The sequence below is a fragment of the Lissotriton vulgaris genome, chromosome 4_1, assembly GCF_964263255.1.
Source record: "Lissotriton vulgaris chromosome 4_1, aLisVul1.2, whole genome shotgun sequence".
NCBI lineage: Eukaryota > Metazoa > Chordata > Amphibia > Caudata > Salamandridae > Lissotriton > Lissotriton vulgaris.
Genome location: NC_141691.1, coordinates 2,068,495,670 through 2,068,639,848, shown reverse-complemented (window position 1 = coordinate 2,068,639,848; position 144,179 = coordinate 2,068,495,670). Strand labels below are relative to the sequence as shown.

The 144,179-nt window shown below is 45.0% G+C and overlaps 1 protein-coding gene across 1 annotated transcript; it reads left to right on the top strand.

The window, feature by feature from the left end:
* Positions 1 to 43,133: 43,133 nt before the first annotated feature.
* LOC147725021 (uncharacterized) lies at positions 43,134 to 141,624 on the top strand. Its single transcript, XM_086966488.1, has 2 exons — positions 43,134 to 43,427; positions 138,908 to 141,624. The coding sequence occupies exon 2, from the start codon at positions 139,958 to 139,960 to the stop codon at positions 141,263 to 141,265; it is 1,308 nt and encodes a 435-aa protein (XP_086822614.1). The 5' UTR covers positions 43,134 to 43,427; positions 138,908 to 139,957; the 3' UTR covers positions 141,266 to 141,624.
* The last annotated feature ends 2,555 nt before the right edge of the window (positions 141,625 to 144,179 follow it).

Here is a 144,179-nt window from a genome sequence, read left to right as displayed (position 1 = left end):
GCACTTCTGCCTTTGACACCCTTTTCACCTAGTGTTTCTAGCGAAGGGACACTCCTGTGTTGTGGGTAGCTGTTGCGCTTAATAAATCGCAGTATTATTATTATTAATAGACTATGCTGATGTCCGGAATGCTCCTCTCTCTATGGAAGATGGTGGGGACATAGATGATGACGATGTGGAGGGTACTGTCCATGTTATTCACGTCATGCAGCCAGGTGGGGGTCTAGGGAGGCAGATCCCGAAGTGCAATATACTGATCGCTGGATGCCCAGTTCCCGCACTGATTGACACCAGGTGTCCATAAATATCATGGCGCGCTCCCTGTTGCAGACTCTTCCCATACAACCGGTTCTACAATGTACAACCACACAAGTCTATGCATATGGATCCGTCACACCTCCTTTGTTGGCTGGAGTATTTACCACCAGTATCTCCCATGATTCCTGTTCTACTTGAACTAAAATATGTCACCCAGGAGGTCGAGGGGATGCTGTTGAGTTGTCGAACGGCAGAATACTTGCAGTTAGTGGCCTTCGCATTTGTTATTTATCAAGTAAGTGTGGATTCCTAAGTGGAGGATTTTGCTTTGCTGTTTGAGCGCATAGGATGCCTTAATAACCATATGGTCCATCATCATGTTGATCACTACATTCAGCCAGTGGCCCTCAAGCATAGAAGAGTGGCGTTTCATCTGAGGCTGAAAGCGGACGAGCAGTTGAGGAAGCTGACATCAATGAAGAGGTTGACAGCCCAACTCCCTGGGTGTCTCCCATTGTTGTGGCTTGGAAGCCCAAACAACCAGGTGAGGTACGCATTTGCATGGATATGCGGCTCCCCAACCATGCAATCAAAAGAGAGCGTCATTTGACCCCTACCTTTGAAGACATTGTGGCTGAGGTGAGTGGCTCTAAATGGTTTTCTAAAATGGATCTGCGAGCAGGGTACCATCAACTGCTTCTGGTTCCTGAGTCAAGAGCGATTACCACATTCTCGATGAATGTCTGTCTTCGGAGGTACAAACGCCTTCGCTTTGGAGTGTCCAGTACCGCAGAAGTCTTCCAAGATACCATTCGAGGGGTGCTGGCAGGCCTCAATGGTATCCTCAATGTCATCAATGACATTCTTATCCATGCCCCCACTTTGGAAGAACATATGGGGTTTGAGAGATACTTACAGCGTTTATAGAAGTGTGGCCTTACTTTTCAACCTAGAAAAATGTGAGTTCATTAAGAGAGAGATTGCATTATTTGCATACAGTTTCATCCAGCATGAAGTATTACCAGATCTGTCTACAGTCCATGCCAGTCAGGTGGCATCTGCTCCCACATCAGTGACCACCGTAAGGGGTTTATTGGGCATGGTTATCTACTGTGGCCGTTTTATTCAAAATTTGACGGATCTCACTGCCCCATTGAGAGAATTGAAAAAATCTAATGTCAGCTGAGACTGGGAGCTGGCTCAAGAACAAGCTTTTCAAGATACCAAGCAAGCACTCGATGCTGATACCACTCTAGTGTACTTTGATTCTTCCCGAGACTCCGAACGTTTTTTGAATGCTAGTCCTACTGGCCTTGGTGCTGTTCTGTAACAGAAGCAGGAAGGGGGGGAGTGGGCACCTGTACCCTAAGTGAGTTGGGTTCCTACAGATACTGAGCAATGTTACTCGCAATATTGAGAAGAAGGCGATAGCCATTCACTGGGGCGGTCACCATTTCCATTTGTGTCTTTATGGACAACCATTTATAGTCCATACGGACCACAAGCCGTTAATTCTGCTTTTTATGGGACGTTCCTCAAAGCCTCCACCCAGGATCGAAAAATGGATTCTGCAGATGCAAGAGTTTCTGTTTGGGCATGCTATTCCGGCCACGGCTGGGGAAGATAATGGCCACACACAGACTCTTTAAAGATTTGTGTACAGATAATGGTCCTCCGCTTTCCAGTCACAAACTCTCTGATTACCTACTGTCTCATGGTGTTCATCATCGAAAACCCACCTGCGCTGGCCTCAAGCTAATGGGGAGGCGGAGCACTCATGCGCACTCTAAATAAAGTTCTTCGGATTGCGTTAACCCATGGTCAGAACATAGAGTGTGCATTGTACACGTTCCTTAGAGAATATTGGCTTACACCCCTTTCAATAACACAGGCAAGTCCGGTTTTTCCTTGTATCAATCGAGAGTTGGGTGATATCTTACCTCAAGTGAGACCATTGTCATAGTTATAAGAAAGTGTTGCGGTGAGTTGAGGCAACAGCAAGTCAAGAATGACCTATGATCCGTGGGGCCAGGACTAAATCCTTTGCTGTTGGTGATACAGTTATGGTGAAGAACCACCATCCATGTGGGAAATTCACACTCCCTTTTGAGATAGACCCTTGGGTTATTCAGGCTGTAAAAGGGACAACGATCACGGCCCAGAAGCCTGGAGAGACCATCACCCAGCACATATTTTGTTTCAAGGAGTATAATAGTCCAAGGAGCCCAGAGGCGGAGATACCCTCCAACATGACGGGTGGAGGGGTACAATCTGGTGACATCTATATCTTCCTGGGAACCCCTAGTGATGAATCTTTTTCAACGACAAAGATACTGGATGCGGATCCTGCTGGGGTTTCTGAAACTGTTATCCTAATTGATTTTCAGCACCCTCAAGGAGCTGGAGGAGATGATGGCCTGAAGAACGATGGTCTGCGATGGTATTGCCCATTCCTGCGCGGTCTATGTCCTGCAGTTTCCTCTTGTTTGAAAGACTTTGTATTGATCTAAGTCTATATAAGTGTTTGTGGTTTTTTCTTTTTGTTTTCTATTTCTTTCTTTTTAATGTTTTTTTGTTGTTTCTTGTTTTTCTTTCCTGTCTACTTGTATTTTTGTTCTTTTTGGTATTCTGTGTTTTCCATTTCAAAATATAGGAGGAATGTTATGTTTGGCCACTACCCTTCTCCTAGGTAAGGGCCACGAGTGGGAGTGGCCTTCTTTGGGTGTTTTGAATAAATATAACTGGAACCGGGGCTCCGGGTTCGGTGACCACACAAGCAAATCCATGTCTGTCAGCTATCAGCGCAACTCCCTACTACGCCCCTGTGTCTGTGTAACACCTAGTTCACTCTGCAACATTGGCCCCTTTACTTGGTTGTTACACGAGGCCTTACTATTTTCTTTATTGAGTTTCTCCATTAGGCCCCTCCAGTGCTTGCTTACATTTAGCAGCCACGCCCGCTTTCACTTTCGAAACAGCTGGGATAATGGCGGCCGTTTGCTTGTTGACATTTGTGGTCATGCTGAGAATTGTCCATTGTGTGACATTTAAGAAGGCCGATGTGGGCACTTCTGTGTGCTTATAATCCACGGGCATTGCATCCGGTTATAGTCCACAGAAGATTATGTTGGAGCATTTTAGATACTTTATGTAAAGCGTCACAAAGGTTGGACATGATGTGTGGCACGTGCCATCTCCCACACCGAACACTCGCCCCTTCTTTCGCCTCTCAGTTGGTAGGGTAACTGGACTCTGCCTGCAGCCCGGCAGTGTATGAGGAGCGAGTGAGGATGCGCACAGCAGCAGCAACAGTGGCAGTGCCTACCAGACCATCTCACTGCCAGTTTGGGAGGAAGGACAGCCTGGGCACGCAAGGAGCGGGGCCAATCCTCTGGTGAGTCATTCTGTGCCAGGGGCCTGCGACCGTATCCGCCCATCGAGCCATGGCCTCATATCACATCTAACTGGAAGGTCGAAGGCTGTCCCAAGTAGGGGAGCTCGCTAGAGTCGAAATTACATTCTCCTGGATTCACTCTAATAGGCCGCTGCCCCCCCTTTGAACTTCCTGCCCACTTTCACAGGATCAGCTGATCTCTGCTGTCTGTTTCTTTCACTCTCTCATGGTTCTTGCACTCACGGTTTCCCCAGACAAAGGCTGACCTGTAGCTCAAACGATAGTTAAGTGCTGTGAATCAAGACCGTCAGTCCCAGGAGTTAAAGGTGCTTTCAGGCAGTAGCAGGATTCAGTTGCACAAAGCGTCTTACTGGAAACACATTGAGTACACAACAACGCAAGGCTCACAGGTGAGATGAGCTGCTTTAAGAGCAATCACAACCATGATTACCAAAGCTGTGCCATGCCCCTACCTTACTTGAGAGTGGTGTATGTTTCCTTTAACTCCTTTGTCTTTTACCTTGAAATGTCAACCACTGCTAGTAATGAAAGCGGATGTTGCCTGGCAGAAACTCCTAGACAGAGAAAGAGAGAGCAACGGACTCTGGTATTTTAGAACAGGGGCATAGCTTCGTGGGACTGTTTGGGGTGTTACGACTCCCTAATAAATGTATATTCTGATAAATTGTTGGGTACAGGGGCTTTCAGTCATCTATGATGAGGTGTCCATTGGATTTTACCAAGAATTTGACATACACACAGACAAGAGAGCACACACTCACAAAAGATGGCCCTGCACCCTTCATATATTCAACATCTTACTGGACAGTAATCATATAGTATTCAATTCAACAATAGTTAAGCGTTTTCCCAAGAAAAAGTGAAAGGAGGCTCCTCAGTTGAGACCAATTCTTTATTCAATTTTCTGTTTAAAATGGATTGCCAACGCGTTTCGTCCATTACCGGACTTCTTCAGGGCTTTATTGGCATCGTAACAGTCTTAGTTCGATTCTCTAAATACTGGTAACCGTCAATCAATTTTAGAATTAGTGATGAAAAAATTCCAAAGAAAAGAAATTGTTCAGGTATGGTCTCTCTGGCGAAGTGTAAAGCCGCAAGTAAGCACGATCCGTCAGAAGTGTGGTCATCTGGTTAGAGCACACACTTTCTCTGTTGTAAGAGACATCAAACATGTTGGGTATTTTGTAAAATATTTAGTTTTATCTCTCTTAATACACCTACCATCCTGCATTCATCTCCCTATCTTTCCACTAGCCTTTAAGCCCCTCTCTTGCACCCTGCTTATCATATAATGTATTTATCATTTTATGCCAACGTGATTGTTGGGCAAAATGAATCTCACCCATCAATCCCCTCAAATCTTACTGACCAGGCTACGCCTCTGTCGAAGAACAATATTTGATTTACATAAAGGGGTGAGGGCAGGAGGGTAACATGAGGTAGAACACCCTGCTATTGCACTCTCATGGGAGCAAACAACGAAGTGCTTTGTCTCTCACCCTTTTATGTGTATGGTGCCAACTTAGATGAGGTTTGAGCCATAAAGGGGCTAGGGCTTGCCTGGCTGGTGGTCCTCTGCCTTTGGAAGCCCGAGAGCAGGGCCGCCTTTAGCGCTGGTGGCGCCCAGTGTGAGAATAATTTTTGGTGCCCCCGCACTGTGACCGCCATCTCTGATTCTTTCACTACAACCGGGCAAAAGTGCCCCTCATCTCTCCAATCATAAATTATTGCTAAACACAGTGCCCCACCCTGAGGTCAGCGCCCCCTCTACACATCAGCGCCCAGTGTGGCTGCACCGGCTGCCCTAAATCCGGACCTGCCCGAGAGTCGCGTGGGGTGCAAACTCCTACTTAAAACGTTGGCTTCCTTTGGCCTAGTAGGAGTAGGTGGATTCTGGGTTTTGAAAGATCGTGTAGTTTCTGCTGAGGTTGCCAGCCTAGATTGATATTCCACTTCTTTCCACATTCATGAGGTGTATTTGTTCTGTGCGCAGTATGCTTGTTTTTTTTTAAGTGCATGATTACTATTTGTATGACTACTTAACAATTCTTGCCCTTCTGACATCCTTTTAATTATTCGACTCCATTTCTTCTTTGAGGCGAGGGGGCACCATGCACAGCTCCTATTTCCCAGCCTCTTAAGGTGTTTTCACCCTTCATACTAAAATGTGGCGTCATCGGTATACACTTCCTAGTAATTGCATACACAAGCTATCATAGGAGAAGTGAAAACATTCTTCTCTATCACTTCCTTAATTATAAGCTTCCACAGTTGTCTCCTGAGTGGCACAGGCGTTCCTTTGACATATGCGGGATGTCAGCCCTGCTTCCCCAAAACATGTACACGATTATTGCTGGCACAAAATAGTCATTTATTTTCTGTTTTGATTTAGTAAAAATCCAGTTGGCGGCTGGTGAATTATAAAAGTGGTGAGGCAGAAAGCGATGAGTGGAATATAAATTGCGAGCAAGCGTGAATCAAAGACTGGGAGGAATGTGTGCAGGGGCTCTTCCCTCACAAGAAAATTAGAGGATTAATGGGAGCAAATTATACATTTTAAGCATATCTTTTAAGAATACTTGTTACAAATTATTGAAATAAAAGGGGCATATAGACTTGCAAAGACTCACCACTCTCCCTAAACTCATGCAGTTACATCACTCCCACAGGCATTGACCCACTTACCCCTGCACTCACAGACATACACTGCTTCGCTCACACAAGCACACCTTTCTCCCTACAGTCACGGGCAGACACCATCCAGGCCTGCACTCGTACATGCAGGCACCTGACTCTACAGGCACAACGTTCACTCTGCAACACTCCCCATCGCCATCCGCCCTGGACACACACAGACCCCAGGCTGCCAAAGCACTAAGCCCTCCCTGCACCCGCCTAGGCCAGCAGAGTGCCCCTGCAGAGTGTTGGGGATGGAGTTTGTTGTGCAAGGCGAGCAGAGGAACAACAAGGCTGCAGGAGACAGGGAGGCCCATTGAAGTGCCATCTGGGGGCAGAGCATACATTGTCTGTCCTCTGCCACCGCCCTCCGACACTGCAGGACTCAGAGACTGGCCTTTTTGAAGATAATGGGGGCTGTACAAGTGACGTCACCTATCTGCTGGTTTGCCACCAGGCTAGTTTTCTACCAGCATGATCACTGTAAAGTCCAGACCAATAGAAATTTGGGAAAATGACGGAATGCTGGTATTTTCCACAGTGAATACTTCAAACAGCAAAACGAAGAAAGCACTTTTAAACGTGCTCCAACTATCCTGAATATGACCTCTGACCAAGTATGAACACATAGTTGTTATAAATGAAGAGAGGTGGCACACCAGCGTCGTGTAGGTTAGGGTCTTTAATTAGGCAGAGACGCAGAAAACCCAACCATCAAGATCGGGACCAAACGGACAACAAACCGCCGTTGGACCGAACCCTGGACATGTCACAGGATCAAGAAGCACGAGCTCAGCGCGCGACATAAGCTGAGGCACAGAGTGAGCAGGGTGAATATAACACATCTCTTTTCCTTAAAGAATGAAGAAAATGCAACAAAACAAATTAGACAAAGACTTATAGCAACCTATTGCAAGGAAACAGGTGAGACACAAAGAAAAACAATTCTGCATAAAGAAAAACAATTCTGCATTGAACACACTTCTTTCTCTTGAGAATGCAGGGCCAGGTAACACAGGCCATGTAACCCCACACCCTCCCTTAAACAAACAAAATTAAACGAAGTCTTTTAAATAGGCAGGAGCAACCCTTCTGCGAAGAGGTCTGCAAACCCCTTCAGCAACAACATTTCTAGTGACTGGCACTGAAGAAGCAGGCTTAACCTTTTTCTGGTAAAGTGCCACCCTGCGGAGGTTCCAAGTTTGTCCATTCTGCAACTTAATGTAGTTGCCAACTACCGACTTCACTTGGTAGGGCCCCCTAAATTTGTTGAACATCCTCTGATTACCGCCAGGTTTCACTTTTACCAGGTCCCCTTCAGCTATTTTAGTAAAGACACATTTTCCCGGGATGTTGCATCTCACCTTGTTTACTCTCTCATGTAGCCAGGTAGGAATTAGTTTTGTACCCGCCGACCTCCCCCTCATGAGCTCAAAGGGTGTCACGGACATGTTGCTATGAACTGTTGTGCAGTATGCCCACAGCATTTCTTTAATTTCCTTCTGTACTGAGCGGCCTGAGGCTAAAGCAAGTTGCATAGTGCCCTTAACAAGTCTATTTACCCTTTCGCAAAGTCCATTCCCTTGTGGGTTGTAAAGCGAAGTACGCAAATGCTTCAAGCCCAGAAATACAAAATAATCCTCCATAATGGCAGAGGTAAGCTGTGTGCCATTATCTGTCAAAACCATGGAGGGGATCCCTTCACGTCTAAAGATCTCATCAAGTACCTTGACAGTGGACTCAGCAGTGATACTCTTCATAAAGGCAACCTCCACCCACCTGGAAGCCGAATCCACCAACACCAAAGCGAATTTCTCAGAATCCAATAGGTCATGAAAAGGACCTATGAAGTCAATACAGACCTTCTGCCACACACCATCGTCAGAAACAATCTGTCCCATGCCATCCTTACTTGCACGAACCTGTAACCTCTTTTCAGACTCCTTGCATAACTGACATTGTTCAACCCAACTCTTTACTTGTGCATCTACTCCCGGCCACCAGAAGTCAGCTTTGATGCGCTTGCCAGTAAGGGTTTGGCCTAGATGGCCCTCATGCGCCAAAGCAATGATACGGGGTCTAAGGGATACCGGAGGTATATATTTTTCACCCCGCACAAGAATAAACTCGCCCTATAAGGAAATCTCATCCTGTAACTGAACATAAGGCCTAAGAGCAGGTGAGACCGTACTTTGCCTTGACACCCCTTCCTTGCACATCTTAATTAGACCTTCCATGACAAGATCTTTTCTCATTTCCTCCATCCATTCCCTCCTAGATAACTGGGTAAATCACTTTCCAAGTCATCTAAAAACGCGACCACACTCTCGGTCACCATCTCTTTAGGCAGCTCTTTGGTGTCGGGCAACCTAGATAGGCAGTCCGCAACACTGTTGCACCAACCAGGTAAGTATTCCACATTGCATGTGAACTCTTGGACACTAACAGCAAGTCTCGCTAACCTCCCTGAGCAATTTCTAATTCCCCCGGGGGCTAGAACCTTCAACAGTGGCTTGTGGTCCGTTCTGAGTGTGAATGTGATTCCCCATAAATACACTCGGAAATACCGGGTTGCCCATGCAGCCGCCAATGCTTCACGCTCTATGACCGAGTAATTCCTTTCGGTCTCAGTCAGAGAACGCGAAGCAAACGCAACAGTGTTTTGTTTACCACCCCCTTTTTGTGTTAGAACCGCTCCAATCCCAACAGAGCTGGCGTCAACAGTGAGGATGGTGTGATACGACTGTACAAAACTTGAAAGAATATTAGCATCCAAGATGTTTTGTTTGATCAATAAAAAGGCATTTCTCTGATCTGCACCCCAAGTAAAACCCTTCCCTTTCCTCATGATGATTCGCAAGGGTTCTACCTTTTCCACAAAGTTTTTTACGAACTTCGCATAGTACTCAACCATGCCCATAAAAGACCTTAGCTTGTCTTTGTCATCAGGTTCAGACACATTACATATTGCGCTTACAAGGTCTTTTTTGGGTTGTATCCCAAGGCCAGACACGTGATACCCCAAGTAATCTACTTCCTCAGCAGCAAATACACATTTTTCCCTTCGCAATGTCAAACCAGCCCTTGAAAGAGCGGTAAGGACTTTATCTAAAATAACATTATGGTCATCAGTGTTCAAACCATGAATCAGGATGTCGTCCTGGAAAAATACTACTCTTTCAATGTCTTTGAGGACATCTGTGATGATTCTTTGGAATGCACTTGCTGCCGAGCAGAGGCCAAAGGGAAGTCTTTTGAATTGGTATGTTCCTTCCGGAGTAATGAACGATGTAAATTGCTTTGAGTCCGGATGAAGCTTTACCTGGTGGTATGCGCTGCGAAGGTCCAATTTTGAAAAGATCTTTCCTCCACCCAAACTCAGGACAATTTCGTTTATGTTTGGAAGTGGAAAGTTATCCATTATCACGGCTTTATTAAGACTTCGCATGTCCACACAGAAGCGCAAAGATTTGTCCGGTTTCTGTGTGATAACTACTGGACTCAACCACTGTGTGGCCTCCACAGGTTCAATTATGTTATCTTCCAATAACTGTTTGATAATCTTTCTGACCTCATCTCTAGCGGATAGGGGTATTTTCCTCGCGGTGTGTTTCACAGGTGCTACACTCTTCTTGGTTTTAATAACATGTTGGGAACCAACAGCCTCCCCCAATTTCTCATTGAAGATGTTCTCATGTTTTTTAAGAATGGCTTCTAAGTTCCCATGAACTATATTGCACACGTTTTCCCCATCCACACACATTACAGGTGGATCGGCTCTCGGGTTCACTCTTATATTTAGCTCATATTGGTGTAACCATCCCAATATTGCAGGACCATGTGGGGATACATAAACCTTTCCCTGAGTAGTTCTCCCCTTAAACTTAATATTGGCCTCAAAGAATCCAAGGACACCAATGCTCAATAGTAGTACTTCACTTTCCAAAATCGGAAATTACTTTTAGTCAGTCGCGGCCTGGGGGGTGTATTTGAAATTGGGTTGTCGAGCCGCGGGGGGAATGGGTTTAATGGAAATAACCGTGATATAAAGACCGACGTAATTAGCCCGCATTTTCTCTGCACATTAACCGCCAGCGCTTTCTATATGGCGTATTGGCTTGTCCAATTTGCTCAGCTTTTCACACTATGGGAGAGCATGTATTTAAAAGCAGCATACTAATAAGCAATCGGAGGCCCTCCATGCGGACAATACCGGCAGCCACAGCATTAAAATAAGATTATGAACTGCCACAAACCTGAGTGCTAACTTACTTAGGCAATAAAATGGGGACTGGAGCTCTGAGTGAGTAGTTGCCGGTGATGATGATGACTCTTGTTGTGTCGTGTCACGGACCCCTGTCTCACAGCCTGTCTCAGTCTCTCCTCTCTCCCGTCTCGTGTAGACTAGACTACTCGTGCGTGCCCGGTGCAGACTAGACTAGGGTCAAGGGTGACTTCTGATTTGCTCAGCATTAACGGCAGAAATTGCCGAACGACCAGTCACTGCATGGCTTAACACTAAGCCATTACAGTTATTGGCCGTCCGGTGCTATGTTGGTAATGGCCCTCCCACCCATCGCGGTGCCAACTGGCTGTGTAAGTAAACCACGCTCTGTACAAGCAGCGGCAGCCAATACAGATGCTAGAGAGCGCCAGGATTGGCATGTGTGAGCAGGCAAACTCGCCGCTCATTTTCCGACTATTGGGGACTGCGATTTCGGGCCAGCCCCCTGTCACCAATATGTTTCTGGCAGAAAAGCATTGCTGCGCATGTTGGGTTGGTGGCAGCCGGCCGAACCCCACATGCGCACTGCGATCATCCGACGGCTGAAATCACTCATTCCTGACAGTGCGCGCCGCTCGGTTCGTGTCGTGTGATGTGACGTGACGCGACTCCACCATGGGACTCGCGCGAGCAAAAGAAATAAATAATTTATGAATTTGGCAATATTTTCAGCTTTCAAACTTTTAAAATATGTTCTTTTTAAAAAAAGTTTGAAAGTTGAAATGGTACCAATAATAAAAGGTGAGGCAACGCCCCACTGCCCTAATGGTAAAACCGCCACTGTAAAAATCACATCGTTGCCCTCAATTGGATTTGCACACAATACTTGGGCGCTTAAAGAAAGCTTTTACATGCATTGTGTGTTTACCACAGGATTGCTGTGTCTATGGAATGATAGACTAATCTGTGTGCTTCTGAGCAACTTATTGCTGTGGGCATAAACAGAGATGCTAACTGAGATTACACCTGGAAAAATATTTCAGAGGTGCGGTCTCTCACTGTGAATTAATAGTCCCTTTTGTGACAGTGCATGTTTAAGGTCAACATATTCCTTTCACAAGAAGCTCGTGTTTATGGAGACAGGTACAACCCTAGATCTTAAAGTGTAGAAGTTCGCTTTCAGAGTAGTGTACAACATACACTCTAAGACTGAGGCACTTTTTGCAACCACTATGCCCACACCACGCACTGGGCTGTATGGATTCCTCCACACTTAAAGGCAATAAAACTTTAAATATCTATAGTTGCTTACGGTCCTTTACTTATTCTACCAGGAATGTAAGGAACTGTTTGTAAGAAAAGTCTGCTTCTATTTTTGCCATGAATCCTAGTTCTGTGTTGCAACGATGGATTGTGCCAGCTTGATATCATATGCAGTGTATTCTGGATAGCCTTGGTGATGTAAGCCAAGGATTGCAGGTCGGCTAGAATCAACAGAAGGAATTATAAAAAAAAGCAAGACATTAGAGTTAAGCAAACAATAATTGTTTAATGCTTTTGTTGGAGATTACTAACCAACACAACAACTGCCAATACCAGAAACCACTTGATTATTTTAGAAGTAACCTATAAGAGAAAAACATACAGGTCCGTTTTTTTGATTTGCGTCACTAGTTTATTTATTTATTTGAACACTAGTGGGAACATTTTTTCTTTGTTTTCATGAATAACCAACTTAATTACAGTGTATATACAAAAGACAAATACAGTAGAATATTTACAAAAGAATCATGTTATACAATACAATTTACAAAAAATTCAACACATCCAAACTTGCACACTGGCCAAACCATTCATCCATCTACATACATCCAACACAACAGTACAAATCCTAAAGATCTAATGTCAAAAAGAAAATATGTATATTGATTTCTTTATATGTACATATATACAGTTTCACATTCCAACATATTAGCCTAAATGTAATAGATTTGAACCCTTTTTTGAGTGAACCTATTTAAAGAAATTATTTAAATTTTTGACAAAAAGAACCAGGCAACCGGTCGACGCGTTTCGAACTCCCCAATGCGGAGTTCTCCTCAGGACCAACAATCTTAATGCAGAGAGTAAAGCACTCGAATTGTAGATGGCATACAGACGATCAACAGCTTGGTCAAGAAGTCTTAATGCATTGTCGTTTTTTTAAGATTGTTCAATTTCACTCAGTCCTCGGCGTTCGTCAGAATAAATCCCACGCGCCCGATCGTGGCCGTGCCCGCATCCGTAATGGAATTGCTTGGTATGGTTAAACAACCAACGCTGTTATTGGACACGCTCGCGGTCACGTGATCGTTGGAGATTAGGCATCTACATTTCAAGGCAGAACACCATGATTTCTTTTTGTCTCAGATGTTCACTTGAATTGCTAACTTAAGCATAGTATGAGTTTGCATTGGGTCAGAAGCAAGTAGCTCCAGCATGCATCAATTTAAATTCTTCTCTCTGCAAATACCAGATGGTGCACATATTAATGTAGGCCTAAAACAGCCTTCACTCGAATGCTAGAGATTAAAAGGTGTTCCATCTAGTTCAAGTTCAAGGTTTGCATGCAGAAGCAAGAACAACTGCCTCTAAACATGCATTTCACCAAATGAGAACTACAATCTCTCCCTCGGCTTATACTGTACAATGTATAGAAAAGATTAATAAAGGCATAAATCAACTCTTACCGGGGTACAGGAAATTGCCAAGGATTACCTGCTTGAAGAGTAGGGTGTGAGTTATCTGAATGCTGTTGTATAAAGGATTTGAAAATTTCCCAGTTATCACCACCAACAGGGATCTCTGAATTTAGAAAGATGGGGATTATATAGATAGTACTATATAGCTCAGACTATGGCAACACCATTTTATCTTCACTCACAAAAAGGGGGAGAGGGTCAAAACAAATCTCCACTACCCCGAACCCCTTAGTATAGCATGTAAATACAGAAAGGGGTAGAGAGGACAACACACAACACAAGTAAACAGATACGCAGTGACACAAATCGTGTGTTTTGAAAAACTGCCCTCACTCACTTGTAGCAGGGTTTCCGTTCTCCCACAGAACTGTGCATAGAGATCTAGAACCTCAGTGAGTTAGGATGTTCCAAAACTCATCTCAGTGTCAGAAATCTCCTTACCTAGCTAGCTACAGTGTCTCATGGATCATTATGGAATGAACCATGTCTTAGACAAACCAGAACATGATCTTTAGAATACCTCAGGAATCGTGGAACACATGAACACTCTTTCGTTATATAATCATTTCAAACCAAAACTGAGAGTCAAAGAACACAAGTGCAAGTTTGAAATATTTATTATTCAATGCAAAGTTCTCAAACGCAGTATCTTGTATAATACCAAAATGCAGATTATAAAAATCAGAGTCAGCAGCATAGTCACTAATCCATAGTAAGCAAAAGGTGCTAGCATGTTATAATGCAAATTCTATAGAAATCTATAGCACCTATATTTCGCGCACCCTATCTAGCATATTATTTTATATATATGAAGGTCTCATTCGGGCTTTAGCAGGGCGGCCCCATACCTCTCAATGTCAGTAGGAGCAGTTCACATCAACAGCTACCAGCTCTCTTCATGCGCAGCACCAAGTGTCTACGTTCATTCCGTGTAACTCTATCTTAAACCCGCGTAGAGCCCAAAATGTTGGCATCAACATTATTTGTGTTATGTCTAATGTGGTGCGAGGATCAGGCCTCCCAGCAACCTTGTGTTAGGTTAATCTTAGAGTGTGCAGCTCTCAGTGTGCAGACAGTTGTACCAAGTGTACCAGGCAAAGCTGATAGCATAGAAATAACATATTATTCTCAAATAAACCACCTCACCGCTTCTAGGGTGAAGGCGACAACAACAAGTATGTGTCGTGTGCAAAACTGAAGCCGAAGGAAAAAAGGCTGTTTAAACATGTAATGCACTCATGCTAACTTAACGCAATATATGTAATGAAGTATCCATATGACACCCCCCCATTGGTCCGAGCACCGTCAAACATAAGGGAAAAGGCAATACTATATCAGATACAAAGATTGAAAGCAAAGTTCAATAATCTTGAGCTAAAATAAGCTAAAAAATATGTATGAATGAATATGTACGAATGCCTATTGTGGCCTCAAGTCTAAAAATAAAAACAAAACTTTCGAACCAAAACTTATTCGCCAGGTCTCAAAATTATGAAATGTAGGACCAGGCCGCATCAATCCAAATGTCTGTAAGAGAAGGAAAAAAAAATTTTTTAAGGCACTTATCCGATATCCAAAGTCATGTGCCATGTTGACGTTATCCTCAGCGACATCACGTGACTATACTCTCCATCAGCTGAACGTAGTCCATCCCTCCAATTCAGCGAGGGGAAAGTCATATTTCACCACAAAGCATTCCTCCCAGGCATCTCACGATTGGAAAGTATATGCAAAGAAAGTTGCAACAGCCTCCAGCATGAAATCACTGCCATCATCCGAAAACAGTTCTGCAATCCAATTTAGCAATGGGAAAGAACATACGTGCTCCTCCAGCATCGGATCCTCCTGTAACGTCAGAGGACAACTCGGTGGGTTCACCAGATCGCTGTGTGTCAGAAAGGCATCCGCCGCTGCAGAGATCTCCCATTGGCCCAGAACTCCATTTATTGCTGCCAAGGCCATAACTCTCTCGCCAGAACAGATCAACTCATGAGCCACCACGGGACGCATTAGCTGATCAAAATCGACGTCAGGAGCAGTCCTCAAGCATAGGCACAAATCAATGGCCCAATCGAACTCGCAGCTCAGGCAGTGAAACACAGGTTGGACACACGTGAAGTCGGTGAACCGAAATGACAATCTATAGGCCGTGCTTAATGCTGCAAGCGGCAATGTTCCATAGTAATTGAGCATCCGATTACGGCACAGTGTCAGGAGGCGTTGAACGGCGTCTTGCGCAGGATGGGCATCCATGTTTTATGAAGAAAAACACCAACAGAATGCCTGCGGCTACAGCCAGTAACACAGGTAGTCCACCAAACAAACTCGAAAAAATAGTGTGGAAAAACGTGGGAAAGATACCAAAAACCTTTTCAAACGTAGTCACGAGGCCACTGCTGACTAACTTGAAAAAATGTGCCAGCCCAGTCGTTGAAGAAGCATTAAATATCTGGTGTACCAGCTCGCAGAAATGAAACGGCAAATCAGTATTTAAAAGCGCCTGCACCTCTGTGCGGGTGTTGGCTATGTGAAGGACATAAGTTTCCCGGGCCGAACTCAGGGTCACTTGTTTTTGAGACAAAAGGGCCCTTATTCTGCTTAAACCATTGAATTTTGCTTCCAAGGTTGGAATCCGTGGCCAGATGGAGACATCTGAAGAACCATGCGTGGGTGGGTATAGAACATTCTTGCAGCACACTACACGCTCTGATACAGTTACCACATATGCCACACCAATTAATAAACCACAACATAATTCGTTGTTTAAAAGCAAATAACTACCATTAGCTAATAATGTAAATGTGGGAACCACTGCTGGAACTGGCGTGCCTTTTAAAACACATGCTAAATTTGGACGGTCCTGATTACAAGAACCGTGTAACTGAATGTGTCTGCATATTAATGAATGGTCAGGTGACTGTGTGCATTCCTCACCATTAAGATTCACTTCTTTCCCATCCTTCAGACATCTGTATGTGTATGGTAATGACCATGCCTCATGTAGGAATGCATTGCCTAGTGGTTCATATCGTCCTATAGCAATATACCGCATACAGTTAGTAAATTTATATAAAGGAAATGGTAATGTAATTAAACCATGAATAAGCCACGTGGCATTAGTGGTTTCAGCAACAGAAAAAGGCAAGGATTCTAGCTTCTCAATATGTAACATAGAAAATGATGCATCACGCATTGAAAGCATGCGCTGTTTTTCAGTAAGATTAAAAGGGGCGAAAAGGGATGAAACGTTCAATGAGGTCCAGGGAACTCGACCAGCCTTAATTGTCTGTAGAGTCCAGGCAAACTGCATTACAGAACGCAATTGATTTTGACCATGGTATAACGTGGACACTTCATCATGTACAATATCAACAACAGAAGAAACAATATTATCCAATGTGTAAATTCTGGAAGAAAGCATGTTAATACTGTTATCGACCACTGCAAGCACCTTTTCCAAATTTGCTTGATCAATAGCTCTCAGGCGTTTAGCTGCCTCAACTTGTGAAAATTTCCAAATTTCATTGTATACAGCATAAATAAAGCGTTTAGATCTACCCCTAGTCGGGCCTTTTATAAAATCATTTAGCTCTATATTCTCATTCAACTGGGACAGATGTAGTTTAACTGCAGCCAAAGTGGAATGTTGTAACCAGTTCTGACACAATTTACCTACTGAATAAGTGGTAACAGTGTGATCTGTCTCGAACCTGGGATCTGGCCTGATGTGCGTAAAACCTTCAGATAAACCCAAAAACCTACGTTGGCAAGCATCAGTGCTTCTTTGCCACAAAAGCCACCCCTCCGGATCAAAATGGGAAATATTAAAGGAGGAATTCTGCAAAAGCGCTTGTATCCCACTGATGGATATGGTAGTGAAATTACTCCACCCTGAATACTCTTCCAAGTCAGGGATAGTAGGTGTATTTAATTTTTTAGATGTAGCCAATCCAAAACATGTTGTTTGAGAAATAGTAGAATTTAAAAACAACATGTGATTCGGGATGAGACATGCACGATGCAAAGCCTCAGTGCCTTGTACCTGCCAATCTTTGGTACCCCAAACCGATTTAAGGTCAATAGCATCCTTCCATAACTCATAGCCATCCACAGATAACCTATCTAAAAAGGACTTTGAATACAGCAATTTTGTATCAGTAAGTCTAACTTTGGGCATGAATTTCTGGTTCACTTTAAAATAAAACGACTCAGGATTTGATTGATTAAAATCTGTAAAATAAGAGTATTTTCCCAGAAATGTACTTGAGCTCCCCTGTAAGGGAGTAGGGCAATGTTCCCACTGAGTGTAATTCACAGGAACCCTCCTGGAACTTGTCTTGTGTAAGAAATGATTCCCATAATGTTGATAACAAAACAAATCACCATAATTGACAGAATCTAAGTACAAATCCTCAGCATCAAAGGCCGCATAATATTTCAAATCAGAGAACAATGCTTCTACAGCCTGAAGATTCCAGTCATCAGAACGAACATTTTGCTTAATCACATCTCCCATGTTTACTCTAAGCACATTAGGAACATTAATAACTTCTGTGGGGCCATGTATCTGAAACCTAACCGCATCCCACACAATCCCATCAAGGACTGGCCAAGCAGTAATCTGTACTGAATGTAAGTCTCTCTTTAGTCTGTGTACTGAATGTGAGGAGGATAGAGGGGCCAATGTTCCATTAAGGTACCGAATTCCTGTTCTTTCTTTCACATAATGGCCATCGATCAGTCGGAAAAAATAAAACACAAAACCAATCGACATAAAAAGATGAAATAAAAATAGTATCAGCCAAATGTATGTCCAAGGTGGAATTAAAAAATGTTTTTTAAACAACGTGGCATATTTTGCAATAGTCGATGGTTTCTTTGAAAGTTCCGAATCAGAGTCAAAAGAGAATCTGGACTGGTTAGCCAAACGAGCTTGTAAATCGGACATGGTTAAATCAGCAGGATCTGCATAGGTCACCTCATCAATGTTAGTAACAGGAATAGTATTTAATAAAGGACTAGTCATGGCAGGCATCTCGAGGGACACCTCCTGATCTGCACCAGATGTAATAGCCAGCACAGAGTGCCTCACCATGGAAGGACAGGATACAGCCGGTGTCATGCTATGAAGAATCGGCCACCCTGTGTGTCTTGACATTGTCAATAGAAATAAATCTGTTTTCTTTACGACCTGGAAGTGGTGGTAAAACGACTGTTCTTGTGCCCTTCACTCCAAGTACTCGGACTGGTGCTCGATATGAGGGACCAAACTCTTTCTTGTTATCGATCTTCTCTCGAACCAGTTCTCCAACTTGGGGTAGCCAGCCAACTACCGGGATCTGCAACGCATCATCCGACGTGGAGGGCAAGTGTTCCTTTGCAAGACTGTCTCTGGTCTTTTGTAGATTCTGTAAAACATTGCAATGTTCATCTATGTCAAAGGCCCCGGCCTGGGCCTTGTAGTCCGGCCCATCAAGGTCAGGTACATACATCTTGATACCAAAGAGCATTTCGTATGGGGTCCGCCCACCCAGAGACCTTCTAGGGAGATTATTAAGCGCACGCTGCACGCCATAGAGGTGGGTCAGCCAGTTTCTACCAGTGCCTATAACACGGGCTGTCAAAGATTGCTTTAAGTCGCGGTTCATTCTTTCTACTACAGAATTGCCCTCAGGCCTGTAGGGGCTTGAAAACTTCACCTGTACTCCCAACGAAACCATAGCATCCTTATACGCCTTAGAGGCGAAAGCCGGACCCTGGTCCGAATGGAAAGTACCACAAGCAAAGATTCCCACAAAGACACGCAAATCCTTAATGACAGTTCGCGAATCAGCGCTTCGATGCGGCCATACCCATACAAAGCGTGTGCATGAGTCAACTGCTACTAAAATGTATTTATACGCAGTATCAGAAGAAAAAGGACCGCAGTGATCCAAATAAACACAACCAAGTGGTTTATTAGAGATGTACAACTGTGTCTGAGGCGGACGCGCAGCAGTAGAAGGCTTGATCTGCTGACAAATGTCACACATAAGGACATAATCGCGCGTCTGTTTGTACAGTCCCCGCCACCAGAACCTCTGTTGTAGCTGAGATACAGTGGCTGAGACGCCCGCATGCGCAGACGCCACACCTTCATGAGCCGCTGTAATCAGAGAAGCTCTGCGATCCGAGTTGGGAACTAGACGCTCTCCAACTTCAGGAATTTTCACATAAGGAACCTTATCGGGACTTAAGTGGTATGTGTACTTCGAAGGGAACCCCGCAGGATATTTACCTCCCTTCTCCGTGGCAGCAACAGCCGCCAAGATGTCATCATCTATTTTGCTTTTGGACCTCGTGACTGCTGCAACTAAGTATTTTGATACCGCCGACTTCGCTGCTTCATCAGCAAGCGAGTTGCCAACAGCGTGGACCCCCACGCGCTGGTGGCCGAGAGTATGAATCACAAACACGAGCGGCAGTTTCTCTTTAAGTTCCGCCACTCGGACCCAGATAATTTTATGTTTTATTGTGCTACCCTTGGAATCACGAAAATCATTCTGAATCCAAAAGAACAAGTTCTCATTGTAAGACTGGACACAGTAGTAAGAATCACTTACGATTAAAGTCGTCACACAAGGATCAGCGTACTCCAATGCAAGCATTAGAGCACGCAGCTCAGCTAATTGTGCGGTGCAGTCCCCAAGCGTCTGCGTGTGCACGACGCTGGACTTGAACTCATCGTTCACCATGGCACCGACCACAATGGCGCAAGCGGAAACGTAGGCATGTTTAGAGCCATGCGCAACCTGCGCCGAACCATCCGTGTAAATGATACAGTGGAAATCCTCCAACGGTCGCATTGCTAAAGGAGCAGGATGAACAAATTCATACTGTAAATACTCCTGCGACCGTAAAGCGGCGTCAAAAATAAACGTGACATCCTGAGATGTCAAGGATGTAGCCCACTGAATCCACCGAGGGTGCAAAGCTTTAGAATTCGGTACACTGGCTTTCGTGACCGCCTCCAAGGCTGGACACGGGGTGACAACCAACATGCGCTTTCCCTGCGACAGGGCACGTTCCTTAAGAATTGCCATCTGCACAGCCGTTAAAACTTTCTCCACAGTGGAAAAACGCAGTTCAGCCGAGGTGTACAAGTGTGACTTGTAAGCAATAGGTACAGTATCCCCTTCATTAAAAGTCAGGTACGTGAAACCCACCGTCCCAGGGATAATTCTTATCACCAGGTTGGTCTGGTTATCACGAGTCTGTAAGTAGTCAGAAGCTAGCATATCAGCCTGCAAGGACTGCAGAATGGCTGAATGCTCAGGCAGCCAGCATGATTTGGAAAAAGATGGTTGTACCAAGGCATATAAAGGCTTGATACGCTGGGCATATTCCGGAATGTATGTCCTCCCGAAATTTAAAAAACCCAGCAAAGACTGTAATTTTTTCAGCGTTGTCGGAGAGCGCAACTGCGCGCACTTCTCCAGGAACTGAGGAGCCAATCCCTTTCCTTCATGGTTAAGTTCATAACCTAGAAACAACACTGTGTACTCCGCAATGTGCGATTTTGCAAAGTTAAACTTGTAACCCATGTCTGCAAAGTTACAAATTATGCTGTTTACTCGACACAGATGCACCCAAAGCTCGTCGTCTGTGAGATAAATATCATCCACATATGAACATGCAACTGGATCGAAACTCTCTAAAAGAGAGACTATGCGGGCGGAAAACACTCCAGGACTATTTTTATATCCCATTGGGAGTCGATTAAACTTTTTTTGTACGCCGCCGCACGTAAAACTGGTCCATTGGGAACTTAGACCATCTAATCTATGTGCATAAAAACCATTGGAAATGTCAAGCGTGGTTTTGAACCGTTTACGCTCAAGACTATTCACTAGGGCAGAGCCGTGAGTATTCTGTACTGCACAGTTACGGCAATGCGAGTTCAAATGCCGGTAATCCAAAACCAGACGATATGAACCGTCCGGCTTGTTCACAGTAAAAAGGGGATTATTCATCGGTGACACACACGTTTCAATTACACCTTGATATTCCAATTGTTCAAGGATAGCCGCGACCGAAGCTTTAGCTTCACGCCGTATGGGATACTGGGGTTGTGGCTGCGGCTGTGACCGTAACGGAATCTCATGGCTAGGGGACAATTTATCCCAGCCACACTGATTCCGGTACACAGCCGGCGCAAGCGCCAGAGCCCACTCTTCTGCAAAATGCAGCGCTTCCACTCTCGGCACAGTGTGCGCGAAACTGGGGAGGATTACCTCCTCCCCTCGCGGAGCTGCGAGAACAAAAGGTGGGGGCCAGTCAGCCTCCGAAGTATCCATATGACACACTCACACACAAATGTGTGTGACATGCTTCATCATCGGGTCTGCTTACAAAACGCCCTGGCGTAGCATAGGGAGGGGGAAACAGAATACAAGACAACACAAAAATGACAAGACAGTGAGATATAGTGATAGACAAGGGTGCAGCGGATAGAATGTGCTATTAAAACTGGCTCGTGGATGCCTGTCAGACCTTTATTCATTGGTTCCACTGTCAGGATTAAAAATAGTGATGGATGGGAAGTGTTTATAGAGAAAATCAAGTTCCCAAAACACCCCTCCTTAGACTACAAAAGCCAACATGTTTCGACCGTCTTATAGTGCCCTGACTGAAAAGGTCACGCCGGTCTTCTTCAGGTCATCTATCAGTCCCAGCCTATTCTCCCCCCCCCTTACCTCAGTCAGGAAAATTAATGGGGAAGTAAAAAGATCATTGTTGATCAAAGCCATGTAGAGTTAAATCTCGCCATCATGGGGTACAAATACTGTGGAGAGACACAAAAAATATATAACAGTATGCTATGACTCACATAAATGTCATTAACAGACATCAAATTTCATAGGTATACTCATCTTCGTGAATCCACCATTACATGCGTCTCTTCCGCAACCGCCCACCGTTCCTCCCTACAGTGTGCGCATGCGCCAAAGCGTCATCCTACGTGCAGGGCAATCAGGAAATGTAGAACCATATTGTTGTTACTATGGCACCAACCCATCAGTTGTTTACCACCAAATGCATCGGACACTGATCCCATCTGTACAGGCTACGATTAGCATATTGACGTGATTTAATCATTTACAGCATATGCGGGTCCTATATCCTGATACTGGTGATACTTTCTCTATAGGTAATTCCCCGTCTCTCATCTATTCTTTGATTGTGAGTTATATATGGTGGCGAAATAAACGGAAAGGAATCCACCCACGCAGATAGGGGAAGAACGGGCAGACATAGTCACCTTAACACGCAATGCGACAATTTTCTTATGTTATTGTCTCTTTCATCTCGGGCATGTCGGATATCTATGCCAAGTTTATAGTGCAATAGATACATCTCACATACCAGGCGGCTAACACTCCAGTATATAAAAATAATACATTAATATGCACTGCAACACCCAATAAATCCATAAGGTGCACACTACGGTCTATAGATGTATTATCAGAGTTAATGTGTGGTCTATAAGCTGTGAGATTGCAGTGTACAAGTATATCTACGCAATCACCTGCTTAAGGCATGCCACGGTATGTCATCATTTAGCCCCACTATGTGACTTTTCAGACGAAAGACCCATTTCTGTTCTCTCAGGAAGAGGGCTCTGTTGTCATCCGCCACCTGCACTCCCAATTGTGGTTTCTAAAGCACTCTGAGGTATGGCCTGACTCCAAAAAGTGTGTATTCAAATTATTATTAGACCTGCCACATCTAATAGTGCTACGATGTTCAGTGATACGGGTCTTCACCTTCCTGCTGGTCATGCCTACGTTCTGTTTAGCACACGGGCACATGATGAGGTAAATAGCTCCCTGCGAGTTACAATTAGTATGTGATCTCTGTTCCCCAGGGGAAGATAGGCCCAGATCAACATACTTGGTGTTATTAGTTAGGTGACACACACTACATGAGCTGCAGCGGGTCTGTCCAGTCACTGGGGCAGGCCGGTAGTTGTAACCACCCCCCCCATGATTACATGGTCTCGAGCAGGACAGCAACAGAATGCATGATGTCACAAGCCAGGGGTGGGCCGTGACATAAACAGTAAATACTGAGAACAACAGTGGTCCATTGCAAGCAAGGAGATACAGTTCAATAAATATAGACACAGTCGTAACTATATTGGTTTGATATGTCCAGCCGGACAGTGGTCTAGTATTTAGTCTTTCTAAGATATAAGAACAAAATACATCACAAATTTACAAAGTGGGGCACAAGCCTGTGCCTTACTTGACAAACATTCAACGTACAAAATAGAAAACGTAGAAACACAAAAGGGCTTTTTAGGCAAAATCTAGCAGTTCTGTTATATATACAGTTCAATTTGTCAAAACAGAACAACAATAGCACCTTTACATTCCAAGTAACATTTGACTTAATAACTGTATAAGGTGCGCAGTTTCATTGACTGCCTTACTGTAGTGTAGTTCCTAGTTTCCCACTAGGCCCTGCGCATTGGAATAACATAAACAGTAGTATCGACGTAGAAGTGCGGATCTTCCAGGCCTCTACTGACTATGCTAAACTTAATTGGGTTTGTTACCAACTAGCTCAGAGGTCACTGGAAACTTTCTTGACTGAATAGGAAGTGATCAGCTTCCCTGGCACAGACAAGAAGGGATTCAGTTTTCCAACAACCGTGCAACATGACAACTTTGCTCCTCAGATCAAGAGTCAATCTCTAGGGTCGTGTGAAACAATAGACAGTTATTTTACTCAGTCAGGTTAGTGCAGTTTACTTTCACGATATGTAGAGAATAGAGAGACGGGCGTTTGTCAATAAAGGGTTAACATTTATTGAACAGTCTTTCTTCTCGTACAAGAGAAATGTATTGCCACAATTGCAAGACTTGTTATGAGAAAAAGTACGTACAGTAAGATAAGTATTGCAAAATAATACTGTAAAAGCATTGATATGGTTTCTTAGCCATACAATGGTTTAAAAGTAATAAAACATATATACATTCATATATACATTAGGCTAAAATACTCAACTGGTGCTTCTAACTACGCCTACCCCAGTGTACCTGACCTAAGCCTAATACTTGGGAGGGGAGTTAGTAAGTAGCTTCAGTTTAAGTTGGTTTTGCAAAGGTTTGCTTCAAGAATTCTCACTAAGGGTTTAGTCAACACCATACCTCTGAATAGAATGATGGAGGTCTGGTATCTCCTTCAGGGGAACTCGGTATCCCAGTCACCCGCAAAGGTAGACCAGAAACGCTGGAGCTGGATTTCTCAGCAGGAGAAAGACAGCGTCTCTCTACAGCGCGTCGAGGAGGAGGAGGGGGGACAGCGTCCACGGGCAGCTGGCATCTGCTGGGCTCTTCGCAGAGGGACGGCTGTTCAGCTCCTAGTTTCACCACACCATCGCTCGCGCTTTAGCAGCGATAATGGTATCAGCAGCTTGCATACAGCAGCTTCATCAAGCGACGGGCAACAGGCGTATTGCTTAAGGCAACGTTGGTAATATTTATACCTGACAGGTGCCTGGTTTGACGTAAGTTTGCTGGACATAAGACGTCAATTAAAGATGTCACTAGGAAGTGATAGCTATCAGTTGCTCATTAGAGTTCCATTACTAATCAAAACACAGCAAGCGGGGATTTCCAGGTTTGCTGAGTGTTTATCTTGTTGAAGAACTCGGAGTGTTAATCTAGGAATCTCAGATAGTGACTTCTGCTCTGTCATTGCACTAATTGGTTGCAAAGGAAGTGGCAGAGAAAACTATTCTGGAATGTGGCTCTGTTCGTGTGAGGCCAGAGATGACTTTCTGAATATCGCACTTGAACGGTTATGCCTATTTAGGGAATAAATGGATTTATAGCCGAATAGGGGCATAAGGTCACAGTATCGATCAGGATCCTAGATAAGCACGCAACACCCACTCCACGGGTTCATGTCCATCAAATTACTAAAACTAGAGCAATAAGATGCATGTGTAACATTGCCCACCCCAAAATACATAAATGCATTTGAAATAGGCGTATAATGTAATACGTGAAATTTAGGTACTGTACGTTTTTGAAGCATAGAAATCATTCAAAAATTATTGCATATGAAATCAATGAACGATCATGCAAAAAGAATTACACATGAAATATCTCTGAAACAGAAGAAGGGCGAGATAAATCATCACATATAAATGCATTGCAATAACTGTGCTAGAGGCTGGTGTAAGTTTTATATGTCTCTATATGTGTTTAGAAATAGAAGTTGAAGCTTCTGTTCTCTAAGAATAGTTTTTACTTTAAGCAAAGAATTTTTCGTGCCAAAAAAGGGTCAATATTAAAAAGTGTTCAATTCAAAAGAATTAATGCTTGAACGGGGAAATAGAGTTCCAACGCTTTTAGCAGTTTTTGTTGTTCAAAACTGAAGGCCGAATTCAGAGTTCATGGGAACGCTGTGTGTCGGAAAGCTTCTCCAAAGTTATTGTTTCTGTTCAGGTGAGAACATCATATCAGACAGGCTCTCAAAGAATTGGTCTACAAAATCAGGTGACAGTTCAACCAAATTTGATAGTGCTGTAACTTGGCAGGTGTGAGAATGATTGCTGTCATCATAGTCGGGATCAGCAATGCTCACAGAAGGTCGTACCTGGGTGATGCTGCTTTTGTCACTCGCTCCACTGTTACCACCTAGTCGTAGCACAGGAGTCTCAACGAATGCCGTCATCAGGATTGGTAGCCGCTGGGGACAACACAATGCGTGAGCCGTTATTGGACTGAGCAAAGTATCAACGTCCATTGGTACTGCTGATGGAAGTGAAAGACAGATGTCCAACACGCACTCATCTCTGTATAGCATACATCGAAGTACCGGTAAGATACAGTTCTGCCATATAGGTCTGAATGAAAGGAACCAGGTCATGTTTAGATCTCTCAGCCTGGCCAATCCAAGGACGTTAGTTATCCTGTCCCGGTAGCGCATTGCTAGGATTGTCTCTTCCATTCCCATGGGAGCTATGTCTGAGCTTTGGCTTGCCATAACGAAGCAGGACGGTCAAAAATAAAATGCCTGCTACAAGTCCCAAAAAAAAGTGTATGCCGCCAAAAACAGAGTGGACAAAATTAGGAACGATTCCCAAAATTGCTTGAAAGGGTGTTAGCAGTCCCGTAAAAATCGTCTCAAATATGCCTGGGATGCCTGTGGCACTAGACATGTTAAGGAGTTGGCTAAGCCTTTCTACGAAATGCACGGGGCAATTTGTTGGTAAAAGTTCATGAACTTCAGTAGCTGTCCTTGCAACTAGAAGATCATACGTCTCTTTTGATGACGTTATGGGCACTGTTGTCTGTAAAAGCACAGACTTCATTTTGCTTAAAGTATCAATTCGTATAGAATAGAGATTCAGACGAGGCCAGATGGGAGTCACTGTGTCTGCAGGCCCGCTCGGAAACAATGCCTGCATACAGCATTTGACCATGGATGTTACGCTTACTAGATAACTTTTCCCTGGCACAAGGCCACAACATCTGTGATCCGTTCTAAGAATGTAACTCCCATTTGCAAGTTGCATGAAGAAGGGCTCTATCTGAGTTGCAGGTGTGACAAGCTGGTGGCATGAAAGGTTGTTAGAATTTCCATCACATGCTCCGTGTAAATTAATACCCTGGCACAAAAGTATACCGCTTAGTGAATGTTTACAATTTTCACCACTAAGAAATACATTTTTGTCGCTGTCACTATAGCAAGAATGTGTGTATGGTAATTTCCATTTGGATTTTACATATCCTTTACCCAATCGTTCATACTGGCCAGTAGGTATGTATTCAAGGCATTTTTTAAATCGGAAAGTTGTTATCGGAATAGTGATAATTCCGTGTATTATCCATTCAATGACAGGACTTTCTGACATTGTCAATGGTAATCTCTCAAGTTTTTCGATACTCAGGATTGTATAGTCTGCTCCTTTCTGTGCCAAACTGATTTGTTTATCAGTAAGGTTAAAAATGGAAAATAATGACGTTGTGTTGATTAAACGCCAAGGCACATAGCCTGAACGAAGATTTTGCAGCGTCCAGCCTAATTGTATAATAGAACATAATTGTGACTGGCCATGTGGTAACATTAGCAAGTCTCTGTCTATCACAGCAAAGGCAGAGGATACAATATTGTCCAACGAATATATTCTGGAAGACCGAGTCATTAACCCATTGTCCACTACAGAAAGTGATTTTTCCAAATTAATACGATCAATTTCTCGTATTTTTTTAGCTGTTTCAATTTGTGTGACTTTCCAAGCCTCGTTGTAAGCAGCATAGATACTGGTCGCTATGAAACGCTTTTGACGCTGTTTGCGTGGTCCAAGAATGAAATCGCGCAAATCAGCACCATCTTTTAGTAAAGACAAGTGTTGCTTAATTTCAGCCAGTGTGGATGTTGTTAGCCATGCAAGGCAGAGTTTCCCTACACTGTATGTTGTTACTATCCCTGGATGTTGTCTCTGAGAGTATCTCGGGTCTTGTCTGGTCATTTTTAACCCCTGTGTTTTATTCAGGAATCTATCTTGACAGCTGTTTGTGTCAGTAGGCCAGATTAACCACTTTTTCCAATCAGGGTGTGTTCTGTTAAAATGTAAAATTTGTGACACGTCTAACTCAATATCCGTAGTTGTATTTTCAGGTATTGGCTTTGGAATAGACGGTGTTTTAAGGTCTTTGATCTTAGCTAGGCCAAGACAGGATGTTTGGTGTATTGTGTCATTTAAAAACATCATTTGTTCTGGTATCATGCAGGTTCTGAATAGTGCTTCAAGGCCTTGTACCTGCCAATCTTTCGTACCCCAAATTGTTTTCGTTTCAATATTATTTTTCCAATAATCAAAACCAAATGTCATCATTTTGTCATAAAATGCTTCTGAATATATCAATTTAGAATTAGTCAGCATTGTTTTCATTCCTGTTTTATCTAACAGTTTGTAATAAAACGTTTCTGCATCACTGGTGTTAAACCCTGAGAAGTATTTGAATTTCTCAAAGAATGTTTTAGAACTGCTTTTAGGTGGTGTAGCACAATGTTCCCATTGATTATACATAAAAACATTTCTAGGCTGTGCAGATTTATGCAAATAATGATCGCCATAATGTGTGTAGCAGAATAGTTGCTCATAACTAGATGAACCTTGTAAATAATCATGTTCTGTGAATCTAGCTGACATTACTAAATCAGACATCATGTCATTAATACTGTTAAAGTCCCAATCATCAGAGAATGTACTAGGTATTACAAAGTCACTTAAGGAAACCTTCAGTTGATGAGGATACTTCAGGATTTCGACCGGACCATAGATCTCATAGTCTGTTTTCTCCCATACTACCCCACCAGGTATTGGAATTGCTGTGACATTTACTGTTGACAGTTCTCTTTTCTTCACGTGGGATGATCTGTGTGGTTTCAGGACAAGGTTGATGTTCTGACTTGCTGTGTCCATTCAATTGTAATAAACTTTCCTGAAATTAAAACTAAAATTAGGCATAGTAGGAGTATAAATACCCCTGAAATAATCCAATGCTCAATCAACGGTGAATCCAGATATAATTCTTTGATTTGTTGAAGGAGTCCTGTTGTATTTTCTTTAGAATACTTTTTTGTTTCTGGCATCATTTCGGGGTTCGTTTTGATCTTCAGAGAAGTTGTCGAAGTTGATGAAATATCCAGAGGCAATTCTGTCAATTGTTGGGATTGTTCTTTCAATCTGTCTTTCTGTAGCATTTTCTGATGCCACATTATTGTAGACTGGAGTTTCTTGATGAACTCTTTCAATCTGTGTCTCAAGAGGCACGAGTTCCATGGCATTATTGCATAGTCCTTCTCTGTGCACTGCAGGCTGATCGAATGTGATGAGTCTTTCAGTTTGAACCTCTTGGATTGTTGCAAGTTTGGGTATTCTGTTGTTTCTTGGGAGTCCACTGGGCCTACTGTTGATTATAGGCCACATGCTTGTGGTTTTACCAGGTCGATAGACACGACTCTGTTCTCCTTTTTACCAGCAAGGGGCAACTTGTCTTGATCTTGTTCCGGTGACTGCCAAGACAGGTACTGCTTTTCTGTAAGAAGGCCCAAATTCCTTCTTCACCGCGATCTTTTCTCTGACTAGATCCCCAATCTTTGGAATCCAGACAGGCCTTGCTGGGGCTGTTGCTTGTGGTGCCTCGTCAGTGGTATCTGGCTGTTGCTTTAACTTTATGTTGCTTAAGGATTTTCTTGTTTCATTTAGTTCCTGTAAGACAGCCAAACGATCTTTGATGTCAAAGTCTGTTGTTTTTTCTTGAACCACTGACATCTGACTATCGAGGTCCTGAATGTTCATTCTAATTCCGAACAATAGTTCGTATGGGCTGAAACCTTTTAGAGAATTTCTTGGCAAGTTATTAAGACTAGTCTGGACACTTATTAAATGTTTGACCCACCCAGCGCCTGAACCTAATACCTTCGCTGTTATAGATCGCTTTATGTCACGGTTTTTTCTTTCTACCACACTATTCCCTTCGGGGTGCGCCGGACAAGAATACCGCAACCCAATTCCCATGCTGGCCATGGCCTCCTTATAAGCTCGAGAGGTGAAAGCAGGACCCTGGTCAGAATGGAACGTGGTAATTGCGTATGTGCCGATAAAGACTCGCGGATCTTTTATAACCGTTCTAGCGTCAGCCGAGCGCTGGAGGCCTCATTTTTTAAGTGTGTTTAGCCTTAACTATGTACAATGGGACGCGCTTCTCTTCTTTGATTGCGCAGATAGACCGCCTTATGCTATCCATCAGGGTTCCTGAAACTACACTGGCCTGTTCATTACTGCGATCTCTGTTGCAGTTTTCACAATTTTGAGCAAAACATTGGATATCTATGCTCATTCCTGGCCACCAGTACTCTGATTGTAATTCTTTCAGAGAATCCTTAATTGTTTGGTGTCTCAGACCCAACCCCATGTGTGCTTCCAGTAAGAGGAAGCCCCTCCTGCTCCTGTTTGGAATTACTCTGTCCCCCACTCCAGGGATTCGAGCAAAAGGAACGGAGTTTGCATCGATTACGTATGCATAATTGAGTGGATAGTTCACGGGTAGTGCTGCACAGTCGCCTTTTACGGTCGTTTTTACTGCCAGCATGGTTTCCCCGTCTATGTATTTTTCTGTACGCTTTTTTGTGGCTACGGAAGCCGGGTTAGTTGCTTCCGCTGTGGCTGTATTAGCCAATGAATTCCCTGCAACGTGAACGCCATCACGTTGAAGACTCTGTGCGTGAATCACGTGAGTCTTTTGTAGTTCTTTATGTAAAAGAGCTACTTGTTTCCAGAGCAATTTATGCTTTATTGTGGCACCTGTGTCATCTTTGTAGTCGTTTTCAATCCACCTCTGCAGTTTATTGTTGTAAGAGTTGACGCAAAAATGAGAATCGCACACGATAAGTGTCGGGAATTCACGTTCTGCATTTTCGAGCGCCATCTTTAAACATCTGATTTCAGTTCTCTGAACCGAACAGTTTCTTACAGATTCAGTTTTTGTTACTTTCGGTCTGAATTTACCGCACAGCCAACGACCTTTAATAATCGCACAGGCTACATCGTAAGATTTGCTCTCTACGTTGAAATGCTGTACAAATCTTTCTGTATAGATTATACAGGCGTATTGTGGGAGAGGCAGAATTTCGATTGGCAGAGGATATTCTTCTTCATATTCTAAATCATTCAGTTCTTCGAATTGCGGGGCGAAATAGTATTTCACGTCTTCCGCTCCTAGAGAATCTACACACTGTATCCATTTCGGATCCAGTGACACTGTAGGCAGGTTTACTGGGCTGAATAGCGCCTCGAAGGCGGATTCCGCTGTGAGGATATTAATCCGTTTGCCGTGTGCTAGTTCTCTTTCATTTGCTAATGCGATTTGCACTGCTTTCACAGTTCTTTCTGTGTGACTGAATGTTTTTTCTACTTGTGTGTACAAGTGAGATTTAATTGAAATTGGTACCTTTTCTCCCTCATTAGAGGTCAGGTATGCGAATCCGCATCTTCCTGGGATGACTCGGATTACAAGATCGCGTGTGTTGTCACGTGTATCTAATTTTGTTTTAGCTAACATGTCTGTTTGCAGTGATCTCAAAATTTCTGTGTGTTTTTGAGTCCAATTGATTTGTTTAAAATCAGGTTTAATTAGTTCGTAGAGAGGTTTAACCCTCTCCACGTAATTTAGGATGTAAGTTCTTCCGAAATTCAGAAAACCTAGTATGGATTGTAAATTCTTCAGCGTTTTTGGAGCTTTGAGTACAGCGCACTTCTCTAAGAAGTTATCCGCTAGGCTTTTTCCTTCACTTGATAACTCGTACCCTAAGAATAGTACTGTCAGATGGGCAATTCGGGACTTTTTAAAGTTGAATTTGTAACCCTCTGCTGCGAACCCAAGTATAATGGTGTTCATTCTTTTCAAGTGAGTATCCAAGTCGTCGTCTGTGAGATAGATATCATCTACGTAAGATAATGCCTCATCATCATAGATTTGTAGTAACTCTGTTACCCTAGCTGAGAATAGTCCTGGGCTGTTCTTGAACCCCTGTGGGAGTCGACAGAATTTTTTCTGCGACCCAAATGCTCAGAAAGCGGTCAAATATCTGCTTTCTGGTGCAATGTTTTGACAAAAGAAACCATTAGATATATCTAATGTCGTTTTATATTTTTTCCTAAGTATGTTATTCATTAGGGCTGCACTGTGCGAGTTTTGTACTGCAAATGTTTTACAACATGTATTAAGGTGTCTGTAGTCCAAAACTAGACGATATGAATTGTCTGGCTTGGAGACAGGAAACAAAGGATTGTTCATTTGAGAGGTGCATGTTTAAATCACCCCCTGGTATTCAAGTTGATCTAAAATCTCCCTGACTTGTTTTTTAGCTTCTTGCTTAATGGGATACTGCCGTTGGGCAGCAGGTTCACTTTTTAGTTGGAGTTTGTGAGGAGGAGAGTCCTCATTCCATCCTACATGATTTTTATACAATGCCGGTGCCTGGGCTACTGCCCATTTCCTTGCATATGTATATTTTTTGTGAATCGGAATGTGATTCGAGAAGGCAGGCATAATTACTTCTTCGCCACGAGGGCACTCCCTGACAAACTCTGGGGGCCAATCTTTTTCAGCTAACAGAGTATCATAGCCTTTTGAGAGTTTATCCCAAAATAGACCTCTTATTTTCCTAGTCTTATCACCCTCTATACGCAATGTTATTTCATATATTTTATGGGGCTCGCTAAGTCTGGTGTCTGCAGTTTCAACCTGAATGTATTCATTCGTGTCCACTGTCTCCAGATGACTCATCAAGATCTTGCGCGCTATACTGATTTCTGCTGCACTGTCCAACATTGTCAATGCCCACTCCCCGTTTTTCAACTGTGTCCTCAGTATTCTCGGCATGGTTGATTACTCTAATACTGGCTACCTTCTTTTTTGGAAATTGAGATTTTTTACTCTGAGCAGGTTCCTTGTCTTTGGACTTGGTGTGCTCTCCTGGGTCTGACCGTCCTCTTCTTTCCGATTTCTGCGAAAAAGATCAAGAGGGACGTGTATCAATACTTTGATATCTATCAGGTTTTTTCAAATTATCCCTATTTCTAAGGTTATATCTTTTCTCAGAGGGCTCCCTCTGGGGAGACTGGTGTTCTCGAGTCGGAGTTCTTTCCCTCCGTCGAGGAGACCTTCCTCTGGACTAGAAAACTTTTTCCTTGGGAGTGGATTGTTTATTTCCATCCCAGCTCTTTTTAGGAGTGTTTAAATTATTTTTAATAAATAATTTTTCAGGATTTTCGAGCAGTTGGGGCTTAACTGGTTTTCCACCCAAGCTGTCTCTACCTAATTCTTCATAGCATTTTTCTATGATTCTGGCAAGCTCGACTGGCTGCTCTGTTATATCTGTTTCCTTCAACTTCTGGCGGATCGCCACAGATGCTGCTTCTCCTTTTATATTGGCTAATAATATAGGCGAGACCTGCTTGAAGTCTTTCAGTAATTTCATACCTAGATTTAAAGCTGGCTCTGGACCGTATTCATTTTGAATCTGTTTTACCACTTCTGGTATTACCGCCATAGACGGAACACCGTGTGTTTTTGTGTAAATGGAAGCAAAGACTGTACCCCAAGTGTCGCAGTCCTCCACGTGTGGTGCGATTCCCATAGGAAGGCAGATGGTCAAGATTCTGTGTTTCTCTATAGGGGTAGTATCAGGAAATACTGCCTCTATTTGAGTGATTTTCTGTGCTAACCAGAAAGGAATTTGTTCCCGTTTTACGGGTGTTTTACCAAGACATGACTGTATGTTCGGTGGTGTAATTTTATTAGTGTTCCCCTGATGAGGGGTCAGCCGTGGTACATTAACAGCTGGCTGGACTGTTGCAGTCCGCATTACATATTGGACTAATTGCCTATGTATTTTTATTAATGTTTTTAGCAGTACTAACAGCTCTTCCTTTGACATTTTTGCAATGTCAGGATGTGGTGTGTAGCCGGCTAGAACCGGCCACGTTGCTCCTGGTCTACCTAGTGGACCGAGCCTAGTTATGTGATCATTATGTTTTAGGGCGCCATTAAACCAGAGCAGGTGCTCTTGGAATTTTAGTGGGATTTCAGTCTCCTCGAAAGGAGCGTACTCTTCCGGTGGTTCCTCTATTTTGTAATAGTGAAACTCTTTTGTTCTAGCGTTTGCCGCTGGAAAGTTTATCCATGAATAGAATACCTCTGTCTGCCGATATTCGTGAGCCTCTATCACGAAAATTACTGTACCACTTGTGGTGTCAGTCCGTTTTCTATAAGTTTTAAAGTTATAGACTTTCTTAAGGGGACCGGGATGATAATAGCATCCGGGTCTGTGTCTAGGAGACTTGTGTCCTCCTCTATTAGTAGGGTTGCCAGTCTAACTGCTTCCCTTTCTTCTTCACTGTCTGTCATTTTTTATAAATGCAGGCTTTGCAGAGTAGGTCTCCAAGGAGACAAAGATTAGGTGCACAATATTTTGGAACACTGTATCCTTCAACGTTGAATAAACCAGAGCTTTACATAGGAATCTCTTCCTACTGAGTTCGGGCGGATTTTAACCTTTCACCCACTCCAGACGTCTATTGGAGTATTTACAGGAGAAAGGGGTGTGAAATATGCACGACTGAGTTACTCTAACGTCTTGCGTTAGTTTATCGCCTTACCAAACGTTTGGGCGCCATGTAGTGTAGTTCCTAGTTTCCCACTAGGCCCTGCGCATTGGAATAACATAAACAGTAGTATCGACGTAGAAGTGCGGATCTTCCAGGCCTCTACTGACTATGCTAAACTTAATTGGGTTTGTTACCAACTAGCTCAGAGGTCACTGGAAACTTTCTTGACTGAATAGGAAGTGATCAGCTTCCCTGGCACAGACAAGAAGGGATTCCGTTTTCCAACAACCGTGCAACAGGACAACTTTGCTCCTCAGATCAAGAGTCAATCTCTAGGGTCGTGTGAAACAATAGACAGTTATTTTACTCAGTCAGGTTAGTGCAGTTTACTTTCACGATATGTAGAGAATAGAGAGACGGGTGTTTGTCAATAAAGGGTTAACATTTATTGAACAGTCTTTCTTCTCGTACAAGAGAAATGTATTGCCACAATTGCAAGACTTGTTATGATAAAAAGTACGTACAGTAAGATAAGTATTGCGAAATAATACTGTAAAAGCATTGATATGGTTTCTTAGCCATACAATGGTTTAAAAGTAATAAAACATATATACATTCATATATACATTAGGCTAAAATACTCAACTGGTGCTTCTAACTACGCCTATCCCAGTGTACCTGACCTAAGCCTAATACTCGGGAGTGGAGTAAGTAAGTAGCTTCAGTTTAAGTTGGTTTTGCCAAGGTTTGCTTCAAGAATTCTCACTAAGGGTTTAGTCAACACCATACCTCTGAATAGAATGATGGAGGTCTGGTATCTCCTTCAGGGGAACTCGGTATCCCAGTCACCCGCAAAGGTAGACCAGAAACGCTGGAGCTGGATTTCTCAGCAGGAGAAAGACAGCGTCTCTCTTCAGCGCGTCGAGGAGGAGGAGGGGGGACAGCGTCCGCGGGCAGATGGCATCTGCTGGGCTCTTCGCAGAGGGACGGCTGTTCAGCTCCTAGTTTCACCACACCATCGCTCGCGCTTTAGCAGCGATAATGGTATCAGCAGCTTGCATACAGCAGCTTCATCAAGCGACGGGCAACAGGCGTATTGCTTAAGGCAACGTTGGTAATATTTATACCTGACAGGTGCCTGGTTTGACGTAAGTTTGCTGGACATAAGACGTCAATTAAAGATGTCACTAGGAAGTGATAGCTATCAGTTGCTCATTAGAGTTCCATTACTAATCAAAACACAGCAAGCGGGGATTTCCAGGTTTGCTGAGTTTTTATCTTGTTGAAGAACTCGGAGTGTTAATCTAGGAATCTCAGATAGTGACTTCTGCTCTGTCATTGCACTAATTGGTTGCAAAGGAAGTGGCAGAGAAAACTATTCTGGAATGTGGCTCTGTTCGTGTGAGGCCAGAGATGACTTTCTGAATATCGCACTTGAACGGTTATGCCAATATAGGGAATAAATGGATTTATAGCCGAATAGGGGCATAAGGTCACAGTATCGATCAGGATCCTAGATAAGCACCCAACATTACGATCCGTTTAAGACATTGTGCGGATCATCATCAGGACTTATAATGTATGCCTAACAAGTAAAAGCCTCAATTTCCGTCTAAGTCGATTACCGTTGATGCAGCAATTGCCTTGCTGCATCGCCAGTCTGCACCACAGCATCTTGCACCCGGCGCTATGCCCTAATTGAAGCGTAACTATCGTGGACTACCCTTCCTTTACGCTTCAAGCTGGACCCTCATTCGGGGACCTCAGCCTTCATCTATGATTCTCTGCCAACTTCCCTAGAGTTATGTCCATGGGTCGTTCTTAGGCGGCAATTGAGGCTTTTACTTGTTAGGCATACATTATAAGTAGGGCTCCCGGTTTTATGGTATTTATTTTTTTGCCATTTCCGTCTGTATTTATCCATATTTATTTTTTGGGCATTTTTTCTGTATTTATCCACATTTATTTTTGACACAAGCCAAAGATGAAGCTACAGCTAGTATTTTTCCACATTTATTATATTAATTGTCAATGCACATATGCACTTGGTTATGTGAGGGCACTGCTTGCAAGGATGAGGGAATCCATTTTGAGGAATTTCAATCGATTGCTTGATTCTGTAGGTAGCTGTCTCCCCTGCATTGTTTCACAAACCAGTGAAAACATCCATGCCAAGCTCTCAAATTAGGCTGACTAGTTTCCAAGTGATCAGAAATCATATCTTGGATTGTACAGGTTCCCCGTTCGCACAGTGGGGCCATCTCTCCCACCAGGCGCGCACCACCCAGTGGGCTCAAAGCCCCCTTCCCCCTCCACCCGTCCTGTGTGTCAGCCCAGGCAAAGACACCTTCCTGGGAACATACACACAGTTTTTGAGCTGCCAGCCGCACCTGACGAGTACTTAACATGTCTTTAAAAAAGCCCATTCACTTATTGACGAGTCTTTGTTAGTTTTTTCACCTCTTCTTACCAGACTGTGGGCAGTGTCTACAGGCATCCCTGTGCTAAGTGGCCTAATCACTGACACGTAAAGAGCTGCCTTTTGTGATGCACACTTTAATTGTTGGGACGTCCTGCCGCCCACAGCACTAGCCGAGCAGGCGGCAGTTCAATAAAGTTAGCTTTGGCTGCTGGCAGTGGCAGCGCAGCTCAGCCCTGTCCTGCTCGCACCGTGGGTTGGTAATCATTTTAAATGATCCTGTGACCCGACCTGACACATAACCCCACTGTGGGCCAGCAGCTGAGTGCACGGACTGCCGAAGTTGTTCCTCACTCAGCAGCCCACAACACACCCTGGTCCACTCTGCAGCTGAGCCGCCCTCAGAATCACTCCAAGCATTGCCGCAGGTGATTGAGGCCACGAGGCAGTCTGTACCGAATTGCCACTCGCCTCGCAAAGAGTAAGTGCCTGTTGGAGTGAAGTATTCACTGCTTCTCAAAGAAATAGCTTTTTCAGTGCCCTGCGGTTATGATGATCATTCATCTTCAGCTGCCTGTGCGTGCCCTGTTTAACAGCTGAATTCTGCAGCCACACATTGCAGTCAGAGTCCGTCCGTGCTGACCTCACTGGAGTGTTCAGTGACAAGCGCATTAGTCTGCCGCATTAACTCATTTTGGGTCCAGTCGGGTGAGCAGCTGTGGTGCCGGTCCAACATCTACTTTTATTATTACTTTCAGCGCAGAGCACTCAGCTGCGGCGTCACTAAGTTTGCAGAGCCTGTAGCTCTCTGACAGGCTGGTGTGAGATCTGGTGCGCTGCTGGGCTGGACACTAGCGGCGCGCTGTGAAAGAAGGGTATTGCAGCATTGCGCTCATGCTCAGTGTATGGCGTCATGTGTGATGTACACGGTCTTGTGCACTGGAGCACGGCAACATTTGCTAGTATTTTGCTGTTTTTAAATGTAAATACAGACAAAGGAAATATTGTTTTCCGTCTGTATTTACATGTATAAATCCGTAAAAACGGAAAACCGGGAGCCCTAATTATAAGTCCTGATGATGATCCGCACAATGTCTTAAACGGATCGTAAGGCCGTCGACGAAACTGGGCACCTTATACAGGTATTAAGTCAAATGTTACTTGGAATGTAAAGGTGCTATTGTTGTTCTGTTTTGACAAATTGAACTGTACATATAACAGAACCGCTAGCTTTTGCCTAAAAAGCCCTTTTGTGTTTCTACGTTTTCTATTTTGTACGTTGAATGTTTGTCGAGTTGGGCACAGGCGTGTGCCCCACTTTGTAAATTTGTGATGTATTTTGTTCTTATATTTTAGAAAGACTAAATACTAGACCACTGTCCGGCTGGACATGTCAAACCAATTTAGTTACAACTGTGTCTATATTTATTGAACTGTATCTCCTTGCTTGCAAGGGACCACTGTTGTTCTCAGATTCTACTCCCAAGGTCCCTTGCTGACTTATTGGGTGATCTTGTTTCCCTTAATATAAACAGTAAATACAACATTCCTCTCGATTCCAGGGAGGGAAGAGGGTGGGTGAGAGGATTAAGAGGTTTTTTCAAACAGGACATCTAAGTCCAGGGGCTTCTTGCTTGTAGAGCGGTCCCATTCATTTCCACGTAGCTTGGGATTCCCTAGTTTTCCTGCGGTTACATCTCCTGCTTACCACAGGATTTGAGTTTGCGAGCTCGCCATTTCCAAATAATAAAATTAAAAACACTGAATTCAAAAATTTTAAATTGAAAAAAAGTTCTTTAAAAAAGCGCCATCAGATAAAAGCCCATGGGATAGTAGGTAAGGGGTCCAGGGACAGGGAGGAAGGGTTACAAAGCTGGGACCCTGGTTTCTCCAGCCAGCGGCGGTGGCTCCTCTATGCGGGGAAGGCGGCCGCTTCATTGCAATGCCAATGCAAACTTCTTCCTTGAGTGTCTTTACAACTTGTACATTTGCATTTTTTTCTGTGTATCTCTTCCTTGTGTGACTCTACAACTTGTACATTTGACATTTTCTATGATTGTATCTTTTATTGTGCCTCATGTAATCCAAAGTCCTTATGTAACGCATAGCTGCCATGGTTTCAGATTGCTAAGTGTGACATTTTCATAATTTTAGTGCAATTATGAGTGACAATTCAACGACTATGAGTGACACTTTCTCCCAAGCAAAATCAAGCAATGAAGACGAGGGACAAATATACATGTCAGACATTACACCAATTTGAGCAAAAAAAACTTGTAAGACCTTAAAACATCTGCAAAGCACTACATTTGGAAGGGCACTAACTCAGTGCCCTTTTAATGGGTGGGGGTAACGTGTAGTCTACTAATTCATTGTGTCTCAACTTGGTCTGGGTTTGTTGTTTTGCATTTTGTTATGATTAATAACAACAAACGTTAGAATGCAAAGAAAATTCCAGGCCAGTCTCTTATATGTCTAGCCAGACCTGCTTCAGGGCCCTCCTTTATCTCTTCTTAGTCGTACAAGGCTCAGTAAAATGCACTCTTTTCCAAATCTCTTTCTAAATACTTTCACTCTCAAAAAGTTTTTTTTTTCCATGTAATGTCCCTTTGATTGGAAGAGGAGGTTTCTGAGGTGGGAATATCAGGCAAGTGACACTACTAGGGCTCCCTCAGTGCGACCCTTCAGGGAGAATCCCTCTTTATTACTACCTCCACCTGACCCCAGACTCTGCAGCGCACTCCCTTACAGGCTTGATTATCCACTTTTCTACCACCCCTCTCCAGTGCACCTTATCTCATTGCTGACCTTGGGCCCCAGCCCCATACCAGCCACCATCCAGTTCCACTTTCATTGTTTACGGAAAAAAACATTAGTAAAATCACCTTCAAACTTGAAACATTGAATATAGCAGTTAATGAAATTAGCATTTACTTTAAAGTATGTTTCAACGTAGCCCTAATGACCAGACTGTTAATTAAATAACCAAAAACTAAAAGGCCATGACTGGGACGCTTTATTGCTGGTGCGAAAAGTGTTTTTTTGCACCCCACCAATGACCTCTTTCTCCGTAGATACCTTTACTACCACCCTCCAACAGTGCCCTTCATCTCTCCGTAGCCTCACCCCTTCATGACCTCCTCCTCAGACTCCCTCACTACCACCCTCCACCAGTGTCCCTCATCTCTTCATAGCCCCCCACCCCATGACCTCTCCTCTTATTCCCTCACTGCCACACTCCAATACTGCCCCTCATCTCTCCGTAGCTCCCCCCTCAACCCATCACCTCCTCCTCGGATTCCCTTACTGCCACCCTCCACTAGTGTCCCTAATCTCTCCGTAGCTCCCCCCTACCCCATGACCTCCTCCTCAGATCCCCTCTTTGCCTCCCTCCAACAATGCCCTCATCTCTACGTAGCCCCTCCGCTATTGACCTCCTCTTCGGATTCCCTCAATGCCACCCTCCACCAGTTCCCCTCATTTCTCCGTAGCCCCTCCCCCTATTGACCTCTTCCTCGGATCCCCTCTTTGCCACCCTCCAGGAATGCCCCTCATCGCTCCATAGCCCCTCCCCCTATTGTCCTCCTCCTCGGACTCCCTCAATACTACCCTTCACTGATGCCCCTCATCTCTCTGTGGCTCCCCTCTCCTCAGACTCCCTCACTGCCACCCACCACCAGTGCCCATCACCACTCAGTAGCCCCTCTCCAATGACCTCCTCAGATTCCCTCATTACCACCCTCATCCTTCTGTAGCTCCCCCTCATGAGCTCCTCGGATTCCCTCACTGCCACCCTCCAACAGTGCCCCTCATCTCTCTGTAGCCCCTCCCTAAATGAGCTCCTCTTCGGATTCCCTCATTGCCACCCTCCACCAGTGCTCTTCGCTCTGTAGTCCCTCTCTCATATGCATTTCATTTGTTGTATAGCGCACCTCATAGTGTAGGGTGTCACAGTACTTTACATAAAGCACACATTATACGGAGGCAATAAGACTACAAGGAATGTCACATAAATTAATGAGGATTAAAAGGTGTAGGAATCATGTCACCTGTACTGGTGGGCAATATATTTTAAGAGTGTTTGGTCTGGAGAAGCGCAAACACAGGATTTAAAGAGTACTTCAGTGGTTGCGAGTTTGCTTTACTGATAAAAATGTATATCTGCCTGAACAAACTCCTTTTAGCAATATTAGAATAATGAAAAACTGGGGAAGTTGTAAGTACATAACAACACAAAAAAGTGAAGTTTGTATGCAGCTCTTTGATGACAGTTCAGAGGGCACTGACTGTCCGCTTCTTAGGATTGCATCTTCTGAACTGCAAGTAACCCAAGGATCACTGTGACAAAGGCAGTAATCCAGTGAGCTATCTACATAAAATACATTTTATCAGTATTTAAAAACTACCAGTAGACATATGCCTGCTTTACAGCAGAATCATAAATCACCAGTTATCTGAACATTTTTTATTGTTGTACATCGGTGGCAGATTCAGTGCGAGGGCCATGGCTCATGTTTGGGCGGGCCTGGCCCACCCGGCCCACCCTCTAGAACCGGGCATGCCTGGGTAAAACATTCATACATAGTGCAGTCTCTCGCGCACGGTTTCTCCCACAACAGACATCCGATGAAGAACGTATATTTTATTGGAGGCAGCGCAGCATTTCTGGATGCCACTTAACTTTAAAAAACAAGCTGTTAATTCATGCAGGCATAGCAGACCTTGATTGCAAACGGAAACGACAGCGGTCATCGGGACTTGCACCTCTGCTGCATGCTGGAATAGCTGCTGAGGGCGGCGTGCTGCAGAGTCGGAGGCCCTGTGCAATGAGGCATCATATCCGAATCCAGAGAAAGCTTTCAAGTGTTGAAAGTTGCGCATGGCCAGTGAAGCGCTTAGGCACACTTACTTTATTTTGAAGGGTGACGGGTGCAGTCCATCAGCAGGTCACCTCCGGGGCATTGGGACCCACCTGATGTCCACACTCTGGGGTGGCGCACCACACGCCCCAATGTACCGAGCTCGAGCTGCAGCCATTATCAACCTCGGACGGCCCTGAGCCGACACCCGCCGCAATCTGCGCCCAGCGCCCAAACACGGGCAGATTTGCAATGCCTGGGACGTCTCTCCTCGGCCTGCAGCTGCTGTGCACTGCGGGCCCGTCATGGGGGAGAGGGGCCCGCGAGGAAGGGGGCAAACCTGCCTCCATGGTCGGGGGCCTTGCAGACCCTAAGGAGGCAATGACCCTCCGAAACGCCTGAGTACAGGGTAACGAGGAGCGCCCCTGCCTGCCCAGGCTCACTGGATGCTGAGGTCTTGAGTTCCGGAGAAAGATAGAGGAATTGCAATGCAGCAAGACAAGATGAAACATTGTAGCAGGCAGCAGTGAGAAAGGATTAACTGTTTACTGAGCCTACTGCTGACTCAAGCAGAACCGACACACAGGTGTCACAGGCGCCGGGGCGTGCTGCAGCCTGGCCTGCTGGTACAGCCCTTGACGCGACTATGGCATTAAAATAAATGCGTGACAGTTCATTTCAGTGCGGTGATGCGGAACACCACACTGAAATGCGTTACTGTCACACGCGGATGTGTGATACTTGGCAGGCATGGAACGCACCTGGTTCTTTTGTAAAGCTCTCTGACACCTTCGGGTAATGTTCGCGCTATAGAAAATCGCATTAAAAAAATAAATGTATAAAAAATATTTAAATAAATAAATAAAATGCCATAGCTCTCTCATTTAAAGGCGAGGCCTATGACATTGCAAATATTTTTTGATTTTCTTTGTTCCCGCCCCATCCCCAATTGTGGTGACCCGTGATGTCACTACCCTCCCCCCTCCCGTTGTCCATGTTCACCAGGCTCCCGCCCCCTCCCGTTGTCTGCATCCCCTTCGCTCCCACCCCCCTCCAATTGTCCGTATTAAACATGTCCCTCCCCCCCCTTGTTTGCAATTTGTTTTGTTTCCGCCCCCCTCCCCACTCGCAGCGGCCCGTGAGGTTCGACCCCCGTAGCCCACCACTGTTTGTTAAAATGCAGCAGAAAGCATTGGCAAAACCCAGAAGGCGGGGCCCGTTGGGTTTGCCATTGCTTGTATTTCACCGCTTCTGCGTGGACGTTCCCACTACGACTTTCTTGCCATTGGCCAGCCGTTAGTTACCGTGGCGACGAGGAAGCGCGCTATTCGCCCCGGCGCATGGAACCGGAGGTGACGTCGTGACCCGGAAGTTGATTGTTCAGAGGGCCAGGCAGGAATAAAGTCCGTTCGCAGCCCAGCACGGTGGAGGAGAGGGGCGTCTTAGGCGAATCCTGGCTCACCGCCCCCCACGATCATCAGCAGTCACAGTCGCTCAGGCAGATAGCAGAGTGAGCTCACTACCAGCAGCATTGAGGCCTCTAACCCGAGGGGGCGTGAACTCAAAGACTGAAGGGGGAAGCGAAGAAGCACAGAGATTTAAAAAGTGGAAGCAGAGAAGCATCACCCCAAAGAGCACGAAATCGAGTTCGTGAGTGTGAGTATAGCCCTCCTGTGGCCCACCCGGCATCTACCCGTGAGCAGGGCTTAAATGGGCTGTGTCCAGTGGGCGAAGTGGGAGGGAAACGGAGATCAGAGGGCGGGAATAACCCGTGGATTGGGTCACTGGGCGGAGTCGGAGGTGTGGCAGAAAGAGAGAAAACATCCCGATTTGTAGTATTTGTTTCCGATTTCACTAACCGGTTACAGCTTATTACTTTATTTAATTTAAATGTTTAATTTAAATAATGGATATTCGTGTTTAAGGTTTAATGTGAGTTATTGACATTAAAATACATTCCCAAAGTGGGATACGTTTCCAATCACAGAATGTCCCAAATATCCCTAAAAGTGGAATCGCAAGCCATTTGTCTCCCGAGGCATGGAGTTTCTGTCATCAGTACTTCTACATTTTTTCACAAGAGCAGTTCAAACATGATGGCAAAGTATCCTAGTTTGCAAATGTTTTCTACATAATTATGTCTCTGCCATAGTTGCCACATAATACATCATCTGCTGCAAAATCTGACGATTTTAACAAATACATTGTTTATAGCTCAAACGGGTCACAAGTTACTGAAAAATGTGACTAGTGCTGCAGTGAAGTGGAGGGCCCTTTGCAAAGGTTGACTGGTCACCTTTCTCACTGCTGCAGTTGTATGTTCCACTGGTACTAATAAGGAACAAGCATTTGCAATGCAATAGATCTTGCATTTGTTAAAGTTAGAGCTGTTGACTTTGAAAATTACAATGTTTTTTACTTTTGTTTTTAGGTCTCGCTAGATCCAGCGCATGTGCGGCACTGGCGAGAAATTTAGTAGCTTGTTTTTAAAAGTGCTACCCACAGGCTTTTGCCGGCCACCAGCTTGCTATTACGCGCACTAGCTCGCGCTACATACACAGCTATGCCCCTCCTTCTTTCGCACGCGCGCAGCTGCCACCTGTCTTTATATATTGCGGCACCCGCACTTTACTTTTAACATTAAAACTAAAGGGCGAGTGCCGCGATTATACCAAAAGTAAAGAAATAGATGTTTTTTTCCATTTCTTTACTTTTGCTATAATCGTGGCACCCATGCTTTACTTTTAACATTAAATGTAAAGCGCGTATGCCGAGATTATAGCAAAAGTAAAGAAATAGAAAAAAACATCTATTTCTTTGCTTTTGCTTTAATCGCGGCACCCGCGCTTTGCTTTTAATGTTAAAAGTAAAGCGCGGGTGCTGCGATTATAGCAAAAGTACAAAAGTCATAGGCACCCATCAGCTTCAGTTGTATGTCCTAAAAAAATAATTTCCAACATGGAGATAAACATCCCACTTTTTGAAAGCATACACTTGTCAAAGACTAACATTTTGGAAAAAGATTACGTCAAACACAGAGAAAACTGAGGAGAATGTTTTTGAGAAATACATCGAATCCGCATCAATTCTGAAAAGAAAATCCAAGGTAAAGCTTACAAGCTTCGTCAAAGTTTCAATCTGGGCTAAAGAGCGGAGAGATTGACTTGGGGACGAAAGCGAAAGGTAAACATCTGATCTCCTGCAGTTCAAGAATGCTTCCTAACCTCCGAACCTGGAGGCCAAATTAAAGAAAGGCCTTTCTGCGAGAATCCTATTAATGGAGTGTTTAACTTTCTGTAGACTTAACGTCTGAAAGAATTTGATCATAACACTGGGCAGTGGAGACAGCGGGGTCAGGTTTGCAGAATACACCATTTAAATCAGAATTTATTCAGTTTCTCCTAAACAAAGCATTTCGCCTTTGACAATAGATTATGACATAATGCAGCTATCACAAGTGTAACGTGTGAAACTGCAGACTGATATGTTCAGCTAGGATTTTATGACTGTTACTCTGCACTGTGAAATACATTTTTCGCATCTCCGAGCACTGACTGTAAAGAACGCATATATTTATAACCTGCGGTGCACATACACCTAATCTGAGAAAATACTTTGTGCAGACTCAAGCAAAAGATAGACTTAACGCCAAGATCCAGTACACATGTAACACTTCCAAATGCACATGTTGCTTGAGCTTGCCTGAATGCATCAATCCTTAAAACATAAGCCTGTAAACAGTACAGGGGAGCAGACCACGAGCTGCTGAGGAGTTCCCTTGTTTACATCTAGTTTTTCATTCTTCGAAAGTAATGAGTGCCTTTGATTTGGGTAGAAGTAACCCGAAATCTCTGACGCTATGAAAATTCAAAACTGCAGAAGCTAGTGTCATATTAAAAAAAAAAATGTTTTTGTTATTAACATCCTTACTCCAAATGTACACCGCAGAGGGTTGCATGAAGCAGCTTTGGTTCTTTCATGAAGCAATTATGGGCTTCTTTCACTTTTTAGAAGAGCACGGCTACTCCAGTAGGAATTAGCCTAACGATAAATAACATAGCTTAATACTAATCCGGTGCCTGCTGAGACCACCAACGGGCAGCAAAGGCTGCTTTAGCCTCTTTCTAGGGGGAAAACACCCTCTGATAGTTGGGGTAGGCAGGAAGCCTCAAGCAGGGGCATCATCTGTTATGACACCAACCGGTGCCAGTTTGCGAGGCTGTCCTTACTCTCCACAACCACTAGCTAAAAAGATCAGCTCTTACTGGTGATGGTGGATTCGGATTAGCAGGGCGCAGCTTTGCTGCTTGTTGAGTGAAGAGACTGTGCCTGCGGTCCATCAATGCAATGCGCTCCCTGCAACAAATACTGTTTTAGCGGCATCAGTATTTGCAGTGATAGGGTACTCTGTTGCCTTTGGACTAGGTTTGCGCGATAGAAATACCATTTAGAGCAAACTTTTAACAGCACGACCACATAGTTTCCAATGACGATGCCCTTCAACAAAGACCTCAGCCGTCACTAGTGCCAGGGGTCCACACTGCACTAAGATCCCATGAAGCAGTACAAGTGCCTTCTGCAATCTGCTCCATGAGTTCAGGTAAAGAGATGATGCAGACTCCTGAATCCCACCCTCAAAGATGGATGGTGAGTTGATGAGGAAGAAGGGAGGGGTGCAGCTGACCAGAACGCTAATAAATACTCACTTATAGGATATAATTCATATGCCTATTCTCATTGTTGGCATCGGCACTAGTCCTATTGTTATCGTCAGTGCTATTCTCATTGTAGTCATGGGCACTAGTCCCATGGTTATCAGTGCTATTCTCATTGCTGTCATGAGCAATAGTCCCATTGTTCTCATCAGTGCTATTCTCATTGTTGGCATCAGCACTAGACCCATTGCTATCATCAGTGCTATTCTCATTGTTGGCATCGTCACTAGTCTCACTAGTCTGAGTTTACTTAAAGAGCAGATCTGCCTTCCGAAGAATCGGACACAGTCTGGGTATCTGCTACAGGTGATTCTGGAAGGAAGCCAGGCACTGACCAAAGAAACCTCCGTGGATGACAATGTATATGCTACGAATGTTGTCTGCTGTGAAGCTTAACATTTTCACAGTCTGCCAACCACTTAAAAATAGGTAGACTTCATTTTATAAACATTGCTATCCTGGGAGGTGTGAAAGTGGCACCGAACAAAACACAGCTACTTTCATTTAGTTGCTTCCCATAGAAATGGATCCCCCCAAAAAAACGAGCACGGAGTGATGCGCGCACCACTGCGAGCAATGTGGTTTCAATTATCGCGCCTTGTCTGGGCACGATAATTGAAACCACACGACGGCCGGTGCGCGTAATAGACACCACTTGGCCAAGGGCGGAGAAATGCGCCCACCTTTGGCCTATTGCATGCTCTCTTGGTAAAAAACACGCTCGCAAAGCCCATTAGCGTGCCACAAAAGGAAAACACACGCTCGTGCATGTGCCATTCCTAGGTCAGCTTCTGAAACTCCATTTTTACCTACTAAATGTCTTGCACGAGCAGTACTGCGCACTGCAACGCTAGGCGCGAGACCTACAAATGTGATAGTTATTGCATAGTTTCAGTAAAATCGTTTATGCCTGCAATAAATAGGCCAAATTGCTTTTCAACCATTGTTTGTCAGTTGGTTTGTGTACTTTTCATAGATATTCATCAAAGGCTTGAATTCTACTCGCTTGACACAAGGATTTCTAGCTATCTCTACATTCTGCAGGGATTATCACATTTCTCTACATGCCCATGATGTTTGAAGACATTTCAACATGTGGATTTTTGTAAATAATATTGTATGTTTCAGGATTTGTCGACATTCGTAGTGAAGCATTGAGTGGCTTTTAGACTTTAACTAAAGCGATTGGTTATGGTGCCAACCCGAGACTATTTTTTTTCCTTTTTACCAGAGTTGGACGTTTCTATATTTTTTTCACACTCAATTTGTTTTTTTAGATGCGTTTAAAAAAATTCTGTATGTACATGAAGGAGGCTCAGTACTTGCCCTTCTTGTAAATATGCCTTCTTTCAATCACACCATATTGTCTTCTATTGTTTTGGTGCTTTGGTTTGTATTTCCGTCGCTCTTGACTCAATAAGTTTAGCTTGCAGTATCAGCTTCTTGGGTCTGAGAATATGCTGACATTAAGGAGTTATTTAGCACACATACCTAAAAATGTCCCAATAACTTGAAATACTGCTAACAACCCACTTGCATGTCAGTATTTTAAAGTAGTTGTAACATGTGTGGAATTATGCACTGGTGTTTTAAAATAATCGCTTTCTTTGCAGTAAACAGGGCGGCATTTGTCAATGGAGTCATGTTATTTCTAGTAATTGCGGTGATGGTCCGCATTGTTGGCCTGAATGGCTTTATGAGCCATCCCGATCACTGGTATAAGCAAGGGATACGTTCTACTGCTGTGTACAGAATAGAAAAGGACCTCACATATGCACTTTCTGGTGGCCTGGGGTCTTCTTCGGTCAGGATATATTTTCTGGACCACTGATTTCGGTGTTGATGTTTCCAAATGAGCAGACCAATTGTGTTCTTATCTGAATATATCTATGGCTCTCCACCAGGATGTGATTATTGTGCACACTTAGCAGACTTTGCATTTTTTACCAAATGTGAGGATGCGTGCAACTCACAGAGGAAGCTCATACTTTACTTTTAAATGGTTTGGTCGTAGACTCAGAAAATAAACAATCTTTGCTATGTTGCACTTCTGTTTGCTAAAGATGCAACATATTTCCCTCAATCGCTTTATAGTGTGACGAGTGACAATTACAAAATAAAGTAAAACAAGAGAGAGGAGTAGAGGGCGAGGGGCGGATGAAAACACAAGATGAAAGCGCTTATGTTTTGAGCCAATCCTTGTGAGTTTGCAAGCAATTAACGAGGATCAGCTGAAAACATAAGCGATATTTAACCAACCCCCCCCCCCCCCTCCCCCCCGTACGAATTGTTATATATGGGGCTGCTTTCCTTACATAAGCCCCAGGGAAGTTCATGGATCCATCTTTCCCCCTCCTCCCTTGTCCATAGCTGGGCTGAGAGAGTGAAAGTGGGAAGGCTGGTCTTGTGCAGCTGCAGAAGCACTTTCTACAACTGCAGGAGAGGCAGCGCCCTGTGTGATGTAGAGTTGGGGACGGAGTAAGGGAGAGTGGGGTCCCAATACGGAAGAACCAGGCAAACACCACTTAAGAGACATGCCAAGCTAAGAAAATCACGGCAGAGAAAAAAAAAAAAAAAAAAAAAGTTAAGAAATAAAACAAGCATTTGCAATGCGATAGGTCTCGCATTAGGAAAGTTTGAGCTATTAGTCTTGTAAATGACAATTTTTTTAATGTATCTGTTTGTTTTGAAAATAGCTAAATTATTAGCTTTGTCATTTACAATGCCAATATTTATAACTTTCGCAAATGTGACACCTATAACCTGGGGTTGCGCTGAGTGATGCTGTGGTGATGCTGTGGTGATGCTGTGGTGATGCTGTGGTGGTGCTGTGGTGGTGCTGTGGTGGTGCTGTGGTGGTGCTGTGGTGGTGCTGTGGTGGTGCTGTGGTGGTGCTGTGGTGGTGCTGTGGTGGTGCTGTGGTGGTGCTGTGGTGGTGCTGTGGTGGTGCTGTGGTGGTGTTGTGGTGGTGCTGTGGTGCTGAGTGGTGCTGTGGTGGTGCTGAGTGGTGCTGTGGTGGTGCTGAGTGATAATGTGGTGGTGCTGAGTGATAATGTGGTGGTGCTGAGTGCTAATGTGGTGGTGCTGAGTGATGCTGTGGTGATGCTGAGTGGTGCTGTGGTGATGCTGAGTGGTGCTGTGGTGGTGCTGAGTGGTGCTGTGGTGGTGCTGAGTGATAATGTGGTGGTGCTGAGTGATAATGTGGTGGTGCTGAGTGATAATGTGGTGGTGCTGTGGTGGTGCTGAGTGGTGCTGTGGTGGTGCTGTGGTGGTGCTGAGTGATAATGTGGTGGTGCTGAGTGATAATGTGGTGGTGCTGAGTGATAATGTGGTGGTGCTGAGTTATAATGTGGTGGTGCTGAGTTATAATGTGGTGGCGCTGAGTGATGCCGTGGTGGTGCTGAGTGATGCCGTGGTGGTGCTGAGTGATGCCGTGGTGGTGCTGAGTGATGCCGTGGTGGTGCTGAGTGATGCCGTGGTGGTGCTGAGTGATGCCGTGGTGGTGCTGAGTGATGCCGTGGTGGTGCTGAGTGATGCCGTGGTGGTGCTGAGTGATGCCGTGGTGGTGCTGAGTGATGCCGTGGTGGTGCTGAGTGATGCCGTGGTGGTGCTGAGTGATGCCGTGGTGGTGCTGAGTGATGCCGTGGTGGTGCTGAGTGATGCTGTGGTGGTGCTGGGGGATGCTGAGTGATAATGTAATGGTGCTGAGTGATGCTGTGGTGCTGCTGAGTGATGCTGTGGTGGTGCTGCTGAGTGATGCTGTGGTGGTGCTGAGTGATGCTGTGGTGGTGCTGAGTGATGCTGTGGTGGTGCTGGGGGATGCTGTGGTGGTGCTGGGTGATAATGTAATGGTGCTGAGTGATAATGTAATGGTGCTGAGTGATGCTGTGGTGGTGCTGAGTGATGCTGTGGTGGTGCTGAGTGATGCTGTGGTGGTGCTGAGTGATGCTGTGGTGGTGCTGAGTGATGCTGTGGTGGTGCTGAGTGATGCTGTGGTGGTGCTGAGTGATGCTGTGGTGGTGCTGAGTGATGCTGTGGTGGTGCTGAGTGATGCTGTGGTGGTGCTGAGTGATGCTGTGGTGGTGCTGAGTGATGCTGTGGTTGCGCTGAGTGATGCTGTGGTTGCGCTGAGTGATGCTGTGGTTGCGCTGAGTGATGCTGTGGTTGCGCTGAGTGATGCTGTGGTTGCGCTGAGTGATGCTGTGGTTGCGTTGAGTGATGCTGTGGTTGCGCTGAGTGATGCTGTGGTTGCGCTGAGTGATGCTGTGGTTGCGCTGAGTGATGCTGTGGTTGCGCTGAGTGATGCTGTGGTTGCGTTGAGTGATGCTGTGGTTGCGCTGAGTGATGCTGTGGTTGCGCTGAGTGATGCTGTGGTTGCGCTGAGTGATGCTGTGGTTGCGCTGAGTGATGCTGGGGTTGCGCTGAGTGATGCTGTGGTTGCGCTGAGTGATGCTGGGGTTGCGCTGAGTGATGCTGGGGTTGCGCTGAGTGATGCTGGGGTTGCGCTGAGTGATGCTGTGGTTGCGCTGAGTGATGCTGTGGTTGCGCTGAGTGATGCTGTGGTTGCGCTGAGTGATGCTGTGGTTGCGCTGAGTGATGCTTTGGTGGTGCTGAGTGATGCTGTGGTGGTGCTGAGTGATGCTGTGGTGGTGCTGAGTGATGCTGTGGTGGTGCTGAGTGATGCTGTGGTGGTGCTGAGTGATGCTGTGGTGGTGCTGAGTGATGCTGTGGTGGTGCTGAGTGATGCTGTGGTGGTGCTGAGTGATGCTGTGGTGGTGCTGAGTGATGCTGTGGTGGTGCTGAGTGATGCTGTGGTTCTGCTGAGTGAAGCTGTGGTTCTGCTGAGTGAAGCTGTGGTTCCGCTGAGTGGTGTGTGCATCGGTGGAGCTTAGTGGGTGCATTGGTGGAGCTGTGTGGTGGGTGCATTGGTGGAGCTTAGTTGGAGCATCAGTGGAACTGTGTGGTGGGTGCATCGGTGGAGCTGTGTGGTGGGTGCATCGGTGGAGCTGTGTGGTGGGTGCATCAGTGGAGCTGTGTGGTGGGTGCATCAGTGGAGCTGTGTGGTGGGTGCATCAGTGGAGCTGTGTGGTGGGTGCATCGGTGGAGCTGTGTCGGTGGAGCTGGGTGGTGGGTGCATCGGTGGAGCTGGGTAGTGGGTGCATCGGTGGAGCTGTGTAGGTGGAGCTGTGTATTGGGTGCATCTGTGGAGCTGGGTGGTGGGTGCCTCGGCGGAGCTGTGTGGTGGGTGCATCGGTAAAGCTGCGTGGTGGGTGCCTCGGTGGAGCTCTGTGTGGGTGCATAGGTGGAGCTGTGTGGTGGGTGCATCGGTGGAGCTGTGTGGTAGGTGCCTCGGTGGAGCTGTGTGGTGGGTGCCTCGTTGAGCTGTGTGGTGGGGGCATCGGTGGAGCTGTGTGGTGGGGACATAGGTGGAGCTCTGTGGTGGGTGCATCGGTGGAGCTCTGTGGTGGGTGCATCGGTGGAGCTCTGTGGTGGGTGCATCGGTGCTGTGTAGTGGGTGCATCGGTGGTGGTGGGTGCATCAGTGGAGCTGTGTGGTGGGTGCATCGGTGGAGCTGGGTGGTGGGTGCATCTGTGGAGCTGTGTGGTGGGTGCATTGGTGGAGCTGGGTGGTGGGTGCATCGGTAGAGCTGGGTGGTGGGTGCATCGGTAGAGCTGTGTGGTAGGTGCATCGGTAGAGCTGTGTGGTAGGTGCATCGGTAGAGCTGTGTGGTGGGTGCATCGGTAGAGCTGTGTGGTGGGTGCATCGGTAGAGCTGTGTGGTGGGTGCATCGGTAGAGCTGTGTGGTGGGTGCATCGGTGGAGCTGTGTGGTGGGTGCATCGGTAGAGCTGTGTGGTGGGTGCATCGGTAGAGCTGTGTGGTGGGTGCATCGGTAGAGCTGTGTGGTGGGTGCATCGGTTGAGCTGTGTGGTGGGTGCATCGGCTGAGCTGTGTGGTGGCTGCATCGGCTGAGCTGTGTGGTGGCTGCATCGGCTGAGCTGTGTGGTGGGTGCATCGGCTGAGCTGTGTGGTGGGTGCATCGGCTGAGCTGTGTGGTGGGTGCATCGGCTGAGCTGTGTGGTGGGTGCATCGGCTGAGCTGTGTGGTGGGTGCATCGGTGGAGCTGTGTGGTGGGGACATAGGTGGAGCTCTGTGGTGGGTGCATCGGTGGAGCTCTGTGGTGGGTGCATCGGTGGAGCTCTGTGGTGGGTGCATTGGTGGAGCTCTGGTGGGTGCATCGGTGCTGTGTAGTGGGTGCATCGGTGGAGCTGGGTGGTGGGTGCATCAGTGGAGCTGTGTGGTGGGTGCATCGGTGGAGCTGGGTGGTGGGTGCATCGGTGGAGCTGGGTGCATCTGTGGAGCTGTGTGGTGGGTGCATCGGTAGAGCTGGGTGGTGGGTGCATCGGTAGAGCTGGGCTGTGGGTGCATTGGTAGAGCTGTGTGGTAGGTGCATCGGTAGAGCTGTGTGGTAGGTGCATCGGTAGAGCTGTGTGGTGGGTGCATCGGTAGAGCTGTGTGGTGGGTGCATCGGTGGAGCTGTGTGGTGGGTGCATCGGTGGAGCTGTGTGGTGGGTGCATCGGTGGAGCTGTGTGGTGGGTGCATCGGTAGAGCTGTGTGGTGGGTGCATCGGTAGAGCTGTGTGGTGGGTGCATCGGTAGAGCTGTGTGGTGGGTGCATCGGTAGAGCTGTGTGGTGGGTGCATCGGTTGAGCTGTGTGGTGGGTGCATCGGCTGAGCTGTGTGGTGGGTGCATCGGCTGAGCTGTGTGGTGAGTGCATCGGCTGAGCTGTGTGGTGGGTGCATCGGCTGAGCTGTGTGGTGGGTGCATCGGCTGAGCTGTGTGGTGGGTGCATCTGTGCAGCTAGGTGGTGGGTGCATCGGTAGAGCTGTGTGGTGGGTGCATCGGTAGAGCTGTGTGGTGGGTGCATCGGTAGAGCTGTGTGGTGGGTGCATCGGTAGAGCTGTGTGGTGGGTGCAGCGCAACCACAGAATCACTGGTTCAAATATGTTCTTTCAATGTTTCAAGCTGTTTTCTAGCTTTCACGCTTTATTACAAATCACAAAAACATTTTAATATTTCACTTCTGTTCTTGGATTTTTGTCACAATAAAAAACACTGAACATAATCTTCACAAAAGTTATTTACAAAAGTTTAAGCTATTGCCATTACAAATTAAATACATTATTTAAGTATTAATTATTTAAAAAAATTAAAAGCCATTGTTATTTGTAATATCAATACATCTAAGTCACGTAAGTACAAAACATGTTGCATTACAAATGCTATAGTTGTCACATTTGCGAAAGTTATAACTATTGGCATTGTAAATGACAAAGCTATTAATTTAGCTATTGTAAAAAATAACACATAAATAAAAAAAAATCATTTTTCAAAAAAAAGCAAACGTTTTTCTCTTTTTTGGATCCATTTCATAGGGGAGCAAATAAATGAAAGGAGGAAAGCGAAGGGAATACTCGTTTCTTGAAGTCTCGGTTTTCACTAAATGAGGAGGAGCGAGAGGGAAGGGGGGAACAAAGAGAGTGGACGGGGGGTAGTTGCCAGTGGCAGGAGAACTGGGCACTGCTTATCTTCTCCGGGCACGAAGGAACAGACAGAATACTTTTCCTTCTCTACCTGTTCCGCCCATCCCCAAGCGCCAAGCCTTAACTATTGGCCTTGGCGATTTCTGCCATCCAGGAGGCATGTGTAAAATAACAAAGTAGGGGAACGGACTTTATGAAATTAAAGAAGTTGGGGCACGGCTGTGCCCTGCCGATCCCGCCCACATCGACCACTGGCTGTGTCTCACCAGGTCTCAGACCTGATAGCAAATAAACTCACATTAAAACGTGTGCCTATCGGGCCCAGTATTCATGGCCAATATTCATGACCATTACTTCAGTAGCAAAAAACAGTGATCGATTTCTGAATAATGTACCAGAAGAACATTAATCCAAGCTATTTAACTTTTGTTTATAGTTCATGTTTCATTATTCTTGTATTCCCTGTGAGTGTTAGCTATTTCTAGGATGTTGTGTTTGTCAATTGTTTTAAGTGTAAAAAGTATTACGCTTGTATATGTGTTCTACGAACTGAGTCACCTTCAGGATGTTTACTTAACAGGCATGATTGAGAGCTCTGGAGTTGAGGCTGAAAGCAGTGTGGGTTTTTTCACAGCACCCGTCAGTGTGTCATGTTCATCCAATTCTTGATCCCAGCAGAGTGCACAGAGCAGGGGTCCTCCGGTCGTGATTCTGTGCAGATGTGTTTGCAGAAGGAACACAGTTGTCATAATATTTTATTACTTTATTTTGATGTTATGCAGATCTGTAGAGTGCACTATCGCCCTTGAGGATATCCTGGTGCTGCTGAACAGGTGTGATTATAACTAAACCTAGGGCCTAATAGAACTACTTGAAAAGCCATGTCTTCAGCTTCTTGCAAAATTTAAGGTCAGGAGATGGTAATCTCCCGGTCCTTATCATAGATAGCAAGTCCCTCTCCATTAGGCTCTAGATCAAGTTATTTGACATCTTCTGGTTGAGCACTAGCATCTCATCTTCATTCTTTGATCTCATTGTGCTATAAAAGCCGGACTCTTTCAGTTAACCCTGAGCTTGTAGTAAGTTTGTATGATCGCCTCTCCAATGAATCCCTTATTGCTTCCTCTGTGAACAGCTGTTCCCTTCCTCTTGTTCTGAGTAGTTTGTGTTTAAAAAAAATGTATTGGAAAGTGCTGGTTTGTTTCACTCTGGTGCTTGACTCCTTTCAGTATTGACAACAAAGAAGGCTCGGGTATTTAACCTCCTGGACTGGACCACTGTATACACAAGAAAAAGAATGTGTGTCCAGAAGGACTAGTTTGCACACTTTAGAGAATAGCCCAGACCATCAATTCTAGGGTTCTTATTGCTTTATTTAGCTTACTTTAAATTATTTGGATTAGCAAAGCAAATACATATTTTTCATGTCTTAGAAAAGAGACCTTCCCTTTACAGAACACCACATTTACAAAAACACATTTATACACAATGTTATATTCCAATCAAAAACAAAAAATTAGTGAACAAAATGACAAGTGAAACAAACTTAAACAATCATATGAAATGACTTTAACATTGAAAGTACAACACCAGTCCTAGTTTTAACATGAAGCACCAAGCGGACGTTAGATTCTTAACTGAATGTTGTTAATTGTCCTGCCTAGTCCAAGAGACCGGCGGTAATGTCTTCAAACCAATGTGGCCTACACAAGAGAAAAAAATTATTACTACATTCCTCAAGGCACAATGTATACACACAATCCCTAGAGCTCGGAAGAGCCAACACGTTTCGAATCCACACAATTCACGGATTCTCCTCCGGACTTGGACATGGTTGATATCTATAACAACAAAAACCATAAATAAATATTTTATGTTTCCTAAACTGTGACCCAAAGAATGTTTGCAACAGATACTGCACTTTATTGAATACCTTTAAAGCGGCGCGATTTGCGTCTGCCCTGTATGTAGAGGGATAGTTGAAACCTCTTCTGAGTGCCTGACGGTTCAATTTGCCACGAGATGTAACGTAAAATCTATGGGGCAAGATCATAACCAAAACATTACATTGTGCGCATTTAGACAATGCGCTGGTGTTCACAGGCTATAGAGATTAGTAAAGAGCGATCTTTACATTTAACTAGAAATCACAGTTGCCACAAGGACTTTACAAAGTTGTCCTGACGGCTTGAATGTAGTCAGTAATTGGCGCCTCACTGTTGGAAAACCTAGTTCCGTTAGTGAAGTGTTTTATGTCCAAAGCCTCTCAAAACCTATATAAGTACTCTAAATCTGTTTACCTGCCAGGGGAATCAATATCACTCCATGAGGCTGTTCAAGCACCCATTCCGATTCCCCACTTCTTTAAACTTTTTCTGAAGTGGAAATGCTAAGAGTTACTAAAACGCTTAACCTAGATGTACATTCCTATTTATACAGGCGATGTCTCGTGCCGCTTACCTGGATTAAATTGTATTAGAACGTTCTCCATACACCCGATGTCTGCTGCAATTCAGCAAGCATTTGAGTGAGGCAAGGCCCTTCCTTAAACCCGTCCGTGACTGCCCAGAAAGTTACCTAGTACTGGGAATTATGGTACTGGTAGTTCTCAAATGGGTAAAGCACTCACTTTGGCTGCTGGAAAATCCAAAATGGATCATTAGCTCATGAACTCAAGTACCGACGTTGTTAGTAAAATAGCCTGGACTGGTAGTTCTCAAATGGGTAAAGCACTCACTTTGGCTACTGGAAAATCCAAAATGGATCATTAGCTCATGAACTCAAGTACCGACGTTGTTAGTAAAATAGCCTGGTTAAAGTGCAATGTATGACCCCAGAATGTGAGCTTATCTTGAAAATGGAATGTTTAGAACCCTAAACAAAGCAAATCTCCCAGCAGAAATACTGAAATTAAGGGAAATCCCTGAAGTTGTAATTACAGTTTTGTGATCTCAGACAATTCGTTAAGCCCATGCAGGGCTGAATCGAATTTCATAATGAGGAAAGCCTCCCTCTGTGCCAACCGAACTTCAGGGCCGCCTCCAATCTGGTTGTTTTTTAGGGCTCGCACTGCGACGCAATCGCGAAGCGATTGCCGCTGTGGAGCCCTATTGTAATCAGTTTGGCTTTCAAAGACTAACAAGACTTGGGACAAGAGACTGGCACGCGCACGCAGCCTGCAGGAATCTGATCAGGTCGCGCGCGTGAACACGCGCTCCGATTCCGGCAGGCTGTTCACAACACATGCACACGCAGGCTGGCACGCACACACAATACACAAACACAGACAGACGCACGCACGCAGGCACACAACACACACACACAGACCGACAGACGCACCCACACACACAGACACACACACACACGCGCACACACATCCCCCACCCCCCACTCACCGGGCTCTTTCAGCGTGTTCCGTGTCCCTGTCTCTCTCAGCAGTCTCGAGGTCCCTCCGCAGCGCTGGTCTTCACCCCCTCCTGGGACCTGGGACTTCAGATGCCGCACTCTGCTTTGGCACCGGGGCTCGGAGCGCGCATGCGCGGGCAGCCCCCGCCCTCTCACTCTAAGCCCGGCTGCTTTCGGTTTTTGCTACTGCTTCGACGTGCTTTACTGTCACCTGTACGGATACCAGCCACCCAGGAGCCCCCGTTTCACCAATGACCCATAGTAAGTGCCAGGATAGGCTGGGGCAAGCTGCCCGCTCCGGGGGCTCCAGAGGTAGCTGTGCATGGTGCACACCTCTCAGCTGTACAATGCCACATGAACACTGTAGATGTATTGTCTTCGTTGCCCTCAATTAACAAACACTTTCACTAATGCTTTCATTGGAGAATATAAGACGTGCTTATCGTGACAGCTTTATATTGTTGACCTCTCATGTATTGCGAAGTTGCTGGGGGAGGGACATTTGATTAGAGGGGATTCAGAGGGCTAACTTCTGCTTTACAAGATACGTGTTTACAAAGTTCCTTTATAAATTGCACCCCTACATTGAAAGAAAGGTACGAAGTGTGTTGTGTTGGAACACACCTTGCTGTTGGATTCACATTATGCTTCTTGATCCGAGTAACAAACAGTATTATGTTGATTACCATGCAAGGCCTATCCCACCATAGCTTTCTGTAAACTACTCTAAAGTTAGAGGAATATTAGAGAAATGACCTTGCCGCACATCTTCGCTGGTACAAGTAAACAATGAGGGTTTTCATTTGAAAATAGTATGCAACAAACTAACTCAAAAACAAATGACCATGTTTGTTTTCCAAATAAAGCTGCGTGTTCTGTTAGTGGCCAAGCAATACTTGTCAACAATTGTATTTCTTATGCGGAAAGAACCAGAGCCAATAACCGCTTTTTTTTGCACAGTAGACTGCTGTCAACTCCCTGGGGTGCTATCCTGTGATCTTGAACAGGCGTTTTTGTGGTTGGCATGGGTATGTGCACATTTAAAAGGAACATTCGGTTGCAATGTCCACGTTTTGATTGTCCACTGAGAACAGATACTTAGTGGGGCAAAGCAGGTAGTTGAAAGTCGAATTTTGAAAACGTATGTAGGCACTCCGAAGTGCTACACCTGAAAGTTTAAGTGTATATATTGACATCCGATGACACATTCATTTGCATTTATTAGAAACTTTGTTTTTTTGTATTGGCAGATTTAATACATCTCAGTGGTTCATAATTTGCATCGGTCTTTATACGCACCCTCCAGGTTTTGGTACCTTTTTATTTGATTAAAGAAAACTAGCATAGGGTGTATTTTATTTGGTTTTAATCGTACGGTAGTGTTCTAATATAGTGGTGCCTGACCTCGAAAGGGGAGTGACTTTATTTCTTTTTCCATTGGTTTGTGCCTCTCTAACGTGAACTTCTGGAGTGTGTGTACTCTATAAAATACCTAGCCCATGAATTCCATTCCCCAAGCGCACACATCACATCTTCTGTAGAATTGACAGGTGTACTTTAACTAACAATGATTTTTTTTCTTTTCAGGCGGGGACATATTGTTTATTTATGTTCTAGCATGTTGGCCGTGTGCCATGCCATTGAGTTTATTAGCGATGTGCACTAATCCTTTTTTTTTCTACCAGTGTCGACTTGTGCGAGCTGTAGTACGTCCTCAGAGGTAGAATATAGGCCACCCCTTTCGAGTGTGGCTTCTGTGCACATTTGACATTTCTAGAATACTTCTATTTGTACTTTATCAACTTATTTATCGAGGACAACATAGGTTTGCCCTTATATTTTGCTTTGGGTTTGCAAATCTTTAACGTGATTGTTTTAATTGAATGCCTTCGGCTAGGCGTTTGTTTTTATACAGACTGGCGGTTTATTTAATGTTTAACATAGCTTCGTTTACAGTATTTACTGCCTGTTTTGGTGTATGGTAGGTGTCCCCTCATTTGTTCGTTTTTATTTCTGTAGTACTCATTAGAAATGAGCAGGTTGTACCCCGCGATTTCACCCATTTGTTAACTTCATTTTTCTGTTTTGACACTTCTGAATACTGTGATCACAAGGCAGGGGCTTCATTCATGTCGGGTGCATTTTATAGATCCCTCTTTGGGAAGAGGTCCATGTCTGACATGAACCAGCTGGTTACTTCTTGTTGCCTGACAACTGTTTTCTGAATGCGCCGGGCACATTTTCTACAGGCACACACACACCACCAGCCATCAGTGCACGCATCAATTCTTAACACATCCACAATTAACTATTGTAGCAATCGCAGTATGGCGCACTTTACTTTTAAACATGTCAGTGCAAGCTTTTCCACCATGCACACACACCACCAGCCATCGGTGCACACTTTCAACAGGCACACACACACCACTAACCATCAGTACACGCTTTCATCAGGCATACACACCACCGGCCTTCAGTGCCGGCCGTCAACAGGCACAAACACCATAAGTCATCAGTGCACGCTTTCACCGGGCACAAACACCACCAGCCGTCAGTGCACGCTTTCACCGGGCACAAACACCACCAGCCGCCAGTGCACCCTTTCACCAGGCACACACCACCAGCCGTCAGTGCACACTTTCACCAGGCACAGACACCATAAGTTGTTAGTGCACGCTTTCACGGGTTCAAACACCACCAGCCAATACAGAGTTTGCAAAAAAAATTATGTAACACATTGTGATATACAATGCCAATACCTTAAACATGAATGCTGCGAGACCTATTGCATTGCAAATGCTTGTCTTTATTTGGGACAAAACCGTCCAGGTGAAATCGGTGTATAGATGTTTTGAGGACACAAACTGTTCCATCAAGGGTGTGGTGAGAATCTTATTTTTCTGGCGAGACCGATGTTGGACAATGCGGTTGTGTACCTCCTGACTTGTTTTGCCAATGTAAATCAGTTTACATGGACATGCAATGGCGTATAGCACGTTTGTTAGATTTACAATTTGTAAATTTATTATGGCGCCAGTGCCGTTGCCAGTCCGTGAATAATGTCCCTTCTTGTGTCGAATCACACACCGAACAGGTACCACATTTGTGGTGTCCCTGTATCTGTTGAAGATTAAGCACTGTTTGGGAGAATCAATTAGTGGGCGTGTTTCGGACGGCCCCTGGCCGTCCTCCGCACATGCCCACCGTGATGTTGGATGGCCGAGGGCCGTCCTGAGCACCAAAGAGATAAATTTAATTTAGAAGAGACAATCTTAATGGCTTATTTAGAAGAGACAATCTTAATGGCTTTCAAGAAGTGGAAACCCATGCATACAATATATGAAAATTAAAAATGAAATGAAAATGGATTTTATAAAGCACTTGAATACCCTCGGACGTCTTGGTGCTGGTAGAGCAGCAGAAGATATTAATGACCATAGACTATAGATTGAAAAGCCAGGTCTTAAGGTTCCTCCTAAAGATTACCAAAGAAGTTCTGGTCTTTAAGTTGATTGGTAGAGCATTCCATCATTTGGTTGTGCCGTATATGAAGATTCTGCCCCCACCCACCGCGATTTTCTGACCTTAGGCTCTGTAAGGTTACCTCCTGAGGACGTTCAAAGTGTTCTGGCAGGAATGTATCTAGTTAGTTTATCTTTAAAATAAACAGAGCCATCACTGTGAAGAGGCTTCTAGGCGATGCGCAGCACCTTGAAGTCTATCCTCTTATTAACTGAGCTGTGCCTATGTATCCCTAGTAATAGATGAGCTGCCTAATTCTGTAAGATTTGTAGTTTACTAAGGAGTTGTTTCTGTATTTTAATGTACAAACCATTACAATAATCTATTTTAGCTAGAGTATGGGCAGTTACCACAAGTTTCTTCAATGCCCAAGGAACACAATGTAAAACCTTTCTTAAAATATTTAATGTAATAAAGGCGCTGGAGGTAATGGCATTCACCTGTTTGTCAAACAACAGATGGTTGTCAAAAATAACCCCCGGATTTTTTTTTACCTTGGCCACCGGGATTTGAAGAGAGCCCAGCACCACCAGCCTCCAATCTGGTGACCAAAAAGTGCTATTGTTTTCCAGCAACAACACCTCTGTTTTATCTGAGTTCAGCTTCAAACACTTGCACGACATCCAGTTATAAACTTGTTCCATGCAATTTCTGAAGGTGTCCGCCGACTCTTTGTGGCCGCCCTCAACAGAGACAATAATTTGCGTGTCATCAGCATAGCAGACAACTGAGAAACCCAAATTTCGTACCAATGTAGCCAACAGCGCCACATAAAGATTAAACCGGGTTGGGCTCAGTGATGATCCCTGCGGAACCCCACACCGGAGAGAACACACCTGCTACCGTTCCAGAGACCGGGTTTAAGATATCTGTATATATAAGGCCTATGTTAATTTAAAGTGCTAGTACAAATATAGCTCACTTTTAATGAACAGAAGTAAAGTCTTATTTGTAAATTAAGGATAACATCAGATTTGTCAAATTATATTGCAATTGCATCTCTTCTCCCGGTGTGAAAACCAAGTGATAAAATTCTAATGCAGGAATCTTTCCGTGCGTTAACTTCTAAGTTCCCTAAATTAAACTGAACTTGATCTCTTTCTGTAATCATGAATAAAAAAAAGGTAGTGAAAGTATAATAACTTCAGTATTCATATACCTAAAATTCTCTTTCCAAATTTTCTATTAAAAAAGAAATAATGGCAACAAGCCACACCGTCTGAACCAAGTTTCTCCACGAAAGTTTATAATATCATTGATTACACGCTATTAGTCTATTTCCGGGAACAGACATACCATCTAGTTGGTTGTAATTCTGTCCCATTTTTCCCGCACCGTAGGTTATGATAATCCTTACTTTGTTGATTTGATTGCCATTGTAATTTATCAATGTGTAAATATATTTTCAGTAGAAGGCTCCATGATTATAGAACCACTTTAGAACCATACCCATTCCTTAGGGAAACAAGCATTTTCAATGCCATCGGTCTCGCCTTTGGGACCTTATATGTATTTAGCTATGCAGCACATTAGCCTGGGTGCTGAAACATCTACTGTTCTTAACATGGAGGGAAAGTAAGCACCAAACTACATGACACGCCACGTATGGAAAACATGGAGAGAAATACTGCCTACAGCTCTATATGATATAGTCCAAAGCTCTGTTTTTAATATAAAATCAGGGTATTCGGTGGTCATATCACTGAAAATACAAGATTTGAAAAAAATATTATTGTCTATGGGTGCTCATGGAAGACAATTTCTATGGACTGAAATCTAGAGAATGCTAAAGTGATTCTGGTATTTTACTGACCACGCTGGTAGTTTTCTATGAAGAACGTTAAATAGAGGCAGTTGCCAGAATTTTTTAAAAAAGAAAGTCCCCTCAGCAGGCAGCAATTCTGGTATATATTACTGGCCTCTGTTGGTCGTTTTCTATCAAGACAGTTAAATAAAGGCAGTTGAACATAAAACAAGCAAAGTATATGAACTGAAGAAAGGAAAGCCTGCTTGAGGGTAGGGGGAGAGACGGGACATCGTCAAGTGATTGGTCTTGTGGGGCTAGAGTACGAGCTTGGAATGTGATCCGAGAGACCCTGCGGTGCCAGCTAATACCTCATGTGATTTCAGGATGACGGGAGGCGGGTGTGCTATTGAGAAATTACCACCGAAACCGAAGCCAGCTACGCTGTTGGGCCTTGCGGACAGCCTCGCTTAATCCAGGCGCTCTGAAGATGAAGCGGGTCAAGTTGACACTCTAGCCCAGCTTTTTGTGGACTAGTTTGACAGCTCCCCCACACAAAAGGAACGCAGATAGATTGTCCACCGAGGCCTTACACCCCTCTATAAAGCGAATTTTGTAGCAACGCTTCCAGGTAGCGAGTCAAGCGCTTACTGCCATCACAGACAGGACAAATCTGCGTTTCATCCTTGGGAGGTCGATTATAAAGTGTAATTTAATTGATCGATTGAAAGTAGTTCATTTAAGGGCACTTCACAACAAAACGGTGGTACGAAGCGCTGTGTAGGCCGCTAAACGGTGTGTGTGTGTGTGGTGATGGAGCACGGCACCTCCGATCAGTACAGCACAAATGGCCCAATCTTGAAGCGAATAAGCAGGAGCTTAGCTGGACTTCTGGGGCTGGCAGCGGGCTAAAGGTGGGGACGTACTAAATTTGAAATCTGTAAAATAAGGGCCATAGTGACGCTTGACAGTGTTCTGGAATCATGTTGAAAATATTTTTCAGAGGCACACGGACTCCCAAAGTGGGCAAAATGATGACAGATAAAGCGCGGCATCCGTTAAGAGTGTGCTGTGCTGATAAACCAGAAAACAGTATTTGTGTAATGTAATGAAGACCGAAATAACAAATAAAAAACTACAACGTGCGGTCTCTCAAAGCAGCCACAATAATACAATTCAAATAATGAGAATGTCGCTCTAACCGCCGCAACCATCAAAGGTGCTGTTTCAAATTTAATAATAAGCCAGGAGATAAAGAGCAGTGTCCGTGAAGCAGGTGCCACAGTCATCCTCCATCAAAAAAGACACACTTAAGGTAACCTGCTTCATGGACATTGCATTCAGAAAGCATTGGTAAGCGCAGCAACTATCACCGGGTACTGTTTAAAACTTAATCCGCCATGATACAGCCATGTTCATGAAGCGACTGCTGCGGCCATACTGCCCCAAAAAAGGAAGTGCTCTGTACTCATTCCGAATGCCGCCGGGTGCTGTTTACAACTTAATAAGCCCGAAAATTAAGCCAATATCCATGGAGCGGCTACTGTGGTCATACTACCCCCCAAACAAGCTATCAGCATTGCGTGGCGGGGGAGCGGATTCCTTTGAAGTCTGATGCGGGGGAGCGGATTCCTTTGAAGTCTGATGCCGAGGCTCACTGGTGTGCTATGTGCACACGCCTGGCTCACATGCACTGTAGGCAATCCGCCTTTGGGTGCACTTTTGAAAGCCCTTACTTTAATCTCGCCAAAGCGTCCCTGACGGGATAGCTTTCAGCGAGACCTAAAAATGAACCCAACCTTTTATCTTTTAGGAAAGCTGTAAAGACCTGCCTATTAAAATCATGGTAACTCGGCCGCCAGTCGTGATCACACTCGCAATCTGAAACAATCAGCGCTTGGACGCCCCTGGGCATTAACGCACTATATAAATAAAGCGAACATAACAAACACTCTACATGAGTTACAAATTCACTAAAGTATAAACGAGTTAATCAGGCTAGCAAAGTTGCCAGAAAGCAGATACAAATTGGGTCAATAAAGATTCCCAATCAATGACAATTATATTAAAAATTAGACCCCGGCAGTCAAATGGGGAGGTGGGCATTAGTTCGGACTAGAATGAGTAAAGTACATAAAAAATAATCTCCTGAAAAAGGGCTTTCACTTGCCTGAAAAGCTTGGAAGTATTAAATGTCAGTGTCTGACAGGAGTGCGCTAACCTAATGGACTATCTGCTAGAAGACTGATGAGAAACATATTTGGTGAAATAAAATAAAGAAATTGGAAAAGAGTTTATGACCAGAATTGTTTTTTTTACTGTGTTTGTAACTGAAACAAAGATTCACTGACCACCTCTCCTTCAGGAAGAAGCTGAAGACCTGGCTGTTCAAGCAGTAGCGGCACCCCCCCCCCCCCCCCCCCAGCGCCTTGAGACCCTACGGGTATGTAGCGCGCTTTATAAGTGTCAATGATTGATTGATTGACTGGAACATGTGGAAGTACCATTTAGCACCATCAATGTTGTGCAGGGAGACACTAATCAGGGATTGAGTTGTGAACTTGAATCTTTGACCTGTGGCCAGAAAATCTCCAATTTCCTAAACACACAAAAAAAAATATTTAAACAAGTGAAAGGAGGACTAAAATTAGAACTAAACAAGGAGTGCTTACAAAGTTGGTGCTCAACAACGTTTTTTACTTGTCAAAGGAAAAAGGAACCCACTCTACCACTATGAAAGAAGAAACGAGACTGGGAAACTAACATGACAGCATTTTTCAGTCATGAAATAAACAGCTCTCTCATTTGTAATTTAAGTGACCAAATCGCAAAACCTTTGTGTATTTAAGAGCATAAAAAATAAATAATAATTTCAAGGGACGTACCAAATCCTGATTCACAGAATCGGGATTGGAGGACTTCAACCTTCACAAATCTGCAAGTCTGGTGGAATTTCCTGATCTCAACTTTAGGGTTAGGTGCAGGTTTCTGGGTGGTTCTGCCTGCAAGGGTAGGCAAATATGCATAAATCCCTAAATTCATTGCCATTCACATGCATTTGCAGATATTTCTCACCCTAGAAACGCTTGGAAACGTCTTCCTCTCAGAGGCAGGAAGCAGTATGTTTCCGGGTGGGAGTGGGTAGGGACAACCCCATATTTAATGTGTAGGGGTGAAGTTCAAAAGCACAGTGGATCACGTGTCAAGTACGTATTTTTTCACCGGTGCTCCTTAAAAAGTGTTCGTTGTCAGAATTATACCTGATTATGGCAAACATTTAGTTTTTATCCTAGCAGTTTGAACGAATTCTTTAAATGTTGTTCTCTGGAAATATATTGCAGCTTTTCCGTTAGAATGCTTTCCACTATCCAACTCAACCTGTGGCTGGAACAACACATGCACTTAAGGGTGTCTCGAGAAAAAGGTAACCTACTGGCACAATGAATACGGATAGTGAGGGGCTGATGTCTGTAGTCACTCTGCTTCTATCAACGGAGTGCCCCTTAACTGGAAATCGCACCATCTTCATATTCCTGCGGAATGCAACAACTTCCATCAAAAGATTGCTCTTGGTTCCCAAAACATTGTTTTTTTCTGAAGAATAGTTCATCTTTCCAAATGTATAGGGAGATTAGCACCTGTGTGACAGTCCCAATCTTTAGGAAAGGTGGCATATTTAAAAAACACAGGTGTTCTCGGGTCTGTGTGCAAATGTGCACCAGATTTAGTCCAGTGTTTAAAAGTAGGGCACGCTAAAAGGGAGAGATTTCACAGTCCACGCTGGCAGCTGTATTTTTGAAAATAATAGAAAGATGTAACCCTTATAAATATAGGGCATAACGACGAGCACAAACGAGTCTTGCAGGAGTATTATCTCACCTTTAAATTTGAGCACATTTTCACTCGTTTTTATAGTCTCCATAGACTCTAAATAACACCATGAGAAGGAGAAAGCCTAATACTGCAACTACCTGGATGGACACATCTCCTCTTTTGAACACTGAATGATAAAATATTTGACTGTTTAGTAGCTGCATACACTGCAACACTAAGTTTAGATACGTACAAGAAAATAAATCATCCATAACTTGTGCGAGTCATCAAATGCCCCATATTTTCAGTTACGGTTCAGAGTTCCAATGTGTACTAATTTGAAATGTGTGATAGTATCGGAAAGTGCCAATCTTGAGTTTGTTTTTTCACAAAGGAACTTGACGCCTCTCACTCTTGCATTCAAAGCCATCCAAACCTTCAGCGTGAGCAGTGCAGTTTTCAAAGAGCCAAACTTCCCAGACAGGCGGTAACACAAGAAAGGAGGAGGTAACCTTTGAACCATTGGTTCTTAAGAAGTGGCAATTCCTCTGCAGACTTTTCCACTGCACTGCCTCTCTTAGCTTGTCTGTGCCATTGCTTAAATGGGACAACTATACACAAATCTGTCGGCACCCTATCACAAACCACAACCTAGCATGAACTGCTTGACAACGTCCTTTTGCTACTGGAAGACAAGCCGCCTCAGATGTATTTTGTCCTTACTGGGCCATGAAAGCATGAGCGCGGGGCTCAGTGCCCTGAATGACAAACTGGTCCCACACAATGAGACTCTATATCATTCAAAGAACAAGAACCTCTGAGGCTGTGAGGTGCAGGGGTCCGAGGGGCGCAAGCAGGAAGGCGTAGAGGAGCACACGTCGAGGCGCTGGATCCCCCTGGGAGAGGCTCTTACCTGCACTTCCCTCCTCCGTGCCCCGCTCTCTGCCCAGGATCACTCACTCCAGGACTCCACGAGTGCTGAAGAGCCGACGCGCCCAGGTTCTTGAGCTCTCTCCTCCCGGGCTCGGCTGCCCTCAGACGCGCAGCTGCTCTTGTGCAGCTCCGGGGGGCTCGGCTCTCTCCTCCGGGGCCCGGCTCACTTTCTAACCTCCACTGTAGCGCCAGATTACAAGTCCCCCACCAACGCGTCCCTGATCCGCTTGCAGGAGGGCGACGGACAGTTCTCCATCGGGGAGCACATCACAGCGTGCATTTATGATTAGAGAACATTAATTAGCTTGATGGACATCTCGCATCTCCTTTCAGTGACATACACAGGGGTGAGTGTTGGGGGGTGTTATCCTCTCCCCTCGGGGGGTTCGGTATCTTCTCCTCCTTCGGCCACAGCTGGTTTCAGCCTCGAGGCTGCTCGAGGTAGCACTTTTATTTTTCAGTTTTAAGCACTTTCATACCATGTTTTTAACTGTGTCGCTCTTGTAATGAAAGCAGCTTTACCGTGAAGCGCTCTAACACCTTTGGCTAATGTCAGCGCCATGTAAAAAAATAAATGCCAACCCGCCGTGCTTCCACACCACCTTGTGCGATTTCGGCGAAACGTACAGATATTAAGAATAATAAATAAATAAATAAATATCGACATTTGTAGTTGTTTATATTTCTTAATGTAACTAAGGAAGACACCCAAAGATAAGCAAAGAGCAGTTGCAAACTGCAATATTTACAAACACCTGCTCCTCTACGTTTGATGAAAGAGCGATCCCAGCTCACGATATAGGAAGTGCGGTCGTTGGCCAATCAAAGTAAAGTGGAGATTACCCGACCAATCAAAGTTAAGGATAGAATTGCGTCCTCTGAGTGAGAAGGCGAGGCTACAGTCCTCAATGGGTGGGAAAGTGAACCGATCGTAACGTTGAGAAAATACGCCACCAACTTCGGGGACCGCTTGTAGAAGGAAAGCTTCTCTGACTTCAACACTTTTTACGTGTGAACGATCGCCGAGATACCAGATAGTGAAAGTTCGTTCGTAGATGGTTGCAAGACTCTTCTGCGCACCCTCTGCCATGTTGGTAGGCAGCGGTGGGCCCCCTGGTGCAGGGCCCGCGCCCGGCCCCCGAGATCCCTGACCTGAGCCACCTGATCGAGGAGGAACGCAGTCATGGACCGGCAGAACCAAGAGGAGGAGGAGAAAGAAGAGGCCATGCTCAAGTAAGCACCCCCAGCACCGGTATGTGTGCGTGTGAACAGTGGAATTTCTTGCAGGGAAGGGGGAAGCTATCAGAGCGCCATTCAACGGAAGTGGATATGGAAGGGAACTTTAGAAATGAGGTGAGGTAAGGAGGTGGGTGTGTGCATGCGTGAGTGTGGCTGTGTGTGCACGTGAGTGAGAGAGGCTGACTTGCTGTGTCAATGTGGGGCCGGGCTGGATGTGCGCGAGCCCGGTCTGAATTGCTGCATGTGCCCCGGTCTGTCTCTCTTGAGAGACATCTCGGCAGCAATAGGTCTCGAGGACGAGACCTAAAAATGGAGTAACAACTTGTGTATTTTACATATATATGAGTTCAAAACACTTCCCAGTAAGTCCAGGAATTCACTGCTTAATAGTACATGGAGTCTTCCTCAGTAGAGTTTGCTGCGAGTATGCTGTGCGTATAGAGCGCGAAGGGACTTCTGTATCGTTTGCTCGAAAGAGCTACTGATACTGAAAAGGGACTATATGCTGCAGGTCCACCTTCCTGGTACTCTAAAACTATCTCCATTTTAAGATGTAAATTATTTTCTCCTTAATTATGAAAACATGTGGTAAAGTGTGCCTGCTGCTTTTCAAATGATCAATTGTCAACCCTCATGTCCGCATATATTTCTTGCTGGACTCTCATAACTATCTAGGTTTGTTAGCACTGTAATTAATTGGCCGTCAAGGATATCAAAATCATATACGTGATTTATCATATATTTAACCCTCCAATGGTTTCTATGTCCGCCCCATTTAGTGACCAGGTATTCGAGGCAGAACAAGGTAAGTCCTGATTAGTACACAACTTTTTTGTTTTTTTTAAATCTTTTTGATTAAACATGCTCCAGTTGAATGCATACCTTTCATAGTAAATCGTGCATGCAATACAGTTTTCAAATTTGTGTAACATTTGTTGTAAGTCAAGCACATTCATCGACCCCCCCAAGAGTCTCCCATGGGTCTGCTACACGGATTTATGGTTCGGGCGCCAACTTTACACATATATAAAACCGGCAGGAACAATTGTACATCCATACGTTTAGTATACACATGTAGGCACCTCAATTCCCTCGGTACCTGCGCCACTGCAACCAGACCTTCTCCCACTTCTTCATGCAGCCCCTACTTTTGTACACTGTGTCGTCTGCTTGCTGGCACCAGTCCAAATTGTTTTCCCACTCGGCCCCTAATGGCGGCTGGAGTGCTCCCCACAGCCTAGCAATATTTTGCTTTGCCACACCGGCCGAGTACACAATGTTTGATCTGCTTATACACATACTTAATCAATCTAAATCTATGATATTCTAACACAATTTCTATAAATTCAATATACAATTCAGGGGTGTGGACATTTTTCAAAAATCTACTTGGCTAGGGGACAAAATGTTACATAAATCTACTTGTCCTGGGAAGGTAACTGCTTGCCCCGCCTACTCCATAAATTACTAAGGTAGGTCTGCACAGAGAGAACCTGCACTGCAATCAGTGCAACATACTGAGCAATATATATTTAAAATGCAAATCCAATTATGCAGTGCATGGTCATGCACTCTCAAATGCAACTGTTGTACTGGGTGGTACTCTAAAACTATCTCCATTTTAAGATGCGTGCAGATGTGTCAGTGTGCACTGCAACAATTATCAACTAGTGTGCATGTAACACATTTTCATAAGTTGAGAAAAATGTGCAGACTGGTAATGAACTACATTTCTTGAAGTGTTTGTGGCACAGACTAGACTGTCGAAATATGAAGCTGTAGGTCAGAAGGGTGTTCTTCATCATAGGGCCAACTCATTGCTGTCCAGCTTCAAAAATACTCAGATGTGATTCTCTGATAAACGTGTGGATGGAAATAACTGCCCTTCTCGGCAGAGCTTATGAATGGTTCGTGGGGCAGCAAAATCACCTAGCATATGTGCTGTGGTTCACTGAGGGAGTATCCACAAGTACAAATACGCAATAGGCAGTAATGGGCAGTTAAATCAATCCCTCCTTTTACACTTCTGTGTGGTGTTTAGGTCTCGCAACCTGCGATACAGGGCGAAAGCCCTGTCGCAGAGCGAGGCCTATTGTCGGCAGCTCTGCTTACAAGGAGACAAGAGATGGGCACGCGCAGCCTCAGGAATCGGATCAGTTCGCGCGCGCGTGCCCATCTCCAGTCTTCCTTGCAAGCCTCATGCACTTCTCGAAGACACACACAGCCACACACCCCTTGGTTTCGCTTCTCACACGCACGCACACACACAAGCGCACACACAGAGAGATACAACCAGGCACACACACGAGCGCACATACATGCTCGCACACATACACACACACACACACACACACACACCACACCTTCCCACCACCCCCAGTACAGCTAAGCCCCACTCACCACATCGGCGCCACTCCTGACTTCTTCAGCCTCCGCGGGGCTTCCCTCTGGCATGGGAGCCCCGCGTCACCACTGCTCCGATGGGGCAGCCACTCCGTGGGCAGAAGACGTCCTGCAGAAGACTAAAGTCACGCCCCAGGACAGGTGTGACGCTCTCGAACTTCCGGGATGTGCACGCTCATGTCTTGTTGCCCTGTGCGTGTAAACACAGAGAGCATCTGTTTGCTGAATTCTACACCGCCCCTAGACATGTCCCAAAGGCAGAGCCGCTTATAATGTTTTTAAACAAAGCGTCAATATCAGATGCATCTCGAATCGGCCTCCATTCATTTCGTGTTTACTTAACGCGTCATGTTGTTTTGTATCGCCTGTCCTCAGCTCTTCCTGCATCCAATAGCTATGATCGTCCCCTTCCCCTCTTGCGCCCATGGAGTGTCTTCACAGCTTTGCTTTGTTTGGCCCGTATCCATGGCAATGACTCGGGCGCCAACTCTGACCTGACAATCCCGACTTCGCCTATGAAGTTTTTTTCCTGTTTTGAAAAAGGCCAAAGGAAGCTGAAGAACAGGCCTGGAAAATCAAAGATAAGAAACCGATTTGCTTCATTTATTTTCAACAGCAATTTTTCACTCTTTTTGTAACAAATCTCAAAACAAATACGCTGATGTCATTCATTCAGTGATACGCACTTGCATAGAAATTAGAACCAAACTGATACATAATGCATCTAATTATACGTGCATACTTGTAACATGTCAACAGGTGAACAACCTAATATTCCATTTATTATCTAACGGGAACGGTGGGCCCCGGTGCTCCTGTTTCGCACAGCTGGTCTCCAGGTCTCACGGTTTCGATTTCTAAGTGATGGTGATCTTTTAATAAGCAAGTTAAACTTCTGCAGAAAGATCAGAATCATATTTGAATTGGCAGCGAGATCCGTAGTTAAGCCACTCAGCCATTAGTATTACATGGACTATTATTTCTATGGTTACGGAACTTAGAAAACAGAAAACCTAGCGTATTTGCCTTCTAAATGCACTGATTTCATCCTGAAACGCATTGGGCAGAAGTCGCTAGAACAACTTAGTCTGTCTGGTCAATTCCTTCTAATTAACTCTCTAAGCGATTTGTGTGGAATTTGTACAGGGGGATTTTTCAGTGCCAAGTCTGTCAGGCTTGGATTGGAGGTGAAGAATATCTCCTAACCTGAATATGTGGTTTGTGTTACATAATGTCAGGTCTGTGCTAAGGCCGGCGCCAGGGATTGTAATCAGTTTAGTATTTAATACCTAGTTTTAATACTGATACCAAGAGCGGCCACACACCAAAATTACCGCTCAGTTATTCCCTCAGTAATCACTTCCAAAAGAGAAAAATCTGATGTTTTGATTGGGTTCCAGTTTCCTTTTCTCACTGTAAAGCTCTGTTTCCTTTAACTCTAGCCACTTAAACCATTTCCCACACAACACTATTATTTGTGTTTTACCATCATTGGTTTTCCTCCTTCCTCTTCTGCATCCCAACTTAGATCTTGGAACTTTCTCCTTTATTCTTACATTCTAAACCCCAGTCCCTTGACTGACTTTTTGTTACACCCTACCACATTCCACACTTTTAGATTCCTGTTGTGACCTCTATCATCTCCCCATCTGTTTGTCTTTGCTGTCCTTCATATTTTCTGTTCTTATTCTGGAAGTCCCTTCTACCTTTCCTAACCAGTCCCTTCAACCTTCCCTTCCCGGATCAGGTTCTTAACTGCCACCCCCCACTTCCGACACATCATCCCTCTTCAACTTAATCAACTCCATCCCGCTGGTTGGAATGAGTTCACTGAAATATATGCACCAGTTAACTAGATCATCCGGCTTCCAGGTATGTTCATCAGCAGTCCACAGGTGTGAATTTTGAAGTCTGTTTGCCAAGCAGCACGTCTGGCTCGGGCACAACAACAAATGTGACCATTATCCTCACCAAAGTTTGTTGTGAGGTGGACTAAATACAAATGTTCTTTGCCGCTTGGTTGTCCACACAAGTTAAACAGCAGAACAGTTCTAGGTCCAAGGGTCTCTGGTGTGCGAGGATACTGCCTGAACCTCTTCAGGAAAGAACCATCTGTGGCCAAGTCAATTGGTTTGGCTTGCATTTTGAGAAATGGCTAAAACATCAAAAAGCCTACCACTGTGAAAAAACTAAAGACCATTTCCGATATTTGAGATAGAGAATTTAATGGGTGATAATTGTGTATTTTTGAAGTGTAAAAGAGTCCCTTGTGCATTGCAATGCGGACACTCCATAGAAGCAGGATGGTACACCAATTAGCCAACAACATACTGTGGGAGAGAAATACTCTGTTTGTTTGAGGAGAGGTAGAAAAAATCTAACAAAATCTGAATTAAAAAAGTTGTACCCACAAAAATGTTGGAAAAAAGTAGTGCCTTATTTGGCAAAGGTGAATGCACCGGAAGCAAGGAGAAGGGGACATTAACCTGATAAATTCAAGAGAAGCATTTAGAGTTAGGTGTGGAGAGGCAGGGGCATAGTAACGGGGTTTAGGACTCGGGGAAGGGTAGGGATTAAGACGTTGAGCGGGTTCAGGAATTGTTAGCGTTAAGAGGTAGTTAATGGCTTTTAAGGTTCAGAGACGGGCAGTATTATGGGATAGGTCAGGGTTTTAGGGGTTCAGTAAATTGTGGTGTGTTAAGGGGTAGTTAAGTTAAGGGTTGTTAAGATTCAGTTAGATCAACTAAAGAATCCATGTAATAAAAATGACGACTAAAATTTAGCATTTTCGGAATTGTCATCCGAAATAGTGAAGGATACAACATTATTACTGTGACAGTTTCAACAAGAGTTCAATGCAGTCAGCATTATAAAAGTAGACTTTATTACATTAAGCCATGTGGAAGAAGACCGGGACACAGCAGAAAGGGCTAGAGGGGAGTTCCATGAGTATAACTTAGTGACATGATAGACACAGGTGAAAGGAGATACAGGCGATGAAGCCGTTGACAAAAGGCCCTGGGTTTTCTGTTTAGGGCCTGCAGTGGGTGGGTGCATCACATTGTAAATGTTGACTATCTGTGTTTTGCAGTAAATAAGGAGCGGTGCAAGTGAGCAGCAGTACATCTAGATGTCTTTTGCCAGTCTGGATATACTAGCGTTGCAAATTCACATTCTTTGTAGGTAAGCCTATATGGAGGCGAGAAGAGACATGCCTTTGTTGATTGTCGCCTGCAAACTTGAAATGGGTTGGAAGAATGGATAGGTGACGAGAGAGGGAGTGTGGATCTTAGAAATGTAGAGAGCCCATGTAAGATGGGAGACAGTATGTAATAGCTGTGAGCCTAAAGGAATAATGGTTAGGGATGGAGACAAGTAAATCATCAGCATAGGAGGGTAGTGTAGAAGCAAGCAGGCAAGCCAAGATCGCAACAGATGAGTAAGCATAAATGGAGAGGGGAAGTCCGCAATTAACCAGTTACGTTGAAGACCTAACCGCTTGCTTGTCTTTCATGCCCACTTGTAATGGTGAGGTTAATTTGTTATTAAAACCTCACATAGAAGGGACGGAAGAGATGTTGGTGTTTGTGCAATGAATTTGTATAGTAGTCATGTATAACGTCCTATGTTAGGTGGAGTGTTGTGCAAACCATATTCAGAGCAACCTCACACCCTCAACCTCACACACCCTCACACCCTCACCCTCGCACCCTCACCCTTACCCACCCTCACACACCCTCACCCACCCTCACCCTCACACACCCTCACCCTCACTCACCCTCACTCCCCCTCACACACCCTCACCAGCATAGCATAACAAAACATAGCATAGCATAGCAAAACACAGCATAACAAAAAAAGCATAGGATAGCAAAACATAGCATAGCATAACAAAACAAAGCATAGGATAGCAAAACAAAACATAGCATAACAAAACAAAACATAGCATAGCAAAACAAAACATAGCATAGCAAAACACAAATCATAGCATAGCATAACAAAACAAAACACAACATAGCATAGCAAAACAAAACATAGCATAACAAAACAACGCATAGCATAACATAACATAGCATAGCATAACAAAACGTATCATAGCATAGCATAACAAAACACAACAAAACGTAGCAGAGCAAAACATTTAAAGCAATGTTTCATTCCAAGTATATAGGTGACATTTTCAAAATGCTATCTGAATGAATCATGAAAATACATTTATGAAATGGCTCGTAAATGCAGAAAAGAAAAGGTGCCAAAACCATTTCATGACAGATTATATAAAACTTTGTTCTTAGGACAAGGTCAAATATTGTCTCTGGAAGTTTTCAAATAATTCTAGTTCTCTATGACTAGTTCTACTTTAAGCAGATTACTTTGTGCCAAAAAATGAAAATACAAATTTGGAAAAATAAAAGTTGAATCATAGAAAAAAAAAAGAGTCCCTAAGGTAGAAATTTGTTTTGAAAAAATGAAGCTCGAATTCAGAGTCTCTCAGAACACTGAGTGCCAAATCAAAATTCAGTGTTATTGTTTGGAGAAAACATCAAATCTTCAAAATCTGTAAAGAATGTGTCTACCATTGTAGGTGAGAGTTGGATTACCTCGTTAAGAAGATCAACCGCACATAGATGTGAAGTATTGCGTTGGTCGGATTAGCAATGTTCGTGGTGGATGATACCCGTGTGCCTGTTTCCTCTCGTAACTCACAGTCAGCATTTTGCGTCTGTGAGATCTCAATGAATGCCTTCATCAGAATTGGTAGCTGCTGGGGACAACACAGTGCATGGGCCGTTACTGGTTCAAGCAAAGTATCAACATCCGTTGGCATGACTGATGGGAGTGTAAGACAGGTGTCTAACACGCATTCTTCTCCGCATAGCAGGTAGCGTAGAACAGGTAAAATGCAATCTTGCCAAATTGGTCTGAATGACATAAACCATGTGGTATTTAATTCTCTTAAACGAGTTCATCCCAAAATTTGGATGTTGCGCTCACGACACATCATCGCCAGTAGAGTGGTCTCCACGGTGATATGGGTGTCGGCTGTGGATTGGCTTGTACAATACCGCTCTTATCAGACATGTCTAAGATAGAACTTAACTATTCTGAGAATTGTATAGGGCAGTTTGTAGTTAAGAGGGCATGTATCTCTGCACAAGTCCTTGCTACTTGTAGATCATAGGTCGCTTAGACCGAGGTCAGTGGCATAGTTTTTTGTAAAAGATGGCTTTCATTCTGCTTAAAGTATCAATTCGTATAGAAGAGATGTTCAGTAAAGGCCATAACTGCGACTCCCGGTCTGTCTTGGTTTTAGGAAACAATATTTGCATACAGCAAGTGACCCTGCCTGACACTGTTACGCGATAGGGTAAACCTGGCAACATGCCACAGCAGCTGTGATCATTCAACATTATGTAACTTCCATTAGAAAGTTGCCTAAAATTTAGATCAATCTCTGCAGCTGGTGAGCCTTGCACATGGCAAGATAAGTTGTTAGAGGAACCATCGCAGGCCCTGTGTAAATTAATACCCTGACAAAGGAGATAACCGCTTAGTGCATTTTCACAATTTTTACCACTAAGAAAAACTTCTCTTTCCTCACTCCAACATTTGTGTGTGTGTATGGTAATCCCCAGGCTGTCTTGATGTATTCTTTACCCAACCTTTCATATGTGCCTGCTGGTATATGTTTTAAACAATACTGAAAAAGGAAAATTGTAGCAGGCAGAGTGATTGTTCCGTGTATTATCCATTCAATGGCTGGCTTTTCAGCAACTGTAAATGGCAATCTTTCCAGTTTTTAAATGCTCCGCACCGTATAGTCTGCTCCCCTCTGTGCCAGTTTGATCTGTTTATCAGTGAGATTGAATTCTGAAAACAGTGACGTGGTATTGATTAAATGCCAAGGCACATAGCCTGAATGATGGTTTTGTAATGTCCAGCCTAGTAGCATGATAGAACGTAATTGCGACTGACCATGTTGCAGCATGACCAAGTCCTGTGCCATGATGTCTATGGCAGAGGATACTAAGCTGTCCAAAGAATATATCCTGGGCGACAGTTGTTAACCCATTGTCAACTACAAAGAGAGATTTCTCTAAATTAATAGATCAATTTCTCGTATTCATTCTGCAGTCTCTGCTTGTGTAATCTTCCATGCTTCACTATACAGTGCATAGATACCGGCATATATAAAACGTTTATGACGCGCTTTAGTAGGTCCTTGTAAGAATTCCCTCAGATCATCGCCATCTTTAAGTAAAGATAAGTGTAGTTTTACATCCTTTAGTGTAGATTTGTGTAGCCACTCAAGGCGCAATTTCCCTACACTGTATGTTGTGACTATTCCTGGATGCTGCCTCTGAACATATCTTGGATCTGGCCTAGTGAAAGTGAACCCTTGTGTCTTATTCAGGAATCTATCTTGACAGGTGTTTGTGGGCCAGATTAACCATTTTTAACGACGTGGGGGCTGGACCCTTCCCTCCTCCCCTGCAGTGTAGTGTAGTTCCTATTTTCCCTTTAGGCCCTGCGCATTGGAATAACATAAACAGCAGTTTAAACGTAGGACTGAGGTCATCTAGGTCTCTACTGACTATGTTAGACCTAATTTAGGTTTGCGCCAGCTAGCTCAGAGGTCACTGGAAACTTTCTTGACTGAGTAGGAAGTGATCAGCTTCCCTGGCTCAGGCAAGAAGGGATTCAGCTTCCGACAACCGCATAAACATGACAACTTTGCTCCCTCAGATTAAGAGTCAATTTATTTATTTATTTTTTAAGCTTGTATGGCGCAACAGCTACCCAAAAAGGGTTTCCCGGCGCCTGAGAACACAGCATCATAGATGGACGAGTATAGCTGGCACATTCAGGTTACTGATCGAACAACCAGGTTTTTATCGCTTTACGGAACTTGTAGAGACTTCCCTCCTTTCCTATGTGAAATGGAAGTGAGTTCCATATAGTGGGGCCCAGGTGGGAAAAGGATCTTCCTCCCATCCTGGAAAGCTTGAATCTTGGCACGCAGAACTTTTCAGCTGATAGGGACCGTAAGTTTTTTGTAGGGACATAGGGAAGTGCAAGTGTCTGAAGATATTTCGGGGCAGTACCTGATTTAATTTTAAACATGTAGTTTAAGGCCTTAAATCTGATGCGATTTTCTACCTTCAACCAATGCAGTTCCCGTAAGTAAGGGGACACGCTAGTATTTTTGGGGATGTGGCAGAGAAGTCGGGCCGCCGTGTTTTGAACTAGTTGTAGTCTTTTTATGACTGCTTTATTTGTCCCCAAGTACAGGATGTTCCCGGAGTCAATCTCTAGAGTCGTGTGAAACAATAGACAGCTATTTCACTCAGTCAGATGTGCATATTTAATTTCACCAGGGTGCAGAGAAATAGAGAGACAGGCATTTTCAATAAAAGGTATTATTTATTGAGCAGGCTTCCTTCTCATGCAAGAGAAATGAATTGCCACAATTGCAATACTTAATATAAAGTAAAGTACGTACAGTAAAAGGAGTATTATAAAATAATACTGTAAAAGCATTGAAATGGTTTCTTAGCCATAAGACACTTTAAAATGGATAAAATATATATACATAGGCTAACGTGCTCAACTGGTGCTTCTAAACTAAGCCTACCCCGGTGTACCTGACCTAAGCCTAATACGCGGGAAGGAGTAGGTAAGTAGCAGTTTAAGTTTAGTAGGTTTGTTGCCAAGGCTCTGTTCAAGAATTCTCTCTAAGTGTTTAGTCAGCACTGTACCTTGGGAATAGAATGTAGGAGGTCTGGTATCTCTCTCTCAGGACTCGATATCCCAGTCACCCGCAAGGGTAGGCTGGAAACGCCGGAGCTGGATTTTCTCTGCAGGAGAAAAGACAGCGTCTTTCTCAGCGCATCAAAGAGGAGTCAAGTCAAGTCAAGTCAGAGAATTTATATAGCGCACTACATACCCAGAGGGTCTCAAGGCGCTCAGGAGGGGGGGGGAGGATTATTTGTCAAATATCCATGTTTTAAGTTGTTTTCTGAAAGCTAGGTGGTTCTGGGTGAGGCGAAGGTGAGTGGGGAGTGAGTTCCATGTTTTAGCAGCCAGGTAAGAGAAGGATCTGCCTCCCATGGTGGTCTTGTTGATGCGTGGTACAGTAGCGAGGGCTTGGCTGGAGGAACGTAGTTGGCGGGGGGGATGTAGAAGGACAGTCTTGAGTTGAGGCATTCTGGTCCGATGTCGTAGAGTGATTTGTGTGCGTGGGTTAGCAGTCGGAAAGTGATCCTCTTATTGACGGGAAGCCAGTGGAGGTCTTTCAGGTGACCAGAGATGTGTTCGTTGCGTGGGATGTCTAATATGATTCTGGCTGAGGCGTTTTGGATTCGTTGGAGTTTCTTTTGGAGTTTAGCGGTAGTGCCTGCGTAGAGGGTGTTTCCGTAGTCCAGTCGGCTCGTGACCAGAGCATGGGTGTTTTCCTGGTTTCGGTGGGGATCCATCGAAATTTTTTTTGAGCATGCGAAGAATGTTGAAGCAAGATGAGGATACGGCGCTGACTTGTCTGTTCATAGAAAGTGAAGAATCCAGGATAACGCCTAGGTTCCGTGCGTGGTCTGTCGGGATGGGTGCTTTTCCAAGGGCTTCCGGCCACCAAGAGTCGTCCCATGCAGAGGGGGATGTACCTAGTATGAGGACTTCTGTTTTATCTGAGTTCAGTTTCAGACGGCTGTGTTTCATCCATTCAGCAACTTCTTTCATTCCTTCGTGTAGGTTAGTTTTGGCGGTGCTGGGGTCCTTGGTCAGAGAAAGGATCAGTTGAGTGTCATCCGCGTAAGAGATGATGTTGAGGTTGTGTTGGCGGGCGATGGTCGCGAGGGGGCTCATGTATACGTTGAAGAGGGTGGGGCTGAGAGAGGATCCTTGTGGTACGCCACAGATGACTTCGGTGGCCTCAGACTTGAATGGTGGAAGGCGGACTCTCTGGGTTCTTCCGGTGAGGAACGAGGTGATCCATTCAAGTGCTTTTCCTTGTATTCCGATGTTACTGAGGCGTTGTAAAAGGGTGCTGTGGCAGACTGTGTCGAATGCTGCAGAGAGGTCGAGGAGGATGAGGGCGACTGTGTCTCCATTATCCAGTAGAGTTCGAATGTCGTCTGTTGCTGCGATGAGGGCGGTCTCAGTGCTGTGTTTTGCTCGGAAGCCAGATTGTGAGGAGTCGAGGGATTTGTTGGCTTCGAGGAAAGCGGCGAGCTGGTTGTTGACAGCTTTCTCGATTACTTTGGCCGGGAATGGAAGGAGCGAGATGGGGCGGTAATTTTTGAGTTCGGTGGGGTCCGCTGTGGGTTTTTTCAGGAGGGCGGTGAGTTCAGCGTGTTTCCAGTTTTCCGGAAAGGTGGCGGAGTTGAATGAGCAGTTGATGACGTCTCGGAGGTGCGGTGCTATGACGGAGTCTGCTTTGTTGAAGATGTGGTGAGGGCATGGGTCTGTGGGGGATCCTGAGTGGATGGAGTTCATTAGGCGGATGGTGTCCTCAGTGGAGATTGGGTTCCAGTCGTTAAGGGTGTTCGTGGGGGGAGAGTGTTCAGCATGTGGTTGGGTGGGTTGGGCTCCGGGTTGGTTGTCGAAGCTGTTGTGGATGTCTGCAATCTTGTTGTGGAAGAATGAGGCTAGGGAGTCGCAGAGGGCTTGAGAGGGGGTGATGTCGTTGGAGTTGGCCGAGGGATTGGAAAACTCCTTGACGATGTTGAAAAGTTCCTTGCTGTTGTGGGCGTTGTTGTCAAGTCGGTCCTTGAATGCTGTTTTCTTGGCCTTTCGGATTAGTTGGTGGTGAGTGCGGGTGGCGTTTTTGAAGGCGTCCTTGGTGCTGGTGGTTGGGTCTTTTTTTCCACGCTTTTTCAAGGGTGCGGCAGAGTTTCTTGGACTTCTTAAGATCATCGTTGAACCATGAGGCCTTCTTGTTGCCAGGTTTGCTTTGACGTTTTTTCAGTGGTGCTAAGGTGTCGGCGGTGTTGGATAACCATAGGGTGAAGTTGGCGGCGTCTAGGTTTGGGTCCGAGGAGTGGGCTGGGGTGTTTAGAAGGAGCGATGAGGAGATCTGGTCGGTGGAGATTTTGTTCCAGTTTCTTTGCAGAGTTTGTTGGAGGTGGTTGGTGGGTTTGGGCTTGTTGTAGGTGAAGTGAACGCAGCTGTGGTCAGTCCAGAGGAGATCCGTAGTGTGGCTGAAGGAGACATGATTGCTGGAGGTGAAGATGGGGTTGAGTGTGTGACCTGCGATGTGGGTGGGGGAAGTGACCAGTTGTTTAAGTCCGAGGTTGGCGAGGTTGTCCAGGAGGGTGGTGGTGTTGCGGTCGTTGATCTTTTCAAGGTGAAAGTTGAGGTCTCCCAGAAGGATGTATTCTTTGGAAGGGAGCGCGTGTGGAGTGATGAAGTCCGTGATGTCTTCACTGAATTTTGCGCGGGGTCCTGGTGGTCTGTAGAGGAGGGTGCCTCTGAGTGTGGTTTTGGGGTCGACGTGGATCTGGAAGTGAAGGTGTTCGGAGTTGGCGAGGTTGGCGTCAGAGCTGGTTGAGATGCGGATGGATTTCTTATGGACGATAGCGATTCCTCCTCCTGTGTGGCTGGTACGGTCTTTGCGGGTGATCTTATAGTCTTCAGGGATGGCAATGGTGATGTCTGGTGCGGAGGAAGCGTTCATCCATGTTTCCGTTAGGAAGGCGATGTCTGGGGAAATGGTGTCTAGTAGAATCCATAGGTCAATGGCGTGCCTGTGGACTGATCGGGTGTTGAGAAGGATGCATTGTAGGTGGTTGGGGTCGGGAGTCAGTGGTGTGGTCGTAGCGGAGATGTTGTCGGTGGCGCTGAATTTGCAGGAGTAGCAGGAGAAAGGTCCATGGGTTTGTCTAGGGGCGGCTTGGATGCAGTTGGGGGCGCGACCGGGGTTAAGGGCTAGGAGGGTGGCGGCATCGTAGGTAATGCGGGGGGCTGGGCAGCGCGAGGGGCAGGGGGTCTGGCGCTGGGCGCGGTCCAGGCGCGGACGGGCGTAGACGGGCTTAGGAGGGGCAGCGTCCGTGGGCTTCTAGCTTCTGCTGGGCTCTCGGAAAGTAGATTAGTTGCTCTGCTCCAGAATCACCACCGTGTGTTTGCTTAAGGCAACGTTGGTATATTTATACCTGAAAGGTGCCGAGCTTGACGTAAGGTTTGGACATAAGACGTCAATAAAGATGTCACTAAGAACTGGCCGCTCTTACAGTGCTCGCAGGAGTTCTATTACAAATCAAAACAAAGCAAGCGGGGCTTTCCCAGGTTGCTGGAGGTTTGGTGTGTCGAAAGAACTCGGTGTGCTCTCTAGGAATCCAAGGAAGTAGCTTTTGCCGTGCATTGGACTGCAAGGGTGATTTACTGAAATATGGATCTGATTATTATGCCATTATAGGGATATTATTGATTATAGCCGTATAGGGGCATAAAGTCACAATATTGAATCGGGTTCCTAGATACAACACATCACCCACTCCACGATTTAATGTCCATCAACTACTAAAAACTAAGCAATAAAGATGCATGTGTATTCCAACCCACGCCAAAATACATTTTGCATTCGAAATGGTGTATGCGAAATACACAGAACGTTATAGGTACTGTACGTTTTTAAGCAGTGTAATCATTCAAAGAAATTGCATATATCTTTACCTGAACGATTTGCGAAAGTTACACATGAAATGTCTCTTAATTACAGAAAAGAAGGTTGAGACTATTTCATCACATATAAATGAAATTGCTTGTGAGTGTGCTAGAGGCTGCGGTAACATATTGTCTCTAGATTTGCTAAAAGTAGAAGCTCTGTTCTTTATGAATAGTTCTACTTCAAACAGAGTACGTGTGCCAAAAAAAAAAGGTAAATATTTTGGAATTTGGAAAAAAATTATATTGTTTTCAGGGGAAAAATAGTTCCAAATGTTTTCAGTAGCTTTTGTTTTTCAAAGCTGAAGGCCAAATTCAGAGTTCAGGGGAACGCTGTGTGCCGGTTTGCTTAAAAGTTATTCTTTTGGTTCAGGGGAGAACATGACTTCAGATAGATGTGCAAAAAAACAGTCTACAGCTTCAGGTGAAAGTTCGACCAAGGATGATGATGCTGTAACTGGGCAGTCGTGTGAATGATTGCTATCATCGATCTCAGGATCAGCAATGCTCACAGAAGGTCGTACCTGGGTGATGTTGCTCTCATTTCTTGCTTCACTGCCACCACCTAATCGTAGTGCAGAAGTCTCAACGAATGCCGTCATCAGGATTGGTAACCGCTGGGGACAACACGATGCATGAGCCGTTACAGGACTTAGCAAAGTATCGATATCCATTGGTACTACTGATGGTAGTGTAAGACAGGTGTCTAACACGCATTCTTCTCCGCATAGCATACATCAAAGCACAGGTAAGATGCAGTTCTGCCATATAGGTCTGAATGAAAGAAACCAGGTCATATTCAGATCTCTTAGCCGGGCTAATCCAAGGACTTTAGTTATGCGGTCCCGGTAGCGTATGCTAGGATCGTTTCTTCCATTGTTGATGGAGTCATGTCTGCGTTTTGGCTTGCCATATCGGAGCAGAAGAGCCAAAAATAGGATTCCTGCCACGAGTCCCAAAAGTAGTGGTAGGCCGCCAAAGACCGAATGGACAAAATTGGGAAAGATACCCAGGACTGCTTCGAAGGGTGTTAACAGTCCCGAAAAAATTGTCTTAAATACATTTGCGATACCACTGGCATCTGACATATTTAGGATATGGCTTAGCATTTCTACGAAATGCACGGGGCAATTTGTTGATAAAAGTGTATGTATCTCTGCTGTTGTCCTTGCAACTTGAAGATCATAATAATTAATAATAATGGGGGCATTTGTAAAGCGCTGAGTTGCGCGCACCGGCGTGTCCCCGCGCTGACAGTGAGAAAAGCATAAGACAAGGAAAACAGTGCTAGCAGGTCAAAATTATCTAGTGTAAAGGTAGGTTTTGAACTTAGCTCGAAACTTCGTTTCTGCTGATTCCAAGCGAAGGTCCACTGGAAGTTTGTTCCAGTGGTTGGGGGCCAGGTGCTTGAAGGACCTGCCTCCCATTCGAGCTTTCTTTACCCTGGGAGTCCTAAGCAGTCCTCCACCCGCAGATCTAAGCGCTCTAGGAGGTTCATAGGCTTCGATCAGTTTCTGCAAAGGTCGGGGCGCCCTACCATACAGAATCCGGTGACATGTGCAGAGAGCTTTGTACTCAACTCTGCTCTTTACCGGTAGCCAGTGTAATTTTTGTAATGCCAGCTTCGAGGGCGCCCTTTTGGGCAGCCTAAGAATCAGGCGTGCCGCCGCATTCTGCAGCACCTGAAGACGTGCCACGCTTTTACTCGGTGCCCCAAGGTACAGCAGGTTCGCATAGTCAAACCTTGCGGTCACCAAGGCATGCACCAGGGTTTGACGAGCTTCCAATGGCAAAAGGTCTAGAACTCTCTTCAGAACCCCAAAACATACTCCTACCACCGATTGATCTGAGGCCCAAAGGTCAGAGCCGCATCGAACCAAACGCCCAGGTTTTTGGCCTCCTGACAGGGGGTAGGAGTTGGTCCAAGACAGGATGGCCACCAGGCTGACGACCAAGCCGACTGGGCTCTCCCTACCACCAGCACCTCTGTCTTGCTGCCGTTTAGCTTCAAACAATTCATGGCCATCCAATCGGCAAGATCTTTCATGCACGACTGGAAGCCATCCGCAGCAAGACAGGGCGTGTGCGACAGGGAGATGACCAGTTGCGTATCGTCAGCATAAGTTACCAATTGGAGGCCATAACTCTCCACAATCGATGCAACAGGCGCCACATACAAGTTAAAAAGGGTCGGGCTCAGGGACGAGCCCTGAGGCACGCCCTGACCCAAAGGTACCCCTTTGGAGTAGTAGTCGCCCTGCCTCACTTTAAAGCTCCTTCCTGTAAGGAAGGCCTGGATCCACCTCAACGCGGTGCTGGCGATGCCACCTTTGCTCAGACACTGCAGCAAGGTGGAATGTGCTACAGTGTCGAACGCCGCGCTGAGGTCAAGCAGGATCAAGGCCATGGTCTGCCCCTCGTCTACGCCCTGTCTCAGATGTTCGGTTGCCATGAGAAGGGCGGACTCTGTGGAATGACGCGGTCTGAAACCGAACTGCGTGTCGTGGAGCAAACCCACATCCTCTACATGCTTCATGATTTGGGTGTTCACCACCTCCTCAGCCACCTTGGACAGAAAAGGTAGGAGAGAGATGGGCCTCAGATTTTCCAACACCTCAAAACTCATGTGAGATTTCTTTCGGAGGGGGAGAACCTCGCCTGTTTCCACCCCTCAGGAAGCGTGCCAGATTTGAAGGAGATATCCAAGACGTGCCTTATGTAAGGCTCCAGGACGCTCAAACTGTCCCCCAACCGCTTAGGACACACCGGGTCCATAGGGGAGCCAGATTTTACTGAGAGGCACGTCCTGACCAGCTCCTCAGGAGGTGGCGTGATGAAATTTGTGAGGGATCCCGGGATCTCCATACCCAGTGCACTAACTTCAAACTCAACTCCCATGGGAGGAGGCTTGGGGAAGGTCGAGTAGATTTTCTCGACTTTGGTGGAGAAAAAGTTGGCGATGCGGTCACATGTTTCAATCGAACAACTCTTCGGGTCAGCGGACGAATCGATTGTGGTCAATGACTTATAGATACTGAGGAGCTCCTTAGCAGAGTTTTTTGCCCCTAGAATTTTCCCTGCATAAAAGGCTGCCTTCGACTTTTTGATCAGCCTGTGGTGCAGCCGCCTCTTTTCTAAGAACAGTTCCCTGGCCTGAGCATCATAAGATACCCTCCAGGCCCGTTCAGCACGCTTACACTCTGCCTTTGTCCGCCGCAGCTCTCCATTAAACCAAGGAGCAGATCTTTCCTTGCGGCCACCCTCAGATGTACGGCAGAGTGGCGCTGTCTGATCCAACGCCTCAGTGATGCGCCTGTTCAGGTTAAAGACCGCAGATTCAATGTCCTCACCTCCAGACTGGCCTTCCCTTGTCAGTGCTAGATTAAAATCCTCCAAGGAGAATTTTGCCCACTTCCTCCTTGAATAGTTATGGGGTGCCTGACTATTCAATTCAAAAATTCTTTATTCGACTGTCAGGAATGCAGTCATAAAAGCACATAAAATACATTTGTATACAATTCATTCATACATAAAATTGAAACAGACATATAAAAAAGGAGCAATACACAGAAAGATTAAAACATACTAAAGTCCAATATGAGTGTACATTGTTTGGGACATGATTGCTTTTATAATACAGTTCAACTTGGGATCAACTTTCCATGCTTAATCTGAACTTCAGGGCTGTTTTTAAAAACTTACAAGTAAAAAAAGTGCTATCGCCGTGCAACATTTGAAGATATAAAAGTGCTGGCTTTATTTGCACAAAGTTCAACTTTTTAAGCAAGGGTTTTAAAAACATACTTCGTGGTCTCGAATAAAAAGTGCACAGGAATAAAAAGTGAGCCAAATCTTGCGGAGACTTGTTGTCGCAGCCGCAAGGTGGCAACACTTGACCTCTGTGGGCTCCACTCGGTACAGCTAGCAACAGATGGTAGATACCAAAACGGAATCTGCTCAGCAGGAAGCGCTCGTGTCTAGATATGTTCCATGCTAGATACGGTTCAGAGCGCACACAAGTCTTAGTTAGAATGTGGCTCCTTACGCTGACCTTCTTCAACTCAGTTTCTTCCCTGTCAAGATGTCGTTTTAATAGGAAAGTATTCTTTATAAAGTTAACATCTTTCTTGGTAGGATATTATGGGTCAATGGAATTGAGACATTGCGCCAACAGTTCAACCAGCAAAGCAGTGGGTTTACAGCAATTTTATCTCCTAGGTACGGTGTGCCTAATTCCTCGTGAACGGAGAAATTGGCAGTACTTTTTGGTAAAGTCAGGACCTGTTTCAGGAAGTTATTTTCAAGTGTTACAAGGGCGTCTGCTGGTAAGAAGCCCCATAGTTCACTTCCGTAGCAGGCAACCGCGACGCTTTTTGCTTGGTAAAGCTTCATTACGGCGGACACTGGAGTATTACCCAATTTGCGTGCAAAGTCCATTATTCCAGTGTTGGTCCTTAGTATTTCTCCTTTCTTTTTAATTATGGCGGGGCCCCATGAAAGTTTGTGATCAAACAATACTCCTAGATAAGAGAAAGATTTTGTTGATGGTATGTTTTCCTCGTTAACTGAGAAGGGGTAACGTTTTTTAGTGGCTGAACCTACCGTCATAACAAATGATTTAGAGTTGTTGATATTCAGGCCACGTGAAGTCATAAATTGCAGAAAGGAATCCAATAGCTTTTGAAGACCGAGTGCAGTTCTAGATATAAGAACGGCGTTGTCCGCATATAGCAGGACCTGACTATACTTTATAGGTTTTATACTATTTATTGAGAATGCCACCAGGAAGTGGTCTGTCCAGGGGATCGGCTCAATTGTAGAGACTTGAACCCCTCCCCAGTTAGCAAACACCGGATCCAGCAGGTGGCCTTGTCGATGCGTGGGGCTAGAGAGCTTGAGTTCAAGCTGAAGTGCTTGAATGTCCCTACAGAACTCCTCCGCTCCTTTGTCCTCTGGGCTATTAAAATGTAAATTCAAATCTCCCAGTAAAAGAAATTTGTCTCTACGTAGCGCTGCCTCGGTAAGACTCTCTACCAGGCTCTCTCTAAACTTGGTGCAGGGCCCAGGAGGTCGGTAGACAAGAAAGCCTTTAATCACCGTCCCCCCATTTAATTGTATGGTAAAAGTACCTACTTCACTCTCTGCTACCGGGGTAGACTCCAGTGCGCAATCGAGATTATTCTTAAAAAGGATCGCTATTCCTCCTCCCTTCCCACAGGCCTATCCTGCCTGACCATGGAGTAATTCTCAGGCATGGCCTCGATGATATCTGAGTCGGAAAACTGGTCTAACCACGTTTCCGTGAGGAACAGGAGATTGAACTTTCTCTCCGTGAGCAGCTAGAATATGTCGAGTCTGTGCTTGCGCAATGACCTCACATTGTGAAGACCGCATAATAGCGCGGCATGCTCCCCGGTGGTATCCGGCACGGCGGTGAAACGATACCGACATTGGACACACTCCACATCCTCAGTAGACATGCCATGCGTGCGGGAGCATGTAATTACCGGACGTAAGCTGAGAATCTGCTCCCTGTCCCAACAGATCTTACCATCAGGACAAGGGGTTCTCGCCCTAGCCCGCAGTCGGCCGCGGACGGGCGCAGACGGGCTCGACTTTGGCGACACTTCGGCGCGCCTTTGTCGCGCCCGCTGCGCTCGTCCGCTGCGCTTCCGGAATGACATCCTCCTTTTGAAGCCCTCAGCCCGTCTGCCTCACAGCCACTAGAACGCTAACCGGTCACTCACAGGCGGAAGCGGAAGTGACTGTCTCTCACCTCCACGCCCTCCGCTCAACGGTGCTAGCCACCCTGTCGGACCGAGGCGTGGAGGAGGGAAGACAAGACAGTCACCCCTAGTGCGTCCGGTGAGTCGGGGGATACGGGGGGATTAACGAAGCCTCAGCCCACTAAGAACTTGACCCGAGCGGGATCACCGCTACAAATGCTGCCGCAAAACAATCAGCATAAACAAATTAAAATTAGCTGTGCAGCACAGTCCGTTATTAAAATCCCAGCGTGACCACTGTTAAAACACTATGCCTGCGCGCAAAGCAGCTGTGAGCCCTGCCACTGCTCACTCACCGCCACTCGCCCTCCGTCTTACGTTTCTTTTGATGACGTGATGGGCACTGTTGTCTGTAAAAGCACAGACTTCATTCTGCTTAAAGTATCAATTTGTATAGAAGAGATATTCAACGGAGGCCAAATCGTCGCCTCTGAGTCTCCAGGGCCGTTTGGATACAATGCTTGCATACAGCAAGTGACCATGGAACTAACGCTTACGAGATATGCTTTCCCTGGCACCATGCCATAACAGCTGTGGTCCGTTATTAGAACGTAACCCCCGTTAGAAAGTTGTCTAAAGAATGGCTCTATCTGTGTTGCAGGTGTGCCATGCTGGTGGCATGAAAGGTTATTTGAAGTCCCCTCAAAGGCCCCATGTAAATTAATACCTTGGCACAGAAGTATACCGCTTAGTGATTGTTTACAATTATTACCACTAAGAAATATATTCTTGTTTTTGTCACTATAACATGTGTGTGTATAAGGTAATTTCCATGATGACTTAATGTACCCTTTACCCAACCTTTCATACTGGCATGCTGGTATATACTCTTGGCATTTTTTAAATTGGAAAGTTGTTATCGGAATTGTGATAATTCCGTGTATTATCCATTCAATGACAGGTCTTTCTGACATTGTCAATGGTAATCTCTCAAGTTTTTCAATGCTCAGAATCGTATAGTCTGCTCCTTTCTGTGCCATACTGATTTGTTTATCAGTAAGGTTAAAGATAGAGAACAATGACGTTGTGTTGATTAAACGCCAAGGCACATAGCCTGAACGCAGGTTTTGCAACGTCCAGCCTAGCTGTACAAAAGAACGTAATTGGGACTGATCATGTTGTAACATTAGCAAGTCCTGATCTATTATATCTATAGCAGATGATACAATACTGTCCAGTGAATATATTCTGGAGGACAGAGTCATTAACCCATTGTCCACAACAGAAAGTGATTTTTTTTAAATTAATACGATCAATTTCTCGTATTTTCTCTGCTGTCTCAATTTGAGTCACTTTCCATGCCTCGTTGTAAGCAGCGTATATACTGGCCGCTATGAAACATTTTTGACGCTGTTTGCGTGGTCCCATTACGAAATCGCGCAAGTCAGCACCATCTTTAAGTAAAGACAAGTGTTGCTTAATTTTTGCCAGTGTGGATGTTTGTAGCCATTCAAGGCATAGTTTCCCTACACTGTATGTTGTTACTATCCCTGGATGTTGTCTGGTCATTTTTTAACCCATGTGTTTTGTTCAGGAATCGATCTTGACATTTATTTGTGTCTGTTGGCCAGATTAACCACTTTTTCCAATCAGGATATGTTCCATTTTGATGTAAAATTTGGGATACGTCTATCTCAGTATCTGTGGTTGTGTTATCAGGTATTGGCTTTGGAATAGACGGTTTGTTTAATTCTTTGATTTTGGCTAGGCCAAAACAGGTAGTTTGTTGACTGGTGTCATTCAAGAACATTATTTGTTCTGGGATCATGCAGGCTCAAAATAATGCTTCTAGGCCTTGTACCTGCCATTCTTTGGTACCCCAGATGTTTTTTGTTTCAATGTTGTTTTTCCAGAAATCAAAACCAAATGTAATAATTTTTTCATAAAATGTTTCAGAATAAATCAGTTTGGTATTTGTCAGCAGGTTTTTTGTCCCTGTTTTATCTAACAGTTTGTAATAGAATGTTTCAGCTTCACTTGTGTTAAACCCTGAGAAGTATGGAAATTTCTCATAAAATGTTTTCGAACTGCTTCTAGGTGGAGTTGCACAATGTTCATATTGATTATATTTAAAAACATTTCTAGGTTGAGCAGATTTATGCAAATAGTGGTCTGCATAGTGGGTATAGCAATACATCTGTTCATAATTCGATGAACCTTGCAAATAATCATGTTCTGTAAATTTTGCTGACAATACTAAATCTGACATCATATTATTTATGCTTTCAAAGTCCCAATCATCAGAGAATGTACTTGGTTTTACAAAGCCACTTAATGAAACCTTAAACTGATGAGGATATTTCAAGAGTTCGACCGGTCCATATATTTCGTAATCTGTTTTGTCCCAAACTACCCCGCCGGGTATTGGAATGGCTGTGACATTCACGGATGACAGTTCTCTTTTCTCGATGTGAGATGACTTGTGTGGCTTCAGAACTAAGTTGATGTTTTGACTTGCTGTGTCCATTGTACTGTAATAAATGTTCCTAAAATTAGAACTAAAATTAGGCAGAGTAGGAGTATGAGTACCCCTAATACAATCCAATATTCATTCAATGGTGCATTTAGATATGCTTCTTGGAGTTGATGAAAGAGTTCTGTTGCTTTGTCTTTAAAAGTCTTTGTTGCTGGCGTTACTTCAGGCTCGCTTTGATCTTCAGAAAAGTTATCGAAATTGATGAAGTAGCCAGATGCAGTTCTGTCAATTGTTGGAATTGTTTTTTCAATTTGCCTTTCGTTAGTACATTCTGATGCTACATCATTGTATACTGGTGTTTCTTGACGAACTGTTTCAATTTGGGTTTCAAGAGGCACAAGTTCCAAGGCTTTGTTGTTGCATAGTCCTTTTTTATTCACTGCAGGTTTATCGAATGGGATTAGTCTCTCAGTTTGAACCTCTTGGATTGTAGCAAATTTTGGTAATCTCCTATTTCTTGGGAGTCCACTGGGCCTACTACTTATTATTGGCCACATGATTGTGGTTTTACCAGGTCGATGGATACAACTCGGTTCTCCTTTTTACCAGCAAGGGGCGGTAGTACAACTGATCTCGTTCCGTTGACTGCTAAGACAGGTACTGCTTTTCTGTAAGAAGGCCCAAATTCCTTCTTCACTGCTATCTTCTCTCTGACCAGATCCCCAATCTTTGGAATCCAGACAGGTCTTGCTGGGACAGGTGGTGTGTCTTCAGTGGTTGTTGGCTGCTGTTTTAACTTTATGTTGCTCAGGGCTTTTCTTGTTTCATTTAAGTTCTGTAAAACAGCCAAACGATCTTTGATGTCAAAGCATTTTTTCTTATCTTCTACCACTGAAGCATGACTATCTAAGTCCTGAACATACATTCTAGTTCCGAACAATAGTTCGTACGGGCTGAAACCTTTTAGAGAATTTCTTGGCAGATTATTAAGACTACGTTGGACACTTGTTAAATGCTGGACCCACCCATCACCCATCACCCGAACCTAATACCTTTGCCGTTGTAGATTGCTTTATGTCTCGGTTTTTTCTTTCCACAATCCCGTTTCCCTCAGGATGGAAGGGACAAGAGTACCGCAATCCAATGCCCATGCTGGTCATGGCCTCCTTATAAGCTCGAGAGCTAAAAGCAGGACCCTGGTCAGAATGAAGCATGGCAATTGCGTATGTGCCGATAAAGACTCGCAGATATTTTATAACAGTTCTGGCGTCAGCCGAGCGCTGGGACCACATTCTTAAGTGAATTTAGTCATAAAGGGAATTAATAGGACGCTGGATTTTATGTATAGATAGCCTTATGCTAACTACAGAAATGGCCATGGCAATACTCCGGTTGGCTCGTTATGCGGTCTCTGTTGCAGTCTGGACAGCTCTTCGCAAATTTATAATGTTGCAGGCTCATCCCCGGCCACCAGTATTCTGATTGTTATTCTGTCAGAGATTCCTTCATCTGTTTGTGCCTTGGACCTTCACCCATGTGTGCGTCTGCTATTAATAAGACTCTCCGGTTCGTGTTTGGAATCACTCTTTCCCCCACTCCAGGGATTCGAGCAAAAGGAACGGAGTTTGCGTCTATTACGTATTTATAATTGAGTGGATAGTTCACGGGTAGTGCTGCACAGTTGACGCAGAAATGCGAATCGCACACTATTAGTGTCGGGAATTCACAATCGGCATTTTCAAGCGCCATCTTTAAAGATCTTATTTCAGCTCGCCGAGCCGAACAGTTTCTCAGTGATTCAGTTTTTGTTATTTTTTGTCTGAATTTACCACAGAGTCAGCTACCTTTAACAATCGCGCAGGCTGCATTATAGGATTTATCATCTACATTGTAATGCTGTACAAATCTGTCTGTATAGATTATACAAGAGTATTGTTGGAGAGGCAGAATTTCGATTGGCAGAGGATATTCTTCTTCATATTTCAAATCATTCAGTTTTTTCATGTTCGGGACATAATAGTATGTCACTTTTTCTGTATCAAGAGAATTTTCCCACTGCATCCATTTTAGATCTAGTGCCACTGTTTTTAGATTTACTGGGCTGAATATGTATGTATGTATAAACCATTTTATAGCGCGCTCTATTACTTGGGAGTATCCTGGCGCAATGGGAAAAAGCAGAGGAAAACAGACGGAAATCAATTTATGTCACACTCCTGAATAGATGGGTTTTCAGATTTTTCTTAAACTGGGCTACGCACTGAGTGGAGCGCAAGTGGAGGGGAAGGGCATTCCAGGCTCGGGCAGCAACTACAGCTATGGACTGGCACCCTAGTGTAGTTCGCTTAAAGCGAGGAAGAGTCCTCTTGAACAAAGAGGACGATCTAAGAGCTTGTGTGGGAGCATAGAAGGTGAGTCTCTTCTTCAAATAGGCAGGTCCTTGATCATGGGTTGCTCTAAACGAGAGCACTAGGGATTTGGACAGGATGCGTTGTGACACTGGCAGCCAATGAAGGCTACACATATGAGAGCGAACGCTCTTCCATCTTGGAACATTAAATAGGAGGCGGACAGCGGCGTTCTGGATAACCTGCGGGCGTTTAACCAAATAAGCAGGGATGCCGCTAAACAGAGCGTTCGCGTAGTCCAGCCTTGCTAGGATGAGAGCTCGAGCGACAGTCTCCTTTGCTTTTCTAGGAAGCAGTGGAAAAAATCTTCGTAACATTCTCAGAGTAGCAAAGCATGTCCCGGATAGTTTCTTTATGTGGTACTCAAATCTTAGGTCCTCTCCGAACCATATACCAAGATTTTTTGCGGGGCCACCCATCACCTATGGGCTGGGAATGTTCGGGGGCCACAGCGAGTTTTTAAAGTTGGAAGGGAAAGAACCGTAGAAGAGGACCTCGGATTTGTCCTCATTACATTTCAGCTGAGCCAAAGTTAGCCAGCGAAAGACTGAGGACAAACATAGCTGGACTGTTGTAGTATCCAGATGATCATCTGGCCAGGTAAACAACAGCTGTGTCATCAGCGTACCCTATAATCTTAGCCCCGTACTGTTCCGCTAGGTATACCAGGGGAGTGATGTAAATATTGAACAGTAGGGGACTAAGGGTAGATCCCTGTGGGACCCCGGTGAGGAGTGGTTTAGGCTCTGAGGCATGAGGCGGCATCCAGACCTGTTGTGTCCTGTCTGATAGAAATGAGAACAACCAGGCCAGGACACCGCCACAGATGCCAATTGCAGACAGCCTGGCGAGGAGGAGCTCGTAAGGAACGGTATCGAACGCGGCAGAGAGGTCCAACAAAATCGGGACCGCTCTGCCGCCTCCGTCCAAGGACTCACGAATTGACTCCACCATCTCAACCAGAGCTGTCTCCGTGCTATAGGCCGCCCTAAAGCCTGATTGAGCTGGATGCAGAGCATTAGAGGTTTCAACAAAGCTCTCAAGTTGACGAAAGACCACTTTCTCGCATATTTTGGCCAACGCTGGCAGAAGGGATATGGGACGATAGTTCCCAAGAACAGTAGCATCCAGCCCTGGTTTTTTTAGAAGCGGCAAAAGCTTTGCCTGCTTCCAGCTTATGGGAACCTCTACTGAGGATAGAGAGAGATTCACTATCTGGGTGAATAGCGCCTCGAAGGCCGATTCTGCTGTAAAAACAGTTATTCTTATGCCTTGGGCTAGGGCTCGTTCTCTTGCTACAGCAGTTTGAACTGCCTTTATAGTATTTTCTGTAAGACTGAATGTCTTTTCTGCTTTTGTGTACAAATGTGATTTGTAAGCTATTGGTACCGTTTCTCCCTCATTAGAGGTCAGGTACGTGAATCCGCATCTTCCTGGGATGACTCGGATTACAAGGTTGCGTGTATTATCACAAGTTTCTAATTTTGTTTTAGCTAACATGTCTGTTTGCAATGATCTCAAAATTTCTGTGTGTTTCTGAGTCCAGTTGATTGGTTTAAAATCAGGTTTTATTAATTCGTAGAGAGGTTTAACCCTCTCTGCATAATTTAGAATGTAAGTTCTTCTGAAATTCAGGAAGCCTAGAATCAATTGTAAGTTCTGGAGTACCGGGTATTTTAGAACCTGGCCGTGCCAGGGAACACACCTGAAAACTCCAAGTCCTTCCTGTTTCAGACTACAGAAACACAGAGTCTTCTAGGTGAAGTCAAAGATCGTATTTATTGGCTGCAGCCAGTAACAGGTATCCTAGAAGTACAACGGCATGTATGTTCTCAGGAGACTGCTCTCTTTTACAAAACCAGTCTTTTGCTTATATACAAAATATTATGCTTTAGGCAAACATTCCTTATTTTACAGTGGATCATTCGCATATTTTCGCTACAAAGAAAAAGCAGAGTCATGATTACAAGCCCATATTTCAGTTCGTCCAGCCCGCAATCAGTTACCCGGCAAGACCCAGTATTTCCATCAGATATCGACGGACCCCCAATAAAATCGGGCACCTCCTCCTCGTAAAGCAGGTCATAAAGCAAAAGACAGGGACAGGTGTATGTAAGATTAGGCATGGTTTATGTGCGATGAAAGGTTTATGATATGTTGTGCCTTGATACGAACCTAGCTCGGCCGCTGAGAAAGGACCTGGCCGAACAGGTTTGGCTTCGGGCAGTGGAGTCAGCTTGCCCAGGTCACAGAGGAGTCAGCAAATTGGACGTGTCCTTCGAACTCGGTTTTGGCTTTTAGTCATCTGGCTATGTGAGGGCAATCACAAAATGGGTGCCATTCGCAAAATGGAACCCGAGGGTTCTGAACGGAAATGCTGATTTCAGGGTGATTTTGTCACTCGATCATGACGCAAATGCTCACGTATAGTATATGACTTATTACCGGTCGGATGATACCAGAATCGTCATGATGCGACGATGTTTATAACACAGGTCCAGAATTTTTAGTACCACAGACCCTCCTTTTGCCCTTACATAGGAAATTTTACCTATACTCACGCTAATCTGAGTCCAGGTCTGTATTCATAAAGTCATTGAGATGTTGCTGTAGCATCATCCTATTACATAGCTCGTTTCTTGACACAGGTTTCCTTATACACGATGTAGCACAGAGGCCACATATTGCAGGAGCACACTGTACACACAGACAGAGCAGGAAAAGAATGGCTAAGACCATCCCAATGACTATCAATATCTTCCAACCCCAGGCGGATATCAGTCCCCAGAACCACCCCATCAGTGACCAGTCTCCTTTATCCATGTGAATAGATTCAGATATTTTGTGCAGTTTGGAGATGGCCTGGTAAACTGTTGGAGCGTTGTCTGGGATGAAAATGCAGCAACTTGATTGGATCACTTTACATACCCCACCTCGGTCTGCAAGTATGACGTCTAAGGCAACCATGTTCTGAAGAGTCATAAGGCGGTCCGACTGGAGCTCAGCAGTCAAGTTACTAAGGGCACCGGCAGTTTCAACAATGGTAGACTCAACCACCCTTGTCAATTGACGAATGTTCCTGCTGTTCACCATAGGCCCCCAAAACGGCAGAAAACCCTTTACGAAGTCTCCAAATTCTTGTCCCACAGTGTCGTCTTTACTCACGACGCCTCTAACTGTCCTTGCCTTATGGTAATCTGCCGCAGCCGTGTAGGTGGGAGGCAACAGGAACGAAATAAAACATGTGCCCGAGAAGTCAGGGGGCAACCATGCATACGCTCTATCGTGGCAGATGAAGTAGGTACCCTTAGCTGCTAGGAACGAAGGGGAAGTCTGGGATGCAAAAACATATGTTTCGGCGCAGACACTTCTCCCTAGCTGAGCTCCGGGATTCCTGCCATTACCTTGCAGACATAGGTGACCCTTATGGGGTACAATCGAAATCGGGGAGGATCTCTTTGCTTGCTCGTTCTCATTCAGAGCAACTCTATATCCGGTTATGTTACATCTAGTGTATGCTTGCAACTCATCTCCAGGAATGGTTCTATACGAGTCAATGTCTCTACTCATATTCGTGATTCCTACCACTAATGCCTTGTTGCTCGAGTTACTTCTCGTGGAACGTGGGGGGTATGATTCGATGGCAAATATGAACATCGTCTGAAACGCCCATAAAGAACCATAGTAGCTGAATGGTAAGACAAAATATGTGATACCTTTATCCGTCGTATGTGGCATAAGACCGCACACCCAACAATTAGTTGTGTTCATTACTAACTGGTGTTGGTGCAAAAGCTGGATGAATGATCAACCCATAAAGTGCCATCACATTCTGCAAGAGGAGTGTCCTTAAGGTCTATTCTCCCTTTCGTTTTTTCCTCAGTTCTAAGGAAACAATCATGTGACTCTTCAACATTCTCTGTCTCGACTGGGATCGGCAACAACGTCGCTGGGTTTAATGTATTACACCTTTTGATGTGCACATGACTCGCTAGGAGTGTCAATTCATAACCTGACAATCGAGCACTAGTTAAGTGCTGTGTCTTGGTTCTGTTTAACAAAGTGTCCACCGCATGTGGAACCATCATGATCAGCTTGTTATTCATCACTAACCCAGCAGACTGTCGAATAGAAACAGCTGCTGCGGCTGTGGCTCTCAAGCAACTCGGCAATGCCTTAGCTACCGGATCTAAAGTCGACGAAAATTACGCACATGGACGTTGCTTGTCCCCAAAAGATTGTGTCAGAACTGACAATGCACAACCTCCCTTCTCATGGACATACAGTGTAAAGGGCTTACTGTAGTCGGGGGTACCCAACACAGGAGCCGAACACAATGCATCACGCAATTCGGAAAAACTTTTCTGACACTCTTCAGACCACGGAATGGGGTTCGGTGTATCTTTACAAGTTAATGCCACCAAAGGTTTGGCCAATAAGGAAAAATTCGGTATCCATTGCTTACAATATGATGTAATGCCCAAAAATGCACGCACTTCTCTCTGTGTCCTAGGCACACTCAACTTTGCAATTGCCTGAATTCTTTCTGGGGTCAGTTTCCTTCCCTCCTTCGATAAAAGGTGACCTAGGTAGGTCACTTCTTGTTGACAATATTGCAGCTTCGACAGAGACACTTTGTGATGCAAATCAGACAAACGATGCAACAACGACAAGGTGGCTTCTTTACAAATCTCCTCAGTGTCTGCTGCAACCAACAAATCATCGACGTACTTTATAAGGGTAGCGCCATCAGGTAAAACAATTGTATCAAGCTGTGTTTTCAATGCCTGGCTGTATATTGATGGACTTTCGCAGTAGCCTTGAGGAGCGCGTTTGAAGCGGAAGCTTCGGCCTCCTAAACTGAAGCCAAAAATATCCCTGCTCTCCTCGGCAATCGGGATGCTGAAGAAAGCATTCTTCAAGTCAATCACCGAGAACCAAGGGGCTGAAGCTGGAATCAGAGACAATAGGGCAGTGATATCAGGGACAACTGGAAACTGTGGCACAACGATCTTATTTACCTCTCTAAGATCAATCACAAACCTATAAACAGGTGGCTGGGAAGGATCAGTGCGCTTCAAAAGAGGCAGAACAGGACTATTACAAACGTTGCCTTTCGTCTCTTCAATTACATCTTTATCAATCAGGTCATATATTATTGCTAACAATGCCTTTTCACCTTCACTAGAGATTTTGTACTGGGGAATGCGCGGCATTCTAACATTGGCTTTCAATGTCCCAACGTATGGCTATATTTCCAACAGACCCACATCATTAGGACCAGTAGCCCAAAGAATATCCGGAAGAGAAGACCGTTCTGTCGGAAGTCTATCCTTTGATAGATACATGGGAGAGACCACTCTCTTACCCAGTGTAAGTTGTACTCCCGAAGGAGAACAGTGCAAAGTCGCATACAATCTTTTCAACAGATCCAATCCCAACAAATTCCCACCACAACCTGTCGTCAGAATGAGGGGTGCTTCCAATTCACAAGGTCCAATAGAAAGTGACATAGGACTAGAAATCGGGTTCCTAACCGGGGCGCCAGAAAAACCTACAGAAACATTCATTTCGCCAGACAAAGATGCGCCAGGGAGTTTTGAGTGCATTATAGAACTCTTTGTAGCACCAGTATCCAACAGAAAAGGCTCTGACACACCTGATGTAATCACCTCGACATAAGGTCCGTTCTGATCTACTGGAACTGAAACAACTCCCTCTCTTTGTCCATGGCTGTCCTAGCAATCGTTACCTTCCATGCTCTAATTTTCTGCATAGTAGTCATCAGCATAGTACTGAGTCGTCCTACCAGACGCGTTATTCTGCTGATCGAAACTATTCATAGAATTCTGTAGCGGAAATGAACGTGTATTTTGTGGGAACGTACCGCGTCGCCTACCTCTAGGAGTTTGTTGAGCACCGCGGCCTCTCGCACCAAACCCATGTGTGCGCTGTAATAAAACCGGACAACTTTTCTTAAAATGACCCTCTTCTTTGCAATAAGCACACTGATTAGGACCATACGGTAAACGTTGAGAAAACTCGTTTCTTTGCGAGTTTCCCGAATACTGCTGAGGCTGCTGATAATCACGCTGGTTATTATTGCCGGGCGGGTAAGCTTGCTGCAGGAGAACCTTAGTCTTCAATTCCTTATTCTTTTTATCAGCTTTCTCCAACTCATCTTTGCGCCTATTTTCATAGTACTGGGCTGTCGCTAAAATCTGTGCCGACGTCGAAACAGCCCAATCACTTTCAGAATCCTTCAACTTATTACACAATTCAGGAAGTAAATTATGTACAAATTTGACGACAAACAATCTCTGGCCCCCCTCGGTAGCCATATCCTGACCGCTATGATCTACAAAAGTCTCTTCAAACCGCGTGAAAAAGTCAGACACAGTCTTGTCCGTTTTCTGCTTACATGCAGACAACTTGTCCCAATTGACACGTAATTCAGGCATTAGAGTCTTCATGTAAGTTATTATTCTACCAGGGCGTTCCGCAATTAAAGGCTCGGGTTTAGCACCACCAATTTGTCTGTTATCTACAGCAGCAATATTAACCCATGTATCACCTAACTCCTGATCGTGATCGGCGTGGCGAATCTTACCCCATAAAGGCTGTGGAACCACATTTCCGAACAACATGTCTATATCGGCTAAGTTCATAATGCATGAGCTTACAGTCTGTGATAACTCCTTATAATACCCTGCAGGATTTTTACGGGGATCAGGCAATGTCTGTTTAAGGGCCAAGACTTCAGATCGTTTCCAAGGAATATGCACCCACACACGCTGAAAATGCGGCGGAATGGCTGGATTAGCATTTGCGTCCCCTTCCCTCCAAACTGGTGGAACTTCTCTCATGGGATACTGTCGCGCCTTTTTCCTACCGTCGCATCCAAGTAAGGACCGAGAAGTACCTTCCTCGTTCCGATACGACAACAATGTCGCAACCGCCCTCTCAACATCGGGACCTACGATCATGCCCTCTGAAAACTCGAACCGCACACGGCACAGCTTAGGCAGATCGTATTCCAGATCTTTTTCTTTCAGATCCTCACAGAGAAAAACACACATTTGCTCAAACATATCTCTGCTTCGATGCTTCCCATTGATGGAAGGCTTCCACGATAAACTGTACATCATATCTTATAGGATCGATAACCCATTTATGCACTAAACAATTCAGTAATTCCCTCTCTTGATAGTCAGGCAGTTGACTCCGCAACTGTCTTCGTTCTGCGTTAGGGGTCGTGTTAGGCGACCCGAATAAAGATGAGAAAAGACCAGTGACCGTGTTGTCCATTCTCTGTCGAACAGAAGGAGAAACTGACGGAAGGACAGGAGGAAAGACAGGGTGAGGTAAGGCAGAGGCGGAGGCAGTAGCAGAGGGAGTGTTAGGAGAAGTAGTCGGTACAATAGGCCAAGTCGTAAAGAGCACAGGTGGAGCAGGTGTGCTCTGTGGCCCTTGAAGGGGCTGCACCAGGAGATTAGGAGCCACTGCAAGGGGAGCTGGTGGCTGTGGCAGGACTAGGGGCTGTACGGCTGGGTGTTGTATAACAAAAGGTTGCGGAGGTGCGGTAGCACTCCGTGCATAGGGGGGTGGTAAATTTAGTACGTGTGACATTAAAGGATCTTTCTCAGATTCTCGTGAATCTGGGTGGAGAGATGGTAAGACTGGGTAACATTTATCGATCGTCATTTTCCGTTGCCTGTGCAACTGCTCGCTTGCCTTTTCTTCTTCGTTATCTCTAAACTGCGTAGCGGCTTGCATTATCGAGATGCCCCTTTCTCTCTTATTTCTCTTGGCTAATTTAATTTCCTTCTGTTTGGCTTCCTTTCGCCGTAGGCAGAAAGAGTCAAACATTGCCGGCCGGGCTTTCTTTTTAAACAGTTTTACCTCCAGATTATCTAAAATCTCTGTGTCAAAACTACCATATTGGGGCCATTTCAAAACACCATCGTTTCTGGTGTATCGGATCCATACTTTATTATGTGTTATGGGGCCTACGCCGTGTTTCACATAGAGCTCATATGTTGGAGTTCCAACCGGAGGAACCGGACACGAGTCCTCCAATCGGGAATCCCTATTACAACAAAGGCAAAACAAATTTCCAAGTCTGCTAAGACCAGGCATCTTCGCTCTCTAGTCTAGCTTCAAACTTCGAAGGATTATCGATTACGATAGTCTCGTGAATACACGAGTCCTTTGGTTTTGGCACTTGCAAGTTCCAAACAAAGTAATCCCGAAGGATACCAAAAACTAAGAATCAAACTAAGGACTGGGAGACGCTCCACTTATACTTAACTGAGGTATCGATGACGTCACCAGAAGACAAAGGGTCCAAAACAGGGCGATAGTCAGGGCAGCAGTCCTTCGTAGCCGTCGGAACGCGGGGAACCTCGCAGCAAAGGCCTTCGGACCACGTCGACATGCAGGGGTCGATGAAGTGGTTGGCCGTCCTCCAGAATTTTCACACGAAGCTCCTCACGAACCTCTGGCTTGGAACGGTTCCGCTGATACCGCCCCACTTTGGGCGCCAACTGGAGTACCGGGTATTTTAGAACTCGCGGTGCCAGGGAACACACCTGAAAACTCTGAGTCCTTCCTGTTTCAGACTACAGAAACAGAGTCTTCTAGGTGAAGTCAAAGATCGTATTTATTGGCTGCAGCCAGTAACAGGTATCCTAGAAGTACAACGGCATGTATGTTCTCAGGAGACTGCTCTCTTTTACAAAACCAGTCTTCTCCTTATATACAAAATAATATGCTTTAGGCAAACATTCCTTATTTTACAGTGGATCATTCGCATATTTTCGCTACAAGAAAAAGCAGAGTCATGATGACAAGCCCATATTTCAGTTCGTCCAGCCCGCAAGCAATTACCCGGCAAGACCCAGTATTCCATCAGATATCGACGGACCCCCAATAAAATCTGGCACCTCCTCCTCGTAAAGCAGGTCATAAAGCAAAAGACAGAGGCAGGTGTATGTAAGATTAGGCATGGTTTGTGTGCAATGAAAGGTTTATGATATGTTGTGCCTTGATGCGAATCTAGCTCGGCCGCTGAGAAAGGACATGGCCGAACAGGTTTGGCTTCGGGCAGTGGAGTCAGCTTGCCCAGGTCACAAAGGAGTCAGCAAAGGTGTACGTGTCCTTCGAACTCGGTTTTGGCTTTTAGTCATTTGGCTATGTGAGGGCAATCACAAAATGGATGCCATTCGCAAAATGGAACCCGAGGGTTCTAAACGGAATTGCTGATTTCAGGGTGATTTCGTCACTCGATCATGACGCAAATGCTCACGTATAGTATATGACTTATTACCGGTCTGATGATACCAGAATCGTCATGATGCAACGATGTTTATAACACGGGTCCAGAATTTTCAGTAACACAGTTCTTCAGCGTTTTTGGAGCTTGGAGTACAGCGCACTTCTCTAAGAAGTTGTCTGCTAGGCTTTTGCCTTCACTTGATAATTCGTATCCTAAAAACAGGACCGTTAGATGGGCAATTCGTGACTTTTTAAAGTTGAATTTGTAACCCTCTGCTGCGAACCCAAGTATTATGGTGTTCACTCTTTTCAAGTGAGTATCCAAGTCATCGTCTGTGAGATAGAGGTCATCGACATAAGATAATGCCTCCTCATCATACATTTGTAGTAACTCTGTTACTCTGGCTGAGAATAATCCTGGGCTATTCTTGAATCCCTGTGGGAGTCTACAGAAATTTTTCTGTGACCCCATTAATGAGAAAGCGGTCAAGTACCTGCTTTCCGGTGCAATATTTTGACAACGGAATCCATTAGAAATGTCTAATGTTGTTTTGTATTTTTTGCGAACTATGCTATTCATTAGTGCCGCACTGTGCGAATTTTGTACCGCAAATGTTTTGCAAATGAGTTAAGGTGTCTGTAGTCCAAGACTAGACTATATGAATCGTCTGGTTTGGAGACAGGAAACAAATGATTGTTCATTTGAGACGTGCATGTTTCAATCACCCCTTGGTATTCAAGTTGATCTAAAATCTCCCTGACCTGTTTTAGCTTCTTGCTTAATTGGGTACTGTCTTTGTGCAGTAGTTGACTTTTTAACTGGATTTTTTGAGGAGGAGAGTCCTCAGCCCATCCTACACGATTCTTATATAATGCAGGTGCTTGAGCTACTGCCCATTTTCTGGCATATATATATTTTCTGTGTATTGGAATATGATTTGAGAAAGCAGGCATAATCATTTCTTCGCCATGAGGGCACTCCCTGACAAACTCTGTTGGCCAATCTTACTCGGCTAACAGGATGTCATAGCCTTTTGAGAGGTTATCCCAAAACAGACCCCTTATATTCCTAGTCTTAGCTCCCTCTATACGCAATGTTATTTCGTATATTTTATGAGGTTCGCTAACTCTGGTATCTGCAGTTTCCACTTGAATGTATTCATTTGTGTCCACTGTCTCCAGATGATTCATCAGGATCTTGCGAGCTATGCTCACTTCTGCTGCGCTGTCTAGCATTGTCTGTGCCCACTCTCCGTTTTTCAGCGGTGTCCTCAGTATCCTCAGCATGTTTGATTATTTTAATACTGGCTACCTTCTTTCTTGGAAATTGTAATTTTTTACTTTGAGCAGGTTCCTTGTCTTTGGACTTGGCGTGCTCTTCCCTTTGTTCTGACCGTCCTCTTCTTTCTGATTTCTGCGAAAAAGATCGAGAGGGACGTGTATCAATATCTTGATATCTATCAAGCTTTTTCAAATTATCCCTATTTTTAAGGTTGTATCTTTTTTCAGAGGGCTCCCTTTGGGGAGACTGGTGTTTCTTTGGGAGTGGATTGTTTATTTCCATCCCAGCTCTTTTTAGGAGTGTTAAGATTATTTTTAATAAATAAATAATTTTTCAGGATTTTCAAGTAGTTGGGGTTTTACCGGTTTACCACCCAAACTATCTCTACCTAGTTCTTCATAGCATTTTTCTATGATTCTGGCAAGTTCAATTGGTTGATCTGTTTCTTTCAATTTTTGGCGGATCGCCACAGATGCTGCTTCTCCTTTTATGTTGGTTAATAATATAGCCGAGACCTGCTTGAAGTCTTTCAGTAATTTCATACCAAGAGTCAAAGCAGGCTCTGGACCGTATTCATTTTGAATTTGTTGTAGCACATCTGGTATCACCGCCAGAGACGAAACACCATGTGTTTTTGTGTAAATGGAAGCAAAGACTGTGCCCCAAGTGTCACAGTCCTCCACATGTGGTGCGACCCCCATTGGAAGGCAGATGGTCAGAATTCTGTGTTTCTCAATAGGGGTAGTATTCGGGAATACTGCCTCTATTTGAGTTTTCTATTGTGCTAGCCAGAATGGAATTTGTTCCCGTTTTGCGGGTGTTTTACCAAGACATAATTGTATGTTCTGTGGTGTAATTTTATTTGTGTTCCCCTGAGGAGGGGGCAGCTGTGGAATGTTTACAGCTGGTTGGACTGTTGCAGTCCGCATTACATATTGGACTAACTGTCTGTGAATTTTAATTAGTAATTTTAGCTGGGCTAAAAGTTCCTTGTCTGACATTTTATCAATGTAAGGATGTGGTGTGTAGCTGGCTAGAACCGGCCACGTTGCTCCTGGTCTACCTAGAGGACCGAGCCTGATGATGTGATCATTATGTTTTAGGGTGCCTTTAAACCAGAGCAGGTGCTCTTGGTAATTTGTTGGGATTTCAATATCCTCTAAAGGAGTATATTCATCCGGAGGTTCCTCTATTCTGTAATAGTGGAATTCGTGTTTTGTAGTGTTTGCCGCTGGAAAGCTTATCCATGAATAGAATACCTCTGTCTGCTGATATTCGTGTGCCTCTATCATGAAAATGACTTTTCCACCTCGTGATGTTAGTCCGTTTTCTATAAGTTTTAAAGTTATAGTTGTTCTTATATTTGTTGGGATGATAATTGCACCCGGTTCATTTTCATTAAACCCTGTAGAATCGAAACTCCGTTGATTCGCATCTACTGCGGCTTCATCGGTTTCGTTGTTGTCGCCGTTTTCTGACATTGTTTTAATGAAAGTTTGCAGAGCAGGTTTCCAAGGAAACAAGATTAGGTGCACAATATTTTGGAACACTGTATCCTTCAACGTTGACTAAACCAAAAACTCTACATAGGAATCTCTTCCTACTAAGTTCCGGCGGATTTTAACCTTTCACCCACTTCAGGCGTCTATTGGAGTATTTACGGGAGAAAGGGTCTGTGTGGAAAAAGCACGACTGAGTTACTCTAACGTCTTGCGCTAGTTTTATCGCCTTACCAAACGTTGGGCGCCATGTAGTGTAGTTCCTATTTTTCCTATAGGCCCTGCGCATTGGAATAACAAACAGCAGTTTAGAGGTAGGACTGAGGTCATCAAGTTCTCTACTGACTATGTTAGACTTAATTTAGGTTTGCGCCAGCTAGCTCAGAGGTCACTGGTAAAGGACTGAATAGGAAGTCATCAGCGTCCCTGGCTCAGACAAGAAGGGATTCAGCTTCCGACAACCGCATAAAAATGACAACTTTGCTCCCTCAGAATAAGAGTCAATCTCTAGAGTCGTGTGAAACAATAGACAGCTATTTCACTCAGTCAGATGTGCATATTTAATTTCACCAGGGTGCAGAGAAATAGAGAGACGGGCGTTTTCAATAAAAGGTATTTATTGAGCAGTCTTCCTTCTCATGCAAGAGAAATGAATTGCCACAATTGCAATACTTAATATAAAGTAAAGTACGTACAGTAAAAGGAGTATTATAAAATAATACTGTAAAAGCATTGAAATGGTTTCTTAGCCATAAGACACTTTAAAATGGATAAAATATATATACATAGGCTAACGTGCTCAACTGGTGCTTCTAAACTAAGCCTACCCCGGTGTACCTGACCTAAGCCTAATACGTGGGAAGGAGTAGGTAAGTAGCAGTTTAAGTTAAGTAGGTTTGTTGCCAAGGATCTGTTCAAGAATTCTCTCTAAGGGTTTAGTCAGCACTGTACCTTGGGAATAGAATGTAGGAGGTCCGGTATCTCTCTCTCAGGACTCGATATCCCAGTCACCCGCAAGGGTAGGCTGGAAACGCCGGAGCTGGATTTTCTCGGCAGGAGAAAAGACAGCGTCTTTCTCAGCGCGTCAAAGAGGAGGGGCAGCGTCCGTGGGCTTCTCGCTTCTGCTGGGCTCTCGGAAAGTAGATTAGCTGCTCTGCTCCAGAATCACCACCGTGTGTTTGCATAAGGCAACGTTGGTATATTTATACCTGAAAGGTGCCAAGTTTGACGTAAGGTTTGGACATAAGACGTCAATAAAGATGTCACTAAGAACTGGCCGTTCTTACAGTGCTCGCAGGAGTTCTATTACAAATCAAAACAAAGCAAACGGGGCTTTCCCAGGTTGCTGGAGGTTGATGTGTCGAAAGAACTCTGTGTTCTCTCTAGGAATCCAAGGAAGTACCTTTTGCCGTGCCTAGGACTGCAAGGGCGATTTACTGAAATATGGATCTGATTATTATGCCATTATAGGGATATTATTGATTATAGCCGTATAGGGGCATAACGTCACAATATTGAATCGGGTTCCTAGATAAAACACATCAGCAGCAGCGGCCTATTTTCTTCGGCTCTGGCCTGCACATTCCTCCCGCTGAGGCGGGGGGCCACAGTATCTTGGCCCTCCATTGATGTGCCTGGCAAGTGCTGTGCTGGGCGAGTCCCCCGGCCACTGGGTTGGTCCCCTTTCCTGGCGTCCGGGAGAACTGTTGGTGAGGCCAGAGGCCCTTCTGTCCTCCGCACTCTGAGCTGTCATTGAGGCCCCCCGCCTTGAACTTTGCTGGTCTCGGAGGGTGCTGTGAGCCCTCTGAGCCTCCTGTGCTGCCGGACCTGTGGGGGCGAGGGACGAGCTGGATCCTCCTTGGCGCTAAGGCCTGCTGGACGTTCCTAAGGGCCCAGCCCGGGGGTCACCTTCAAAGTTCAGCCCGGTGAGTGAGGGCGTGCGCTGTTCAGCTACCAAGACCGGGAAGCGGCGTGAGGGTCGGGCCCCCCTCTTTCCCTGCAGCAGTGGCCTACTTTGCCTCGGCCGGCCCATCTTCCTTGCCTGGGCTGAGACCGAGGGGGCGCTGTGTTCTGGCCCTCCGCTGCTGTGCCTCACCGGACGTGGAGGACATGCTGTGCCTGGCGCTGCCCCCTGGTCATTGGGGTGCCTCCATCTTTGGCAGCCAGATGAGCTGTTGGTGAGGCCTCGAAAGTGTGGAGTCGCCTGATCCGGCCCAGCTTGTCCCTTCTGTTCTCTGTGGGGCCTCACCCCCGCCTTAAACTCTGTTGACATTTGGGGGCGCTTGGACCTCCCCCTGAGACTTCCATTTCGGACGGTATTGAAGACCCAGGTGGCTCGGCTCCAGACTCAGACCTCTGAACTCCATCGGCGAGCCGAGGATGCCGAAAATAGGTCAAGACGGAATAATCTACGCCTTATCGGTTTTCCTGAGGAGGTTGAGCAGGGCCGGGCGGACACATTCTTGGACACCTGGAAGAGATCCTGGACACCCAAGGACTTCCACTCTCAGTGGTTCGCAATCGAACAGGTTCATCGTTCCCTGGTTCCTCGGCCTCCACCTGGGGCCCTGCCTCGACCCTTTATCGTGAGGGTCCTCCACTTCTGGGACAGGGATGCTATCCTTAAGGCGGCAAGGACGCACGGCCCAGTGTCTCACAAAAACAACAGGATTATGCTCTTTCGGGATTATACCAAGCAGGTGCAGGCCCAGCGACGCACCTATGACGACGTCATACAGAAACTTTACAATCTGGGTCTCCGCTATGGTCTTCTCTTTCCGGCCAGACTCAGAGTTGTGTTTCAGGACAAGACCCTCTTCTTTGACACCCCCCAGGCAGCATGGACTTGGCTCACAGAGGAGCGCCCCCTTTGGGCTCGGCCTGTTTACCCCCTCCCCCGCCAGACGGGAGCCACAGCAACCCTCACTAACTCTTCCCAAGCCGCAGTGGTGCCGCCCTAGGTCCCGCAGGAAGGGTGACCGACGCAGCGGGGACTCGTGTTCACCGGACGTCGGGTCTCCACCTCTCATATCTTCTGAAATGCCTCCAATGCCGGGGCCCTGCAGCCTGATCTTAGCCGGGTCCCGGACCCCTCTGAGACGTTGCGCCCTGCCTTGTCTGATTCTGACTTATCCAGGAGCCCTGTACTTCGTGGATCCGAAAAGGATGACAGGGTCTGACCAGTAAGCCTGCAGGCCTGGGAGACCATAACTTGTTTCTTAGACTTTTTTTGCAACTGTGAACAATTTCACATCCGTCTACATGGAGGGGTCCATCTTCGCCAAGACCTAGCTCTGCTAATCGTTTTAGCTTAGCATTAGAACTAATTTCTATTCTTAGTTTTGCTTTTGTTATATTCCTTTTCAGGGAGACAGATGCTTCAACTCCAGAAGGTTAGGGTGTGGGGTGTTGGGAGGCAGGGAGGGGGGGGACCATTATCTCTTCAATGTTTGTATTTGTCCTTGTTTGAGCCTGTGTTTACTATCTTTTATGACGGCTCACTGACGGCACATGCTAAATCCACCGACTTGAGATCTACCATACTACAAGCACTACCTTTACACTCAGACCACGCGACGTTACATACCCTGAGATCCAGGCCCCCAGCGCTGGTCCACAACCATACTACCCGGTCACATGACGTCCTCTCTTACTTGACCCCTCCACATTCTGTCATGGAACGTAAAAGTCCTACTGGACTGTATAAAGCGAACTGCGGTCCTTTGGGTTTGATAGAGTGTGGCATTCTGGCTTTGGTCGTGGCTCTCAGGGAGTGGCCATACTGGTTCGTAAGGGTCTCCCCTTTAATCTGCTACAGGTAGAATCTGACACACAGGGTTGCTACTTGGCCCTATCCGGTAAGATTGAGGGTCATCCTACCACCTTCCTATGTGTGTACCTTTCCCCCGCCACCATGCCTGGCACCCTCAGACGCCTCACACTCCTGGGTTTGACGGTTATTGGGGGCGACTTCAACGCGGTTATGCAGCCCTCCAGTGACCCGACAGGTTCCCCCTCTGCATCCTGCCTTGCTTCTGCCAGGCGCCTCTCCGTTTGGTCCTCGGCCCTGGGTCTCTGCGACACCTGGAGGGTGTGGAACCCTCTCTGGGAACAGTACACTCACACTTCAGCCGCCCATCACGCTCACTCCTGTATTTACTTGCTCCTGTTGCTGGCCACCGATTGCCAGTCAGTGTCTGGGGTTACTATCCTCCCCTGGGGCATCTCCGACCATTCCCCAGTCTCCCTCTAGCAAGCGCGCACGCGCGATCTGGCGGATGAATGCTTGGTTCCTTCAGGATGCGTAGTTCGTTGAGACCCATGGGCAGGAGTTGCTTCAATATTGGGTGATCAATAAGGGATCGCTTCCCTCTCCGGGTACCGAGTGGGAGGCTATGCGGGGCTTCGCTAGAGACCTGGTTCATGCTGAATGCGCGGCCCAGATCACCCATCTGTTGTAACTCGAGGCTGCACAGCTGGAATCTGCTCAGATCTCCGCTGCTGACTTTCGCTCCACCCGACCACTCACGCTGCTCCGCGAGGAAATCTGCCAGCTCTCTTTGGAATCAGCTATGGTCCTGTAGCATTCATCGGTGGCGCGTGTATACGGATGGTGGGGCAAAAATGGGAAGCTACTCCACAACCTGGTCTCCTACCCCAAAACCGGCCTCATAATCCCAGCGGTCCGGGATGCAGCTGGCACTCATCGTCTTACCTCCCAGGCTATCGCACAGGCCTTGCGGGCTACTACGCCAGATTGTATGCGGCCCGGCTTCCCGAGGCCTCCCTGACAGAAATGTCGGCGGAGGCTGGGACCCAACTGACCCGTGTTTTCCACGGGTCAGTTGGGTCCCAGCCTCCGCCAACAACCCTGAAACCCTGGATCCCCCCTTTACCCCCGCCACCATGCCTGGCACCCTCCTCCATGTGAGATACATGGGGCTATCTCACTCTTACACTCTGGTAAGACGCCGGGGCCGGATGGCTAGCCTCAGGAATATTATGCAGCCTATCGTCCCCTCTTGGTCCCTCACCTGGTTGACCTGTTCCACCACGTGGTGGAAGTGGGGTCCTTCCCTCCGGAGACCGATGTGGCTACCATTGTGGTCCTTCCCAAAACGCAACCGCCTTCCCTCTCCTGTGCGGATTATCACCCCATTTCCCTCATCAATACTGAAGTGAAAATCTTTACCACTACCTTGGCCCAGCGCCTTCGCCCCCTTTTGCATGATTTGGTCCACCCCGACCAATGCGGCTTTATGCCTGCCCGTGGTTCCCGGCATTGCATACGCCGTCTTTATCTCTACCTCGCTCACCGCAATCAACTTACCCCATATTTGGCCCTGCTTTTCATTGATTTTGAAAAGCCTTTGACACAGTTGACTAGAGCTATCTAGACGATGTGCTGGAGGCGATGGGATTCGGCCTCCCATTCCGGCGTTTCGTCCGAGTTGTGTATTCTAGTCCTAGAGCACGGATTAATGGTCTACTTTGAGGCATTTCCCATCCAGAGGGGCACCCGCCAAGGCTGTCCGCTCTCGACACTTTTATTTGCGTTGGCAATGGAGCCCTTGGCCACTCTCATTCGCAACAAACCCTGTGCCAAAGGTTGGGCCTGGGATCCTTGTGAAGTTGACACAGTCTCAGGTTAGACCTCCTACCCTACGGAAGTGGAGGTGGGGTGTGGACTGGTGTGGGACCCAAGAGGCACCCCTCTTTGAGGCCCGGGGTTGCCCTGAATTGTTTGAAAAAATCTGGGGTAAATGGTTCAATCTTTTGACTTGTTTCATGTGCTGTGCTCATCCGACCCATGTATTTATGTCTGAAACCAGATAAGCAGGTCCTTGTCTCCAGCCATATTTTTATAGATTATCAAAGTGTAGTGCCGGATTGTGCTGTCAACTGTTTCTATAAATGCCAATACACTTGATTTATCAAAAAAAAGTTAACAAAATATATATTAAATTTGAAGTATTGCTTCTCAAATATAAAGATACTGGTTATTTTTATACACAATTGGTCAGATTTATTCTTGATTGTGTGACATGCTAATTGCCTCTGTGTGAGACAATAAATGTTTAGCACAACCTCGTTATAAGCCTAGCTGCTCACTCACTACCACAAAAGTATTTCTACTTTAGCTCTAACCTCTTCATGGGGATTCTTGGACTCTCTAAATAGTGTACCTTATTTAGTGCACGGTGCAGAGTGCCTCTATGTCAGAATAGGCCTGACATGGGTTAAATAAATAAAACCTGAGGGGGTGTGGCCAAGATGGAGGCTGTGTAGGACTTGGTTTGCGGTTGCTCTGCCAGGACAATCACTTTGATATTGCCTGCTCTACATCCTCATCCCTGGCAGTGGGGGCGAGAATCGGACTGCAGAACAGACCTGGATCCTTTTGGGGTGCGCAAAAACACAGAATTGCAATCCGGCTCTGTGGTCCCGGCGGAGAGAGGAGAGTTGATGCCTGCGGAACTGAGGCACGAGAGGGGTGGCGCCCGGCTCCATAGGCCGGGGCCCCAGCGGTCATCGGTGCCGAACATTGACCCCCTCCCCTGTATGCGGAATCTCGCTCCGCGGCTCTCAACGTACCGAGGCAAGAGACGGGAAGACCTGGTGATCACTGACCGGAATCACTCGGCCCGAGAGGAGGCGCAGCAGCGCGGATGGGCCTGACATGAGGGATGAGCAGCTCCTAGAGTGCTGCAGGCGCCGTGGAGTATCCCTAGCACTGGAGTTCAGGAGACCTAAGGGGGAACAGAACGGGGCATTCTCTGGCGTATGGCAGCGTCCCTACTGAGACCGTGTAGACCATGAAGAGGCCCGGAACCTGACCCTCTGGTGCCATGGAGCTGGAGAGCCGGCGGAATAGCTTGGACCACACCTGCTACCGTTTTGAAGCTCTTGAAATGATAGGAAAGGACTCTGTGGCAGCGTTGGTTGCAGAGTGATAATAACTAAATTAGGTTGACAGCTTATGCTAAGAATTTGGCCATAAGGAAGATCTTAGCTTCCCTCTTGAAGGCAGAAGTAGAGTTCATTCTTCTGATGTGAGGGGGAAACGAGTTCCAGATTCTAGGGGGCGCTCCCAAGAATGCTCTGTCATAGGTTTTCTTCTTCTGGAATAAGGGAGGTTTCAGGACTAGATCCCTGCACTCTGCAAGGGTCTTCCTCCCCCCGAGATCTTGATTTTCTTTAGCAAGGTACATCAGAGTTTTGTGGTAGATGGCTTTGTGGGTAATACAAGCCAGTTTGAGTTGAATTCTGGCCCTTTAATCCTGTAAGGAGTCTTGCTGCAGCATTAAGGCACGTTTTTAAGGGAACTGGGGAGATCTTGGATAAGCCTGGAAGTGTAGTGCAACCATACTCAATCCTAGAAATGACTAAGGGTTTGTCTGCCATTTCGAGGTCAGTAGATGAAATTAATGGTTTCAATTTTCTGAGATAGCTCAAGCTAAAGCGTGCGCTTTTGGCCATCGAGTTGATGTGAGATTCCATGTTTAAGTTCTTGTCAAGAGTAATACCCAGGGATTTGGAGGAGTCAACCAGGACAGGAGTATAGTTTACAGTATTGATCGACTTGGCCATCCCGTAACACCCGCGGATCTATTAGGCGAGGAAATCAAGATGAATTCTGTTTTTTGCGGATTGAGTTTAAGATTATTACAGGTTAGCCAATATAATCTCTGCTTTAAGGCATCATCCATTGACTTGATCTCCTCCAGAGTTGAGATTTTCATGTAAATCTGGGTATCATCCGCATACATGTTGTAGGGAGTGTTAGTATTCTGGAGGGTATCGTGAGTGGTTCGACATAAAGGTTAAACAGTGAAGGTGAGAGAGTAGAGCCTTGTGGAAGGAAAAATCATGGTTGACCAAAAATCTTTGGGTTCTGTTCTGCAAGAAGGATTTAAACCAGTCCAACACTGTACCTGAAAGCCACATGCTATTTTCGAGACTGGCTAGCAGGATTTCGTGGTTAACAGTATCCAATGCGGTAGACAAGTCGAGAGGAACTAGTACGCAGGTCTCATTGTGATCAAGAGCCAAAAGAGCGCCGTCCACTATACGAAGAATTGCAAGTATTGTGACTAGATCTAAACTCAGATTGGCAGTCATCAACCAAATTGAATTTCTGGTTGTTTTGGCTCAGCTGTTGTTGCAGGCATTTTTCTAGTACTTTGGCTAAAAGAGGAATTATTTGGGTCGGCAGGATTCCCTGTATGTTTTTTAGGTCTCACCTACTCAGCGCGCATGCGCTGCATAGGAGGGCCTTTAGCCGTCCCTCTTCACTTTTTCAAGCACTGCGCTTGTGGCGGCATCCAACTTGCGGAAGCGAGCAGGGGTGCGCCACAAGCACGAGTGCAGTTCTTGAAATGTAAAGACTATCCCAAGCGCGGGCGCACATCACTCGCGGGCTCACCTCCTGCTCTCCCTCTTTCACAGCAGTTAGCTTTCACGGCAGCAGGGCACGCTTGTGTTTTAGCGTTTGTTATTTTGTATATTTGTGTGTGTGTGGAGCCTATGAGGAGTTTGCCCCGGAATATAGTTCATAATAAGAGCAGTAAAATCACACGCTGTGGGTTTTTGCTGGAATTATTTTTGCCATATAAAGCCTGATGCAAATCGAAAGCTTCCCACATTCCAAGTTTTTGTACTGTACATTGAGGCACACTTATATTACTGTGTTATCCCCGCTCTGAGATTTAAAGCTCAAAATGATGTCAAAGGCTTTCAAAAGATATTTGAGCTAGGAAATCGTCAATTATATTTCAACGAAGTCCGCATTTGCTTTTAAACTCCTTTTCTGACAAAATAAAAACAAACAAGCATTAGAAAAGCCGATGAGTGTTGCCTTTCGGACCTATTGGTTTGGCCAATGCAGTTTTCCGATGCTTTGCAGCAGCAGTTAAAAACAAAATGTGATTTGCCAATGCTGCACAGCATTGACAAAAAGCATTCGCAATGCAATAGGTCTCGCATTTACGCGAGTTTGAGCTATTGGCATTGTAAATGACAATGCCTTTTATTTATGTTTTAAAAAACAAAACTAATAGGCATTTCCATTTACTATTCCAATAGATTAAACTCGCGTAAAAGCGAGACCTATTCGATTGCAAATGCTTGTTTAAGATGGGGAAGACCTAACCAGTATTGAGGCAGTCAGGTAGGGAACCTTGAGATAAGGAAGCATTGATTATGTTGGTCCAACTGGGGACGATACATTGGTGGAGTAACGGAAGACATTTTGATGGGAGGGGATCATTGTGGTGATTATTAGGATTAATGGACAATATGGTTCTAGCAATGTGATTGTGGTCATATAGCTTGAAGTCCGACCATTGTGCATTTGGAGTTTGGCATTGGAGGGTGAAGAGGTTCAGGATAAAGAATATGCGAGTAGGCGAGTGCATCAGCAGCTGTCAGTAGTTCGATTTCCAGGGTGTTGGCTTTGGATGAAAAAAAGGTGAAGAATTCCTTGCAGCTGATTTGGGCTATGGGTGATTCATGTAAGGTTTTAGCAAGCCTGTACGACTGATGTTTTATCAACTCCGAGTGTACGCAGTCCATTTGTAGCATTGTCAAGTTCAATACAAAAGAAATCTTTTTTTGATCTGAGAATGCTTTTTTTGTAGGCGTTTCTGGTCTTTCTTAGAATCTGTAAATGGGATGATGTGGGGCGATGCCTCCATTTCCTTTAAGTGAGTCTGAGGTTGCTCCTTTCGTCATTTAGCGATCCATTGAACCATGGATTTTTATCTTTATCTTGAATTCTTCTCAGTTTTAAAGGAGCAGTCGAGCTGAATATGTTGGACATTGTAGAGTTATAGTGATCAGTGAGATCTATCACATTACCCAAATTGTCTGGTGGGAGAAGCTCTCTCTCACAGCGTGCAATTAGTTACATTGTCTACGTTTTTGGTGTTTCGTACCCACTGTTTATTTTTGAGAGGTTGCAAGTTTTTTTTCTTTTTTATGAACAGTATTTGAAATGTTATGTTGTGGTGGTCTGACCAATCACATGGATCAATTGAGCTTATTTTAACAACGTTGTCTCTAGAGATGATCCAATCTAAGGTAGCACCTTCGGTATGAGTAGGGAGAGAGCAGGGTTATGTGAAGAATAGGTCGTCCAGGAAATCTTTAAGGATATAGGTTAAATTGTCTTTAGATTCATCCCAATGTAAATTAAAGTTACCAAGGAATATGTCATTAGAGTGAAGAGACATATTAGCTGTGATGATCTCCATTAAGTGGTCCATAAACAGAGCGTTCCTGCCAGGGGGATGGTAAAATGTGTGAAGTTTGCACTTTTGATTGTAGTATTAACGGAGAGGAAGGTATTCACAAGAATCGAGAGGGTCAGTGTGTAATGGAATAACTTAGAGGTTAGAGCGGTGAATGCAGGCAATATCTCCCCCTAATATGTTTATTATGTCAAGTCTTATGATATTATAGTTGGGAGGGACCAGTAGATCCAGACAAGGACAAGATGATTCAGTAAGCCAAGATTCAGTTAGAATTGCCACATCCACTTTATGGTTAATGATGCGGTCAGCAATGTCAGAGACGTGTTCCACAGCAGAGCGACAGTGGCTTAGCAGGCACACTAGAGCTTTCATAGTGGAAGCATGATAAGTGTTATGACTGAATGAGGATAAAGAAACATTTTTGAGATTATTAAACTCGATCTTTCTGTTTTTTGGAGCCAAGTTTCTGTTGTAATTGAAGGGGACGGAGCTATGGATGTTCTATACTGTTCCTCACAGTACCAGACGTAGGAAAGTAGAATCTGCTTTTTATGGTTACCCCCACTTTTTGCTAAATGTGATACTTTTTGGACTAGTCTGACTGAGATCCTGCTAATTAGTTTCTCCCTAAACGGTTATGTTATGTACTTGGGTGCACTCCAGATTGGAGACTGGGGTAACTTGTCAGTCCCTAGTATTTGGTACCCATGTACCCAGGGCTTAGCTACCCCACGGGCTGAAGCATGTATTATGCCACCCAATGAGAGGCCAGACAAAATGGAACTACAGCCTGCCATTCCAGCCTGTGTGAGTTGGTGCTTGCACCACTTATTTAAGATATAGGTTTACTATATCTAAGGATCACTGCAATTAAAACCTACAAGTCACCCATATAGCAGGCCTTAACAATCCTGAAGGCAGGGTGCTTGGTTCTAAGTGAGAGGGTGCCACTGCATGAGCAGGACACCCCTGCAGACTACGGAGCCCATTCTCCTGGGTTGTTAGTGAAGCAGCCTGTTACGTCTTATAGAGTGGCATTATGCGACCGCTTGATGGCCAACTCTAAACCGGCTGAAACAAACCCTATTGGCGCATGATGTCAAGCATGTTGGAATCATACCCCCACACCGGAAACCGTTTTGGGGGGTATGATTCCACCCCTCAGAAGCAAGCTTTGTTGTGTCCCCTTTCTATCCTTTTAAGCCCCGACAGCTCAAAATGGTTGCTGCCGACCAGACTAATTTCTTTCATTTTTTAAAGTTTTTTTTTGGTGGAAACAAAGATTTTATTAGGATTAAAACAAATCAAGACACTTTATTTGGTGATGTGCAAATTATAACATTATTTGTTAAAACCCAATTCGCACACATTATTTGTGCCCTATATATTTTTGTCAGTAAAACTACCTCAGTGAGAATTTTATTGCCACTTCAATGGAATATGTGCTACCTGTAAGAGAGTGTGCTACAAAGCCATGTTTTAGTTTTAGATTTGCGTCATTGTGCTCCAAAATGCACCACCAGCTAAATACCACACCTCAAACACTCTCCTGCTTAATTGAAATGATTCCTTTGCAGTACTTGTTCTTTCTGTGGCACTTGCATTTTTCACAATCCCTTTGACGTCCGTGATGTAACACTGATGGCAGCAACCTCACTCTGAAAATTGTTCCAGCACCACTGTGAAGCAGTATACTTTTTGGAAACAAATAGGGGAGACGACCTGGAGGTCTGGTGGGAAACTGCAAAGCCTTCTTTCGCTCTTTCACAGAAAGGATACCTGCTTAAGGTTTACTCAGTACCCACCAGCATATGGAATAAAACACTGTTTTGGCTACCAATGTGTGTGCTCAGGCCGTGTGCTTACCCACACTCTTCCTCTTTACCAAAGTCCACGTTAGCCGGCACGGCCCCTAGTGTTTCACTCTTTATTGTGCAAAATCCAGCGATTAAAGCAAAGGCCTAGCTGCGGCGTTGGTCTGACACCTATCGGGCACCACGAAGGAAGACAATTGATTCTGACCTGCGGGACAATGAAATTACTAATCCGTCAGACCCCGTTCCAGAAAGGTCACTAATTGGAGTTTAATTTGGACCTCTCTGGACTCCATCCTCGCAAATCCAGATCAATGAGGATAAAACTAATCTCTGCGGCATGTGCACATCCTGAGTTTGCAGTCCCAACGGGGATGCTCCTGCTCTGCAGCATTACCCAGGCCCAACAATTTGTTTCTTAATACAGCCCGGGTGTTGTACATTGTGTGAATTCAGGCAGTATAAAACTGAGTCAACTGAAGCTATGTACTTACCACGACAAGGTAGTGGTATGTAGTGCAGGCGATGGGATATTACTGCTGGTCATTATTCTCATTCTTGATATAGTATCATACAGCCCTTGTATTCACACTGCAACGTCTGGTTTACCCAAGAGACAACAAACACCTCAACGCCTGAGAATCTGTGTACAACAGCACTGGATCGCTTCATTCTGGTGTATCTGACTCACTGCAGGCTACATAACTCTGAAAAAAACTCCAGAAACCCTTGGGGTGGTTCTGATGGGGGAGCAGCTCAATGCAGGGCTCGAAAATTCTACTCGACCACTCGCATAGTCGAGCTAAATTTAACAAGGTCGAGCTGTTTTTATGTCCTACTCGCCCCTTCTGGCGAATAGGAAAACAAACCAACTTTTGTCCTCTGTCTGTGAAAACAGAACAAATGTGACAAGATAACAAGATTTAAAGGCATTTTTATTGCTCACAAAGTTAATGAGCAATAAAGATGCATTTAAATCTTGTTATCTTGTCACATTTGCTCCGCTTTCAGAGACAGAGGTCAAGAAGGTTGCAGTTAGGTCGAGGACATTTTTTAAGTTACTAGTCCTGCAGGACTAGTACCATATTTTGGATTTTTCGAGCCCTGCAATGTATAGATCAGATTGTGTGTTACAATAAATCGTATCTCTAGTCCATTCCGCTATTGTAGGCGTCGGGCCCCTAGCCCATCTCATCGCTACTCTGAGCTTCGCCATCAATAAGCCCATGTCTACCAGGGGGTCGTGCTTCCTTCGGAAACGTCTAGGGTGCCCCAGGAGTGCCAGTAGTGGGTCAGGGGGAAGGGCGAATCTTATAATGTAAGTTTCATAACATAACATATTCCTCCAGAAATTAGCTGCATACATCCCGCCAGGTTTGTACTACATTGCTCACATTCAGCTGTGTCCTGTAGCCCGTATCCATGGAGTCTCTCCGGGGTATAATATATTCTATTTAGATATTTAAACTATATAAGTCTGTATGTACCATTCAGGGAGATGCTTTACGTGGATTCACAGCAATAACGCCATGTGTCATCACCCAGAGTCACTTCTAGGTCGTTTTGTCATGCCAGTCTCGTCTTGGTATACGCATGTTTACATTCCTCTTGCATCATACCATAGAGTATAGACACTAATTTATTGGTAAACTGTGCTCGCAGGACAAACGAAAAAGGGACAAACTTTGGAGGCTCAAACTTATCCTCCCCAAGTAGTTCTCGTAAGGCATGTGTTACCTTTTAGTGGTGCAAACTCGCTAATGGCTTCTCGTTATGCCCTTCTGGTTCAGTCTCTGCCCTCTTACGAGTCACGCCATCATGCAACAATTCACCTATTTTAGTTATCCGGAGCGTACCCAGTGCTACTACAACCTCGTTTTCTCCACAGATTAGTATCCAATGGCACCACTCCAGCTGTGTCAGAGGTGAGTACAAAATTGTACTCGCCTGTCTCTTTAGTAGATTGTGATATACCTGTTCTCCTAGGCGGAGCTGTAAACAATCTCTGGAGTGGAGCAGGTCTGGCTGCCACCCTTCAGATTTTTATGTGTGGGAGGGTGTCGTCCTGATGCATCCAGTGGTAGGCATGCATACATTGTGCCACCCTATACTAGAGCTCTAAATCTGGGGCCGCTAGTCCTCCCATGGAGTAAGGGAGGGTGAGAACGTTCCACTGAGCATGCGGCTGCTTACCAGCCCATACCAGTTTAACCAATAGTGACTTAACAGTGTTAAAGAAATGTGAGGGAAGGGCCATGGGTATATTGAGGAATAAGAATAAAAATCTAGGTAGCACTACCATTTTTATCAAGGAAACACAGCCTAGAGGCGACAGCGGTAAGGTACTCCAGTGCTCCACCTCATCCTCCAATTTTGAAATAGCTTTCCCGTAGTTTTCTGTGAAAACCGTTTAAGATGGCGTGTGCACCTGCATCCTCAGGTATCTTACCTATTAGAAAGTCCAAGTGAGAGGAAAGTTCATCTCAATGGGTTCCATGACCGGCGTCCATGGAAAAATGTTAGATTTTGTCCAACTTATCTTAACACCTGAAAATTCAGGTAACACACCACCTCTCAGAACTGGGTAAAGGTTTGCCTCAGGGTCTCTGATGTACAAGAGAGTGTCATCTGCATATGTGGAAAGAATTAAGTTGTAACCAGGGAACCTGATTCCTCTAAGCCTGTGGTATTCTCTAAGGGCACCGGCCAGGAGTTCGGCTACTAAGGCGTAAAGTAACCGGGATAACGGGCAATCCTGTTGAGTGCCTCTGGAAATTTTAAGCGAGCTGTCACCAAATCTCCTACCCTGATTCTGGCAGTAGGGGTGTGATATAATACTGCTACAAATTGTAAGAAGCCTTCCGCCAAGCCCATCCTCCTTAATACTTCTATCATAAAAGGCCACTCTACGGTATCAAATGCCTTCTCCGCATCTAGGAAGACCGCTGCTGCCTTTATATCTGGCTTTGTGTGTTGTATAGCTCCAAATACCGTACGTAAGTTGTATGTCAGGGTACGCTCCGGAACAAATCCAGCCTGCTCCAGTTGAGGGATCAGCGGGGACAAGCGATTAGCCAATACTTTGGCAAATAGTTTATTAAAACGGTTTATTTGGTTTCAGAAGTGTCGCTATCATAGCTTCCTGCGTAAAGGGAGGCATCTCCCCGCACTCACCCATTTCCCTGAAGAGGGTAGGCAAGTGTGGCAGGAGGATGTCCTTACATTCCTTGTAAAAGGCTACAATGAGGCCGTCCAGTCCGTATGCAATGCTTGATCGCATCGTCATCAAAGCAGTGAGTATTTCCCATGATTCCAGGGGTCTCATGAGGTATTCCCTGTGAACATCTGCTAGCCACTGGACTTTTTAATATGTTCAAGGTACTCTAATATGGCTGCGCTATCCGTAGACCCTTTGGAGCAATACAGCTCAGGCTAGTATTGCCTAAATCTATCAGCTATGGCTGCCAGATCTCGAAGTGTCTCACCCGTCGCAGAGTGTAGCCCTGAGATCCTGCGGTCTCCCTTCTGCCACGCTGCAATGCCGCCAAAGTCGCCCCAGGTGTCTCGCCCTCCTCGTATATTTTCGCTGTTGCAAACTTTCCCATGTGCTTAATCTCACTGTCCGTGACTTCATGGAATTCTTCTAACTTTTTTTGTGTTCTTCGCTGTTTAGACCTTCCCCACTCGTTAGTTCCTCGCTTTCAATCTCCATTAATCGTTTTCCGAGCGTTTCTAGTCTCCCTCGTAGCGCTTGAAGAACATTTGGTTGCTTTGCTACAGCTATCCCCTGAATGTAAATTTTAAAGGCTTCCCATATAGTAGCAAACTTATTGACTGAGCCAAAATTGGTTGCGAAGAAAGTTTCAATACTTTCCGATATTTTAGTTTTAAAAACAGTGTCTAGGAATGTATATGGGGGAACCGCCACTTGACAGGAGTTGGCCTGCTCTGCACACTGTCCATAAGTATTTGTATGGGAAAGTGGTCCCAATATGAATGTGGGTGTATCGTACAATCACGGACGCAACTGAGTGGAGTTCTGGAAATAAACCAATAATCTTTTGTGTGCAGATTGTGAGGTGCAGAATAATGTGAAAGCCTTCCTTTCAACCTTCTGATCCACTGGAGAACCTCTCATATCCCTACTCTCTCAGGTTTGCTGCAACGCTTGTGGCATGTCTTGGGGCTGGAGAAGATGGCCCTCACCTTAGCAGGAAAGGGTACAGCCTTTGAGGAACTTTGGCAACCATTTTTATCCCTTGTCTCAGAGTTCTGTGAATTAATGTGCCCAAGGTACCTATGCCTCTTACGCCTTTATGAACCTTACACCATAACTGACCAGGACTCATAGCCACCGGGCACGGAATAGGCCTCCTTTCTGATCATAGATGACTCAGTGGACGAGGGAAGGGGTGGGGGGAGGCAGGGGGGTAGTATAAGTTTCCTTTTTTCGTTCACTGTTCAGTTGTTCATATTGCTTATCACTCATTTTAACAGCACTGTGGCTGCTCTGGGCATTTACACTCCATGATATCATGCATGCATCACAGTGATGGTTTTTTTCTTTAACCACCAAATAAAAAGATTTAAACCTAAAGCCTTCCTTCCGTGCAGAGCGCACTCCCCATACGTCCACCATGTCCAGCTGAGAAACAGTATCTGTAATAGTTTTGGCTGTAGCAGACTGGCACCAGACAGGGCCCCCGAACGATCTAGCTCTGGGTCTAGGGTGCAGTTAAATCACCACCCCATATTAGCGGGAGGGAGATGCTTTGTTGTAATCTATCCAGTATGCCTCTGATAAATTGAGAATTGTCATAATTTGGGTCACATGTGTTAGCGACTATGATGTCCATACCACGTCTCCTATATCTAGAAATGATATATCTACTCTCCTTGTCTGTCTCTGTCTTCTGTTGTAATGTCAGTTTTGAGTTGATCCATGTGAGGACCCCTCTAGCATGTGTGGAAAAGCAAGAAGTGTCAAAACGGCTGTATAGCCGCCTGCCTGTAAGCAGTTTGCTGTCTATAGGTAAGTGAGTCTCTTGTAGGAGCGTTATGTCCACACCATGTCTAGTGAGATATACAAGTACTTTACGTAATTCTCTGAAGTTGTTGAGGCATCTGACATTCCATGTGAGAAAATGAATCTTTCTGTTCTGCCCTGACATTATGACGATTCTCACCTGCTATATCTAAGCCAATTTTGTCATTCTTTCTGTCCCATCTCCCATCTTGTGTTGTCCCTCCCCTTTCAGTGTTACTGCTGTGTATATGTACATTGTGTGCATTCCCTCGTATCAACAAAACCCCCTTCACGCTCCCACGCCTTGTCGCGCCCAACTTGCCATTAACGTGATCCCCGCCCCAACTCAACAAAGTGGAGATCCGCCATATTAGTGTCTAACACGCGAGGACAGATCATTTGAGGTATAACCGTACTAAACCCCATGAGGTAGTGGAATACAAATTATAATGGCACCCTGCCCATTGTTAAAAACTAGGATTTGTTCCCTTTGGCAGCAGTCATCACTGTGAGCACCAGCTCCACTTTTCTGTAACTTGTCTTAGTGAAGACGCTAAAATTCTACTTGCCAGTCATTCTCATCAAGAGTACTCCCGTTGCCTCAGATAGTTTTTCTGCTTCATTTCTTGCTACTGGTTTCAGGTAATCTTTGAGGGCTTTCTGAAGGGACTTTGGATCCAGAAATATCTTAGATTTGCCATGCTAGTGAAACAGAGTGTCTGGGTAAAGCCTTGCATATTCCAGATTGTGTTCTCTTAGCTTTGTCTTAATAGGGGCAAATTGCCACCTAGCCTCCTGTACTTTCATAGTGAAGTCCGGGTATAATGAGATCGCCGATCCCTCATATTATAAGTCCTTTTTTAGGTTTCGCCTATTATCATTCGCTTGCGAATGTAATAGGCGAGAATTCAAGGGCTCGATCGACTCGTCAAACCACTGCGGTTTCTTCACAGTGCATGTGAGTCACGTGACCACAAAAGCGGGTCACGTGCCCACACAAGCACGCGCATCTCCCTAATCTGCCTGCCACACTTCTCCTCCCCTCGCTCGCATTCCCCCCCCACCCCCCACCAGGCTCTCCCGCCCCCATCCGGCTTCCCTCCGCGCATCTGCCTGCCACACTTCTCCTCCCCTCGCTCGCGTTCCCGCCCCCCCACCAGGCTCTCCCGCCCCCATCCGGCTTCCCTTGTACCCTCTTAAGCCTTACGTCAGTCCTGTGCTGCCTAACTTCATAAACATTGTGAAACATTTCCCTGCAAATTACTTCATTTACCGCTCTCTCCATACTTGTTTCCTACCAGGGAAGGTTCCTCTTTTGCGCAACTGGCTCTTGGTCTCGCCCAGCACTCTCCATGGTTTCTCCGATTTTTCCCTCCCTACGCTCAAGCAACTATCCCGCGCCAACGCAGAAGTTCCCAACCCCAAAGGAGACGTCACGAATACGCTCGAGCCGCGTGACAATCAGGCACCACTCAGCGAGTCTAGACACAAAAGCCAAACATAATATCCCGCCCCTTCTGAAGTAGCAGTTGCGTGAGTGATCGGTGAGTTCAGCTAGCTGGGCGTGCTATTGGTTTAAGTTTCCGGAAGTAGGCGGGAAGATCGAAACAACAAAAAAAATACTAAAACAAACTCTCGAAGAAAATGACGCCCACAGACTTCTGAGTGCTAGACCGCTAACTTATTTCTCAATTTTATAGAGCGCGAAGCCAACCTTTTGAAGGTATTGGCACGCTACACGAGCTCTAAGTACATTGCACATGGTCATCTTTCTTTTGGCACGGGGATATGAAGCGATTTGCCCAGAATCGCACGTTAAGCCGACCCTGATACCCGAATCTGGTTCTCCAGTTCTGCAGTTCTGGCCGTGCAGCCACATTCTTTACCATAACTTTCTTTATAAAGAGGGAGCTAATATGAAAGTTTAGTCCAATTGGAGGAATCGTAAAATGCTCAGAATGTTTTAACACGTGACGTAACCCCTTTTCAAAATGTGTTTAATGATATATGGCATTCTACAATTTTAAATTAAAAATAATAACCGATTGGCCGCCAACCACATTTCACATTTGTTGCTATTACATTTGTCTAGTTACATTTCCTGCTTTGGCTTGACAGTGCAGCTGTTGAGACCCTATGTGATCAACAAAAAAAAGCACTGGTGATGCCAATAGGTTTCGCATTTGGAAAGTTGGAGCTATTGGTTTTGTAAATGACATTTTATATTTATATATCGTTATTGGCATTGTCAATAACAATATATAAATATAAAATGTCATTTACAAAACTAATAGCTACAACTTTCAAAATGCGAAACCTATTGGCAACGCCAGTGCTTGTTTCTTTTGCCTGTCGAAGTGCTGCATCTCGAGCTCTATAGTTTAGCAGCTAACTACGATGGGGCGTGGCAGTGCACCCGGGGGAGGCCTAAGCCCGCTCAACGACGAACATACTGGAAAAGGTGTCGCGGCCTAGCCTCCTAACCAGCATCCTCTCGATGAATGCCTCCATATTGCCCGTGGGCGTTGATTCTCGAAGGTCAGTGATTCTAATATTGCTTCTTCTGGACCTGGCTTTAAGGTCTTCGGTTTTGTCCTGTATGTACCGAGTCTGCCTCTGTTTGCATTTCCTCGATCTTGTTAACTCGCCTGTCAGCCATACCAAGATGCTCTGCATGCTTATCTAGCCTCTCAGACATTCAATCCATTTGGGAAGACAAGGAGTCCATCTTGCCGTCAATAGTGGACAGGTTTTTTTGCATGGCTGCAAGGATTAGGGCAGTTCCCCCACCGGTACATGGGTATCGCCGGGCTCTTTGCTCTTTGATTTATGCCGTTCAAATTGCAGCTTGGGCTGTGTTTTATCTACCTTGCCCATTCTGATATGGTTGCGGGAGATATCCCTCTGCACCTCATTGTCAAGTGTGTTTTATTCTGGGCACGGTGTGTGGTGGGCCAATGACGCCCGTCTGAGTCCTCTGTTTGGTACTTTATTCAGGCAGTGGTTGCATTTGCAGATCCTAAGACACCACCTGCCGATTCCCCCTTCTGTAAGTTCAGGCTAGTTAGGGCGGTAGGGATTGCGTGGCTCCTTGTTTTTGGAGCAGCCTCCTGTGCGACCATGCTGGAAGACGGTTATTGTCTGTGTGCTAATTATGGCATAATTCCACCTTTGCCTTGAGCGAGTAAGCATGGGCAAAAAACCCACTAAAATGGCCTTTGGCACACCAGTTTATGTAGCAAGGTGTTTATCACTTACACAATGCAGGCGAGTAAGGGGCAGATCAGCTCTTCACACAGTTCGCACTTCCAGCGCATGCAGTTCCTCCCTTCACTCAGTTGGCAATAGTGACTTAGACCGTGTCACGGTATATCAGGTGTGGACACTGCAAGGCCTGCCGCTTTTAGTTGCCCAGGTCACCCCAGATTGTATATCCCAGTTGGCAACGAGCGCCAGAAGTTCCAGAGGCTGCACGCTCCGTACCTACAAGAAGTCTCTGGATTCATTTCTCTGCTAGATGCTCAGCATCTGTATATGCTGTCACTGATACGTTCAGGCCTCGCCGGGGATCACCTGTTTCCGGCGTCTTCTCAGACCCAGAGGCAGTCACCACCAGTGTTCCCCGTAACGTGCGCGCCTGGGCACGCGCCCATGTCTGTTCTCCCGAGCGCGCAGTGCTGCGTGTGGAGCGCGCACCCCCAACATATCCTGGAGAGCATTTTCGCTGCTGCTTTTGTAACGGAACTTACCACCAGTCATTGGCCATTTCAAATGTGGCCACTGTAAAGCCTGCGCCTCTGTAATTCAGACTAAGGAATTCCAACATCACCATCTTACAGTTAAGCTCAAATCTTTTAGCAACTGCAATTCGAATAACATCATCTATGCCATCGTTTGCCCATGTCAAAAAATTTACATCGGCCAAACTCAACAAAAAGTAAAAGCCCGGATTTTACAACATATGAGCCGGATCCGTTGTGATGTCCCTGGCGCACCACTGGTGGACCACTTCAAGTTGAATTCCCATCCCCCTGAAAGTCTACGATGGCTTGTCATAGAAAAGGCAACACTGGGCCCACAAGGTGGAAATATTTCTGATATTCTCAACACCCGTGAACTTAAATGGATCTACTTCTTTAACTCAATTGAGACTGGCCTCAATGAACATGATAGTTCATTCTCTCAATTAGCTACACTTCCATGAAGGGGTATATCTCCATTACATTATGCTCAATTTCCCAATCTTTAGCATACATGAACCTCTTTGACCCTCCGGGGTTTGGTCTTATTCTCAATATGGTCCTTTTCCCAATTAAATCCATGTGCATTTTACCAAATATTTTTGAACATCAGCAAGTTGGCTTTACCCTCATGTTTGAGAGGTATGCTACAATTGCAGCAGTAAATGACATGTTGTCTGTAACTAAATGTTTTGATTGGCCGCGCTATGTGCTTTACCCTCATGTTAGAGAGGTACGCCATGCAGATACTAATTGGCTGTCTGAGATTACATTGTTCCTCTGATTTTGTGACCCCAATGCACTCTCGATATTGACAATCTTTGACCATTTATTTTCCTCATGTTAATTTACCTTTTTTGACTTATGACATGTTAATTACAAAGATTTGTATTTTAATATGGGTGCATTATTCCCCAACTGCCTTGCCTTTCCAGTTTCCTTAATACTAATACTACCGACGCGACTTGGCTAGTTACGCAACCCGTAGTCTGTCTTTAGGCTCCATGGTTCACTCGAACACCACGTGACCACGTCACCATGGTTATTTTACTAACCAGGAAACTGAGCTCACATCGCCTGCCCCCGCACGGAGCTCTCTGATTAAATCTAACGTAGTGAGTATGACTCCCCTCCTGTTCCGCCACCATTCCTAAATCAATTAATGTCAGAATCTTTATTCATGGTCCCACTTTTTTGACCCACTAGACGAACATTGGATTAACTTCCCACGATGCCTTAAATGTGTCTAGCACCGCGTGGGTGCTCTCTGTAGCGATCGGTAAGCATTATTGTTTTGGATTCAAACGGACATTACCGTATTGATCTTCGACAGCCCTCCTCTGTATAGACCTTTAATTAGTGCACGATTATTACTTTTTAGGTGCAGCTCGACTATTGACTATTGACGTTGCCTTAATTAATCATTGACCACATGAAGGACTTCTAACCCAGTGGTATGTTTCCCTCCCAATTCTTAATTTACTGTGATGACAACACGCATTGGAATAGCATGTGATAGTCTTATTCACTATATTTCAGGTTCTCCTAGGACATTTGGGACCGAATTCTAGCTTATGTTCAGTCTATCTCAGGTAATTCAATTACAACACGCCTTACATGTGAGTGGCTCTGTCGCCAACACACGTGCCAATTCTCCGATCCGGACGCTCGGGTCCTCCCTTCTAATAACTTTTATACCCTGTACCACTGTTTTTCATGTTATAGACGTGGTTTACAATACGGTACTTTTAATTCATAAATTACATTGCCTTATACTCCCATGTTCAGAGAAATTATCCAATTATTACCTCTAACTAGTATGTTCATTAATGCCTAAACTACCGATGTGATAAACTAAAGAGGTTGGAATAGTACCCCTCTAACTCTAGCTTATTATACTCATTTCCATTAGGTTACCTGCCCCAATCCCCTGGTCCTGATGAAGACCCCGCAGCAAGGATAACATTTCCTGCATTGATAAGAGGGTCGAAACGTCGACTGTTGTTCTATTTGTGGCAACCTCACGCCAATATTGTGTAGATAAATTGTACCTTGTGAAGTATGCCTTTCTAAATAATGGTCGCCATTTTTATTATGGCCGTTGCTGCTATATAAATTGCAGCCAAAGGTGTTTTCAAATGTTTGATTTTACTGTCACATAATCCTACCACTCCCTTATCCTCACTTTTATCACTTCCTTCCTCCCTCCCGGGGCACTGTATGACCTTGAATACAGCTGACTGTTTGCTATGTGTATTCGTTACACTTGATCCCTCAGTGAATAAAACCACCCCCGTTTCCGAAAGAAAAAGGCCGGAGGAACTAAATTTGCAGTTCTCGCTCCTGCGTTCTGGAACTCCCTTCCGACAGAACTCCGGACGACATCCTCCTACACTAAGTTTCGGAAGGGTCTCAAAACTCTGCTCTTTTCCCAAGCCTACAAGGTTTGATCCCTCTGTGCTCCTGTCACCCCTCGCAGTCTAAAAGCGCCAAGAAACCGCGTGGTAGAAGAGCGCTATATAAGTATTTTTAAATTCAAATTCAAATTAATTCATTGAATTGTGTAAATTGTTTCTTGTTCACACTGGGACCCCTTCTTCCTAGTACTTTGTAACGCTAGCGGCGCGAACAATTGTAATTTCTGGCTCCTGCACTTACTGCTGTACTTACTTCTTAATGAAGCACGGCTGGGGGCTGTTTGTCAGCCCTTGTGAAAATATTTGTTGATTGCAGCATCGTCAATGCTGCAATTAACAATTATTTTCACAATGGCCCAAAATCAGCCCCCAGCCGTGCTCCTTTAAGAGACGAAATTCAATGGAAGGCAGTGTCTCTGATGTTGCAGTTGGTGTGAAGAGAACTGCTTTCAGGAAGTGTGCTTTTGAGACGCGTAGGCAGAGGATTGCTAGCAGCTACGCACCTTGCACCTATAGATGAACCTTTATCCCGTGATCAGAGTTTTACATCCTTAGCTACTAGCTAGCTATCACTACGACCAATTGTTGAATTGCTCCTCAGACGTGTTAATCCGAAATACACCGCAAGCACTTGAACTAGTTCTTATAGGTTATTTTCTTAGTAAAAAGAATGAAAAAGATGTTAGTCCCATGTAACCTCCTCTGTACCCTCGGTAGTTATCCTATTTTATCGCCTCATTCCCAGTGTTCACCTGAATGAAACCACCGTCCCGCGCCAAAAACACTAACCCATTGCACCTCCAATAGTGCAGTGTCTTTCGCCCCCTCTCCACAGGGCATGCTCGCGCTGCCACCGTCCTCCCTCTACAACTGGCTCCTCTATCATTCCGATGTATGAGGACAGGGCCACTTATCTAGTTCTCTGTGGCAACTGACATACTTTTTTACTCCCCTATTAGCGATGCTGAAGAGTAGCCACCAGCCCCGCAGCCATCTGCCGGTTTCTGCCAAGCGTTCCTCAATCACTGCCATAAAGAGAATCATTGTAGAAACTACATAGGGTGATTGTTTTAAACCATGAAGCCAGCTTTTCATTTTCTTCTGAAGAGCAAGATTAATGTCAGCATATTTCAGTGCAGGTTGTTGTGTTTCTAGAAGAATCTGAGATTATACTAATTAATAGCTTATTAGTTTATAAATGTTTGAGCCTTTCATATTAAAAGACCTGTAAACAATAAGTAACTTATCTGAGGGAAGGTTTTGAACACTGAAAGGATTGCATATACGTCTCTTGTAGGGCTTCTAGTTACAGCTGTTTCAGGAACTCTAAGTCCCATGGGTATTCCTAATGCTGCTGTGGCAGCTCATGCTGCTGGTCGTGCTGGTATGGGTGGAATGACACCTGGAGTCTACACTGTACTCTTGCTTAGCAATCTAAATGAAGAGATGGTTTCGCCCCAAAGTCTGTTACCCTCTTCAGTATTTATGGGGATGTGTAGCGTGTGGAGATTTTATACAATAAGAAAGACAGTTCTTTCATACAGATGGCTGATGCAAACCAATCTCAACTTGCAATGAGTCATCTTAATGGTCAAAAAATGTATGGAAAGATAATTCGAGTAACTCTCTCCAAGCATCAGACAGTGCAGCAGTGCAACTGCTCAAAGCCTTTGGTGTAACTTCAGAGGACTTTTTATACTTTTTCCACAGTCTGATCATTTCATAACTGAGGCATTTTCAATATGCACACATGCGTATCCAGGAAACCATCTTTAGAGCTGATAAGTAAACTCATGATTATCAGTTTTAAAGAGTGCCGTACCCCCCGCCTTGGTAGAGCCAGATCTGTACTGCAGAGAGTCTTGCCCTGTTGACCTTGAATAATTCTCAAACAGATTATTGCAAATAGCATTTTCCTCTCATTTATTTTTGATCTGGGTAATGAGTGAGATTGTATTACAGACATTTTATGACAAATGTGTTTTTGTTCCATGCAACCTCTATAAAACCCCAAAATACATTTGGCCCAGGGCCCAAAGAAGAGGTTCACTGGTACTGTGGAAGGAGGCCGGTTGCCTTGATTTCCTAATAAATATTAGTGTTGCTTTGTTGTGGTTGCAGATGCTCTGCGCTGCACTTTCTCATTTCGAACATGATACAACCATTTAACTGCACACTCAAGCAGGAACCCCTGTGTCAGACCCCTGTCGCTGCACCCACACATGTTGGGTTCTTGGTGCACATTGCTGTGGCTGAAGCGCACAGAGACCTCACAATGCCACACACAGAGGAAAAAAATTAGAGGGAACATTGGTCACCACCCGTTCTGGACTTGACGAATGCAGCTCCACGCCTCCTATCCCCGTGCAGATTAGCAATCTTGCTGGGAGCACCGCGTAGCGGCTCATGCAAGCCCCGCAACCTGGGCCAGCGTACACTCAGGATAAATACCTCGCTATGCCGTGACATTGGGAGACACTGGGTTCCGATGTGCCGCTCACCTCGTCACCAATCGCATCTCCAGGGCCTCGGAGCTCAAATCAGGCCGCAGAGTCTCCTTGCGTACGGGGCAAACCTCGCCGAGTCTTCAAGGCATCAAACTGAAGCTCCGTCGCTAAACAGAAAGGTGCGTGTATCGGAATGCCGTTTAAACTGCTAATTGGTCATAATTCCTGCCACATTTGTATTATGGCTTGCGGAGTGCGTTCGGGCCGCGGTCATCTCGCGTCTTGGCTATCTCTGCTCCCCAGAGACTCATTTCTGCCCTCCGACTGCTGAGTCAAGCTCAAGCAGGGGAAGGCAGAACAATAGGCATCCTGTCACAGGGTGGTGTGACCACCTCCCAGACAGGATTTAGTGTATTAAGGCTGGGTCGGCGTTCTGGACAGCGACCGAAGGTCTGCATAAGGGGCACATTTGGTGCCCCTCTGCATAATCAAGTACAAACCAGTCCTGGTAGCCGATGACTCCTCTCTGGCACGAAAATGGACAAAAGACATAGGAGTAACCTCCCCACTGTCCAGACCCTACCCTGGGAGGGTCCCCTGAACCTGTCCAACCCTCTTCCGTGGGTACAAAAAGACTCACCTGGCTGTAGGACCCTAAATGCGTCGTGGACAAGATTCTGAACTAAAAACCACTGTACTTCAACCGTCTGGACACTCTGGACTTTGCTGGACTTCGTTTGGGCCCAACTTTGTCTCCCACTCAGATTGCTGCATCATCTGTTCCCATGCACCATACAGAATCCGTGCAAGACCTGTGGAGCATCAAAAGCAACCGAAGATTTCTCCCTTGGAGTGAAGTAGTAATTCCCCTGCATTCGCAGGCACTGCAACACTGCTTTCAGGTCTGCTGACGCTGAACTCTTATGGACTCCGAAGGCCTCAGCATCACAGAAAGTGGGTTTTTACCTCCCACGAGGTCAGAGCTGCCCTCTCACTAAGTTTGAGGTCCGAATACTTTGTGGGAGCTGCAATACCCGAACCGGTGCGCACCACATACATTTGCAGGTACATATGCTTGTTGGCGTATCCTGAACAAGTTCATTGGGCTCCGAGTATCCCCAACCACTGGCACCATTTTCTACCAAGAACTCTGGCCTCCCCCCCACTGAGTGCTCCGTCGGCTGTTGTTTGGTGAAATCGCTTGAGGTCCTCTTGCGGCTCTTGTGCCTCCAGCCTGTGAGTCCACTTGAGGGTCAACTTTGCTTTTCTTGGCCTCCCCTGGTTGCTCCAGGCCTGTCCTGACTTCCTTTGCTGTGTTGAGTCACCTGGTCCTAGCTTGTCCGAACCGTAACCATCTTTGACCTGCATCAATTTCTGGTTTCAAGGCCTGTTGGTGCTCCTGACAGACACTGACAACTCAGCACTCTACATCCTTCGTGGGACAGCTCATATCAGGCTCCTGGTTGTCCTTGATGTCTCCTGGTCCACGTAGCTGCAGAGTCAAGGACTCCATCAACACACCTGAAACACCTGACATCGGTGGGCACATCTCTACCGAGCCCCTGGTCACTCCTGAGTGACCCAGCTTCTGTCCCCTCTGCTTTCATGTACTCTTCCATTATGAAGTAATGGGGTGACCCATAATAGTCCACAGACCTGGATAATGTTGATTTTACTTCTGAACGTTATTCATTAAGTCAAAATGTATACACATGGTACACATAGAAACAAATTGCATCCTAAATGTACTCCAATTCATTCTCAATTCAATTAAATATATATCCTCAAAATGACCCACAAGCACCAAAGATAGCTCCAATAGTGACTGTTTAATTTCACAGTTATTATAACAGATCATTATAAATAATGCTTCAAAACAGAAACAAGCATTGGAAATGCAATAGGAAAGTTTGAGCTATTGGTCCTATAAATGTGTTTTTAAAAATAGCTAAATTAATAGCTTTGTCATGTACAATGCCAATAGTTATCACTTTCGCAAATGTGACACCTATAGCATTTGTAATGCAACATGTTTTGTATTTACGTGACTTAGATGTATTGATATTACAAATAATAATGGCTTATCACTTTTTTAAATAATTATTACTTAAATAATTTATTTAATTTGTAATGGCAATAGCTTAAACTTTTGTAAATAAGTTTTGTGAAGATTATGTTCAGTGTTTTTTATTGCGATGAAATTCCAAGAACAGAAGTGAAATATTAACTTTTTTTTTGATTTGTACGACCTTAATCAGATTTGACAGCTTGACGTTCCAATCACTGCATTTTTCAGTGGTGACCATTAAACTCACTAAACTATCCTTCCACCTTACTGTGTTTATAGTACCCATTGGGAATACGCCCATATTTCTGCTGTAATCTTTGTTGATTCACATGAAGTGAATGTAAGCTATGCTTCAGGCATTCTTCTGAAAACACAGTCAGGTCCTAAAAACAGATTTCCAGTGCCTATGATGTAAACCTTTCCTATTTATGTCAGAACTATCTGAACCACGTCCATATACCAGTGAAGTGGATTAAACCAGGCTGAGTTAACCCGACTTCAAAGAGTGCAGAACGCTGCGGCCAGAGCGATCGTAGGTCTTCCTAGGTTTTGCTCGGCCGGTCCATCTTTGCGAGCCTTGCATTGGTTACCCGTTAGGCAGCGGATCCACTTTAAAGTTTTGTGCCTTTCCTTCAAAATTCTGAAAGGCCTATCACCTCCCTTACTGCACCAACTCTTGCGCCCTTACATCCCGGGCCGCACTCTGCGCTCGCTAGACCAAGAATTAGCGGTAGCCCCTCGGTTCAAACTCAGTCGGGTGGGGGGTCGCTCTTTTAAGGTGCGGGCAGCCGCACTTTGGAACACTCTCCCTTTGAAACTCCGGACCTTTGGTGACCTGCTCTCCTTCCGCAAGGCCGCTAAAACTCATTTATTTTCTGAGCTTTGTTAAATCCTTCACTCCCCATTTTCTTAATAATTATTTCTGTTCCCCAGTTGTGTTGTGTTCGCCACCTTGTCGGTGCGCCGGGACGCTCCTTCGCTGGAGCAGCCGTGCGCAATACAAATAGCACTAACATAACATAACATAACATTGAGTTGCTAAAGTTATTCTTTATTTATAAGATCCAGAAGCCTTTGTTTGTGTCCATTCTAATACTACTAACAAATGCCAGTATTCATTTGTCTGCAGGCACATATAGGCCACTGTCAATAAAAATGCTGGGAGACACATGTATAGTAAAACAAAAATGCAACTGCTTTTCATGGTAAGTGCTCTGATACTTTCGGGTCGAGTTCGCGCTATGTAACACTCCAAAACAACAAAGAAACAAATAATCTTGTATAACACTATATAAATAACACAAGATTACCAACACAATTTCTAAAGTGACTGTATTTTTGTTGTAACATTGTATTAGATACATAAATTAACTAACATTTTTTTGATAATGTAATAAAGTCATTTCGGAGCAGGGCTGTTTTCTGCTCAGGGGGATTGGGTAGGCGTGGGGAGGAGACGAGCGAAGATGCTCGGGATTTAAAAAGTAAAACTTTGCATAGATTTCCAGTGCAAGCTGTAGGAGGATTTTCAATGGTGTAAGCTGTGCAATTTACGTCTGTAATAAAGAAAGAATGCAGAGAATCTGCTGTGACTTCCGTCATAGGGGGGAGGTGGAGAGGTGGAGGGGTGGGAGGGGTCCGAGTGGAGTAGAGAAGTTGTTGGGACCAACAGGAAAAGCGAAAGGAGGAGGGGAGGGGAAAAGAAGCTGCCAGGACTCCCATGAGTATTGAAGTAAAGCTGGGTCAAAAGCTGGCAGCCAGTTTGTGACCTGTAAAGGGCTGATCATAACTCTGACCTCAAGCGCATTACCAGCACAGTAATTCAAGCAAGTACTGGCGCTCTGAAATGCGTGACAAAATATTTTGAGGGACTGCGATAACAATACCTAATATGTATCAGTTTAAAACCTGATGACTGAGCCTTGGCACGGTTGCAGTCTTACTGGGTGCACTTACCGCTGTATCATGCTCCACTCACAGACCCTCAACATGCCGGTATGCTGAACTATGAGGAAGTGAAGCTTATTGTACTCCTTAAAGTGAACTGTTAGCAACAAGCGAGATGTGCAGGATAATTCAGTGCCAACTAAGAGCAGCGTGTTCTGCGGTGGTGGAGCCGCATTTCATTTTGCAGTAGCAGGAGGAATGTACACAAAGCAGCCATGCCACTCCCCCTCAGCACCCGTGAGGAAAGACAATAATATAAAGCTCGACGTCCCTGAAGCGGGCGCTGTGTTGTTACTATAAAATCCGCACAGTGTCCAAAAGTATATAAATAAACACATTTTGTACAATTTAAACACAAACGGGAGCGGAAACTCAGGAAGTGATATCATTGCCTGTTAATGCACCGCTAATGCTTTTTTCTGGAATCCCGCATCAGAGCCATCCACAGCCCAGCCCAGTAAGCCTACGTGTCAGAGTTAGACAAAGAGCTCTAATTAATTAACAAACGAAAGTGTCCGAAAGGAACCATGTATTCCGCCAGGAGAGAGAGGGGAGGTGCTAGCGGCTGGGGAGGAGATTTAAATTGAATGAAATACATCAGTGGGTGGCTGAATTCGTCTAGAAGGCAAATATGTAGGAAAGAAGGAAAGCCCAGGAGATTTACAAGAAAAAGTGCTGGCAGGAGGCTTTCACTTCTTTAAGGTAGCTGGCAAGGTCTAAGTGTCCGAAAGGAACCATGTATTCCGCCGGGAGAGAGAGGAGAGGGGAGGTGCTGGGGAAGGGGAGGAGAAATGCGAGCCTGGCTGTGTGCCGGGAGAGAGAGGGGAGGTGCTGGTGGCTGGGGAGGGGGAGGAGAAATGCGAGCCTGGCTGTGTTGGGGAGGTGCTGGCGGCTGGGGAGGGGGAGGAGAAATGCGAGCCTGGCTGTGTGCGGGGAGAGAGAGGGGAGGTGCTGGCGGCACCAAGCTAGAGAACAGATGGCGAAGACTGGCGATTTGATGCTGTGCACTCGCATTTTAACTCATTGCGCTTGCGCATTGAGCTAAAAGCGCACATGCACTGCATCAAATCGCCAGTAAATCGCCAGCTAGTTAAACCTTGTTTAAGACCCTATAGTCTCGCTCCGCTCAATGTGCATGCGCATTGAGAGGCGAGACCTAAAAAGGTTGCTCCAAGGGGAGTTTGAAGAAGAGTGCTCATGAATTAGAACGGATGTATAGGGAGGGAAATCAAAAGGATAAATTTAAACAATCAATTTCACTTAGTTATGTCCTTAGTAAACTGGTTGATTGATTAGAAGGCTGCAGTGTTGCTCGAATCAAACACCAAGGAATAAGTCATCCATGGCATTTCATTTGGCATTCAAGGCGCTGTCCGGGGAATCCGTGCTGTACTCCTCGAGTCAGAGATGTACAGCACGGATTCCACGGACTGCACCTTGAATGCCAAATAAAATTATATCTACACTGCTGGCTTCTAATAAATTCACTTCACCGCTGAATTACTGTGGACCGCCGACTGTGGGATGTAATCCGACTTCACCTGATCATAGGTTGTTCCTCCCTCCCACCCGTCCTGAGGAAGACCCGCCTGCAGAGGATATAAATTACCCTCCCTGTGCCATGGTCAAAACGTCGACACTCTCCCTCAGTGGGCCTGTACCTAACTTCACCTTAACCCTGCCTCTTCACAGATGAATAAACTCTGTGTGCTACCAGAAAACAGCAAACACTTGTAAATCCATGAGAGACAGGCTCAATTGTGAGACTGGTGTGATTGTAAACCACAACCAGTTTACTAAGGGCATTACTAAGTGAAATTGATTGTTTAAATGTATCCTTTTGATTTCCCTCCCGATACATCTGTTCTAATTCATAAGCACTCTTCTTCAAACTCCCCTTGTAGCAATCCTTTTTTTCTGTTTTGAAGCATTATTTACAGCGGTCTGTTATAATTGTGAAATTAACATCCCAACCGTGGCCGCGATTTTGCGGAAGTGCGGCACTTCCACAAAACGGGCATTGTTTTCATGTACTCTTCGGCAAGAATCAACCTTTGGATTCCAACAGACACTTTTCTTCCTTCCAGCGGCATCTCTATCCAACTTTGGATTCCAACAGACACTTTTCTTCCTTCCAGCTGCATCTCTTCTTCCAATTCCTCCATTGGGTTCGACAGCAGTTTCCAAAGCCACTTCAAACCTATGGACCCGGCTTCCCTGGGATAGGTAACTTGGATACCTTTGTATCCACGGATGGGGTGGTTCTCCAACCTCCTAACTTCCAAGGGGTTTCTTTGAAGTCCACTGGGAAGGGTCTTAAAACTTTGAAACGTCAACCGCAACTTTCCCATAGAATTGTGCGGAGCATGCTGTTCTCCGTGGGGTCCCTTCTTACTCACTTTGGGTGGTTCCTTGTGGTCCCAGCGATTCTACGTCCTATCGACCCTGTCTTGACTCGAGTCGTGATTCTTATACCACTATTTTAGTATATGGTTTGGTCCCCCCGGAACCTACTGTGTATTAGTGCTATTGACTATCATTTCTGTGCTTAAGTATTGTGTGCTTTGAGATTATATATATATATATGTAGGAGATACTGTCTCATACTAGATAGTGTTATGTAATAAATACATATTTTCATAACTACTGTGTGGTTCTCATTTCATTTAACCAATACTCTAAGGTCGCATTCTTTTAAAACAAGATGCTTAACATTCCTTCAAGACGAAGCCCGAAGGCTGCTCTACACAGCTACCACTTGGATAGCTTTTTGTGGTTATCTTTGACCTCTTAAATCATCATAAGGGTTGTTTGTACTGGTGCAAGGTGCCCACTTTAATTAGTGGACAGCTCATACCAGGCCAACTTCTCACACCAGGCATTGGCGGTCTTGGATCACGCGTGTGCTCTGTGAGGTAGGGCGTCTGTGTTGGGAGCACAAATGATTATTGGTTTTGTACTCCCATGTATGTGCGTGTAATTCATGATTCACTGATGTGTGTCTTTTACTAGTAGTGTGTTAATAAATATAGAATATATTCCTCCAGAGACCAGTTGTCTGTTCTCTGTGTGTTGATTTATGCTTCCTTACCCAGTCAGAGTACAAAAGGAGAAAGATTCTACGCAAATCTCTAATTGGATTTTTTTAAATGGAATGACATGTCCTCACAACACTGCTTTGTGGGAGATAACTAGCGTGTTAGCAAATTGTGGGTCTGAAATGGTATTAAACCTCTCCTTAGAATTGAAATACTGCTAATTAGCTCAGAGAAGTAATCCATTATTAATTGCATTATGGAAGTTTACTTCACAAAGTCAATAAGGTCCTGGGGCGGTCCCAGTGGCGCTTCAAGTGATCTGGTATTTAGAGTCCGAGTCAGTGCAGGTACTGTTCACATACTCTACTAGTCCTAGTTACGGGTCAGTTTTCGGAGTACGGTACTGTAGCTGGGCAAGCAACCAATTCAGAGTGAAGTCTGAGGGGCACCACGTTTTTCAAAACTGCACATTTCTGACCATTTCTTATCTGATTGGTGAAGGCACCAACTGGTTCAACTAGTTCACCAGTTGCAATCAGAAAGCTGTACTTTAAATGTATGCTCTGTGACATTAAACTTAATATCTCAAGTGCAGACCCCGTTGTTTTTCTTGTCCCTCCTTCTGTGCCGCTCCCCTTCAAAATCACGTTTCCTCTACTTTTTCGCTATTTTTATAATCTCTTTGATGAAAACAGCCACTTGATTTCATTCTCACTCTGACAGAGATTTATTTCTCATTCACAGAATCAAAGAACTTGAAGAGACCTGCAACAGCCCAGCACAGCAAAAGCCCATGGCAGTATCACCAGATGATCAATCGTATAAGTGTGTAGAGTCTGAGAAAACTTTCAGCTTAAGGTTGGGCCTGTATACACATCCTATGATATTTGTTCAGGGGAGAAATACTGGCCTACCTAGCGTGTGATAAAACTCGTGCACAGCTCATCTATATGGACAGTTTACAAAGATCCACACCAAAGATCATCTCTTTGAGTATACTGCGTGGGAAAATCTTTGCTCTGAAATTGTACCTATGATAAGTACCTCAGATGTTCTATTCTAGTGAGAAACAAAACTAGTGCAGAATGGGACAAAAGCTTCACTGAGAAATTCAACAATTGTAATTCTAATATGAAATTAGAGCAGTTAATCTGAATATCCTGAGGATAGGTCATACCAGTGTAAGGATTGTGAGAAAAGGGTGACACCAGAACATTTCTGTTGCAATATCCGAGAATGGTTGCAGGGGAAAATATCTAGCTGTATATAGAATGTGGATAAACCTGCACTGAGGGTTCTTTGCTGCACAGGCATCAAATAATTCATACTGAGGGCGGGCATACCAGTGTACAGAATTTGGGAAAAGCTCCACTGAGCCAAAGAAGCTGTTGAGAGACCAGAGTCCATACAGGTGATGAACGCTATAATTGCACAGATGTGAGAAAAGCTTCACTGAGCATGGCACACTGATGAAGCAACAGATAGTCCGTGCTGGAGAGAACCCCTTTCATTGTAATAAATGTGGAAAAAGCGTTGCGGAGAAGAAATCACTATTGTCATATCTATGCTTAATAGAAACCATCTGACTGTACAGAAAGTGGAAAATGAGTTACTAAGTTGGGCACACTGGTAATACATACGATAATGTATACTGGTGAGGAATCCTATGAGTGTAAATGTAAGAAAATCTTCACTTAGAATAGCATAAAGTACATTCATCAGAATACCCATACTGGTTAGAAGCCCTATCACTGTACAGAAAATAGTAAATGCTTCAGTGAGACCAGCACACTGATGATGCATCAGACAACCCATTCTGCCGAGAAACCCTATCAGTGTACGGAATGTGGGAAAAGCTTCATTAAGGCATACAGTTTGTTGATACATCAGAGAGTCCATACTGGAGAGAAACCCTTCCACTCCACAGAATGTGGGAAAAGGTTCACTCAGAAGGTCACACTGTTGGATCATCAGAGAATACATGCTGGTGAGAAACCCTATCAGTGTTCAGAATGCGGGAAACGCTTTACTATGAAAAGCAATTTGTTAATGCATCAGAGAATACATACTGAGGAGAAACCATTTCAGTTTACAGAATGCAGGAAAAGATTCAGTTTGTTCAGTTTGAAGGGCAAGCTGTTGAGGCATCAGAGAATCCACACAGGTGAGAAGCCCTATCAGTGTACAGAAAGCGGGAAAAGATGTACTGAGAAGAGCACATTGTTGAGGCATCAAAGAATCTACACTGGTGAGAAACCCCATCATTGTACAGAATGTGGGAAACGCTATACTTGTAAGGGTACGCTGTTGAGCAATCAGGAGATCCATACTGGTGAGAAATCCTATCACTGTACAGAATGCAGGAAAAGATTTACTTATAAGGGTGCACTGTTGAGCGATCCGAGAATCCATAGTGGTGAGAAACCTTATCAGTGTACAGAATGCAAGAAACGCTTTGCTAGGAAGGGTGTGCTTTTGAAGCATCAGAGAATCTACTTGTGTGACAAACCGTTTCAGTGTACAGAATGTGGAAAAAGGTTCCCTCAGAAGGTCGCACTGTTTGAACATCAGAGAATCCATACTGCTGAGAACCGCTATCAGTGCACAGAATGCGGAAAAAAATTAAACAACAAGAGTGCATTGTTGAAACATCAGCGAATCCACACTGGTGAAAAACCGTTCCACTGCACAGAATGTGGGAAAAGCTTCACTGAGAAGGGTACACTGGTATCACATCGGAGAATCCATACTGGTGAGAAACCCTATCAGTGCACAGAATGTGAGATGAGCTTTACTGTGAAAGGCCATTTGTTGAGGCATCAGAGAATCCACACTGGTAAGAAACCTTACCAGTGTGCAGAATGCGGGAAAAGCTTTACGCAGAAGGATACGCTGTTGAATCATCAGAGAATCCACACTGGTGAGAAACCCTATCAGTGTACCGAATGCGGGAAAGGCTTTGCTCAGAAGGGTACGCTGTTGAGGCATCAGATAATCCACACTGGTGAGAAACCCTATCAGTGTGCAGAATGCGGGAAAAGCTTCAATTTGAAAAGCAGTTTGTCGGTGCATCGGAGAATCCACACTGTTGTGAAACCCTAACAGTGCAAAGAATGTGGGAAAAGCTTCAGTGTGAAAAGCAGTTTTTTGAAGCATCAGCGAGTCCCTATTGGGGAGAACCCGTATTGGTGTACTGAATGTGGGAGAGGCTTCACTAAGAAGAAAGCAATCTTAAAACATCAAATATCGCACGCTGGTTGAAACCCCTATTAGTGCACAGAATGTGGGATGAGTTTCACTGATAAGAAATCACTGTTAATACATCATGAAATCCATACTGATGAGAAACCTTGTCATTGTTCTGAATATGGGAAAAGCTTCCCTCAGATACCCTAATTAACGACAGTTCATTGTGGCAAACATGAGAAAAGCGTCAATAAAATGCAGATATTGTAAAGTAATCAGAGAATCCATAGTCGTTGTTAAAAGGTCATAGCCTAGAAGGTGGAATAGTAGTGATGCAAGGGGACTTGTAATATATCATCATTTGGGAGATAGAATGGATACAAAAGCAAATCCAGAAGACTGATTCAAAATACAATAAGAGTTCTCTCTTTCATCTTACTTATTCTATTATTGATCAATTTCTTCATATTATAAACATTGCTGATTTGCCCTGCCAGGGGTACGTGACTGGTAAATATAATTGTGTGCACAATTGTTAAAAGTATAAACGTTTAGATGATCATTGCCATGGGGTCAGACCAATAACTTTTTAGGTTGAGCCTAGGGTCAGTGCGCATGCGCTGCTCTGCATGGCATACTGTATCGGAGTATACATTTAAACCCACACCCATTCTCATTTTTGATTTCCTTGTGTCATTGCCTTTCATAAATGCTGGCTTCATAAATAGGAATGTTAGTCCCTCTTTAGTACCTTTGTTGTCTTATTTTGTAACCTCCCATGGTGACTGGCCCTTTTACTGTGGTTGTTACACGGTACGTCTTTAGTCTGTAAGCACTGTTTTCTTTAATTAGTTTCTCTTACTGGAGGCATGACATGCGCTGCTTCAGCTGGTTTTTAATGATGTTCCATGGGATTGCAGTGTGCTGTGCGCTCTTAGTAATGTATTTATTTAAATTATTAATGATGTTCCATGACATCAGTGTATCCCGCACGCATATTTTTCATGTACTTTTTTTTTATTACAGCGCAGTCCGCTTTAATATAGTGGTCCGCTCATTCATGATGGGGCCGTATGTACCATTCACAGGATGTGTTTGCTCAGCACCGGCAATTCTAAAAGCAGGTGCTGAGACTGGTTTCTATAGGGCTCTCCATTTTTACCCTCACCCTCAGGGGAAAAAGATTGCCAACTCTGCAGCAGTATCACTGCACTTCAGAGAGACTCGTTTTAGTACTTTAACAGTCTCACCATTTCAGAACTGAAGCATTTTCAGTATGCTATACTACGATGCCATGGTTAGTGTTTACTTATGTTACGCATCCACTAACCATTGACAAAGCCAATAGTACTTGTTTGTTGTATGTGTAATCTTACCTGTTGGATTATATATCTGGATGTAATGACAAAAGTAGCAAAATACCAGTCGGGCAGCACACAATGCTAAGCATAGATTTTCACCATAAGTGCTTTTAAGCCACTCTCATAATTATATTGATCATGCCCCTTTGAGAGACCCCCCCCCCCTCCGTTTTTTTTTATCCCACTTAAAGCCCTGCTTATGGTAACCCGGAAGTGGTAGTGTGTCTAAGATAACTAGATTGTTCAGAGTCATTGGAAACACGATCCACCAGTGCTGTTGTCCATTCATTAACCCCTCTGACCTCGACATTGAAGCCGAAGGGCTTTTGTTGTGGTGAACAAGAACTCCAACTCTAAGAAAGCATTGGATCCTTAAACGCTTCCCACTGCGTGACCGTGGTGGCGCGTCTGACCAAGCGCTCTTCTTTGTGCCCACTGTGCCTATTGTAAACACACACCATAGCTATTGGCTGCCACATGTTCATGACATCTTGCTCTGAATGCCACACACATGTATTAGGCCTCCTCAGTGTTTATGTACTCTTCTTAACATCAAGTACACTTCTTTGTACATTAAGCAGTAAAGGAAGGATGTTATACGTACGGTCTTCATGCACAACAGAAATACACCGGATAATTTCAATGAATTCCAGGAAATATGAGCCAGGGGTCGTCAGGAGTTAAAAGCAAGGAGTTGAGGATGAGGGCCGCTCTGCCATATTCAGTGAAGAAGTATAAATGTGGTAAGGAAGGCGAGGGTTTATGCTTTAACAAATGTGTAAGAGACGCTAGGACCCTGATATTCTGTCAAGAGGGGCGAATAAATCGAGCAAATGAAAATCTAGAGGATAAAGGGCTGAGGATAATTTGGGAAATCCTTTTCACTGTGATTTCGCTCGGACTACCTGCCCTTGTGTGCTTTTATGCCTTTCCACAGGGGCGTAGCTCTCTTGGTGCAGCAGTTGAAATGTCTCCGGGGCCTAGATCCTGATTGGGCCCATCGAGAGTATTTTTCTTGTCAAATAGCCTTGGAACGCACGCTACTACCCTTGCAAACAAGTCAAGACCCTTTAGAGTTGGTTTCAAAATGTACCTCTTAGCACAAGGTCATGCTCTTTCGCTATGAAATGTTTCTGTAATTCGTTGCTGTTTCTTTAATTACATCACACCGATATCTCCAGTTAAAATTAAGCTACAGAAGAGGGTATTGTAATATACCCATAATATAAAAATGACTCCCGGGTTATGAGTGTTGTTTTTTTAACCACACTCCCGCCTTCTAGGGAGATGTCGGGCTGTGATTAACAGCTACACATTATTTACAGGTAATTGTCTATTTCTTTCTTTTCCAAGTAGATTAAGGTCATAAAATGTGCATATGACAACGCGTGCCTTGGTGTTTTGGCAGATAAGGGACGAGCTTGGTGAGATAACTTGATTTTGCCTAGAATTGTAAATTTGATAAAGCA

Bases quoted from the DNA above. Each gene is read 5' to 3' on its own strand.
- LOC147725021 (XM_086966488.1), top strand. From the start codon at position 139,958: ATGATGCATCAGACAACCCATTCTGCCGAGAAACCCTATCAGTGTACG.